The sequence below is a fragment of the Parasteatoda tepidariorum genome, chromosome 3 (genome assembly GCF_982258835.1).
Source record: "Parasteatoda tepidariorum strain Cologne lab strain chromosome 3, Ptep-v5.0, whole genome shotgun sequence".
NCBI classification, from domain to species: Eukaryota; Metazoa; Arthropoda; class Arachnida; order Araneae; family Theridiidae; genus Parasteatoda; species Parasteatoda tepidariorum.
Window position 1 is genome coordinate 38,574,486 of NC_141757.1, and position 121,896 is coordinate 38,696,381.

A 121,896-nucleotide genomic window follows, 5' to 3' on the forward strand; every position below is an offset into this window, starting at 1 on the left:
AAATTAAATCATTACTAAATCATTTTTACAGGATGCCAGTAAATGTATTTGGGTTCACTGCTCACTTTATATCTTACATTCTGAGTTTTATTCTGTATTTTTCTTGAATTTTTACTTTTTAAAATTTTCCTTGATATGTTTTATTTTGTATTTTTGCATAATATTTTTTATTTTCATTTAAAAAAAAAAATTTTTATTTCTCCTTACACAATTATATTGATATATTTTGCTTTGGCTACATTGATAAAATATTAGAAAGCACTTCGTTTTAGCTGATATAATCGTGTGAGCTGACGAGGAGATTATATTTTTTCCTTATTTCGTTTTCCGACTTTTAAATATTTTAAATTTAAAAAAATTAAAATTATTTTATTTAATAATAAGTATTTTTCTTTTTCGTAAAAATATTTTTTTTTCTGTTTTCTCCCCCGAATTTAGTCAGTGTAGTTTGTACCCCTGAAAAGAGATAAAGCTAGTGAAAACAGTTCATATATGCCTTGTTCTCGTAAGGAGTACCCCTAAATACCAAGACTTATTAACAGTTATAGCATATATAAAAACAACACTTTCGAATAAGTAAGCAATTTCGGATAATTTAAAACCAAAAATTGTAAAGAAATTTTGAGATATACCAGCTCCTTCTCGTCACCGAGACATAAACAGCTTCGCCTTAATTTAAGACGAAATCTACATATAATAATTTAACCAAAGATTGAGTTGAGATCGAAAATATGCATATTTGTTAAAGAAAGCCCAGATTTCATGTCGATTTCAGAAAACCTAAGTTTCTTTTACTTCTTCTTTATATTATCAACCGTACAAATTAGAGATAGAAAAATATAAATTGTTTTATTGAGAAAATTTAAAAAAAATTAATGTTTCGAAATTTTAGGCCCGTTTTAGAAAGTTGTTATATTTTTTTTCAATTTGAATGAAAAAAAAATATTTTCTAAACCTCTGAACACGTTCAGATGTCAACGTAGCACCCAAATTATTTAAAGTAGTAAAAAAATAAAGAATGTTTAATTATGCGATTACTTAAAAATTTCAGCACAGAAGCGTAAAATCCAATAATAAAAAAAGAAACATAAAAAAGCAATAGAAGCATAAAATATAAAATAAAGAAGCATTTGTTTACATATCCTGTTGCTCTTAATCAAAGTTTTGATAAAAAGTCAGTTTATAAAGCGTTAATTTTGTACAACTTTAAATATTTAAATACTCGGCTGAATATGAGCTTTTTATTTTAAATTACGACAAAATAAATTCTACCGATACAATCTAATACATATTCGATTTTTAATAAAGCAATGTATCAGATAGCTTGACTGTGTGGAAGAGAATTTTAAAATCCTAAGAATTATTAACTGGAGAACAATCTGCAAGAAAAGAGCAGAAAGGAGGAAGGTTGTATAGAAGGCTTTGACCCACAAAGGGCTGTCATGCCAATAGAAGAGGAATATAGCAATGGCGAACAAGATGTGACAAAAATGATCATCTCGTCCAGAATTGAACTTATCATGATACAGTTATGTCACTATTTGTCGTTTTTCTTTTTTTCTTATGTCCACTCAGCATCAATTACTAAAAACTGAATTAGTTTTAATAAATAAAGTGCATGCTTAACCCTTTTGAAGGCCGTGGTAAGTATACTTACATACCCTCCAACTTATGAGGATTTTGAAAATAATTCTTTCTAGTGGTAGCGAACCAAAGTAGAAATTTTTAAAGCAAATGGATCTCTCATAAAACTTTTATCAGAACTTAAGAATCTAGCCATATGGCCTGCACTTTTATAAGTAATAGTGGACAAGTTACGCTAAAATTAATTTTTTTTAAATATTAAGACATTAATTTTGCTACCGTCAGAAAAGAAGATTTCTGAAACTACGGAAATTCCGTAGCAGTTGGAGGGTATGTACTTACCACCACGTTTTACCACTTTTAATTTAGGCTTCCATTTTTCAATAACTTCAGCTTTCTTGAAGTGAGTTTGAATAAAATTGGTAACCATTTGTCACTTTTAAAAAACGTATAAAAGTTGTAAAATACATGATTCCTTTTGAAGTTTGTAGCATTTAAGGAATTTATTTTATAAATAAAGAAAAATAAAAGTCAGTAAGTTCCTAATAGATCATGTTAAATATATTTACCACCAAAAAAATGGCATTTTTATAAACTAAATGAGTTTTTTTTTATATCAATTACTGTTCTTAAAACAATTTCAATTCCAAAAATACTTTAATTTACCTTTACTAGAAATAAAGGGCCCATTAAAGGGCTAACAATTTCAGAACCGTTGTAAGCAAAAATAAGCGCTCTCCCATGCTCGCATGCTCCAAGTTTATACGTACTAAAGAGTATGCAGAGCACTAATTCGAGATGTAATACAAAGAATCCCGATTCAGGTCACATCGGTGTGATTTTGCGTCGCTAAAAGGCACGTTTTATAATATATATGAAAAGGCTGAGTGGAAGAACCAGGTAAGTCCCATTATCAGAGTAGCTATAATCAGGGTTAAAAAAAAGTGGTATCCGAGCAATATTATTACATATTTAATAAGAAGGTGAGGTTAAATAATTTTTTGTCTTATTTTATTTACCATTTTCTAATTTGAAATAAAAATCCTTTCAAGCATACTAAAAACTAATGTGGATAAATTATGTTAAGATTAAATGAGAGCACAAACAATTCTGTTACATTAAACATACCCATATTGATGCTACCACTTCATGTTATTTTCTCTGATGAATAAATATTCCTGAAAATGTCACTTACCTGCTTCATCCATTAAACTCTTCATATGATACTGCCGACTTTGAAGGGAAAATTACGCGATCAAAGTCCTGGGGAAATTAATAGTTACACATTTCTTTTCGTTTTTGCCACGTCCTCTTAATGGCGCACGCACTATCATTTTCGAGGGGGGGGGGAATTAAAAATGATGATAATTTGAATAAAAAATTTAAAAACTGAGACCTGAAACGTTATGAAAATATTAGGCAATACCATATAATTTTATCCTAAACAAAACTGTGTAGCAATGTTCAAATAAAATAAATTATGCCTGTGGTGTTAATAGTAAACGTAAATTTATCGAAAGTACCTGTTTCAGTAATAATAGACGTAACTTTTCTTCGAACGAAACTCATTTTTTGAAAAAAGTTGAGTTCATTTTATTATGATTCAGACAAGTCACTATTAATTTATTTAATTGTCAAAAGAATTTATGTAGCTACCATATTTTCAACATAGGTAGCAGAGAAATTCAAAAGTATTGTCTCTTAACTTAATCAATATTTTTTTTTTGAAACATTGTTTTTTAATTGAAGTGTACTTTTTATTTTATTTTATAGCCGGCGTTGAACAGCCGACCCAATTCTGAGTTCACGACTATCAATGTTCAACTCTGTAGCCTTGTAATTGTGAACCCAACCCAGAAGACAAGGTAACTCCTGGCCGGCCGAAGACTCCCCGTGTAGTAAATGGTGACTGAGGCTCGTTAAATCTGTCGAGTCTCAAAGTCCTCCATGTTCCCACAACAAATCAATACCTCTGGGGGTACTGATCCAGGAGTTTCCTTGTCTTCTGGATTGGTTCAAAAATTACAAGGCTACGGAGTTGAGCGTAAGTAGTCGTAAACCCATGAAATTGGGTCGGCTGTTCAACGACGGTTATAAAATAAAAAATAAAAAGGTAACTCCTGGATCAGTACGCTTCGTGGAGGACTTTTGATAGAACTTACTCCCATTTGCGTTACATGGAGAGGAAAACCAGGAAACCCTCCCATGGTCAAACCCGACAGCAAAAGGAATCTAAACCATGATCCATCTACCACTGAGGATATTTTATGTCGGCACTGTGGTTGGTGCGAACCGGGAGCAGAATTCGTATCAACCAGCAATTACTGTGATTGGAACTTGGATCATCACATTGGGAAGTGCCCTCATTAATAAAAAATTTATTCCTTCAAAAATTTTATTTGGAAATCAAAGATTAAAAGATCGATATCGGATCGCCGGAAACAAGTCCATGCTGTCGAATTAAGCAAATAAAAATGTTCGCTGTAAAAAAATTAAACTTAAAACGATTAAAGAAATCATCTGTATTTTAAACTATAAGTTTTTTAATAAAGACAATGGGAACTTTCACTTAAAGGCATTAGTAACAAATCCAACAAAATATTTTGACTAAATATGACATGACAAAGATGATACCTGGTAACTATGACTGTACTGTTATCTTCTTTACAAATATACTGATAGCAAAATCTTTTCGCTATTTGTTTAAATTTATTTATATATGACGATTGTCAATCTTCAAATGATACAGCACTGTTAGTAGTCCGAAAAAGAGTAAAAACCGGTAGTGGTGGTACTGGTAACAATTTCTGGTAAAAAATGGTACGGGTAGTAATTTCATTTCTAGCTTGTTTTCGCAAGAAATAAATGTCCTACCAAGACTTATTAATATATTGCCAATTTATAAAAATTTTAATGCGAATATATTATAAAAAAGAAAATTGAATTATTATTATTGCATGAATTATTATTATAGTTTTACAGAAATAAATTTGAAACTCTATAATTTAAACTGTGAAAACAATTGGGATTGGGAAATATATATTATTTAAGAGAGAATGGATTAAATGCTGCAAACATTTCGAAATATCATGTATGAAATTAATAATGTACATATCGTGCATGTTATATAATAAACAATCAAGAATATATTTTTAAAATATAATTAATTAATTTTCCACATTTTTTTCATGTATAATACAAATAACTATAAATTACGCTTCAATTTCTTTAATTAATTTTAAAAAAAGAATGTTTTTTCTGAAACCGAATTTAATCATAAAAAGATTTTTGTTATATACTGTTGAAAGAAAAATCAAACTTTATTATTTAGATGGGATATAATTATTATAATTGCTATTTACAAACTTTCGAGTTTTCTCTCTGGAATCGAATTATCTTTCAAATAATTTATTAATTGAATCATTCGATAAGCATTGGAAATAGATTGTTCTTTTACAAAACTAGTAAAGACATCTTCGTATTTTGCGGGGAAAGGTTGCATACTTAATAATATACCAAAAAATAAACTCAAGATTTTTTTTTTTTAGATTAGCTTTCAGAACAATTGTTCTCTGTTAACTTCAAAACCAACTAAATTAGCAGGAAAAGATAATTAGGACTGGTGCAGATTAAGGACGTTTTTAAAAAATATCGATTGCTTTGAGTTTTGATCGCCAATGCAAAGAAAAGTGTCAGTGTCAGATAATTAAGAGAGGAAATACGTTGCGTGCACTGCAATTACCTAAATAAGAATCGTGTAATGAAAAAGTTACAAAAACATTTTTTTAAAAATAATGGTTCATTGTTTTGAAAACTGTCTCATACCTCTAAAAAAACGAATAAGGAGTAAAAAGAAAACTGGAATAAAATAAAAATGGGAATTTTTCAAAGGAAAAAAGAACTTGAATTTTAGCTAAGATCAGATTTAGATTACTTCATATGCTATATTAGATTACTTCATATATTTATCCTAGATGAGATTCCACTGTTCAAACCAGTAATTTAATTTTTCGACATAAATAACCAACTTCGAAATTTTTTGCGACTAATTTTATTTTATTGCTTTTTTCAATGACTTATATAAAACATTTTGTGATTTTATCGTAGGAACAAAAGAATTCAATCCGGCTGTTCGATATATAATGACCTTCTGAACTGAGATGGGCAAACTACGGCACATTATATAATTGCTCGTGCACTTTGTCAGTTCTGGTATTGAAAGATATTAAACGAAGCTATTGTTCCTTTATCGGTTTTATTGAATTTGTTTCATTTCCTTTTCTAGATCGCAGCTTAAACCATAAATTGAGGACATTGAGTTCAAATTTATTTAAAAAAAGCAGTAGATAAATATTTTTTACCTGATATATTTCCTACATAATCAACTACTGGTTAACATTAATCATCTAACCACTACTGGACGAGATCTTCTCCAAAGTATTCCAAAAATTTCAATCTAGTGTCTTTAATTTACACCTGTTGTTAATTTAATATATATATCATTTTTTTATATTTTATAACCGTCGCGTTGAACAGCGGATCCAATTTTTGGGTTTACGATCAATAATGTTCAACTCCGTAGCCTTATAATTTCGAACCCAATCCAGAAGACAAGGGAACTCTTAGATCAAGTATGGGGAGAAATTTGCTTTCGTGGAAGACTTTTTGATGAAACTAACCCACATTTGCGTTCATGGAGAGGAAGACCACGAGAACCTCCCACGGTTAGCCTGACGAGGAGGTTAGCCGTCTACCACTGAGGATATTTCGCGTCAGCACTGCAGTCAGTGTAAGCCGGATGCGAATTCGAATCGACCAGCCTTCGCTGGATTCGAACCCAGTTCACCTCATTGGAAGGCGAACACTCTATCCCCTGAGCCATCGCGGCTCTATTTATATCGTTTAACCAACTTGCTTGTGATCGTTTAACCAACTTGCTTGTGATCGTTTAACCAACTTGCTTGTGATCGTTTTCTTGTTCGTTTGATGTCGCAAGGATCCTGGATGTTTAAGTGACATATCTTCGAACTATATCGCCGACATAGACCTATTTATAGGTACATATCGCTTAAAGCAGGAGCCGCTCAACTTTTTTGATCATAGACCCTCAATAATTTTATAATTCTCTTAGCGACTTCTTTTTAAAAAAATGATAGAGACGAAAAAAAAACATCTGTTTTTAAAATTATTTATTTTACTTTGATAAAATCGAATGTTTACATACATTAATGAGAAGGATGTGCTTGTATAAATTAGCAATGTTTGGTTTCGAAATTTGTTATTTTCAGTTCGAAATTGCCTCAGAACTCCACATTCACTTTAATTCTCTGCTTTGTTCAAATAGAATTAACATGGCTGAAACCAAATTTCACCATACATGAGGTTGGGAATTCATTTAAAAAGGGAAAGGCCGCATAAAAAAGTTTGTATATTTTTGCATAATATATAATTCGTCTAAAATTTACTCACAGGACATTGATTCAATGCCAACAAATTCAATGAATTCAACTTGTAAATGACTGTTGATATTTTCAACTTGCGCGGCGTGATAATTTATTCTGGGACGCCGATAGTTTCAACTGTTCACATTTTCAACTGTTTCACCGTCAATCCTTTCTCTTTGGAAATATTGAAAATATGGACTATTTGAAAATATGAATTTCTTGAAAGTAAGGAATATATGGATTAATTTTGAGGTATTAAAATTATCTCTTAATTTTTGGGGATGATATGTACATATTCCCAATTCTTCGAAACCATTATGCAAAAAGGATCGGTGGCGAAACGGTAAGACAATGTAAACAGCATGGACCGTCTAGTAACAAAACGAAGCAAGAAACATATTTCACAAGGCTGAGAATGTAAAACGAAAACTACGCGAAAACTAAAGTCTCACGTTAAAAAAAAGAGAAATAATTATTTAAAAAAATATGGTGAAATGAGAAATTAAATGAGGTATAATATATTGTAAAACATTTTCTTTTTTACTTACTATATTGTAACTACAAATGACATTGTGTAAACAATAAACTGCGTTGCCATCAAAAATAAATGAATAAATAAGTAGAAGAAAGAAAGAAAAAGGCAGAGAAACTGTTTTTCCGTCTGTCTCTGAAACAACATGACTTGATCAAAACGAATTTATAATGAAAAGATGACTTGCTGATGGCGTTGCTGTAAATAACTTAAGTTGAAGACAGAAATAGATGTAAAGCGATTCTCAGTCGTTAAATGGTGCGATTGGGTTAATTAAAAATAAATTTGTGTTCAAAATGTTAAAACAGTTCATCGGAATTTTAATTGCTCTTGATAAATGCCATTTATTGCATAAATATGGACTGTGAAAATGTAAACTAAATTAAAATTTCAATAATATTAATTTTAGAAATTGGAATATGAAAATTCTTTCGTCTGCTTTCGAAGATACGTGATTGCTGGATCAATTTAAGACGAATTTATGGCAAAAACATGACTTTCTGCTACGTACTGGTGTAGTTGTAAATAATGATGTGTTGAATTTAATTTAATCTCCGACATTCTCGAAGCTAAAATGTTCCATTAAAGACTAAAAATATAATGCAAAAATGTAAAATAAATTAAACTTTCAATAATAATTTTAAAAATTGGAAATGAAATATAAAAATTCGTTCTTCTGCCTTCGAAGATACGTGATTGCTGGATCAATTTAAGGCAAAAACATGACTCTCTGCTACGTATTGGTGTAGTTGTAAATAATGATGTATAAAATTTAATTTAATCTCCGACATTCTCGAAGCTAAAATGTTCCATTAAAGACTAAAAATATAATGTAAAAATGTAAACTAAATTAAACTTTCAATAATAATTTTAAAAATTGGAAATGAAATATAAAAATTCGTTCTTCTGCCTTCGAAGATACGTGATTGTTGGATCAATTTAAGGCAAAAACATGACTCTCTGCTACGTACTGGTGTAGTTGTAAATAATGATGTATAAAATTTAATTTAATCTCCGACATTCTCGAAGCTAAAATGTTCCATTAAAGACTAAAAATATAATGTAAAAATGTAAACTAAATTAAACTTTCAATAATAATTTTAAAAATTGGAAATGAAATATAAAAATTCGTTCTTCTGCCTTCGAAGATACGTGATTGCTGGATCAATTTAAGGCAAAAACATGACTTTCTGCTACGTACTGGTGTAGTTGTAAATAATGATGTATAAAATTTAATTTAATCTCCGACATTCTCGAAGCTAAAATGTTCCATTAAAGACTAAAAATATAATGTAAAAATGTAAACTAAATTAAACTTTCAATAATAATTTTAAAAATTGGAAATGAAATATAAAAATTCGTTCTTCTGCCTTCGAAGATACGTGATTGCTGGATCAATTTAAGGCAAAAACATGACTCTCTGCTACGTATTGGTGTAGTTGTAAATAATGATGTATAAAATTTAATTTAATCTCCGACATTCTCGAAGCTAAAATGTTCCATTAAAGACTAAAAATAAATCATGAAAAAAAAATGAGATGATAACAACAATCACAGGTTAAAGATAAGGTTAATACCTGAAACGTTCTTTTAAAGAGGAAGAAGATAATAAGCAGTTAATACAAGATATTTTTGAAAGAGAGCACTTAACTTTATCTAACGGATCAAAACAAGGTACTACTACTTTAAGATAAGATATGACCAATAATTCTAAAGCATAAACAAAGAGTTATTAAGTATTATTTCAAGATCTAAACAAACTTATTATCTTCAACGTTTTCTCAAATCAGATATTTAACTTTGACAAAAACGTTGTGCCGTTAACTTTAATATACAGATTTTTTTTCCTCATAAATTCCAACATCAATAAACAAATTAAAAAAATACTCATCTAGAATAATCTATACAGAGCAGTTGGCATCTCTGAACTATGCTTTGAGAAAGATTTAATTAAAATATTCAATTACAAATAATTTGCTACAGTAGAAATTATTAACGTGGAAATAAAATAATTTATGTCTTAACACGTTCACGCCGGGGTGACCCACCGGTGGGTCACGCTAGATTGTCTCATCTTGGCAGCGCATCGGAGTAAAAACTGGTAACAATAAATTTCATTTTTTAGTTTTTTCTCCAGGAATAATAAAAATCAATAACTACCAATTGTTTTTAACGGATGCAATTTTAATATTGAATTGCTTCTTCGCCGTGATATATTTCCTTACAGTGAATTGTTATTGTTGAGAATACATTAACTCCTCCCGAATATTATCTAATATTGAAATAGTTCTTCTACCAGTATTTTCACTTTTCCCGGAGTGAACGCGTTAATGTATGTTTGAGTGATACCGTTTTAGTAATTATGTGATGTTTGACTTTTTAATAGTGAGCAAAGAATAGTGCAGAGAGTCGGTTTTCACTTTTGTTATTCATAATAGTAGCGAAAATTGGAAAAAGTAATAATTTGAACAACGCAACGCATCTTACAAAATTTACCTCCGTATTTTTAATTTTCCATCAAAAACATGCAAAATATCCATGCTGATGTAATATTCAAGAACTTGTTGTTTGCAAAGCTGCTTCTATTCGTTTCTGTTTCAAAGAGTGGTCGTAAAAAAAAGTATAAAAATATCATTTTGTCACATTTGGCAATTTCAAGTGGGATTTCATTACTTTGTGTATTTCTGAGGAAAACTTACAAAAACAATAGATGAAAAGGAAAAACAAGGTTAAGAGTACATTCGAAATATATATATATATATATATATAAGGTTCCACATTTTGTTTACAGAATAGTGGTTGTTAAAGAAAAGATGGCACATTTCGAATCAAGTAACTTTCACTCACTGACTGATACATTATTTAAGGAGTACCTAAAATCCGGGGTTATCCTCTTCATCATCAGAATTAAAATAATTAAAGTGAAGGGGATGGGTTTATAGCAGGGCTCGAAAAAACTCAGAAATTTTACCCGTCCCCGAGGACGGCTTGTCAAACAATGCACCCATCCTCCGTTGAAACTAACCCGTCGCTTCGAAATAAATAAAAATATAATTTTCTCCTATTTACTACAAACATTTATATAAATTGCACAATGAATTAGTCGTCACTAGGATTACATTATACAGTAATAAAAAAAATACTAGGTTATACTAATACTAATAGTAACCTAGTATTTCTTTTATGAAATAATTTAAATGACAAGGGTCAAGTTATATGGAATGTCAAGTTATCCGAGGGTACTGCGTTTTTTAAATGAATCAAATATGACGTTTGCCAGTTCCACAATCAAGCCAATGATTTACAGAGGTTTCTGAACAGAAATCTGAAAGGGGTTTTCCATTTAGGTAGATGTTCATAATTGCTTTTAAAGCTTCTTGTTTAAGACCAGTACGTATTGTGTTTTTTTGTAAGTTTATTGCTGTAAAGCCCCTTTCAACCGCTGCAATACTCCCAGACAGAGAAAACATCAATATATGCGCAGTATGTTGCTGTATTGTGGGTCATTTTGCTGCCTTGTAACTTACAAGACTCTTTGTAAGATAACAAAAATTGAAAATGTATCACGAACACAGGGGTGATTGTGAGCCCAAGTCAAAATTCCGGAAAGTTTCTTTAGTTGAAAAAAAAACAAAACAGTTTAAATTGAAAAATTAGAAAAACATTTAAACAAGGTTTTTCTTCCGTTTTTCTCAATGTTTCTTAGTTTACTTAAAATATATTTAAAATTTAACACATACCTATACCATTTACATAGACCTATGATGACCTGGAGAAGTAATTAAAATTTACAAATATGTCTTTCTTTCTAGAGTTTATGATTATAACAACTGATAAAAAATGAATATTAATCATGAATATAAGCTTATAAAGTATCTCTCTGGCTCTCTCTTACAAACAAATAAAATAAACTGTGTTTTTAAGTTCCACCTTTGAAAATTTGATTTTCGGAAACTTCAGTGATCAATGATTTTTTGAAACGGCTGGACCTTCGATCTCCGGAAACTTCCGGATCACTGTTAGCAAAAACTCCGGAAATCCGGATTTTTTCCGGAGCACAATCAGCCCTGCACGAACATTAACGGGAAAATGGCCTTCCGCGCGGACGTCGGATTCGAGAAATTCGTTGTCCGCGGAGAATTTTTGACCGTCGAGGACGGGCGGACGGGCTGTTTTTCGAGCCCTGGTTTACAGCGAGAGCTATCATCTAAATGGGAAATGATCTCTTAGTAATCAATCGAATACTGGGTAAAGTAACTTAGTGTGGCCAACTAGTATAAGCTTTTTCCAAAGATTTTATAGAGTGGCAAACAATCATAAACTAAAGCTTTCAGAATCTTGATTAATTAATTCGCTTTTAACAATTTAAAAGCGAACAACTACGAGAGAAGTATAACTAAATGGTTTCTAAAATCATTATTCACATGCAGAACTGAAAGACCATATATATCGAAACGGAAAAGAGTAAAAACTGGTAACAAATAAATTTCATTTTTTGGTTTTTTTTCCCAGAATAATAAAAATCCACAACTACCAGATGCAATTTTTATATTGAATTGCTTCTTCGTCGTAAAAAATTTCCTTACAGTCAATTGTTATTGTTGAGAATAGATTAACTCCTCCCGAATATTATCTAATATTGAAATAGTTCTTCTACCAGTATTTTCTCTTTTCCGTCCTGCATTCAGGCCAGTTCACATGCAGTAGTGTCAAAAAATGATTTTAAATCAAATTAACTTCACAAATTTAAATCAAACTTACGCAATTTTAAAAATTAAGTCTTAAATTGTTTTACCGAACTAGTCATGTCAACTATTATTGATTAGTTGGGCAAATATGCTTTTGAGAGTTAACGATGTAGCTTAATTTTTAGATTTTTCTTTCAACTTTTAGTATTATTTTATATTGGGTCATCTGGAAAGTTCGTGCCTATTTTCGATAGGTGGAGCATCCCTAAGGCTCAGAAAAAAAATTCAAGTGGTAGCAAAGTACTCATCAAAGTAGTTTGAAATTTTCCTAATTTTGCAATCACTCTAATTTAGATAATATTCATCGAAGAAACTGCGGAAACTAAAATATATGTACCAAGGAATACCCGGCCAACGAAGCCACCTCAGTTGTTATGAGATATTTGCTGACTCATTGATGACATTAAAATGAAGTAGTTATATTAGTGGTAAGATGCTCATGAAGATACGAAAAAGAAAAAGAGAAGAAGGAAAGGACAGCAAAAACAAAAAAGCACATAAAGAATTTAAGTTAAGCATGTCATTAGTAAAGGCTACATCATGAATACAGTTATTTTTTTAATTATTATCATATTAATAATTTAATAATTAACTTATGTGTTGGCAATACACTAGGTGGGTCAAATAAATTGGGGTTTCGCGGTAATCCGAATATATGCAATAAATTTCCAATCTTTGCGGTGATCAAAAAAATTTAATGACCCATTTTTTAAAAACAAGAAATATATTTTATAGTATAATTTTTGCTACCACTTGAATATTTTTGTCGGACTTTCGGTCACTCCACCTATAAAAAATCTTCACGAACTTTCCGGGTGAACAATAAAATATTTTCCAATGACAGAACTAGTTGGGAGTAATAGGTAAAGATACAAAAACACACTCAATTCAATTAAAATCAACAATTTCAATCAACATTTCAATTAAAAAGCATTTTTAAGAAAAATTATGCTGTGGGTTATAGTTATTTTGTTGATTCATATATAAAATTTTAATAATTGAAATTATAATAATAAGTCTGGTATGAGTCTGCGGAAAGTATTCTGGTATGCATTATATCACTTCCGTGCAGAAAAATCACGCCAAATTTGCATTATCACTATATAAAACTTCACTTCAAATAGTCTATTAGAGACAGATCACGGGTTAGAGTCCCCTTGTCGTCTGGCTAACCGTGGGAGGTTCTCATGGTCTTCCTCTCCATGTAACCCAAATGCGGGTTAGCTCCATCAAAAAGTCCTCCACGAAGGCAAATTTCTCCCAATACTCGATCCAGGAGTCCCCTTGTCTTCTGGATTGGGTTCAAAATTACAAGGCTACGGAGTTGAATATTAGCTGTCGTAAACCCATAAAATTGGGTCGGCTGTTCAACGAAGGTTATAAAATGAAATAAAATAGTCTATTAGATTTTTTTTTTAATTTATCGATTTCGTTTAATAAGTAATGTTTATATAATCCTTAAGTTTAAAACTTAATATGAAAAATGCACTCTCGTGTTTAAATTCTAATTAATTACATACTCGCACACTTTATATCCTTGAAAGCCAATGTACTACATTGTTCATTCTAGTTTCATTCAATGTAGGTTGAAAACATATCCCTATCCTGCAACTAGTCAATCCTCTTTCTCCTTTCATGCTTATTTCATTTTCACTTTCATTTAATATTTTTACGTCAATTTTCTGTTGCGAAATCGTGTTTTGATGCCAAGGTCTGTTCCGCCTCAGAATATTCAAGATTTCTTCTCCAACATTCAAAAAGAGAGTGTGAAAGGATTATGAACTTGTATTAAAAATTCACGTTAAATTAGGAGTTGAAAAAATAAAATGTATTGTATTGCGAAATTTTCGCAATAGTGTATTGTTCCATAAATGGATTTTTAAAAAGATTCTGTATTTTAAATTCTGATCCAATTAAAATTACTTTTATTAGCTATTTATTTGACAAAAAAAAGACACTATTAATGAACAATAAAATTTCGTTCATAAAAATATATAGCTTAATTATTATTGATATTGTTTATGAAAAATATAGTTTGATTATTATTATAGTTTATAAGAAAATATAGTTATAATAGTGAGTGATTTAACTCACATTTTTGTTTTAATGAATAAAGAATATGTATCCACGCATGTTGGAAATAATTAAAGAAGAAAAGGTTCATTAACATATGATATGAACTTGACAATTCATCCGTTTTATTGTCATTTATCATGCAATAATAAACCTAACCTAATCTTTATCAATAAACAAATCTTGGCTATATTTTCTCTTTGAAGCATAAATGATATCGAGTTACAAAAATAAAATATCATAAGCTAATCATGAACAACAAAATATAGTTTATGAAATAAATATAGTTTAATTACTACAGATATAATTTATAGAAAATGTAGTTTAATTTCTATTATTGTTATAGTTAATAAAAATATAGTTAAAATATAGTAAGTGGTTTACCCGCATTTTTTTAATGTTGTTGTTAATTTATGTCGCACTAGAGCTGCACAATAGGCTATTGGCGACGGTCTGGGAAACATCCCGGAGGATGATCCGAAGACATGCCATCACAATTTCGATCCTCTGCGGAGGAGATGGCACCCCCGCTTCGGTAGCTCGACGACCTGCGTGCGAAATCGAGCACTTTACGGTAGCACAGTTTAACGAGGACCAATACCGCACACCCTCGGTCCCTACGCAGACTGATCCAAGTGGTCATCCACCCGCACACTAACCGTAGCCAACATTTTTTTTTAATGATTAACACATATTACACACATGTATATGAGATAAAGAACAAAAAGTTTATTAACCTATAATTTAGATACACTAAATTTAACAATTCATCAGTCTTATTGTCATCATCTTGCAAAACTAAACCTAACAATGAATCTTTACAAATAACAAATTTTGCATAAATTTGCTCAATGAAATATAAATGATAACGAATTAAAAAAATAGAATGAACAATAAAATATATTTTATGAAAAATATAGTTCAATTATTATTGATATAATTTATAAAAAATGCAGTTTAATTATTATTATTGTTATAGTTTATAAAAAAATATTGTAAATGGTTTGACCTACATTTTTCTATTAATGATTAACACATATGTATGTATCCATGTATCTTGCAAATACTTAAAGAACAATAGGTTTATTAACCTACGATTTAGATATTCCGAACTTAACAATTTATCAGTTATATTGTCATTATCATACAAAATTAAACCTAAAAAGGGCTATTTATCAGTAAACCAATCTTACATAAATTTGCTCTTTGAAACACAAACAATATTGAGTTAAACAAACAAAACAACAATAAAATATATTTATCAAATGATAAACTATTGATAATCCTTAAACAAGTTAAGATGGAAGTCATATTTAAATTATTAGTAGATGAAATATTAGTAGCCAATGGGTTAATAGCTAAAAAGAATTTAATTTATATGAAACCTCTACTTTTTTTTTTTATATATATAAAAACGCTGCAAAATAAGAATCTGGCAGGAACTTTAATTTTATAGTACCATGAATAGTCATAGTATCATGAATTATAATTAGTATTTTGTATAGTATTCACTATTTTGGGACGAATCGAAGCACACAAACTGTGTGTAATTGGAAGAATTGATAAAGGTTATATAAAAAAAAAAACTGTTAAGAAAACTGATTATAAATAGTATTCACTATTTTGTGACTAATCGAAGCACACAAACTGTGTGTAATTGGAAGAATTGATAAATTGATATAGGTATTGTAACAAAACTGTTATGGAAACTGATTATAATTCGTGGTATCATAGTATTCACTATTTTGTGACCATTCGAAGCTCACAAAATGTGTGTAATTGGAAGAATTGATAAAGGTTTTATAAAAAAAAAACTGTTAAGTAAGCTGATTATAAATAGTATTCACTATTTTGTGACTAATCGAAGCACACAAACTGTGTGTAATTGGAAAAATTGATAAATTGATAAAGGTAATATAACAAAACTGTTAAGGAAACTAATTATAATTCGTGATATCATAGTATTCACTATTTTGTGACCAATCGAAGCACACAAACTGTGTGTAATTGGAAGAATTGATAAAGGTTTTATAAAAAAAAAAAACTGTTAAGGAAGCTGATTATAAATAGTATTCACTATTTTGTGACTAATCGAAGCACACAAACTGTGTGTAATTGGAAAAATTGATAAAGGTAATATGACAAAACTGTTAAGGAAACTGATTATAATTCGTGATATCATAGTATTAACTATTTTGGGACGAATCGAAGCACGCAAACTGTGTGTAATTGGAAGAATTGATAAAGGTTATTTAAAAAAAAAAAACTGTTAAGAAAACTGATTATAAATAGTATTCACTATTTTGTGACTAATCGAAGCACACAAACTGTGTGTAATTGGAAGAATTGATAAATTGATAAAGGTATTGTAACAAAACTGTTATGGAAACTGATTATAATTCGTGATATCAAAGTATTCACTATTTTGTGACCATTCGAATCTCACAAAATGTGTGTAATTGGAAGAATTGATAAAGGTTTTATAAAAAAAACTGTTAAGTAAGCTGATTATAAATAGTATTCACTATTTTGTGACTAATCGAAGCACACAAACTGTGTGTAATTGGAAAAATTGATAAATTGATAACGGTAATATGACAAAACTGTTAAGGAAACTGATTATAATTCGTGATATTATAGTATTCACTATTTTGTGACCAATCGAAGCACACAAACAAAGTGTAATTGGAAGAATTGATAAAGGTAATCTAACAAAACTGTAAGGAAACTGATTATAATTCGTAATATCATAGTATTTCAGTTATTTATAAAGCAACTTTGTGCATTAATATAGATTTTAAATTACAGTTGCATTAAAATAACGTCGTTTGTTTACAAATTTTACGTTTCATAAGCAATTTGTATTTAACTATAAAAACAACGTATAAACATTTTAAAAACAGATATGAAAAGCATTAAATATTGCTTAGCAATGATTTTTGAACATCAAAAGACAATGTAAAACACAACACGCTACAATTTTTTTTATTACAGTTAAAATTACTGTTGCATTAAAATAACGTCGTTTGTTCAGCACAAATTTTATGTTTCATAAAAAAATTTTATTTGACTAAAAAAAACAACTTATAAACATTTTTAAAACAACTATGATAAACACGGAATGATCCACGATCCGTCTACCACTGAGGATATTTTAAGTCTGCAATATGGTCTGTGCGGAATTCGCATCGACCAACCATCGCTGAGATTCAAACCTGGGTTACCTCATCGGAAGACCAACGCTCTACCCCCTGAGCCACCGTCGCTCATTTCCAGTGGTTTGTAACTGTTGTTGAATTAACGTTGCCAGACTGGCTACACTTAACCTGAAATGGTTAACTAAACCCAATAATTAAACAAACCAATGCTCACTTATAAATCGTAAAAACAGTTTTTAATTAATTTAAACGTTGTTCAAATCTTTAAGACGGCCACCAACCTCATATTACAGAAGTGGAATTTAAATTTAAAACAAAAATCAAATTAACTTATATTTAAGCGTAGCTAATCTGCAGAAATCAACTGCTTGGGGATTTTTTTTTTCTGTATTAAATTGAAATTCTAGTTTGGATTTCCTAAATATCATTGCTTTTTTAGTCCTTCATCTTAACTTTTGTTTATTATAAAATAAATTTACCATATTTTATTTTCAAAACAACTTATATGAGTCGTAGTGGCTCAGGGGAGGAAGCGCTCGCCTCCCCCTGAAGTGATCCTAGTTCGAATCCCAGCGATTGCTGGTTAATACGAATTCCGCACCCAGTTCGCAACGACCACGGTGCTGATGTAAAATATCCTCAATGGTAGATGGACGATGGGTAATGCCGTCTGACTGACAGTGGGAGGTTTTCGTGGTTTTAATCTCTGTGTAACGCAATTGCGGGTTATCTCCATCAAAAAGCCTTCCACGAAGGTAAACTTCTCCCAATACTTGATCCAGGAGTCTTCTGGATTGGGATCAAAATTACAAGGCTACAGAGTTGAGCATTGGCAGTCATAAACCCATGAAATCGGGTCGGTTGTTCAACTACGGTTATAAAATAAAAACAACTTATGTATCGTATAATAGTTTTTGAGGTTCACTTTCTCCCAATACTTGAGGTTCACTTTCTCCCAATCTCTTTCCACTTTCTAAAAAAATTTTTGAGGGGATAATAAATATTCGATAAAAAACAAGAAATAAAATTGTATTTGGAAACCTATTAATTGTTGAAATAATGAATGTTGAAATCAAATAAAGGGAAGTTACAGACGGAAGTAATGTAAACAGATAAACACGTAAACGCGACACATTTGAACTCTTACGCAAACAGAGAATCCGGAGAAATCCGAATCTAGATTCTCAGCTGCCAAAGTATAAGGTAGAACACAGTGGGAAGACGACAATCGGTTACGGCATTAAAAATTAAGCCTCTATAAATAAACTTTCCTTATTTTATGGATTTCTTTTTTCTTTTCTGATTTGGCGAGGAGTTTTGGCATCGATATTGTGATTCTTCAGTTAATTACAAAGAGATTTCGCGAACAAAAGATCCTTTTAATCAATTGTTTCCATGTTATCTAATTATATTATGTTTATAATTCTATTATGGTAAGCAAAGATAATGAAATAAGTCGAAAAAAACCGATATATTTGCTTTTAGACTCGTGGTTTTTTTATACCCTTAAATATTTTTAGTAAATTAAGTTGTGAATAATAAAAGTATGTTCATAAGATTATCTAATTTAGGGTAAATCAAAATTTGCCAACAATAACAGTAGGGAGCAATTTTTTTGTTGCATTTATACAAGTACTTAATATTCCTAACTTGGGTGTAAATATATACTATCAAGTCTGAAATTAGTTTTGTTTAGAAAGCTACAGATTTTCTTTTCAAAATGAAGTTCTTAGTTTAGTTTATTTTGGTCTGAATATACAAGTTTATAAGGAACGTTTAGGTTTATATATATATATATATATATATATATATATATATATATATATATATATATATATATATATATATATATATATATATATATATATATATATATATATATATATATATATATATATATATATATGTAATACAAAAATTAAATACTTTTGTATTAATAAAAGCATTAAAACTTCATTCCTTTTCATTAAATATCTTTAGTAAAGGATAAGGGTAGAAATTCTATTTTGGGACTTCAAGGCTAAAAACATGCCAATGAATAATAATTAGATTAATACTTCAAAAGAGAAGTTATTTTAAGATCTTTCACTTCCATATAAGGAAAGATTAAACGATTTGCTTTGAGTAATAAATAAATTTGATGAGGCGTAAGAATACAGAAAAAGCATATGACTGGGACCTCTTCACACTGTTTAATCATCCTATAAAATGCAGAGCGCTAATTTTTGCGTGGCTTTTTGATGTTTATCTTGCTAATATAAAATCCGTCAGCTTAGACGGGATATCTGTTCCCCCTCTCCCGCTTCGGAGAGGGGTTAAACTGCTATTTCACCATCGCAACTTAATAAAAGAAGATTATGCACAACTGGACTCTTCAATCATGTTGCTCTCAATACTAAGTTACTAAAAAATCATTATATATATATATATATATATATATATATATATATATATATATATATATATATATATATATATATATATATATATATATATATATATATATATATATATATATAATAACAGGTCTACATTCCTGTTATCATTGTTGTATTCAGCTTTAATAATTCAGTCGTAAGCCATAATACGTTATCAAAAGATTTATTTAAAGGTAGGCTGGTGGTTATAATAGTTCACATCCCCACTCCACAAGGGAGGGTGTGTGGGTAAAAGTCCGGATGGTTCGGGCAGATCTTGTATGGAACACGTTATTCAGGAAGAGACATGCGAAAACCATCTGTCCCGCATTAAATACTAACAGAGAATGATGTAAACAGGTTCCAGTCGTGCATACCTTGTAACTCTACGCATCATCGATAATCATTTAATGCTTCCTAATATGGAAGTGAAAGAGGGACAAGATTCTAAAAATAACCTTTGAAATATAAATCTAATTATAAATCAATGGAGTGTTTTCATCCTTGAAGTCCCAAAATAGAATTTCTACACCTATTCTTTACCAAAGACATTTTATGAAAACGAAGAAGTTTTAATGGTTTTATTAATACGAAAGTACTTATAATTTTTGTATATATATATATATATATATATATATATATATATATATATATATATATATATATATATATATATATATATATATATATATATATATACTTGTCTGCTCCTTTGAAAATAACACTTAAAGCAAAAAAGCATATGAACTAAACATACCATAAACTGAAGTGTATTATCGCCTTCGTTCTACCACTCCCTACGTAGCACAGAAGTGGGATATAAAAGCAGAGAAATCAGCTTGTAGAGAGAAACCGATTGCAAATGTGAAATCAACGACGCGAAAATATCAATAGTAAAGATCTGTTTAAAAATCTTATGAAACAAAATAAATCAGAATCTTACAAAATATCCCCCGGAGTAATTAATCTATTAGAGATGGCGAATCCTTTTCGATAAGCGTGTCAATTAAAGTATAATTTATTATTTTCCAGTGTATAGTGTGCCATTTGTTAACTTTCTTCTTAAAAAAATAATTTTTAAGCCATTGTATCTAGATTTTAAACTATGGAATTACGTTATTTACTGTTTAGTTATTACGAAATCAAACAGTATTTCACTTTTGATATTAAGCTAAGGTAATATATCTTATGGCACCACCCTTCTTGGTAAGCAATGAAACGAAATCGAGCAACTGAAGCTATAAATTTTTTTTTCTTCATAAATCTCTTCTTTAATAAAGATTTTCATAGTGGAAGTGGTATTTATAGTCAGACTTACATTTTGGAAAATGTAATAAATGGTATTCAAAATCGTACTTTTTTTCGGAATCTGCATATAATGGCATCTAGCATTGAAGTTATTTTTTTTCTTAATGTTTTTATTGAATGTTAGTAAATAAAAGCAATTTAATTTGTACTTCCCTTGTGCTACCAAAATACCTGTCGCGTGCATAGATTCGCTATCTTTGGTCTAGATAATTTTTTTAAAATTTAATCAATAATTTTACGATAAAAAGGAGTTTCAATTATATTTCATCCAAAACTAACAAAACAAAGTGCACTCTTGTCACTAAAACCAGTTGTCGGTCAATAGTTTCTCGTAGATTAAAAGGCTCTAAAGTTTAAAGATCAACAACATAATGATAGCAATGTGGTCAGTATTACGCAATGGCCTCTTTTTTCTTTGCAGGTACAATCTTGCACTCATAAATTTGAAGCTGAATGGAAGTCAAGCCACCACCGAGATGAGAACCTCTGACTTCACAATCTCAGCTTAATGCCTCAACTACTGTACCATCGGACCTACATTATTTTGATTGAGTAGATGTTTCCTTGTATTACTGTTGTTGTCGTAAGCCATAAAGGCAAGAGGTGCGAATGTTCTTGCTTTCCAGTGGCGCCATCTACGACGAAAGATTCGACTTCTACCATACCCATACGTCACACCCGTTTTAAAGTCATACCCATTTATACATCCATTCATTCATCCACAGATCGTAATTTTGACCTGAACCAGAGAACGATCCATCTGCAATCCAATGTCCCCAAAGGTATAATTTGTTATGGGAACATGGAGGACTTTGTGACTCGATAGATTTAACGTGCACCAGTCTCCATTGACGACGCGGGGAGTCTACAGCCGGATTAATTCGAACTACCGTTCTCAAGAACGTGAGGCCACTTGCACATGTTATCCAATTTTTTAAGAGATGAAAATTCCAAAATTACAAATCCATAGCAACTTAAATATTATAAATTCTAAAAAGAAAAATTTCTACAGAATTTTAGTTTTGGAGCACAGTTAAAATAACATAGTGTTAAACTAAAATAATGTCTATCGTTTTGAACCCCAGAAATTTTAAATAAAAATTTCCACTCTTGTGGGACATGGAGTGGAACCAGATCAGCAATCGCGTAAGTGCAGTCAACAGAACACAAACAATATGTCTATGATTGCAAGCTTTACCTTGAATAAAAAATTACACTTTGACATTGAAAGTTTTCCGTATTAAACCAGCCATAACGCCGAAGCAAATCAACGAAAAAAATATAATCTTGTAATACGATAATATTTTAACCTCCGAAATCTTGCGTTGAAAAAAAAAGCAACCAGTTGGTTTCGTGAAAATTTTAAAATACAAAACATTGCTTTTGAGTAGAATTTGCTAACAATTCGAAATAATTAAGTCCTGGGCTGTACTGGCCCAAACATCTTCTAGAGTTAGACAAATACTTCTGAAACAATCTGATAACCGAAAAGAGTAAATTTAGATGTACTACGCGCATACTTAGCAATCATTAACATCCAGTAAAAAATTTTAAAAAATCCTAACATATAAGACTAAGTTTATTAAATAAAAAGTCATATTTGTAATTTAAATTTCTTTTATATATTAACAACTTAGATTCTAATTTTTCATGGTGCATAAAAGTCCTTAAATGAGAATATATTTATTAATATCTATATAATTTAAGAAGAAAAAAAATTAATGCTTACATAAAAACTTATTATTATGGTATTTCCACTTTAATTATGTTTGAATTTAGTTGTTATAAAAGCCTTAAATACAAAAAATAGTAATGGTATAAAAAAAATAGAGACCTAAATAGCCTCCTCAAAGAAATAATTGACTTTTTTCCCCTTGGAAGTGGAAGCCTCTTGAAGAATTATTAAAATAAATCCACTAAAAAATACATCGCTTTACACAGCAACTGTACTATACAATAGTTTAAAACATCTAAATTAGTCTCGTATTTAGAAGAAAATCAAAGCTCAATTTTATAAAATTAACTTATTTTTATATGCATGACATTTTTTAAATTAATTCATTTACTAATTCAACTACTGCTTCAAAAGAAAAAAAAACGTTGTTTGTTCTAAATTTCCAAATAACATGAATAAAATAAAGAAAAAATTAAATAAAGTTAAATTTTTAAAGTTCGAGACAAATAAATTAATCTTAATTCTGTGAACATTGCTTCATTTTTTCCTCTCCTCCAATTCTACAGAGAGATGAGTTCAGAGTGAAAGGAGAAAAAAAACTTGATAAAAGAAATCCATGTATTAAATGAAGCACATTTTAACTAGAGATGGACTTCTTTCATAATGGAAAACATCACACTAGGGAAGAAAAAAAATAGATTTCTTTTAACTCAAGCGGGAAATAAACCATTTTTAAATAGAAATATTGAGTATTGAATGAAAATTTTAAACAGTTTCAATAGGTATCAAGTATAGGTACAATGTATTATGTTAGTATATTAGACACGAATTAAAACCGCATCAATACTTAAAAAGCTTTAACATAGATACTGTGGAAAAAGATTTTTTATGTCTCTCCGAAGGAATAAGTACCGCAGAAAATAACATGATTGCGGTAAATTTCGACTACGATCATCAAGCAACAGCATCATGCCAAATTATATTGAATAGGGTTAATTTTTATTCTGATAGGATGAACTACTAAAAACATGTTTTTCTTAATTTAATAACGTAAAGCCACCATGAAGGAAAAAATATAATAGAAAAAAGTAATTATTTTAGCTTTATTCATTGTGTTGGTATGTGTTAAAATTTTTTGCATGATTTCGTAGCTTTGTTCAGTACTAATATATTAATTGTTTACTTTTTTCACTTCGTTCCGATAACGAATATTCAGATAATTAACTATGAAATTACATGTAGACTCTTAAGCGCAAATAAAAAAAATTAATACTTTAAAGTTAAATAAAGGATAATAAAGTTTGCGCAACAAATTTAAAAATCAAAGGATCATTGTACATCGAGAGGAAACTGAACCATCGTAAAAAACGATGATTTTTAGCAAGGCATTCCGCCAAATGAAGGTTATCCAGTATAATGAACAAAAATATACGAAGCGGAGACAGATAGTATTGCGCCAACACTAAAAGGAAAAATTCCTTTTTTCTTTTTTTTTACTTGTGTGTATTCGCACAAAAAGCCTTTCTTTTTTCCATATTAGTATAAGCGAGAAATCACGACAAAAAACTAACGCTGATTTATATAATACAATCTACACTTTTTAGTACAACCCTTTCACTATTAATGACCGATAGATTAAGTCCCGTTTGCTATTCCTGAGACTCAATGTTACTTTAATGCTCATTAGAAAGCTTGTATTGAATTGTTCACACCAATACAATTAACCAGCAGCCCGCGGGAGCTTCTGGGCGCAATGATTTTCTTCTTCTTTTAAATGTCGAAAATTTTGAATCGCACAGTTGAGTATCACTTTTCGATGAGCTCAATTTTCAGAGATTCTATTGTCTATCTTGCTTCACGTTCGCTTTTTCAACGGTTATTGCTACAAAATTCCGTAAGGTTTAAAAAACCTAATATTTTTAATACGCTATTACGATGCATGGATTTCGAATTAGTGTAATTACTTTTTAACTTGCTTTATTTTTGTCGTTATAATCGTGAATCCAAAGGACCAATTTCCGTGAGGTTTTAAAAATTCCGATACATTTATTCTATTACGACTCGTTATTTATAAATCGCGCATTTAATTAATCATATTTTAATGTGCTTTTTTATGTGATTTCATCGTGAATCTAAATTAATTTTTTTCTTTTTTTAAAGGCAGTTATTGCCATGCTTTTGAAAATCGAGTATTCTTAATGTATCATTACGACAAGCGAGTTTCAAATAGCACATTTGAGTTATCACTTTTTGTCGCGCTTTACTCGTGCTGAATTCCATTGTAAATTTAAGAGGGTTCTTTTTTTTTGTTCTATTATTGCGATGTTTTTACTACTGATTTTTGACGATCCCGTAATAATTTTAACTACAAGGTTATTAGAAGACGACAGTTTTTAATCCCGCAGTTAAATAATCACTTTTTGAAAAAATTTATTTGTACATATGCCATTGTTAATATAAATTATTTTTTCGTTAGATAGCTCTATGCATTTGCACGTGATATTTAAATCCACGATATTTTAAAATATCGTGGAACATTATCGAAACATGAAACTTTCGAAAAAGAGAAGGAAAACGCAAATTTTTTAATGGCTCTCTTAGTAGTGTTTATAATTTTTTTTATGTGATTTTTTAGGAAGAACGAAAAAAAAAGTTTTCTATTTAAAATTCATAAAACCCCTAATAATTCAAGAGATATTATTTGAAGTATACTTAACGAATATCGCATCACATTTTGTACTATAATGGTTTTAATTTTTGGTTTAAACCTTATAAATTTTCTTTCAAGAAAATTCAAACTTACGAATTAAAATATGCGATTTTTTTATACCTTCACTCTCTGAATATTTCTTTTTCTGTTAGAATTTACTTTCATTTCCCAAATATTTATATCGATTAAATTACTGAAAAAAAAAGGGGGAATTTTTAAAGATAGAGTACCCATAAAATACAGCAACCAAAATTTAGTCATTTCCCACCATTCCTTCTTTTGAAGCTACACCACTATAACTATAAAACAGCGCAGATATAATTTGAACAAAATAAGTGTGACAAAGACCTCCTGAATACTTTTTTTCTGAGAGCTAGGTGGTTGTAATTTACAATCATTCATAATCTGGGTAATTTAAATACTATAAATTTATCAATCATACATTTCCTGTTTGAAAAGTTGAATCAATTTTTTTAAAAATGTCAGAGTTCCCATCTATAGTTCATTTTAGAGTAAAAACAGTCTTCAGTTATCTTGATTTATGTTCTCGAAAATAGTAACCCCGAACCTACGTATATATTCAACATAGAAAAAAGTTGCTTTATTTACAATTCTTATTAAAGCTTCACATTGAAAGATAACCTTGGTAGAGCATTTTTTTTTAAGCTGCAAGTTAACATTTACAAATTAACATTAATTCAATGGGGCAAATTATTACCATTGCCTAATAACCTGTGCTCAAAACCTAGCCTCAGTATTTTCAGAAAAAGATTTTAATTTTGTAGGCATGAGAATTTTAAAAATTAGTGAGAAACATTTTAAAAATATTTCTGTAAAGCAAATTAAATTATTACTAACCCACATTGTTTTGAACACTTTGAAAGTTAATCTTAGCACAAACATTTTAGAAATAAAACACTACTGATAACAGATAAATTTCTTTATTACAGAAATGTCTCAAGTAAGTACACAAAAAATATGGATAAATAAAAAAAGAGTAACACCCAACTACCACATCACAATAATTTTCAGAAAGACAGAACGTTTTAAACTTGGAATGAACATCACTACAATATTTTTTTTAAGACAAAAGATATCAGGAAAAAAAATACACATGTTGAACTAGAAAATACAGAATGCATAGTTCTCCAAAGAACAGGGGCTTAGATACATGTTAAAAGGAAAAATAACTTGGTCCCCAAAATAAAGAGTGTTAAAAAGTTACAGCAAAGCATTTTTATCATACAGCTCATAAATTTTAATAAGCAATAAAAATTATAAAAACAAAAAAGAATATGTATGTAATTGAGCTCATGTTCGTCAGCCGCCAACATGCTACACAGTTCAAATTTAAAAACAGCGAAGCCGGGGTAAGTATAAAAAGCCAAAGTACTTTGGAAAAGTTAAGTGTGGGAAAATTCAAGAGCCCCTTCAATTACAGGTGGTGTTGTATAGATGACTTTCAAACAATCCAATGAAATGGTACCGAGATGGCATACTATTCTTCTTCGATGATGTACAACATGCAAAGTGTCTCCTCATTCGCATTAGCAGGGGCAAGTTTATGTCCTGGTGCAAGCATCGAAAATCCAAGAAACATGAATGTTCGAACAAGAGCAACTGAAATAAATTGAGACAAGTTAATGGGAAACTTGACCGATGCTTGTGCAATTAATTGAAGTTTAGCTTATAATGTTAAGTTCTGACTTGTATATTCAATTTTATATATATAACATTCTGAAATAAAATATCTGAAATCAAATAAGATTTTTATAATTATATTATTACTCTACTAGCTGATTAAAAGCTTCTGGGCAATTAAATTTTATTTAATACTATTTTATCTTTTACAATGTAGGCCTTCAAACTAAAAATTCACTTTCTTAATTTTACAATTTTTTATTCAAATTCTGATACTCAATACTTTTTCCATAACAGACACTTATTTCTAGAGGGAAAAAAAAACGTTTTTAAATACTATTCTAAAGAAATTGCCACTAATACATGTTAACCAATAAATCTTTAAACAGGCCTTAGCCTAGCTAAGGAATTACAGATTACAGTACAAATAATTGAGTTCAGTCGAGTAATTTGGGAAAAAAAGTAAAAAAAAAAAAGTAAAGTAAAAAGTAAAGTAAAAAGTAAAAGTATTAGTCTTATTTCAACACAAAATATAAACCTACAATAATTTGATCTCTCACAAGTAGATATCTTTTAAAATAAATAAATACGCAGTCAGAATCTTTTCTTCACAAAAGAAAATATTTTTAACTGATCTAACTGTTTTATTAACTGGTATGAACAAAAGATTACTAGAGCACTTCCATAGTTGTAAGGGACAGATATTTTATCATTGCATTAAATTATAAAAAAAAAAAAAAAATTGTACTAGAACCCATCCCACACGTTCTTATTCAAGGACACAGCTAATCAAATCATACTAGAAAAACTGCAGAAAAAGAATTCTGGAGAATGATTGCCTTTGAATTTACGATAATATAGTCAGCGAAAAGAAAACCCTGGAATTAGATTTTCAGAATCTACTCAAAACTTCAAAGAATGCTCAGCCAATGTTGCAATTGAGTAAAACTAGACAATTAGCAATGATTTCACCTAGTATGTCATCAGCTAACATAAAACTATAGAAACAAAATTCAAGAAATACAAGTTTCACTAGTTGTTTTATTTGTCTAATTACAATAACTGAGCAAAAAATAAGATCAGTAATTAACCAAAATGGAATCCTAGCTTACACAATATAGTTTCACTTTGATATAATTGCGAAGTAGGAGAACATTTAGTGCTTACTATGTAATCACCAAAAATATCCGAATTATTAGATTAAAAAAAAAAAAAAAATTTCAATGAACGCATAGTTACCCTTGTCTCGCCTGTTCTTATTAAAGCAAACAATGACATGTGAACACTGCAATTCATCTTCAGCAAACTCCAAGAGTTGCAAAAACCTGTTATTTAAATAAAAGTTATCTAAGTGTTAAAATGGAAAAATTAGTTAAAAGCAATAAAGGGCTCATTGAAAGAACTTTAAACTGCATTTCAGTTAACTCTACAAAAACAGCTTAAAAATTCATAGAAATGTAAAGAAAAAATTATTTGACTGACTTTTATAGTTATAGTTCAACTATAAAGTGTTGCGTTCTAAGAAGTAAATTATTATGCTCACTATACAGGGTAAAAAAAGTATGTAATCTTACTTGTATTTTGTTACTTTTTAAATTTAGTATTTTCCCTTGTTCTTTTTGGGAAAGCATAGGTATTTGTAATGAGGATAGTTTAAAGAAATTGTTACATTTTTCTGAAGTTTTTAAAATTTTTCTTCTTAAAAAGTTTCTTCCTAACCAAATCATGAAAACTTACTTTAATGGATTTTACCTGCATATGAATTATTATCTTTTTTTTGCTTAGTTCCTTAAACAAAAATATGTTACAGAATTTATTCAACAAATTAATATGTATTACCAAATTAACTTTTCACTAAAAATTCTGAAAGTAAAAACAAAGATTTAATAGTTTTAAAAGGAGCATAATTTAAAATTCCTTTTACGTGCAAACATTGAATTTTGTAACATTTTCCTTCATTTTAGAAGTTTTATACCTTTGAAATAAAATTGAATGCATTTAATATAAATTTTTCTTAAATTTATGAAATTTACGATTAATTTGAAAAATCATTATTTTTTTTGTTCTTTTACTTGTACTTTTTACTTGTTACTTTTTAAAAAGTAACGTTCCCATGTATGATGATCACTAAATGCCATTAAATAAACATATTCAGCCACGAAGATAATCTTGTTGACACAATACTTACGATTCCTTTGATCCATCACACATGCCACCGTCTGGAACCTGGACATAAAGCCGTCTCTTCCAAAGCACAGAATTCCACTGCGTTACTTTTGCATCACTTAGATGGAAGTTGAAAGTGAGCAATACTGCATCATCTATAGATTCCTTCGTCACCTCATCCCACTAGAATAAAACATGTATTCACAAAAATATAAAAACTTTTATTAATACATTTAGTCATAAGCCATTTTAATTGAACCTTAAATAATTTTTAAGATAGTAATTCAATTTAGTAGCAAATTCTGTCATACATTTTCAAATATGCACTATCAATTATATTCCAATTTTTTTTTTATATTCAAATTATGAAGGTGAAAAACTAACAGGACATAAAACATGTTAGTTAACTTGATGTTGCCCAATTCTTTTTTAAATTTAATCATCATGTGTGTCAAACACTAACACATTTTCATAACTTATGAATCTGACCAAGACATGGCATTTAGCTTGAATGTCAAGTAGACAATATATTTCATTATAAAATGCCTTTGTGATATTTACATCATGTAAAAATAAAAATGTAGACAGAATTTTTAAAGAAGTTTTACAAGATTTGGTCAAATTTTAGCAATAGAAGGGGAGAGTTAGGCATTAGTCGTAAACCAAAAAAATTGGGTCGGCTGTTCGACGCCGGTGATGAAATAAATGTGAGAAACAAAATCTAAATGAAAAATGTTCAGGAATCTACAGAACATTTCAGTAAAAGAATTTATGGTACGCATTTTAATATTTCTGTTAGAATAGTTACCTTCACTGAGACTGTTCCAGTCACAGGGGGCTCTTTAAATTTCCCCACACCGCTGCCCTCTGCATTTAATAGCAAAACATTGGCGGCATGGGGCACATCAGGAACACCACAGAGACCCTGTATCAATGGATATTGAGTACTGGTGGGGCTGCATACTATAGAGGAAAACAAAAATCATTAACCATCAACAAAAAGAACTAAAGCATTTGAAAAAAATAAACTTAAGGGGTGAAAATTGACAATTTGGTTTAATAGAATTATTTGCTCTCAAATTTTACTAAAGTCCTATGGAACAGATTTAAGTTAGTGTTCATACAAAAGCAAATATGAAAACTAAATTTTATAAAAAGGATAAAGCAATGTTTCCACTACAGTGCGAGAATCTCACATATTTTTCTCTTTTCTCGCATTAAAAAATGATTAACACGAGAAGTTCGTGCACTGTATTAATCAATTTTAAAATGCGCGAATCTCTCAAATTTTGGAAAAAATTCAGTCTTCCACCATTTTGAAAAAGACATGAAAACAGCTACGACAAGTGTTGGGAAAAAAAAAGTGAGTTCTTTATAATAAGTTGTTTAAAGTTATCTCTATTTTTAGCTGTTAATGAATTACCAAACTCCCTCATCTACAATTTAGAGCGATGTGTAAAAGCGAATTAAGACAAAATATTGTAACAGGTCGACTGATAAGCATTTGAGCAAACCTAATGAGAATAGCTGATGAAAAAGTAGATATAGAACATTTTCCATATGATAATGCAGCAAAAGTATTCAATGGTTTAGAATTTAGAAGATGTTAAAAATTTATTATAATTAAAGAAATATTTTTTTTCCAAGTCTATTCGTGTTTTTTTAATTTTTAGAAATCTCACCCTGTTTTTGAGAAAGGGTGAGAAATTCTCTTCCATTTTTTTTCTGTAATGAAAACACTGATAAAGGTATAGAAAATCAATTCTTTCTAACCAATTTCTAATTGAAATATAAATCTGACATAATTTTAACCTGCCGACTTCTCTGCACAGCAAAATCTGCTTTTCCATGTTATTAGGTAGGGAAATATTGTATTGGGAAGAAACATTATCTCGATTTTGCCAACTTATTAAACCACCAGTGGGTTAGGGAGAAATATTCTCAGATTTATCAGCACCTTTCTAAATATATTAAAAATTGAACTTTTCTTTGACTTTTATTAATGTGATTTAATAGCGTAAAGAAAATATTTGCTTTGCTTGAATAATTACCTTCACTGAGACTGTTTTTATTTGGTGATAAGCCTAAATTTTAAAACCTAAAATTTAGTTTTAAATTTTTAAAAAATCTCCACCATGGGGGAGAGAGATAATTTACAAGAAAAGTATGTCTTTAAAAGAGTCTTCAGAAATTAATTCACACATCTATGGTTAATTAATTATACTACACATCTTTCAGAACATTTATGGAAAAAATTGACAATTTAACAGCATGTTTTCTGTTACAGAAGTTAATATTTTGAAATATATTAAGTAAATCAGATCTTTTCCAGATTGAAACACTTTTTTTTAAACAAATCAAGGGAGATATTAACAAAATAATTACAGCTCAAAAACACTGAAATATAGCTACTTCTTTTGTAACAGGTTATCTGCAGTTGAAATTTTAGAATACATTTACAGATTTCACTGAAAGCACGGCTTTCACTTAAAATTCAATGTAATTTTCAATGAATCCAAGGAAAATATTATAATAACTTAGTCGATAATTTCTACTTTAATTTTAGGAAAAATTTAAAGAGCTTTATTTGAAATTATGCTAAGCCATTAGAAAAAAGTTAATTTATTAAAAAATCACTTAAACATTATATAAACATCTTCCAACTGCCGACAAGATTCTTTAGTGAATATTTTTGTTCCTCATTCCATATAATTCTTTTGAATATTCTTTTAACTTTGCAACCAAATAATTTTGGTATTTCAATTTATCAATAAAAAGATAACTTAGGTTACATTTTTTCAATAATTCCAAGTTCAATAACTTAGTTTCCAACTAAACAGAAGCTTTAAAGCATTTCAGATGATCAATTAATAGTGACATTTTGGTTTGTTTTTTCACAATAGTTTATTTTATTATAATATTGATATTCTCTGTATTGCAATTTCTACTTAACCTGTCAACCAGAGAATAAACTTTTGTCTAACTCTCTTCACAATGGAGACTTTTTTTCCTTCATAGTTATGAATAATATCACCTCATAATTTCCATGAAAAATGCATCATATCTATTGCAGTCATGTATGGCTAAATATTCATGTAAAAAGTTAAAGTATGACTAATATTTTGGCATGCTCAGATAACAGGTAATATTCATTCTATCACCTAGTTTGTTTTTTTTTTAAAGAAAAAAAAAATCAAATAAGGACTTGTAAACAGATCAATGAAAATATATACAAAGTAGCAATTTCTTCAAGTTACTGATCGTTGAGACCAATGTCAAAAATCTCTTAGTTTCCACTCCAGGATTAAATAAGCAACAGTCTTTTTTAAAACTTCAAAACATACATTTTATAAACTATCAACAAGCAAATAACATCTAAGTAGGTTAAGCAGTAATCAAATAGTTAAAAAAAATTTTTTAAAAAAAAAAGGAATTTTTGAGTTTTTATTGAAAATTTCTTTACTTATTTATGGATTATTTTAAAAGACCATTTTGATTATATGCAAATTTAGGAGATTTATTATTTGTGAAACTAATTTAAAATGAAAGACGAATTTTAAAAGTTTAACTTCTAATGTTCATAGATATTTTGAATAAAGAAATTAAATGAATTAGAACTTAAATAGAAAGTCATGAAAAGAAAAAAAAAGCTTTGCTTGCAAGTATACAATGTTACAAGCTTAAAATCTATAACTTTACAATGTTTCTAATTTTTATTACCTCAAATTTTTATCTAAATTGAACTTAATATTACAATGCATGCAAAAAAAAAATAATTAAAGATATTGAGATAGATTATGAATATTAAGATATTGAAAATTGAAGGGAGATTAATAATGTGAAATTTGTAAACAAATCAACTTAATTATAATGGCTTAAGTTTTCAAAAAATAAAACAGTGCCAACACAAAATGAACTATAAGTTAAATTTAGAAGAAAAAAATTTTAATCCAAAATCTATAGAGAAATAAAAAATAATTGATTATTTCCTGTTACTACTGTTGAAACTTCTTTTGCTAAATTAATCTGAACGAAATGTTAATAAGCAGACAATAGAACTAATTATTTTTTAACAGGAATTTAGCATGTATAAATTTTAAATGTGCTTTTAATATAGTCAACTCCTTTAAGACCTTAAAATGCAATAGGACAACAAAAAAAAAGCCACAGGTCAAAGCATAATAAACAATTAAAAAAAAAAGAAATTTTCGTTGCATTTATTGAGCATTATGTATTAGTCAATAAATTTACTTTGAATCATAATACATTTGCAATAAATATAACTAGAGTTTTAAGCAACGGAACTAAAATAATTTCTGGAACATATTGCATAATTTTAATGAAAAAGAAAAAAATTTTTAGAGCTTAAAATGTGCTGAGCAATTTAACAACAAATAAGCGACGTGAATTATAATTTGTTTACACTGTAAGTGTGAGAATTAAAAATTAAAAGTTTGTTCGAATTTCTTGACACTAAATTTTTATTATATCTTAACCTCATTTTTTTCAGTAACCATATTTATTTTCTTAAATATTTAGATACCCTTAATTACATTTAAAACTAAATTACTCTTTCTATCATTTTAGCAGACTCCTTGGAATCGAACGCCTTTTAGATAAATGCTAATTTTGCATAGCAACAGACAAGCAAATGGGAAAAAAAAATAAACAAAATTCCCTTTGGGTATTTCGCCTATTTAAAAATACAATTTATTCAGTTAGCAAGTTATACCACTACTCTACGAAAAGTCGGTCATTGAACATTGACGTCATAAATCGGAAGATAATCTATATTGAGCAATACTCCAAATAAGCAAGTTATAAAGCGATTTCCACTAATAAAAAAATGTTTCCAGGTGTTCAATATAATATAAATAAAAAGAAATAAATCAATTATCGATCTACATTTTCTTTGCCCTTGATTGTACCTTGCCAACTGCGCACATAAAAGAGGGAGGAACTGCAGAACAAAAACAAACATTAATTGCTCAATTTACACAAAAATTTGAATATTAATTTTTACTTACCCTAACTTAAGATTACTTGGAATACTACTAATAGCAGGCATATCTTCAAATAACTGATTAATACTCTCTTTATTACAATTTCCAAAGGCCTCAAGTCTAACGCTCATCACGACTTAGAACTTGACAAACTTAAGAAAAAAATAATGAAAGTGAGCAGATATTTATAATCACATATATTGACGTCAGAAGACAGTTAGCGCCATCTATGTTTAAGGTAGATGAAAAATATTTCGTTTATGGTTTGTGCATGATTTTAGAATATGGTAAAATTGATTTAAATCAAAGATAGAAGAATCGAACATTTCTTTATTTCTTTTAGTAATATTTTCAGCTTTTGATATATATAGACAAGCAATATAGTTTCTTATAAATCGTGCTAGTGTTTTTTTTTTATCTCACTTTTATTTTTCACTAAAATTTGTTTAATACAAAGAAGTCATTCAGTAATCAAATAATTCTTTGTCTAAAAATAATTTAAATTAAATTAATTAATGTTTTTTGTTCTAAAAATAAGTACAGAATAATGATTTACTGAAAATATTTGCTGTAAGTGTTTCAATTTATTTTTTGTATTGAGATAAAAATTGTTATTAAAAATTATTATTAAATAAAAATATTGTTAAATAATTAATATTGAATTATTACACATACACGATCAATGATAATTTAACTTATTAAATTAATTTTTGATATTTCATACGATCTCCAAAACATGACTGTTATTTTTCGTTCGGAAGTTGTTTCTTAAATTTACCAAAATGTCAGAGAACTTGAAATATTTTTTATTCTAAATAATAATTTAAATAATTTCTAAGAATTTTCCTTTTTTTCCCTTCAAAGTCTCTCTTTTAAATATTGATAAACAGTAACATTTAATAAAAAAATATAATCCTAATTAAACTAATTATTAAAAATTTTTAATAAATGAAAAAGAGTTCTATTCTGCAATTAAGTTTTAAATCTCTTAGACCGGCAAATCGGGGAATTTTTAAGATAAAAAAAAAATCATAATTTGATTAAAAAAAACACATTTATTTAAAAAATAAATATAATTATTGTTAGAAAATTTAAATTTTTACTTCAAATTTTTATAAATTCTAAGATATAAATGATAATAAGAAAAAATAAAAAGAAGAATGAGCATATTCCAGTTTTAGAAATAAATCAGATAAATAATCCTAAAGTTCGTGCCCCATCTGGAAACTAAATGAATTATACATAATTATATGCATGTAATACATATTTATATAAAAAAAAATACAAATAAAATATTTACGATGTTATTATAAGATGTTAGGCCTAAGAAAATGATGATTTTTCGAAAACGTAGGGGGGGGGGGAACAGAACGTATGAAATGAAGATAATTAAGAATAGATTGAACGTAGATTTTAATGACATATATAAAGAGGAATTGGTTATACTGAGCTAAACTTAGACGACATTACGAACTCAATGATACAAAATCACAATTGTTAAGCGTTCTGATTTTACAGAAATATAAAGTGGGTAAAACGAAGGCAATAAAATAAAAATCAGCATAATTTTTAAGTGACAAAAGAAAATTCATCTTCTTAAATTATCTCTTAACACAAATCCGGTATAAAATGAAAATGACACGGTTTTGAGAAAAACGCGTTCGAACGGTTTAAGTATTCGAGTAGGATTTCTCATAAAATATGTAACTATATATTTAAAAAATTTTGTTTTATTTTTGGACAATTCCTCACCAAAAGTATTAAAAATAAAATAACCAAACCAGGCATAGGGGAAATTTAAACGTTAAATCATGTATTATTCATTGTTGAAATAAATTATTTAGTTTAATTAATGGGGTGATGAATAATTACCTGGAGTAGGTTCATAGTTCACGGGGTAAATATCAATCACTTCTCAGTCGCTTACATCAAATGAACCTAGAAAGTAAATAAATTAAAATAAAATCTTCAGAAATATTTTTCAAGTGTCCTAAAAAGGAGAAAAAATTCTATTTTTGGCACTCCTTAAGACAAAAAAAGTAAGGCGCATCATTTCGACATACGTGACGGGTAAGTTTTGGTGGTGATTAACAGAAGTTCATTACGAAAGTGATGAGCATTTCTTATTTCTTACATTCTACATTTCTTATTTTCGATGTGGAAAAAAAAAGAATTATTTGCCCCTTTTTAATAAACATGAAAAAAGGTGGTTTTTAGAACTTTTATTTTACCTTTTTCTTCTTTTTTATTGCTGACTTATTTTTGTGCATAGTTTAGTTCTTTACGTTTTGTCTGTGTTTAGTGTATAGGTTTCCCGCCCGTTTAACAATACAAACATTTTCAACGCAACCTTAAAAAAAATTTTTTTTACATATGTTTATTGAACTAGAAGGCACCACTACCTGTTCGCTTCGCTCACCAACCCCCGTGGTTGCTTCTTATTCATTATTGAAAATCAAGAGAGGAATGGTTTATGTCCTTAATTTGCAAATATTGCTCTTGGATTGCCCTCAGTTGCATTTTGAATGTGATTAAATTTTTGAAAATCAATAATATCGGTACCCCCTCAACCCGAGAGTCAATACTCGGTAAAGATGAGCCGTGTTGTGCAAAATCAATTCCTGCCTGTGCGCAAATTCGTTTTTCCTCAGAATCAGCTTGAACGAACATAAACTGTTTTTACCTCCTTAATAGTCGATAAAAAAATATAATTTTGTTAAAAAAATATATAATTATAATAGTTTTATGCAATCACATTTTATTAAAACGTTAATAGTAACGAAATGAAATGATATTTAAATTTAAAAAGTAATCTAATGTATTTGAAGAAAAAAAATTACACTTATAAATGCACATTAGTAGTGATACAATAAATGAGAAGAAAATTTACTTGTTAACAATATATAACGATGATCTTATATCATGTAGCAGTTCGCATTATCTCCCTTCAGTCTTTATATTTTTAAAAATTCCGATTTGGCAACACCTGACCTCGCTCTTATTTTTTTTATTATTTAGTTATTTACTTATTTATTTCAAGTCAAGTGCAAGCTTATAAAAGGAAAATTGCGAGAGAGATAAATTTGTTTACAGCAATGGATAAATAATTATTATTTAAAGAAAAGAAAAATAACACTTAAAATTGCAATAATTTTTGAACAAATAGGAATTTGGACAAAAAAAATATTGTTAAAGTTATAATTCAAAACGGTTCCATCAGTACGTCTAATTTCAGCTTGCAGTAGATTAACCAACAAGTTCTTATAATAACAATTTAATTACAAAAAGAAACTGTTTAATAAATCGTTTTTTTTTCCTTTTTAATTTTTTGCACATTTTTCTACACACCCTTGTAATTTTAAGTTTTCTAAGTCTTATAGATTGTGAGCAGCGAAGCAAAATGTAAAGTACAGCAAAAATAATTGAGAACAAAAAAAAAGAGCACTTAACATAGCAGCTTTCGAACAATTTTAAATTATGAAAAAAACTATGTTATGTTTATTAAAAATATAGCTCTTTCAGCATGCCAAATTTCAATCCCATAGTTGCAATCCTGCGGCCTGTAGAGCGGCCCATATGGTATTTTTTCCAACAAGTTAAACAGTTAATGATTTTTGAACTAATTATCAAGTGTTCTTTTTTTAAAATTCCATTTTAATCAGCCAACATGTTTTTTTTAAAATTTTTATTACTGATTTACAGGTTTAACAGTGGATAATTCTTTTTTTATTCCATTGAACTCCTTGCACACTCTTCTGTACACCTTAGTAATTTCAAGTGTCTAAGTCTTATTGTTTTGCACAGTGAACACACCCGAAACAGCTTCGGCGTCCCCTATAATTTTTTCATATAGAGAGACAGAAAAAAGAAAACTTTCTTTCACTTTATTTTCTATGTTGTACACATTTAATCATACCATATAATTTATTGCAATTATGATTTTATATTTGTGAACCTTTTTTTAACAAATTTTTTCATGAAAGTAGCTTTTAAGAAAATAAGATATTTGCTGTAAACTTAGTATTGCGTAATATAACTTATAAACAAATAATTTAAAAAAATCCGAAACTGTTGTAACATTATGTTGATGATGAATAGAAAAATAAAGGAGTGAAAATAATTTGTTAAAAATTCAAAAAGTTTGAGTTTTTAAAAGCTAAAATAAAAAAAAGTAATCTCAAGCTACTAAATGTAAAACACTTTTCGTGTTGAATAGCAAGCAAAGCGTTATTTTCATTCTAAAATTGGTTAGTCATATTTGTCTCAATAAATTCTTGAATTAATTGCTTTTATAACATGTATTTTAGGCTGACTATTAAGGGGTTAATATATATCAGTCTAAATATTTATTGATCTTACAATACAAAAAACTAACTTAATTAATTAATTAAAATTAAATAAACCAAATATTTAAAAAAATTTTCTTCTGCATTAAACTTTTACACTTACGCTAGAAAGTCCTTACTGGGTTACGATGGCTATGGTTTAGTTCGTGAAGTGTTTTGTTGAGTTTATTTCTTGATTATGCTGAAAAGTGGTCGAAATTTCGATTGATGATGATAAAAGAGAGATAAATTTTGTCTACAACATATAGGAAATTTGTATTTTTTTCAGACATCAGTAGAAATCTATGCAGTGGCGTATCTAGGGTATGGCAGGCATGGCGTGAGCCATGGGCGCATTATTTGAAAAAGGCGCAAAATTAACCAACATCAACGTCTTTCTTTTTTTCAATTTTTCAAAATATTGTGATATTTTGCTTGTTTTAAAAAAATAAATTTAACATACATACAAATTTTAAAAACAATAATACAAATTTCAAAAAAATACATAAAACATTGAAAAGAATCATTTAGAAAACTCTCCAGAATGCAGAATAAAAACTTCTTATGATCCGATCCTCAGATAAATCTTTCTTTTCCTGTACCACAAGGAAAAAGACAAGATAAACATCTCTTCATATCACATTACTAGGTTGAAAAAGGCCAATTATCTGGGAATGAATAGAACACCTGCAGGCATAGAGAATAGCCCTTTGGTGGTGACAGAGGGCAAAGAGATGTGAAAACCATGGGGTGTCCCTGTCCAGTTTAGCCCAATTATCATACCCTAAAATGCTTGTGGATCTTAAATTTTATCAGGGGTGAAAATCACTTTGAAAAGCGGCTTTCGAATTTGTTGAATATACGAATAGAACCCTTGCTGTAAATCAGCGTAAATCCTTTCGAAAAGGGAGGTTTTGCCACACATGGTGGGAATCACTGTCACAAAACATTTAAATACTAAAAACAGGAGGTGCCTCTGCCTTGCTTAAACCAATGGTAATACTCAACAATGAATAAACCCCATCTATTCTTTTTTTTATGAGAAAAAAAAAGACAGCCATAAGTGTAATTTAAACGAAGTATTAGGATTTTCTTAAACTCAAGGATTAAATTGTAAGTAATCATTTCTTATTTATTGAAATCATGCTCACTTTATTATTTCACATTATATTTTGTAGCGATCGATATACTTTCTAGCAATGCCAACTGCTCCACTTTCTCTAAAATATTTTATTCAGTGGTAGTTAAAAACGAAACCATTCAGAATTTAAGATAATTCGGGTAAAATTTATAATTCTCACCTGGAACAAAATTATGTTTCACATGATTTTTTTCAATAATTTATTATTTCTACGTAGAAAGGGAAAATGGTTTTACATTAAATAGACAAAGAATCATACAATAAATGTAACTTTTGCACTCAATAAAAAATATTTTTCTATACCGAGCAGAGCAAGTTTGCATCTCTGTATATGTAGATTGAGAGGGGCGTTTACTACATTATAATATTTTGTTTTAGTATATAATTATTTTTATAAAACAAAATCATTTAATATGCACAATGATATTTTGGTAACAAAAATTGAACTTCGTGTAATTAAATGCTCGTTATTGTATTATTATTAAAAACAATGTCTTAATGGGAAGAAAAAACGAATGTTAAAATTTGAAATGTTGGAAACATAATTTTTCAAGTTTCCTGAAAAATTATTGCAACAAGTAAATATTTTTGCGTAAATTACGTAGCATTGGCTCAGTTAAGCGTGCCAACTATGGAGAAATAGATTTCTTTTCATTAATTAAAAGATAGACTTTAGGTTTAAACACTCATAAAAGTACAATTTATTTATTTTTAATTGATTAATTTATTTATTGAATGAATAGATTAAGGAACGTATCTTTAATTGTTCAAAATGATTTTTTTTTGGTTTTTTTTTTGCTCTTAAGTCGCAGAAATATTATTCACACACAATTTTAATTTTAAATTAATAACTTAAGCTCAAGTTTAAATAATTCTTTTGTTTACAAATTGAGAAAAAAAGAGTTGTGAAATTTATCAAGACCTTACTTAGTATTTTTTTTAATTTCAAAGCATCTTATCTGTCCATTATAATTAAAATAAAATGGAAAAAAATATCATTGAGGCTATAATATATATTTTATAACTATCTATTAAAGCAACACAATAACAACAATAATTTTTTTTTTCATTAATTAATTCCCTTTATTTTAAGAAAATAAGAAAAAAATAATGATAAACATCTTATAGAAAAATTTGAGCTTGTTTATTTATGAAACATATGCATTTTTAAAAAAATTCAAAAAGCCCTCTCTCCTCAAAATATTCAAAAGATTTATATTTCTCCTTTTTTTAAAAAAGAGTATTTTAAAACTAATTAAATTCGATTAATTTTGGAAAGATTTATTCGGATAATGGCTTTGTCAAAAAAATATCGATGGTTAAATCCTTTATTTTATAGATGAATTAATTATTTGTTGCTTGCGAACTGAAGTTGCATTTTAATGTAAAGGTTCTCGATTGGGTAAATTTTTAACCGCTTAAAATTTTAAACTTACTTATTACCCCAGACAATATTTAAATATTAAAAAAAATGTCTGTGCATCATTAAATGTTTAAACGAATAACCGTTAAGGCAAAAATTTACTTTATTAATAATTATGTATATGTCGATCTATGTGTTAAGATTAAATTTGATCATATGAACTTTAAATCATTTTTTCTGTAAACGTGCATTTCGTCTCTACCTTCTTTCTTTTTAATATTTTCACCTAATTGCCGCTTGAGTGCAAATTTTAAGAAACGACATTTTTATTAACTAAGGTTTAGCGTAGTAATTTTGTCACATACCAGCCTACTTTGGTTTTAATAAACCGTAACTATAGAAAATTCTCAGAACTATTTAAAATATTTAATAATAATATTACATTACCTTCCTTTAAAAAGCATTTTATGCCCGCTAAAAATAATATTTTTTTTAAACTAATTCTTCTAGCGATTTTATTATCATATCTTTTATAGATTTTTCTAACAATACCCTTGGTGCCTTAGCCATGGCCATGTTTGGAAAAATAAGATTATTGTAAAACAGTTTTAATTTATTGCATTAATTCAGAATATTTCTTCTTAGAAATAAAGCTTTTATCCTCCATTTTATTTATTTATTTATTTTGTGAAATATGCGAAAATTGTGTGACAAATTCAAATATGAACAAAAGAAATCAATGTGTGTTTTTAACATTTTAATATTAGTGCAGATTTTCTAAATGTGTTTTCAGTTATTATTGTACTTTTGTTACTTTTTTGAATACGAAGATCAAAAACCTAAATTCGATAAAAAAATGTTTTTATTAAGGGGAAGTACGTTTTTACATTTTATTTTATTGCTCAAGTTATTGTATGCACTAATTTCTATGGGTTTAAAGAAAAATAAAGTAACTTACAATTCAATCGTAATATTTTGTTATCTATCTATCTATATTATATAAAATGCTAATACGTATGTATCAATAAAATCGATGATATTTCTTTTCTCGCGTTGGCAACTATTTTCATTTTTAATTGATAGGCTTCGGCGCGCAAGAGCACGTAGTGAGCATCATATGTCTAATCGGGTGAATTCTCACCGAATTATCAAAAAAATTCTCACAAAATTATCTTCATCGAAGCCGATGCTTTACATCCGTCGTTCAGTACTTTTTTTTAAATTGTTTTTCAGCACATAGCGTTAGCCCTCTGGTGGGAAAAACTTTAAAACAAAACTTACAACAGTTACTTTTCTCAACAACTGAAATTTAGAATAGTGTGATTAAGAAAAATATGCGAACTGTTTGCAATTTCAAATTAATATTGAAATGCACAGGTTTAGAATTTTCTACAGTGAAAAGTTTTCGGAACTTCAGTGTTCAAAAAAGTATACAAAAGCTAGACGTTAAGAACGTATCCAATGAGCGAGTAAAGCGAGTATCGGATTGCAAAGCAATCCGAAATGAACTGCGAAAGCAGTTCCAGGGGTTGGCAAGCGCCAGCGAGCAGGGGGTGAAGCCTCCAAGTTTAAAATAAAAGATTTAACGTTTCCCTATCGAACCATTAAAATTGTAATAATACATGATTATCTGATACTAATAATTAGGATTATCAAAGATCAAAGGTAATTCTTTTTCTAATTTACTTGACGGGTTCCAACCACCTTCGGACTTATGTGTATAAAATGAACAAACAAGAATTAAAGATAAGAATTTTTAATTTAAATATACAAACTTTTAATAAAATATTTAAATCTTTTGAATAGTTCCAAATCTACAATACGATTTTAAAAAAAAGTTTTATAATCCTAAAAGGAAGAAAAATTTGAAACGAAACTAAAATGTCTATACTTTAATTGCCTTTATTTTCTTTTTAAAAATTTCAACCACGATGCCGCAAAAATATGTTCATAATAGTTTCCATTTCCTCAACCTACTTTAACATTAATTATTAACAATATCATTAAAGAAGATTTTTCTTGAATTATCACTAATAATCACTCGAGTTTATATTAAAGATAATAAAATTAACTCCATTGCGACTTTTGATTTCCAGGATCTTTTCAATAGCATTCCCCTTTTTAAACTAAAAGATGTCTTTTTGAATTATTACTATGATTTTAAAAATATCCTTAATAGCGATTTTAATTGTATTTTTAATAGCCACCTTAACAATGGAAAAGAATATTTTTTCAAATTGATAGAATACCACAAGGATCTAATCTTTCATCTCTCTTAGCTAATTTATTTTTGCACTATTATGAAGAAAAAAATCATGAACTTATTTTTAAATATGTTTTTCGATTTATTGGTGATTTAATTATCTTTAATTTTCAAGGCTATACAATTTTATTAAATAATATTTAGCTTGCTCCTTTTATCTTGCTTTGTAATCATGATGATAACATTAATTGAAATTTTTTAGATTTGGGTATTATAGAAGAAGACGATAAAAGAAATGATTTTAATGTAAATAAACTAATTACTTAGAATTTTAATGTTTCTAAAATATTTATTTAAATACCATGTTTAATCAAATGAATAGAATTAAAAAAACATAAAGTAATGTTTTTTTCTCCCAAAGAAATAGACAAAATCTTCAAAAACTTGAAAGAAAAAAAAAACAATTGATATCCAACTAAAGTGGTAAAATTCTATGTGAAATCCTTAAGTTAATTGTATGTTATTATAAATAAGTTAATTAAAAACTTCTTGGTTAATTTATATAAATTTTGCCACGTGCAAATCTATTTCGGGCAAATCTGTGGCTAAAAATATATGCCAAACGGCAATTCATGCTCCTTTCTCTCTCTCTTTTTATATTTTATCATATTTAATCATTTATATATATATATATATATATATATATATATATATAATTGATTTAAATAAATGTTATTTTTCTAAAATCATTAAAATTGTATAATTAAATGTCAACCTATTAATTATTAACTTATCCAGAATAATATCAACTCGCGTACATCCATTTTCGAGCCGATCCTTGGTAACTTACAAATCAAACGAGCTTATATATATATATATATATATATATATATATATATATATATATATATATATATATATATATATATATATATATATATATATATATATATATATATATATATATATATATATATATATATATATATATATATAGGGGCGCCGATCGGGAGAATTGCCATAGGCGCCATTTTCTCTAGGTACGCCTCTGAATCTATGCCCTCTATAAGTGGTCGAAATTTCAAGTAACTATGAAATGTTTTGGGGGGTAAATTATGCTTGTAACAGGAAGGAAACGATTTAAACATGTATTCTTAACCAGCAAAGAGCTCCAATATGAATGTAATCGGAAAAGTGGTCGGAATTTCGATTGACGATAAACCTCTTTGAAGATAATTTTCGTTTGTGCTAATCTGAAACGCTTGCATTCAAGGCCGTAGCCAGGATATTTTTTTTGGGGGGATATGGTAAGAAGCAAGGACAGTTACAGACATGCAAAGTAGGGGGAAAACATTGTAACAAATATTGTTTATTCTGTTTGCAAAAGTTAAACTAGTAATTAAAAAATATTACGTAATAATTATTTTTCAATTAATATTACATAATAATTATAATCAATTTGTAAACAAAATTTACAAAGACATGCGACGGGGATTTGAAGAAAATTTTTCGATTGCTTTTTTAGGACAAACCGGAATATCCCGAAATGTGCTTAATAAAGTTGTCCCTGTTGCGACTTTACACATTGTCGACTCCCGGGCACTTCTTTGGCACCGTATTTTGAAATTCGCCAATGTTACATTCGCCAAGTCGGGTTTCAAATTTTCTCGCGAAAATCTTTGAATATTAATTCGCGCATGTTTCACTTGCGACATACGATTTAAAAAACGCATGAGTGAACATGAGGTGTGAATAAATTTAACTGCTTTAAAAGTTTTTGTGTATTATCATTCTCTTTTTATTCGGACTTCCTGAAACACATATTTATTTCTTACTTTTTTATATCCTTTTTAGGATAAAGTTTTGTTGTGGGTGTAGGATATATGAGTAGAATATAGCTTTATAATTATTTTTATAAATTTATTGCAAATAATTTATGGTGTCTTTATCAAGCATGTGGACGCAATATTCAATAATGCAGCAGGGTTTTGTACCTTATTGTTTAGTTTTTAAAACCTTTAATTTAAGTAACTACACAATTTATGAGTTTTAAGCATTTTCATTTTATATACGTGTAATGATGAGGAGATTGTTGCTGTCAGCTTTATACATGAATTTATTCTTTTTTACTTTTCTGACATTGATATCTATGATTAAATTTGATGTAATGATTCCCATTTGCAGTGCGAATAATATTTGCTTCCAAACATTTGTACTTAGATTTGACACTTTTTGTAAATGTTATGTCCCAAACGATAAATTCCTTCATACGTATTAGCCAACTCCACAGCTTTGGTAGCCAGGACCTAAAAATTTGTAGCAGTTAAAGTGTATTTATGAGGTGAACACAATTTTGATTAAAGAAAACTTTTTAAGATTTGTAAAATAAAAATATAATGTAAACAGTAAGCATCAACTTTGACATTCTCATATCATATAAGGACAATCTGTTTATTTGTTTCTGATTCATTAAAGACAAGATATTGAGTCAAATAAGAGAATCTTAACAATTTTTAAATTTAATAATTTACTTTAAATAAAGAAAGTAGTTTTAAAGCAATATGGTTGAAAGGCTGAGGACTTACACTTTTCTCAAAAAAATGAATCGATGTTATGATAATAAAACAAAACTCTTGCGATCTCAGCAAAAGTAAGATTTTTATTACCAAATAAGAAACAATTATTACCATTCTGCAAGGAACAAATAAAATAAAATATGTCATACAGTTTGCAGACACACAGACTGCATGACAATCTAAGAATAAATGTTTGAACTTTTAAAGCAAATTACATACAATAAAAGCTATTGTGTGAAAAAAAAATTTAAAAACAAGTTGTTACAAATGAGACTATTGTATGATTCCAGCAACTTAAAAATTCTTTTGGAATTTTAAAGACTAATGAATACTATTAAATAATAACAGAAAAGTTTTCTGTGTCTCTTTTGTCTCATTTTTGAAGCAGAATATAAATTAAAATACACATTTCACTTTTACTGATCCTGCTTTTCTCTGAATCGTTCTTTTTAAAAAAGATGAATCGTGTTAAATTACGTTACATTAAGTTAGTAAATGTGTTTTCGCACTTAGGAGGAAAAAAGGCCTGATTTTAGATTGACAATAAATGTAATAATTTTCATAGTATTTTTTCCATATCTTATTTAGAAGCCCAAAAATTGAATAAAGAAATTATAAAATATATATACCAATTGTTGAGTTATAGAATCTAATGAGCTAAAGTTGTTATAAAATTATGAATAAAAAGTTACAAGATGGATAAGTTATGAAATTAATGAAGCATAGAATGAAAGGATAAATATATGTAGCAAAATATATGATAAAATTAATTAGGAAACAATTAAAACGAAGGTGAGTAATTTCAGATATATACAAATAATAGTGATAGAAGCAAGAAAAATGGAAAATATCGGAATTTTCCCTGACAAACTTAAGAAACATTAAAAAAAGTTGAGCAGCCACAACTTTAAGTTTTAATAAATATGATTTGATGTTATAAAAAATAAATTAACTATACGAAAATGGTAGTGAATATGTCATAGATTTGTTTCTTTATGTCATGGCTTTACTAAAAATATTTTTTCTCCTTGTTTTCATAATAGCACGCATTTTACAGAAAATATTTGAACAAATTTAATGAAAATATTTTCAAATTTTTTTAAGGACTCTCTTATGAAGAAAATATTGTCAATCAAAAGTTGTTCAGTATAAAATACATGCAATTTTTTTAAGATATTGTAAGCATTTTGAAGAATACATATTTTTTCCAAAATAGAAACAATTGAAAACACATGGTAAAAATGAAGGAAATAAAAATAATTATTTTTCAAACTGCGTAAATTTTTTTTAATACTTTTATCTTCAAAAATATGTACACTTAATAATGTGATGATTTATATAGGGGAATATTTTTTTAAACTTTGTTTATTAATTAAGATATTCAAAAGAAATTGATTATTCTGAAGATATAAATATTTTATTACTCCAGATTTTTATTTAATTTACAAGAATAGTTTCTATTTGAAATTTTTTTTAACCGAAATATGTATGTAATTAACTGAAATAATTGTGTGTATGTAACTTTTTCTTTATAGAAGGACGAAGTATTTTGATCTCGTTATTTGAATTTTTCTAGTCTTAAACGACTTTTTTAACTTAATTCAACAAGCAACTTTTAAAAATATCCATGAGCGCGAAGATTCGTTTATGACTTTTGCGAGTGCTGTATTGCGGCGATCGTAGGGTTGCCTCTGAGTGAGGGTTACTAGATAAGGCGGTGAAACAGTTGACAAATAAAACCGCGGCGAGTGGAGGTGCCCGGGAGTCGACAATGTGTAAAGTCGCGTCCCTGTTAGCCTTTCTTCTTTAGTAGCATTTCTTGTTGCTGTTTTTACGCATTTAAGAGTAGAAAAAAGTTCTTTCTGCAGTTGCTGTGGTGATTGGTGGCAACTTAGCCAATATTGATAACCAGCAATAAATGTTTGGGAAAAAGATAGTCACATTCTTCCATTGCTGAATTATTTATTTTGTATTAATATTTCATTATAATTTTTTGGTGCGAATTTTTTAAATTAGTCTTAAGAAAATTAAATATGTTAGGTGTGTTTGGATCCTAGAATGGAAATATTCTTTGACTGGTATATTTTTAAGAGTCGAATTCTCAAGATGGTTTAACAGAAATGCGATGTAAGTTCAAATTGTACATCGTCAAAAATCAATCAGAATTTTTGATAAAACGCGAATATTTTATTTTATTTACGTCGTACTAGAACTGCACTAGGTAGCATTTTATTTTATTTTATAACCATCGTTGAACAGCCGATCCAATTTTGGGGTTTACGACTACTGATGTTCAACTCCGTAGGCTAGCAATTTTGAACTCAATCTAGAAGACAAGGGAACTACTGGATCAAATATTGGGAGAAATCTGCCTGAAATGACTTTTACATGGAACTAACCAGCATTTGCGTTACATTGAAGGGAAAACCATGAAAAGCTACCACAATTAGCCCGACGGTAAGGGGACTCAAACCCATAATCCGTCTACCACTGTGTATATTTTACGACAGCACCTTGGCCGATTCAGAATTCCTATCGACCAGCCGAGATTTGAACACAGTTCACCTCATTGGAGGGTCAACACTCTATCCCCTGAACCACCACGGCTCTACTAGGGGTATTGGCGACGTTCTGGGAAACATCCCTGAGGATGATCCGAAGACATTCCACCATTATTTTGACAACCTATGAGTGAAGTTATGGACTTTACGGTAGAAGAGTTTAATGAGTACCACATACTCACAGTCTCTTTGCAAGCTGATCAAAGAGGTCACCCACACGCTCACTAACCGACTTGATGCTTGACTTTGTTCTATTGGGAACTGTGTCTTATGATCAGTGCACTGTAGGACTCATTCTAAAAGAAATGAATGTTAATAAAAATTCAAGGTTTCACAGTACTGAAATAGAATTCGAATATTAGTACAGTGAAACCAGTCGTATTAACTGCCCTTGTTAGTAAACCTCGAACCTAAATTATCTTAAATGACAAAAGAAAGCAAGATCGTTGTAACCTGATAACCTGTATATCTTGTATGTTGACCCCTAAATTAAGTAAAATTTGCCTAGCAGTGTCATTAAATGCTATTGTAACCCCTTAAGTTGACTAGATTAAAAAAAACAAAGTTTTTAATATTATTATGTTAGATATCAGAATGTCACTAAATTGGGGAACCAGTATAAAAGTTATTTTAAACTCCTTACAGGGTGGACAACATAGGAAAAGTACTAAGGGCTTTTTTTAAACAATTAAGTTAAAAGTATCTTAAAACAAATTTTAAAATGTTGAAATGCAAATAATGTCCAGTTTTCTAATGACATAAATGATATTTTATAAATTATTTAAAATAAATATCTGGCAAGTATCACTAACAAACTAAGCCTATATTGCAATTAGTTAATTTTTATAAAACATTTTGTAATTCATTATAGCCATCAATCAATATTTTTTATGTTAAGATACTTAAGTTTTACGCAAAAAAAAAATTTAAATTCACAATATTTAACTTTGTTTTGACATGTAATATATCAGAAATACATTAAAATATGATATAAAAGAAAACTATGTCTCCTTCTCCTCCTTCAGTTGTTATTAATAACATATTGATATGCCTTTTATAGAGAAAATTATATATTAAGAACAATTGATGTTTACAATAAAAAATAAATAAATAAAGTTTTGCAAAGAACTTGGAAATGTAGTACTATTTCTTCTCATTCAATATGTGTTTATGTTATATGCATTATAGGAACAAAGACAAGAATTAAAACTTAATTTGACAAATTATTTTATTTAGATAGGCTATTACAGCAACAATTGGTATTAAAAAGGATTGTAAATAGAAAAAGTAATAACAACTTCAAAATCATTTTATGCTAATTAAAAAAAAACAATTTCATCAAAATGTTGTAATTTTTGCTTTAATATAATGTCTAACTGTTAAATAAACAAGTTTTTGTTTAACATTCTAATAAAATACATATACTGTAAAAACAAATTTTAATACTGTATCTTCAGCTAAATAAAACACTTAGCTGTAAATTCTAAACTTTTAGTACAACACACTTGTATAAGGAATAAAACTATCACATGTACAATAAAACAAATATAAAAGGCTATAAACAGAGAAACAAATGTAAAAACACCAAAGTTAGTTTTAAAGTCTCGCACAACACACATAGAGAATTACATAGCAAGTAAAAATATACAGACATGATGGAAGACCGTAAAGTTTATACAATAAGATGAAAATTGAAAGAAAGTTAAATTTTTTTAATATTAAGTGGTAAAAGCTGTAAAGTTAATTTGGTTACATAATAATTAAGAGTAAAATTTACATACTGTTTGTCTTTAACTAATAAAAAAAAATAAATGCACTTTACGTGTATAAAATGAACAAAATAAATGATAAATAAAAGTAAAACATATGTTAAAAATTAACATAAATTCATGCAGAATTATCATAAAAGTCATTCTATGAGCTGAGGCTGATCATATGTATCCTAAAAGGGTATTAGTTTCAAAATATAAAACAGTAAAGAAGTCATTATTTATCTCTACTTTTTTAATTTTAATTAAAAAAATTAATTTAATATTTAATAAAAAAATTTGTCTGAATGTATACATTAATACTTTAATGAATATGCATATAAATGCATAAAAATTGAAATTCATGGTTTATTTCATAATTTTTCTCTTATTTATTTAAGTTGTTAGCATTCTAATAAAACTACTCAAAATTAAGATTTCAGAATATTTTGATGTAAATAAAAAATTAGGAACTAAAAAAAATTATTTCCAATGCATAACATTTTGAAATCCAACAACTAATACAGTTTAGGTTTATTTTTCAGCTTTAAGAATGTAACTGCAATTTCAATGGAAGTGTAATTTCAATGATGAGAGGGGAAAAAGAGATTTGCAGACATTATTTTGCAAGCAAATATTTTCCTAAGTGAGATTCTTGCTTAATGTAATGAAAAGCTTTATTATATGATGAAACATTTGTAGCTAGCAACTGTTTGAATAGTTATTTTGTATATTTGTTATAAAATTCAAGAAAAAAAGAGTACAGAATTTCCAGTTTAACAAGTTACTTCCTTTCTTATAAATGTGAGAAAAAAAGCAGTTTTTCTAACTAAAAAACAATCAGGTAAACCTTTAAGGGTTCAGTTTAACCCTCAGAGGGTTAATTGAAGTAACAATATGATCTAATCTAATACTTCAAAGCAAATACTCTTTAGTAAACTTTAACAAATGAAAGAGAAAATCTAAAGTTGTATTATTTTCATAAGTAAAGTAAATAAAAAATATATAACAGTCAATGAATCTGCAATAATCAAAAGTGCCTGTTTAAATTTCTAAAATTAAAATAGAATACAATTGATTTATTGAAAACAGTTTAAACAAAATGCTACTATACAATTACAAAAGTAATTTTTTGTGAAATAATAATCAGATTTACAATATATAATCAGGTTAAAATATGTTTTTAAGCTTTTTTATTTAAATGTTCTCCTTCAATTATAATAACATTTAAAAATTTCTTAAAAACAACATTAAAAATCATATATGATAAAATTTTATTAGAATTTATGCAGGTTTTGGTGTTACAATGGTAAACCTCCATCTGTATCATTTTATCAGAAGATGATCCTAATATTCCTCCCCAATACATACCCCCATCAGAAGTCAGGAATTCTGTCTTTTATCCTACTGATGAAGGCACATGCAACATTGTGACACTAAAACATGCATAGGTTTTAATAAAATTTTATCATTTACGATTTTATATGTTGTTTTTAAAGAATTTTAAAATGCTATTATATTTAAAACTGAACATTTAAATAAAAAAAAAATTAAAACCAATTATAATGAATAAAATTGAGAATAATTCTCAAAAATAAAAGAAATATAGTCTCCATATTTTAAAAAGATAAGAAAAGTTATAAAGAGTTTAGAATAAAGAAGGAAAAATAATACGTAGATTCGGACAGTGTAGGAATGTTATGTAATAAAATACTCTTTATCAAGATTTCATGTTTATCAACATTAATACTTAAATTTTGATATTTATATTTATCAAAATCAATACTGGTACAATATAAATTTGATAAAAAATTGCATAAACACTTACAAGCACAAAATTGAAATCTTTCAATTAATACTAAAAGCTCTCTAATACGTCAACAAATCTAATACAAATTTACTCTAAATCAGAGAAATAACTATCTGATACATAAACTAATGTATCATATATAATTATATCAAGACAACATTGATAATATCATGAAAGCATTTTTGACTAGAACCAATGCCACAAAAAGCTACAGAGAAATTTTATTGATAAAAATAACAAACTATATAACATTAAAACTCATTCTAAATAACATTATATATGAACTAGAAAATTCATTATCTTTGGTCCTTTGACAAGAAGTACAATATCAAAAAGTTAATTAAATTTCAAAGATAGGACTCTACTCATTATAAATTTCAACAAATAGTCTTTGAAGTCAGAAGATAAAAAAATTATTTCACGACTAATAGTAACAAAAAACACTTAATAATGGAATGTAACATGTTGAGTAATATTATTTAAACACGAATTCTAATCTGAATTTTAACTAACAGATAAATAAATACCAAAATTATATTAAATAAATAGAAGACAAGAATATTCTTTCATATAATTTAACTATAAAAGCGATAAATAGCTAAAATATTTACAACACGCAAAAGACAAAAACTAATTCATCCAAAAGACTAGGTAGAAGCCTCTTCCTCATAAGGTATGGTGGAAGTACTTTTAAACGATAGTGAATAAAAAAAAAAGAGAGGAGGTACATAAAAAAGGTAAAAGGGAAAAGGCGATGGTATTTTTTCATCATAAAAACTATATGCATGTAATATATATATAGAGTGTGAGTGAGAGGTGAGTAAATAGGAATGGGATCACTTTAAAAATTAAAGGGTGTACGTAATTTTTAAAAGTATTCTGAAAAAGTAAAGGCAGTCAGTGAAAATAAATTAATAAATACAGTTGTGTGCAATTAGTTCCATAACTGCAGATTCACATAACATTAAATTATTGAACTAACTGAATATAATGTGTGTTAATCACTGTATTCAGTTATTAAGTAAATAGTTAAAAAAAACTCAATCTTCAGAAAACAGATAAACATTTAACGGCATGCCCTCTTTGCTAACATTTTACTAAGTTAAAAGAAAAGATTTTTAGGTTAAATTTAATCCCTAATTCATCATAATCAATCTACAATATAATAAAAGTAATTAATTTAACGGTACTGAATGGGAATAAAATTGAAATTAAGAGTAGCTGATTCGAAGCAGTCTTGCATACATTGGAAAAACTAAACATAGATCATGAAAGATGCGTTCAAAATCAGGATATTAAACTATCTTCCATTGCCCTATATAGCTGGTCTAATCATAGGTTTGAGTTTTATTCTTCTAAAGTAAATCAACACTGCTCTACAGGAAATGATCTTGATCACTGGAAATCATTTCATAGATGAAATGAATCCCAAAAAATTTAAAGATAATTCTTATTTAATCTTGGGAAATTTATTTAAATTTAACTTCTACACCATTCACATATGAGGTTTTCATACTATATCTCATATACACTAGCTTCATGTTTCTCTCACTTTATTAGATTATTTTGTTCAAGCTTATTCCCTTCCCACCATTGGTCAAACCTTTTCTTTTTTGGAAGAAAGAAAGGAAAAAAAAAGAAGAGACAAACCACATGCTTGTCTCCTGTTTTCATTCTATCATTTTGTGTTTTGTCACTGAGGAAAGTTATTGTTTACTTAACCAAAAACAAATTTTGCGAATTTTTGTCTACCACTTGTTCTCTAATTACATTGAATTATTCATATACAATAGTTAACTTTTGGTGTAGTAAAATAGTGTTTTCGGAATAAATTTTTGAAACCCTGTAACTACATTGAAAGCCTATAAAAATTAAATAAATTTTAAAAAAAAAATGATATCATGGTTAGTAAAGAACTGAAAAATAAAAACTATATTTATTTTAAGCATAATTACAGGTGTCCCATTCCTCACCTCTCTACCTAAATATATATGCAACTAGAATAAAAAATAAAACCTAACTAAAACTTTTAACCTTGAGATTAATACCTTGTAATAGCTTTGTAATAACCTTGAGATTAATAATTTCAAATGGCCACAAAATTATGTGTCAATATAAGTATGGTTATCTGAAACAGTAAGCCTCTTATTATAAGTTCAAAATTCTTTTTTTAAAAATATTAATTCATAAAATGTTTTATGTATTTATATTGGCAGCAACTAATAAGTGTTGACAGTGCACTTTGGGTGAGGTAGGTTGAAGAAGTGAAGGATAATAAATAAAAATAAAAATCAGGAAAAGAAGATTTTCATGTTCAGATTTTGTGAATTTTTGATTATCAGATTATTTTTCTTTCACATATTGAAAATAATTATTTTACAGGCATGTATTCATAACAACAATGCATATCAATCAAAAATTATTTAAAAATAAACACAGATCGTGCTTGATTAATGATTAAATTTTAAAATATCTAAAATTTGTTGAAAAATCAATTAATAGCAACAATTACAGAAAAAAAAATTATTGCTATCTTTAGTAGAGAATAAGAAAAATTGGAATGTGTAAATAAAAATATACAGGGAAAAAAATTACAAATAATTATAACAGGTACAGGAAATGACAATTTAGATAGAGAAATAATATTTTCTTACCGCAAATAACAAAGAAAGAATAAAAATTATGTTAAAGACACCTTTGGTAAAAAAAAAAACATTTAAAATTAAAAAAATTAGAAGTATCAATAGCTAACTCTGAAAATTTTTTTCGTAGCTTGAAACAAAAATTTTATGTGATTATTTATTTTCATTCAATAAGTTCTCTTACATTCTTTTATTTCTTTTTTAAAATAAGCTCTTCCACTTATTTTTTAATAACATTTTGAAAAGTTAAGTTACATTATTAAAATGCAAAAATATATAGATTAGTTTCATAAAATCTGACAAAATAGAAAAGGCTATGATTTTGATTATTTTTTTAGTTTAAAATATTAGCTATGATATTTTAAAAGATACATAACAAAGTCAAAATTAGTTTTAATTGAAAAATGCAATTTATTCATCTTGATTGAATTAAATATTTTTATTTGTAAATAATTATTATAAAAATATCAAAAAAAATGTTTATTTTGGTAGAATATAAATTAGAGTTAAGGGGAAAAAACATTCATAACTCTTTTCTATTACTTTTATTTTATTAAAAATATTTTGTCTCGGGATTAACTCACTTATTTGAGGAACTATTTTAATGTAACTACATCATCAATTTTAAATTTAACCGAATAAGCACTAAATAATCAGTTGTTTACAGACAAAGGTCTATTTAACTGTTGATCACCTTTGCTGAAATTAAGACCATCCCAGAGGCTTAGGATAGCAAGAGAGAATTATTAGACAGACTTGGTGTGAAAACCCACAGACACAAAAAAGCATTATTTTTCAAAGTCATCAAAAATTAGCATTAAGAAATCGCCAAATCTTTTATTTTAATTTCTAAAATAAAAAATAACAACTTAATTCTTTTTAGAAAGCATTTCATTCAGATTAACTTTACATTTTGATTGAAATAAAAAAAAAATAATGTATCATTTTCATCAAAACAAATTTTATCACCACCTGATTCTGCACAAACTTTGTTTTCTTTTTTATATTTTAATAGAGTTGCTACAAACAAACAGATTAGGATATAATGCAATATTTTAAATAGAGCATTGATAAAAAAATTTATAGAAATAGAAAGCTGAAATTCTATATTTATCTAAAAAAGCACACAATTTAAAAATTTAATCTAATTCCTCAAAGAACTAGGTGCACACTAGCTTATACAATATCATCATGCCATTGTTCCAAAATCAAGAACATTATGGTTCTAGCATTAAAAAATAAAAACATATAAGCAATGAAAAATGTAAAAATCACTTGGGATGAAATTATGATTAAAATAAATTAAATTTCTATAATCAATTAATTAAATCATGGAATGCATAGTAAATATTATGATAAAAATTTCACTCTATTGAAACAAAAGTATCACTAATTATAAACATTAAAAATATATCTATCCAACCAAACACGCATCCGCACAACAAAAAAGTGAGTCTTTATCTAAACATATTATGAGCAGCTTTCAAATTTTAAACTCACAAAAACAATCAAACGACCAAGCCTGCAAATTATATCAAATCAAATTTAATAAATCTATTAATTCTTATGTAAAATCATACTGCCACTAAAATTTTTTATATAACTCTACAATTTTAAAAATTAATGCTTGATGCACATGCAAAATATTTCTTCTTTGGCAACTTCGAATTACAAAATGCGAGTATTATTTATACTTATCACAGTCAAAGGCACCATCAAGACACATGTGTTAATAAAAATTACATGCAATACAGTAATTTACTTGCAAATTAAATTGCATATAGATTATATTTTTCCAAACCCAATTCGTCAGCAGCTGAAGTGAAGATGTTTTGTACTGTTTAAGTATATACTTATGAATCTGAAGAGTCCTCCATTAATGCAACAGCATTGGCAAATGCCCGAAGAGAAGAGTGTATTTCTAAAAAATGAGGTCGTTTTTGAGGTTCATATTCCCAACATTTGCACATAAGCTCATATACTGTAGGTGGTGTGTTGTCAGGAGCATGCAAACGATAACCTATAATAAATAAATAAATAAATATACAACTACTTAATACAATTATGACTATAGCAGAGAAATAATACAGTCTTAACAAAAGAGGCTAGGCTGTGTATCCACATGCAAATTTTGGTAAATAAAGCTCAGCCACCATGAAAATATTAATTGCTCCTTGAATCGTTTAACTGTGTAATAGTAACATAAAATAAGTATAAAAAAAAGAAAAATTAAAAATGGAAAAAATCAGATATAATATATTTTTGCTTACGAGGTATGAATAAAATAACGTACCATACCAGGATGTAGAAAGAATAAAATAACGTAGTTTAAATTATCAAACAAACATTTTAGAAAACTTTAAGAATAATTTTCCATTTATTGTCAAAGTTTTTAAACTTAAGAAATGGTTAAAAACTTATTTTTTATTGACTTTATTTTTAATTTTTATATTTAATATTATAACTGTCATCAAACAGCAGACCCAATTTTGGGTTTACGACTACTAATGTTCAACTCCGTAGCCTTGCAATTTTGAACCAATCCAGAAGAAGAGGAAACTCCCGGATCAGAGACTAAGGGCATATATAAGGGGGGTGTCCATGGGGTCCGGACCCCCCCCCCCCCGCATTAGCTTGAGTTTTTTTTAATATCCATATTTCCAAATATCACATAGAACTTCTTATAATATACGTCTTGCCTTGAAAAATAAATTTGTAAGAAATATGTAGAAAAAAATTTTCGTTTGCACCTTACAAAAGCTGAAGAATCCCTGGCTTTGCATGTTTCATTGAGCAAAAGAAACGAAAGTTTCATCGAGAAAGTTCCGACGAAATTGTAAATAAGTTATCAACAAGGCGCAAAAGATTAAATTTATTACTTAAAGCAATTAACATTTTTCTATACTCTTTGATCATTGTTTTCCTTGCAATAAACAAATATTTTACACACCTGTATGATTACTGAAATATTAGTAGCTTATATTATATATATATATATCAGGGTTGGGTTTTTGACGTCAAAAAGTGGTTTTTGACATGACAAGGGTATAATACTGGTTTAAACCGTCAAAAACCCGTCAAAAATGTCAAAAACTGAAGTTTGCCAAGAAAATATATAAACTTCAAATCTACCAACAGTTGCCATGCATTATATTGAAATTTAATTATACTATAGGTAATCAGCAGGTTTTAAAATATTTTTTAATTAAAATTAAGGTAAAATAACAGATTTAAAATCTCAGAAATTTATATTCAAATGCATGTGCAGAAAAATTTTGCACAAAAATTTTTTAAATATTTATATTTTGAAAAAAAAAACATTTTTTTTTAAGAAGATTAAAAGTTTATTACTATGCATTTTTGACATATAAGGAACATATAACTAATATTTATAAGGAACTTACAAGTTATGTTGTATAAATACAAACTTGATACAAGTGTATAAAAAATTTTTTAATGTTATACCGAATATCTTTATTATCCAGTATGTTAATTTGAATTTAAAAGTAGTTATATTTGTGAATAATGATAAATATAATTCATATTGTTTATTATATTTATTTATAATTATTACACTTATCATTTTAAAACAATTTTTACCTCTTATTTTTTTTTTCTCCGCTTGTAGTATTAAGAATACAAATAGTGCATATCTTGAAAGCAAGAAGTAATTATTCAACAGCTGAATATTTAGATATTTAACAAAACTATATCGTATTCAGCAAAATGAAATTCACAAGTATTTGGATAAACTAAATTTTCAGCATGGTAAATGAATAGACTGAATATACTGTAAATCGACACTAACTACTCTGTGTATTTAACATAAAGCACTTAAATTTGTAATGTCTTATGTTAAAAAGATTATTAAGAAGATTTAAAAGAATATTAAAAAGATTTTTCTTTAAAAGATGTCTAATGTACAAAACTGCTAATGTTTATCTTTAAAAATGTCTAATTTTTAGTATAATCTATACTATACACTAAATTTGGTTATAAATAAGTTTCTTAATAATATCACTGCAGATTTTCAATAACACATGAAAATGAATACATAATATTACATAAGATGTGAGCTTTCAAAAGTACAAGATTTTGGTTACTATTCAAAATATAAGTGTTTCTTCAAAATTTTAAATGTATTTTTTCTAGAACATATTTAGAAACACTATCCTTTATAAAAAAATATATAAATTTTACGCATTAATTAAATTTCACATATGAATATAGGTTTTTGACATTTTCGACATTTTTGACAGTGAGGTTTTTGACGTGACGGATTAAACCATGGTTTAAACTGTCAAAAACTGTCACATGTCAAAAACCTGCCAACCCTGATATATATATATATATATATATATATATATATATATATATATATATATATATATATATATAATGAAAATTCTCGACCCCCCCCCTTGTAAAAGCTATAGCTACATCCGTGATCAGAGATATGATTTGTATTGGAACCAAGGAGGACTTTGTGACTCGACAAACAAGAATGCAAGGAAAGTAATATAATTTTTTTTAACATTTTGATGCTTTACTATATTTTAAAAAACTATCAAAAATAAATTCAAAAATAAAGTTATTGCGACAATTGTATTAGTTACTAAAAGATTTATAGAAAGTGAGTAAGTTAATTCATAAGCATGAACAAGTGAAGTTTAAAAATAAGAATAATTTAGTTATCATATGTAATTTTCATGTTAATGAAATAAACCCATTTTTATGAGTTTAATATATAATTTTATTATAGTAAAAAAGAGATGTAGAATTAATGGTTAAAAAAATATTCCCTCGTAGCAATTTGAAATATGTTTTGAAAAATAAGAGATAAAAGAAAAATTTACTAAACACTTTTAAGGTAATGATATAAATTTCAAAATGTAATTATTTTATTAAACAAGCAAGCAAGAGTGCAAGGAAGGTAATATAAAGCTTAACATTGAAATGCATACATAAAGGTAATTAACTATTTTTGGAAGATATGGATTGCTCCCAGAGGAAAAAATCATTCAAATCAAAAAAAATAAATTTGCTCAGTAAGTAGAAGGAGAATTATACTTTCAATCAATTTCTGGGTGAAACAGAATATTTTGAATACAAGGACATGTTAATAATGTAAGTGATAAGACTTATTTCTTAAACAGACAGAAGTGTCATTTTGTTAAACAGAACAAAAACTAAAATTTCAATATTCTGTTAACTTTAATTGGACCTTGCTATCATTGTTTATCTGAATAATGAATTTGATTTAAACTAAATGAAAACCTTTTACAAAACTGATTTTTTTACGTTAAAACTAAACTAAAGAAATCAGATTAAAATTAACCAATGTTAACAATCAAGAAATTAAATAGGTAAAATTATATCTGTAATTGATGGCAGAATTAAATTACTAATAAAAAGTACCATTTTCCACTAATTCTGCAGCTTTGTTGTTGGAAAGGCCAAGATAAGGAACACTTCCCAAAGAAAAAATTTCCCACATCAGAATGCCATAACTCCAAACATCACACATAGTTGTATAAATGCCTGTTTGAAAGATTAAAACTTTTAAAAAAAGATATAACACATAAATCTAGCACAAAATCAGGACATAAAAATTAACAGTTTTAATCCCTTCATTTGGGACATTGAAATAATAATGTGAAAGTGACATAATTTTTTCAAATTAAGTTTGTGAAATAATTTTTTAGAAATTTACTGGATTTCAACACAAAAAATAAAAATTTCCAGAAAATGTTCTTCTAAATACTAAAAATATTTTATGATTTATTTATTATGAATTGACTGACAATGAAGCTCAGTTGAACTAAGTATTAATTGGATTAAGTATTTACTTGAAATAAACCTAAAATAAATATAAGTTACTAAATTATTTCTTAAAAACAAATGTAATGAGTTTTTGTGAATTAACAATTAAAATTGTTTGTCTCTTAATTTTATGTTGTTGTTTATTAGAAAATAAAAGATTATAACTTATAAGACAATAAGTATCTTGAAAATCAAACAAAGCCAAAAGATTGTGTTTCTAACGATTATTAATGAAATTAAGCTTAAAGTTGATGTCCCGAGGGCCGTGTCTGAAAGGGTTAACATATATAACAAAAAGAATATTACTTATGTTAGGTGACAGATTTAAAAAAATTAACAAGATCAATCAAATAATTAGAGATATCAAAATGAAATTTTTAAATTTTTATGCATAATCAAATACTGTTTCATGCATAATGCAATTTAAATCTTCAGTTTTTTTATTTATATTACCTAAAACAAATTGAAATTCATTTTAATAAATATAATTTTGGTCGCATATACAAACATAGGTTATGTAGATAGGATAAAGCGTGATACTTTTCAATGAAAATTTTAGGTTAAATAAGTACTCTGCATGAAAATAGTTCTTTACAAAAATATGGATTGATCATCTTAATGTGAATAACTTGAAATATAAATTATATTTAATAACATATTCATCTCATATTTGTCAATCACAAATTTCAAAATTTCTAAAGGATTTATAAAAATAATATATTTTGTTATAGCTACGGAAAAAAAAAAGAAAAAATAATAAAAATAATCTTAAAAAAGATGTTGATGAGTAATTTTAAATGTGACACTTTCTGAGGTTACTCGTACACTGTCAGTTGCTAAATGAGTTTAAAACAACCATCCACTCTAAAAAAGTCAAAGCCTATCACTTAGAACTTTCATCTACCGATATCAGCTAATGTAAAGACTTAGAACATAAATTAATTATATACCATTAAAAAAGACTAAAATAAAATCTTTTTCCTAGAAATCTTAAATTTCTCAAAAATAATGAATAGAACATTCTTTCTCACTTATAGTTCATTCTTTTTCACTTATAATGTACAGATGACAGCAAAATCAATTTATAGTTAGTCATTCTAAAAATATAAACATTTAAACAAACTTATGTATATAGCTAAAGTACCATAATTCAAAGCCTCTGGTGCAGTCCATTTGATGGGTATCTGTTTCATGCCATCAGTCACAACATATTCTATTGTTTCACGTGACATCCCAAAGTCTGATATTTTCACTACATTATTTGTCCCAACCAAACAGTTTCTTGCAGCCAGATCCCTAAATCAAAGTTAAAATATATCCTTTTTGATTAAAAAATATTTTGCAGTTCAAAAGTGTTATCACTAAACATTTGATACATTACCTATGAATGCAACTCCTACTTTCAAGATACTCCATGCCTGCAGCTGCATCAATGCAAAAAGAAAGTAGTTGATTCTGAGACAAGCTTTCATTATGTCGCTGTAAGTAGTTTAGTAAAGAGCCACCTGTTTTAAAAAGAAAGGTTAATCAGTTACGAAGCTAACTAATTTACTCAGTTGAGAATATAAAAGATATCTAAGATACAATTATTTTTACCAATACTATATTTGTTTTTCTCACCGTTTATTTATACATTTAAAAAGCTAATCTTGCAATGGAAGTTAAAAGATGTAATATTTGAATATAAGGTATTTAAATGGGGAAACTTTTATCTAAACATTATTTCATTAAATAAGACTAATATAAGGTCTTAAGTATGCAGTAACTTGAAATGGTACTGAAGTCCAAAAAAAACAACCAATAATTTCAATGAACAGTGCTCATTGTTGTTTTAGAAGATATAAAATATTGTAAAATGAAATAAAAGTAAATAATTTTATTAATAAAAAATTTTTTAAAAAAATATTCTAACTTCATTAAAATATAAGTAATTACAAATTTCAATACTTTAAACAATAAAATTTAGAACAGTTTAAGTACTTTTATTAAATATATATATATATATATATGTATTTGTTACTTATTTTGCAATATTCTTTTATTGAGGAAATTATTTAAATCACTTAGAGCAATGAAAACTTCATGTTTTACTGATTATCATCATTGCCTTTTAACATCAAACATTTTTAGAGGACTGCATTCTTAACCAGGAAATTTTCACAGTAAAAATAGACAAAAAGTTACCAAATAATACATTATCTTTTCAAAGGTCTTATAGAAGAAGTTGCATTTGCTGAGACAATAAAATTAAAACATAAAAAAAAAGAAAAAAATTGAGACAAATGAGAACAAAAGTTACCTTCGAAAAAATGTTTTTCCCCTTCATATCACTGAAGTAGATCGGATTGCAAAAGTCATTAGAAGTTGACTTTATTTTTTATTCAACATTTTTCATTATTATTTTAATCAACATTTTATGTTCAGGGAATAAATATAACTTTATATCATTAAAAAGACACTAGAAGATCTTTGTAAAATAAAAATACTAAAGTTTAAATATGGCATATATTTCAAATGAATTACAAAAATTACCCCCATTAGTTAAAAAATAGTGTTATAGACTGTAATCAAATGGAAATTTTAATAAATTAAGTGTTAGATATAAACTGTTGAACTTTAATCATCTAGCATTTCCAGCCCTGAAGAAATTCTGAAGATGTTTAAGTGCTTTTTATACAGAACATAACTAAAGCATGCTTAAAAAATAAATAAATAAACAAGTATTTAAAAAAAAATTATACTATGATTAGAAAAATCAAAATTTCAGAATAATAACAATAATATGTAAGAAAATAAATAAGATCAACATGAAAAAAAAAATCAGACTTAATATTTTTGATATTTAATTGATCACTCCTTAAATATGGTTTAGTTTATAAAAATTAAAATTTAAAGTTTGGTCACTTAATTTACAAAAGTGACCTGTTTTTTTCTTAAAAATTTTTTTGGAAAAAATAAGAACACAACAAGTATTAAAATCTTCTGTAGCTTTTCACCTACATACTACGTAATTGAAACAATTTTTATTTATCCTAACTTAAAAACTAAGGGCGCTCCTGGTTCAGTAGCCCACTATTTTTTTTTTTTTTTTTTAAAAAAAAGGGGGGGTTCATGATAGAAAAACTATACAACCACCATTTTGTTTTGTATTGCTTTGAAAAAAATTCTAAATTAACACTTCACTAGTTGTATAATTAAGACCTATTCCAGAACATTGATTTTTTCATTGTCTTGCTAAAAAAATTTCTCACATGCTTATTTTTTCTGCTGTTAGAGTCGGTGAAAATTTAGAGTGACCTAAGCTTTTAAAAGAAACATTACAAAGACCTAAAAGCACTAAAACGGAAAAAACGAATATCAGCAAGTACAGTCTTGCTATCATGAAAATTCCCCCACATTCCTGTAAACACCTTGATAGCAAGACAGTAAAACCTCAATACGAAGAGTAGCAGATTATGAATAGTTGAATAATTTATTTCAGAATCATCTATTCCCTAATGGCAAAGCATTCTAAATTATTCTGAAATAAACAATTGACTTGTTCAGAAAGTTAATTGAGTAACAACTTAGAAACATATCTAAGCTAGTGTATTTAAAAATAAATTTCCTAAAGACAAAGAATTTAATATAAACAGTAAAATTTTGAAACTTTGAAATAAAATCATCAAAACACACAAATTTGTAATTGTCATACCTGGTACAAGTTCCATGACTATCATATATGGCAGCTTTTGAACACAAATTCCGATAAATTTAACAATATTTGGATGATCATAGTCCATTAATATGCGGCCCTCTTGTAAAAACTTTCTCTTTTGTACATCAGGAAGATTTACATGACAAGTCTTGACAGCCACTTCCTCAGGATAATCAGCTAACTGAGCTTTGTAAACGTCTCCAAAATTACCCTAGAAAATATTACATAATTTATATTAAATAAATTTACTTGAATATATAGGAAATTTCTTCTTAATCATTTAAATGAAATAAAACTATTTTGTAAAGTTAAATTTAATCTTTAAATGCCATAAATCATGTTGAGACAATAGTTTAAAATTGAAGTTGAAGTAAAACATACGCAATTTCAATAAATGAAAACAACTTCGAAAAATGTTTACTTTCATAAATGTTTCCTTGTCTATGTTGTAAAAATGTAAACGTTCCCTTGTCTATGTTAACTGGCATAAACCAAACACTGAATTGACAAAGCACAAAAAGAAAATTAGTGGGGTGTTTTATGAGAGTACAGTGGGGATCTAGTGATTTGTACGCTGAATAACTTAACTTTTAAATATTCATTCCACCAGCAATGTTTCGTCTATCCAGTTAATAGTTTCGAAATAACATAATTCTTTATTTAGTTGAACAATATTAGAAAAATTTATACAAAAAAAGAACTATAATAATACAGATTAAAAATATCACAAATAATATTCAATTTATAACTCTCAGGCAATTTAAGATCATATCCAAGATTTCCAATTTCTCTAAGCTATACCACAATTTCCATTCTCATTTCTAGATTGCATTTCTCATAAAAAAAAAAATTCTGAAGCAATAAGTTATATAAAAAAATACAGCCAGCATATTGAAATAAAATATTTTTCATTACAAATAAAACAAAAATTGTTATAAAATTTTATTTGTAAATAAAATGTTTGTTTACATAAAAAAAGAGAGAAATCACGAAACAACAAAATCTACAAAATAATGTGGCTTTGCTTCAAGCAAAGAATATAAAACTTGCTAACATAACAAGCAATGAAAATAAATTTGTTAAAGTGGAATGAAATATGATTATAATAATATTTTTTTTAAAAAAGTAGAATAATTAGATATAGCTAAAATTTTACAAATGAACAAAAGTAAAAAATACTAATAAGAACTTCTTTAATTACACAAGTAAGTAAATGTAAAATATCATATAAAGAGTTTGGGACAATATGGTAATAAGCCACACTTTTCATACATGAGCCATTTTTACATCAAACTTTTTAATATAGTTTCCAGATATATACTTTACAATATTCTAGAATTTCCACTTAATAGCAACACAATACTTAAGAATTTTTTATAACTAACATAAAAATAGTGTATTTTTCACCAAAACTCATATTCTGCAAAAAAAATGGGAAAATGTGGCTTACTATTGCCCCAAACTCTTTAGATAAATAAAGAAAAATAATGCATCTTTGTCTTACAGATCCAATCTTTTCAATGAGATCCACATCATCATTATTAAGCTCCCACCTTTCACGTGGAATGGGTCGTCTCAGTATTGCTCCAGATTTCATAGTAACAGGTTGACCAGATTGAAATTGATGCATGATAAGCTCCTGAATGGTATTGAAACTTGGTCCCTCAAATCGATATTTTCTCTAGGAATTTAGAGAGAAAAAAAAAAATTTATAACCATACTATAGAATAACAGCAATCACTAAACTTTTGCCGCAACTCAATTTTTCATTTGTTGAATTCTCACTCAATCTAGATTTAATATAGAATGCTCATTTATTCAATATAGATTTTTAATAACTTAAGCCACTTACATATGCATATTTTATTAACAATTTAAGACCTTCATTCATTTCTCTTTGATAAATGAAAAACAAATTATGATTAATAGATAAATGTAGCTGAGTTTATCATTATGCATCTATAATCAAAAATTTGCATCTATAATCAATAATCAAATAGTCAAAATCAAGTTTTGGTCCATTAAAACGTTTAGGGGTGATAATACTCCTCATAATGTTAGAGTAAGAAATTTTCATTTTTCTTATTCACATTAACTGACACCTAAATTTTAACAGAATTCTCTTAAACACATAAATGAAACACTAAATGATTATATAACATATTATTTATATCTTTTCAACAAGTATTCAACAAAAATATTTTTGAAAAATTAAATATTGGTAAATAATTTTGCTTTTTAAAATAAAAAACACTACTGTTTTATTCTACAACAAATTAGAGTTAGAAATATTACAAAAGCTTATTTCTCAAAAAATGATCTTAAAGTCAAATTTTATTAGAATTCCTTGAGCTCAATTATCCTTTTAAGATATCTGATTTTAAGGACATTAATAATGCTCAAAACACATAAATTCTAATAATTTTTGAAGATAAATGCTTAAATCAAATATGAAACATCAATTACTAAAATGAGTAAAGAAATCTGATACTTTATCAACAGGGCTAGATAAAAGCACTTTTGTTTTTTTCCTCTTATAGGACATTATTCTTTTCTTTTTAGTCTTTTTTTGTTTGTTTTTTAGACTGTTTTCTTAACTTTTTATGAATTTTGAATATTTTTACATTGTAAGATTATTTTGCTCTCTTTTTCATTATAAATTCCACATTGAATCTGTTACTTTAAATATCTTTTAATAACAAGTGATGTTCTTGGACAAAGTTTTTCAAAATGTAAAAAAATGGATTTTGGGTAATAGGAAAATTTTTAACCATAAGAATATCAAAAACATTTTATAATACAACACATTTCTGATGTTCTTTATGATTGTAACTGAAAATTAACAAATTTTTTATTTATCTATATCAGGTATTAATTTTCATTTTATTTTATTCATTAATTACACATTTAATTGTTACTTTATTTTAAAATAAATTTATAGATACAAAATATGATTTAAAATTCCCTTTCATTTAAAAAAAAATGGTAATATAAGACACGTTTTTGAAAATATTTAAGAGCACAGTTTTTTATTTTCAAGTAATTTTTCACTGTGATTTTTAGAGGCTTTTTTAGTCATAAAATTTTTTCTTAGATCATAGACATCCTAACCGGTTATCAACAATTGCAACAAAAACAACAACGAATTGTTTTTCATATATGATGAGGATAACTCTAGCTGGATATTAGTTTCCATACAAATTCTATAAAGATTTCTCAATTCATCTGAAAGGTTATTTTTTCTAAATTTAAATATACTATATTTTTTAAATTTCAGATGTCCCTAATTTTCCCCCACATAAATAAATAAACTAACTAAAGGTAATTTTTTTTTCTGGCAGTCTAAAAGATAATAGTTTCATATTTGTTTTTTATTTTTATTTTTATGATGTGATTCTTTACAACATATAATTAATAATTTAAAATTCATACAAGGATGCATAGGATTTGCACTGCAAAATAAATTAAATATAAACTAACAAGTTTAAATAAACATACGTCACTAGTCATGTGAACAATGAAATGTTTGTATCCTTGAGAACACACTGATAAAACCAGCTGTTTTGAATCATTCCGAATGGTTTCACGGACAAGGAAATCCCCATCATTAACAAGGAGTCTGACAACTTCTTCCCTAGGCAAAACACCATGAAACCAGTCCTCAGTTTGATAGCTTGTGTCTTTTATTTCCTAAAAAATATATTTAAAAAATTGTTAAGGATTTGTGAGGAAAATGCTTACTAAAAAAAACTAAACTTTTAAAGAAGACAAAAAAATATAGTATTTCTATACAAAAAGTAATTTACTACCAGTCTGTAAAAAGCCATTTAAATAATAATAATACTAAGATTAAAAGCAGCTTCAAGCATAAAATATAATTCATTTTTTTTTTCTTCATGAAGCTGCTTATTTAAAATAAATTTTAATACTTTCAAAAAATATATATATTTTTCTTCAACTAAATAATACCTCAATGCAAAGTAACTTGCAGCTATAAACAAAAGCAATTTCTAGTAAAATTATAACAATAATTCTTAATCTTTCAATTTTGTGCAATTAATTCCTTAAATATTGAAATTATATTTTTAGGAAATCTGTAACTTTTATTAATGTTTTGTGAATGAAATTATTAAAATGATTGCAAATATTATTTTAAAATATCAAATAATTGAGTATCAAAAGAACAATTAATTTTAAAAATTATAATCCTTACACTTTCTAACTGATAACAATCGAATATTAATTATGCTACGAAATTGCAACAGTCGCTAAACATTTTCCTTAATAAAAAAAAAAAAACATTATTCTTAAATTTGTTAATCACTTTACATTTTTGAATAAAAAAATTCAAATTCATTACTCTTTTGAAAGGATTTCTTTCATTTTCAACAACATTATCTAAAAAGTCTTTATTTGGAGGTGAAGGAGGACATGGAGTAACCTAAAAATGAAAAAAAAAAATCCTAAATTAAGCATGAACTTTATACGATATTTAAAATAAAATTGATATATTTACTGAATTAAAATTAAATTAATTATATCCTACTTTTACATATATATATATTACTTTAATATATATATATATATATATATATATATATATATTACTTTATAAAACAACATCAATTTATCTTGAATATTTAAAGACAATGTTCAAATAATTTATATATATTTAAGAATTGTATGCATAGTATTTTTGAAAAAAAAATCTGTTTTGCACACAATCTGTACAAATAATAAGTTTCTTGATTTAATTTTTTTCTTTTGTGGAAAAATATTTTCAATATTTTTACAGCAAAAAAATTACTTAGATATTCATTTCAAAATTCTGTTATTGGATTGGTCCTGAATTTGTTATTGGATTAAATTATTGGATTTTATTATTTTGTACAGGAGTCATGCAGTTTATAAATTATAGTTGCAATACTTTTCCCTCAGGGGGAACAAGAGACCAAAAACCTTATTAAAAACTCCAGGCTTTCCAGTAATTATATTCCATCAAGACACAACAAAAATGAGGGCAGAAGCAATAACTTTCCTTAAATTAGTCGTTTTCATTTGGACTCCTCTGCACTCCTCACTATTTCATTTTATTTCAACTACAACTCTTCAATTTATCCAAAAAGTGTCGCCCACACCTGTAGTGATGTTTCTTTTGTTGCCGGATTACCAACTGGAATTTGTTATTGGATTTTATTATTTTGTACAGGAGTAATGCAGTTTATAAATTATAGTTGCAATACTTTTCCCTCGGGGGAACAAGAGAACAAAAACCTTATTAAAAACTCCAGGCTTTCCAGTAATTATATTCCTTCAAGACACAACAAAAATGAGGGCAGAAGCAATAACTTTCCTTAAATTAGTCGTTTTCATTTGGACTCCTCTGCACTCCTCACTATTTCATTTTATTTCAACTACAACTCTTCAATTTATCCAAAAAGTGTCGCCCACACCTGTAGTGATGTTTCTTTTGTTGCCGGATTGCCAACTGGAATTTGTTTTCTATATGCCCCAGAAGCAGAAAGTGCCTAAAACTGTGACGTACGTTGCAGAACAAACGAAGTCCTGCAGAACAATTTGTATCTTGAATAAAATTCTCTTTAGCTTTAACCACTTGCTGTTTTCCAGGAATGATGTTGCTTCAGAAGAGGAACATTTGACACCCTGCACAAATTTCAGTACTTTTATCAGTAATCTCCCTCTCCCATATCTTTGCCATTCTGAGGAGGAAATTAATGAGTTAACTTTTGGCTATAACATTTTTCTAAAATGGGTGTATCAGTTTTCAGCAGACAGCAGGAGAAATCGATCACCATTTTTATCAAGAGAGCTTCTAAAGCAAGCAGCAAAAGAATTAAATTTCGAGATTTCCAATTTCATAAAGTTCATGACTTTTATATTTTCCATTCCCATTTCAGAAGCAATTTGTGAATCATGGGGATCCACGATTGACAGAATTGTTTCTAAAAGATCAAATGCTTTTGATGGCGATGAAAAAGTTGTTAGAGCAACAGACCAGCGAATGTTTGTGTTTGCAAATGGTGCAGCACTTGTTCCTTCGAAAGATTTTTAAGGCAGCCCTTATTTTAATGTTCGGACCTTCATATCATAGACATTTTATTGATAATTCATCATCATCATCGTCCTTAACAAAATTTTGTACTTCAGAAGTGATTGAAAAAGTAGCAAATCTAGAATTTAAAAAATAATGTAGTGTATCTGTGTATGATCCTGTACTTTAATAAATGAACATATAGTATTTTAACGTAAAGTTGGAATTTTTTTCGTTTGGGAAATTTTTGCAGAACATTTGCATAAATAAGTCCTGTTGCAGAACATTTGAAAATAATCTGCTTATGGGCTATATGCTACACATCTTTCAAAACTCAAGAAAAAAAATTATATATAATTGGACAAGTAAAGAAAAAAACATGAAATTTTTCAGTTTTAAATAATTCTAAAACTTGAATGCATAAAACAAAGATAGTGATTTCATCGAAGAATGGCTTTAACATACATTGATGATGCAATGAATCTGATTTTAAAAAGTAGCTGACAAAAAAAAAATCTGAGATTTTATTAGTGGTAGTCACTATAATTTGTTTTTAAGAAACAGTGTGCTGAAAAGGATGTAGAAAAGCATTCTTCTTCAGTGGCTCAACAGTTCTGAGTGGGCCCAGGCCACTCAGTAGTTTTCTAAATGCATCTCTACATTTAGTGACTTCTCTCCAGCTCTTAACCCTAAGAATGCTTAGGCCATTCATGACACAGCCAATCATTTTAAGGGGGGTCGACACTTAGGTCTTCTTTGAAATTTGCAAAAGACTTTCTTACAACATCAATCTTCATGCAGCAAAAACATATTAGAAGAGTAAATTTTTGTGAGAGTTGCTTGTGCATGCACTCTGAACTTTAAATAGTGTTTGTTAATTGAACCTTAATGAACCTGTAGACTGAACCTATATGTTATTAAACCTTAAATGGTGTTAAGAATCAAAAACCATTTTGCAAAATAATATTAATTACCCTTAACAAATTAAGTATATTAAAACAAAATTATTAAAAATCAAATAATTATAACTCTTGAAGGGACATAGAGATTATTTCTGAAAAAATAAACAAAATAATACATAAGAGATAATAATAGTAGCAATAAAAATTCATCACAAATCAGAATGAAACTATTTTTTATCATAAGCTGTCTTTTTTAATGACATTTACTAGTTCTAAAGAGTTTATCGAATCAAAATTAGATTTTTGAATTTTGGAAACTTAATAGTAATGTGAACTGTTAAAAATTTTAAAACAAATAACATTTAAATATAATATGTAATAAAAATGATGTATAAAAAAGAATTTATTACAGTACATTGGTCTTTAAACTTACATGCTTTTGTTTAAGAGTAAAGAAAGGCTGTTTCAGTTTATCCATTATTAATTTAGATTTCCTTCCCAATGTAATAGTAGATTCTTCTTTCTAAAGAGAAAATAGAATGTAAAATTAAGTTAATAATGTTATAGAAATTTTAAACTGCGCACTCCACAGTTTCAAAAACATAGTAATTTAGAACACACCCTAAGAATAGCATATTTCCCCATATTAAAAATCATCTAACACTACTAATGTTTGCAGTATTCAATACTGTGATCAAATTTGACTGCATTAAAAAAATCCAAACTTTAAATAATTCTGTGAATTATTAGATTGAACATAAAGCTAAGTAACGATTAGTTTTAAAAAAATGAATAAAAAACGTCTACAGACTTAAAAAACCATAAAAAGTTATAAAAAACTTCTACAACTTTATGGGAAAAAAATTGTTTCCTAATAGAAAATACAATTTTACAGCAAAAAGTCAAGTCAAATATAAAATTTAAAATAGATGGCAAAATGATAAAAATATTAATACTGTTTTCTCCATTTTGGGGCAATTAAATAAATGCAAAAAAAAAAAATTACGTATGTAACTGAACAATCACCATCTGAACAATTATCACTGAACAATCAATCATTTCGCCATCTGATTGAACAAAACATTTGATATTTAAAATACTTTTAAAATTATGCACTGTTAATTTTTTAAAAAGTTAATTTTTGAGGAATGAAAATTGTAGTATTTACAAAATAATAGGGACAATTCATTTTAGTTAAATTAAATAAGATTTAATGTAAATCTTCAAAATATAACTAAATAAATGTTTTCCTTTCTTCCATTCTTTCTTTTTTGTTTTGTTAAATGATGTAAATATTTCCAATATATGACTGAACTTAAATAAATTAAGGCAAATTTTCTCAAGGACAATTAATAATTTCCCCAATGATAGATTTAAACACAGGCAAGCAAAATGTTCTTTCAACACAAACCACCATAGAAAGAATTTCAATTAACACAAAGAATTCTCAACTCTCTAAATGAAATAAATACAGCATGTAAAAGTTGAAACAATTTAAAGGCCAGTTCTTTAATTCTAACAAAAAATGTCATGCAAAAATGAAATTTTTTCTTAAATTCAATTCAAAAATTTGTTCAAAAATTAAACTCAAAAATGTATTAAGTGAAGAGACATTAATTATTAAAAAAATAATAAAGTATTAAGTTTCAATAATTCACAATAAATATATTTTTAAAAAACTGCTTTGAAAAAAAAAATGGTACAATTCAAAGATTTGAAACCAAACATTTACTAGAGACTTAATATTTTATTATTTACAACATATTACTTAATACCTTTTGTTTAACTTGTTAGTCCTCAAGCTACTTGGACAAAAACGTTCATACAATTTAAGAGTACAAAACCTTTATCCAAAAAATTTCTCTACCACACGGTGGTTTTTTGTGAAGCATAAATAATGAAAATGAAAATTAGTTTACTATGTAGTAATTACATTTCGTCTAACTCATTCACACATGCATGTGATTAACATAGAACTACATAAAATATTATAATAGCTAGAACTTGCTTCCTTTAATCTATTAGGATCAAGTGCTTCAAATATTTCTATGAACGAAACTGAAAATATTCCTAGTTTTAAAACAGAGTAAAACAAATTAAACATAAAACATAATCACAAATACAATATAATGCTACAAAAAAAAAAGTCTACCTGTTCACTTGGAACATTTTTAGAGGTAGCTTTTGACTCATCTAGTTCCATGCCTTGAAATGGTATGTCATTCTCTATACACGAAAGTGAAAAATTGATGAGATGAAGTTGTACATTTAAAATGTGTTCAATGCATTGCAGATGACTGAGGTCCTTCACTAAAATGTCAACTGCACGTTTTTTAACTCTAAGTCTAAAAATACATAAACAAATTGTAATAATTACTAAATCTGCAAGTAAAGCAATAGAATAAAATTTATTACAATTTATTCTTATCAATCCTTAATCATCTCTATTATGCAAATATCCTTTTTAAATATATTATTAGAAATAATTATCAAACCCTATGAATAGTTATTTTCAAATATCTAGTATAAATGGATTAGTAAAATCTATTTATAATTAAGAGCATTGTACAGAGATATAAAAATAAACTTTTAGAAATTTATTTTTAATAATTTGTAATCAGCTCTATAATACATATATTTTTTTTATATATTAAGTTTATGGATGCTTATAAATAGTTATTTAAAATTATTTTAGTAAATGGATTTGGAAAATCTATTTATAATCAAAATTTACCTTCTACAGAGCAATAAACTTTTAAATTTGTCCTTGCACAGAAAAATAAATGTTTTGAATTTTCCTTCTACAAAGCTGAAATTATTTTTAACTGTCCTTGTTTAGAGAACAATCTTTAAATTAAAAATTTTAAACTTTAAAGAAATAGTTATAGGAAAATGTATTTTAAAAAAAATTAAAAATCTGGTATAAAATATAAAGGAAAAAAAATAGGATGATTTTCAAGCTGTTAGGGAGCAAAAAACTTATGTATGCACAAAAAGTTTCTCCTCCTCCTCTTTCCAACATGGGTTTTGAACCAGAGACCTAGACAAAAGTTACATATCTAGGAACCCTACTGTCTTAAAAAAGTTACAGTCTTTGGAACCTTACAATAGCAGCAACCAGCACCTTTCTTTGAATGTCTTTGTGAATGACTTGGGAATTTATTTAAATGGTTTCACACTATATAACACATTTAACTTTTTCAAATAAAAATGTAAAGGAAATTTTTTCATATATACATAAAATTTTATGTTTCACTTAGTGTCTTTTCTCTGGTGATAATCTGAATAAAACACAAGGTAGAGCATTAATTATCCACTACTTAAAAACTAAAAAGAAAATTAACAATGCATTTTGATAAGATATTTTGCAACTTTACCCCATAATTTCTGATTGTTGTTTAGATAATAATTTTAAAAGAGTTAAGTATGGAGTTAAGCATGAAATTACAGATAACTTTAAAAAAAGTAACTACTTTGTGCAATCTCGTTCCTCAAATTGACTCAGTTTTATTTCATCTTCATACTTTTGTAAATCTTCCTGTTTTCTTAGTAGCTCTCTTTCACATTTTCCAAGCTTTGATTCCAGATCACACTTTCTAAATAAGCAATAATAAAAATTAAGTTTGTAATAGCAACTTTTGAGAATTTTTTTCAAAAGTGTATTGTGTAATTTTATATGCATAAAAAATACTGCCCTTGAAATAAAAAATAAATAAATACAACTCATGTTAAATACAATATATTCTAATTAATAACATGCCTAAAATTCAATAATTTATTTAATTTTTAATTTAAGCAAAAACTGTTTAATAACATTTAATTGATTGTTGAATTACATTAAATGTTAACTACATTTCAATTACATCTACGATTATAACATTATATTTAATTTAACATAAATTGAACATTGGTTACACAGAAAATATATGTTGTGCATTATGTAACACATTTTTGCCATAACATAGTGCTCATTTTAGAAAATATAATAAACTTTAAAATAATAACAAGATAAATGAACATATGATGAAGAAAACTTACTTGTCACGAAGGCACTCTATAGTATAATCATCAGCAATCAATTCATTAGGTCTTAATGGTCCTGTAATCTCTCTTAAAAGAGAAGCATCATACCTGAACTCTATTGATGGAAGAGGATCAGAGCTAAAAAATATGTCAAAAATTTAAATTATTATCACTTTTAAAAATCAATTTCAAGTTAAAGAAAAACAGAAAAAAAATATAAACACTGGAACATGCTTACTGTATTTAAACAAAACCTCTAATGTTAACACCTTAAAAATTTGTGACACATATTAAACTGTGACAGATTTAAAATATTAAGTAAAATTTGGATTTTAAGAGGAATTTTTTAACAACTTCTTAATAATTACATTGAAATAGTAAAAAACAAGGGTACAAAACTATTCAAAGATATTTCATTACCTTTGTAAAAGCTTAAAAACCCAGATTTAGATCAAAATGTACAATAGAATTGTTAAATGAATTCCCTGATCTTTTTGCAATGAATCACATAACCAACAAGATTTTGAGGCTAGAGCTGGTAAACCAACAGAGAAAATAAAAATTAGCATTCATTGCAATGGTTAACAAAAGTTGTCCCTATAAAACCATTGAATGAATTTTATCTGCTATAGCTCATGCACAAGATACATCTGCAAGAGACATACACACTAGCCTAGTTATTTATTTAATCATGTGCCTGATTTGCTCTTCCTTTTTTGAAAAGCATAGATTTTTTCAACACACATCATTCATAATAAAATTGTACACATGATAATGCACATCGAATAATTACTGAAAGGCAAAAAGTTAAATCACTAATAAAATTTAGTTTTTCCCTTCAATGTAAATGAAATATTAAAAGTAAGCCATTTTTAAACATTTTATAGATTATTTTGGAGCATTATAACACTTATTTTTGATGATTTTAAGTAAACTCAGGTTTAACAAACAAATTGTCTTACTCTTAATGTTGAGGTAATAAACAATTTGACTTAATATACATGAGGAATGCTCACCGATTTTTGCGAATGAAGTCATTATATTCATCAATACTATCAATCACTTCAATGCTTTTGCTCATTCGAGAATGAACTGCCTGCATTTGTTCAGAGATAGGATTGATGATTTCAAAAAACTCTTGCAAAATGGATTTCCTAAATACAAATTAAAACATATTTTAATAAATATATTTAAATACAACACTTTGTAAATTCGCAGAATCGTCAGAGTATGTATCAGTTTTTAAAACGTAATGGAAATCAGAATGATAAATAAGAGAAGAGTTTGCCATTGCTGAACTAAAGCAAACAATTAGTTTAAGTATTAGGGAGTTAATAAATAATATAAATAAAGAAAATAAAACAAAAAATATTAATGTTGTAATTAAAATTACAAATGAAATATAATTTAAAATGTGATACTACATAAAGAATTAATTTATAAATAAATAACTTTATTTTTAAATATATTTTTTTAATCTAAAGATGCAGATTAAATTTTAAGATTAATTATTATTTAGACATAACTAAAATTAAAAAACCATAATGAAACTATTAAAAATCATCAACATTATGACGGGCATTAACATATTATTGTTCAGTAATTTTTATTATGGACAATAAGTGGGTGAAGAATACAATAAGCAAAATAAATTTAAAACAAAAAATTATGGCAATAGCTCAAATAAGTTTATCATTGCATTACATGTGTTAAATAAAGTTACTAAATGAAGATAATAAACTTTAAACAAATGGAAAAAAAACAATAATTAAAACCATTTATCTTTAGAAAAGATTTTTAAACAAGAGAAAATTTTATTTTATTTTTTACAAATAAAAATAGCAATACTAACAGAAACCATTCATTCTTTCTTGCATAGAATAAATAATTATTTTTGCTTTTAAAAATATTTAAACGTGAGTATTGGCTTATAACAATTGAGCAACTGTTTTAGTTTAAATATAGAGACAAATTATAATAATAGAAAAATAGTAGAAAGCTGATAGGATAATAATAGAAGCCTGAATTAGGAAATGCATACCATGTTTCAGCTGAATCTTCCATTACAATCTGTTGATAATACAAAAGTCCAGGCAACAAAGTTGTCCGAAAATGTCTTTCATATTCTGATGCTTCACAAAGAGTAAGAACCAAATCATTGTGCAAGACATGAAGTTTTTTCGCAACTTTCTGATAACGCTCTTTTGCCTCTTCCACTTTTTTTGCTCCTTTACCTACGAATTTCACATTACAATGATTTAGGAAAACAAATATTTTTCTCTTAAATATATGGAGGAAAAAAATGAAAAAGAATAAATTATACTGTTTAACATGTAAAAATTTTATATAGGAAAAATAAATTCAGTGAAAACTCCAGGTAAGACCACTACTATATAGTGACCACTCTTGGGAGACACAGAATATTTTCCATAGAGTTAGTGTTGAAGAAAATCTTTAGGAGAGACCATTAAAACTCTCCCAACGATCGGGCACGAAATGTGGAAAAGGTCAAATAAAGAAACACGAAAAATACCAAAACAAAAAAACTAACAAAACAAATAAATAGATAAAAATGTATTTTAAATATTTGTGTGAGATTCTTATTTATAGCTCTTTTTGACAACAGAACCTCATACTGCAATCAGAGTGTGCTAAAGACGATGCTAATAATGATTTACTTTTAGAGCTTGTAAGAATCATTGCCAATAGATGGCGTATACCCTCTAAAAAGAATACACTTTTAGAACAGAAAACTGAACTATTTCACATCTATCTTGGACTTGATGACTGTCTGGTAGTTTTGTCGGGTGCAATTTTATTTGTCCATTATGTGTGTAATTGTTCTATGCTGCTTAAATGACTTAATAAAAAGTTGCAGCTGAAAATTTGTTTCTTATATCATCATAAGTGAATTCATCAACGCGACGAACAACGAAATATAGGGAAACCCGTACTGAGCTGAAAGTTAAATTTAAAAAAAAGTATTTAAAAAAAAATAGTTTTATCCTTAATAATTGATAAATTTGTTTTTGTAAATAATTATATCAGTAGGGATTATTTTTATAGAGCTAAATTTAATTCATAGACTTGTTTTTTCATGACACCAACTCCATGTAGCATTTCCACTCCAAGAAAATAACACTAATTAAAATCAGTTGTGAAGAATCATGTCCCTTCGATAACAATTAAACTAACGCAGGTAACCTCTAAGAATGATCAACCTCCATCACGATTATTTTACTGTGGAATGGAGAGTGGTCGCTCCCAAGAGGTTTCACTGCACAAATATTTATTTACCTTTTATGTAATGTTCTTCATATTTTGCTTTAGCCTCTTTCCACATTTCCAACAATTTCTCATATTCAGTTTTCATGGAATCTACAGCATTTTGCAACTAAAATATATAATTAAAAAATTAATAAAATAAAAATTAATAAAAGAAATTTATCAGCACAAGTAAATATTGAAACTATAAAAAAGATGATTAATTGTATCGTTTAAAGTACAATACACATTAGCTGGATTGACAGAAGTGGAAGGATTCAATGGATGTGTAATGGTTATAAAAAGAAAAATATATATTTAAAAGATATTTTATTTAAAAAAATATAAGACTGAAATAGCTAAATATTGAAAAGATTTATATTAGTGTACTTGGACATTTAAAAGATGTCCCCTTTAGCAGCACATACTTAAGGCAAAGATTTTTCTTTACATTGAAGTAATTAAGTCTGACCCCAAATGGGCTTGGTCCCTCCTAGAATTATTTGATTCCTCAATTTCAGTTTCAAATAACAAAAAGGAAAAATAATTAGACCTATAATTACTCTTTATATTAGTTATTGAGGCTCAATGAAGGATGATGACATGAGTCATTTAAGACTAAAGGACCATGGCCAACTCAAAAAAATTTTCTTACACCATTTCCAAAGAATAAAAATAAGCTTGATAGCAAATCCTTCCTGTTTAAATACTTATTACTGTTGATTTTTAACAACTTAAACCAGTTTTCTAATGCTTGTCTAATGCTTGTCATTTTTTGATATAATAAAGTTAACTCTGCACATTTCTAAAAACATTTTGACATGCAAGAAAAAAGTAGTATATGTTTCTTACAAATGTTCATTCTTAGTTGCCTGACACAAATTAGAATAATTTAAGAAAAAAATACCAAACTTCATTTTGAATACTTAAAAAAAATAAACAAAAGAGAAAGCTTACTCTAGCTAACTCTTTATGCAAAGTATCATGCTCCTCTACATAAATTTTTTTGAGGGCTCGTTTTTCTGATATTAAACTGTTAATAGATTCAACTGTAGCAGAAGTCAAGCTATCAGCATTTCTTCGGATTATTTTGCTAGTTGTTTCCATTTCTTCAGATATAGCATACCAGGCCTAAATTATAAACGTAGCAATTGTTAAAAATATCATAAAAATATGCTCAAAAAATGCAATAGAACAAAATAAAAAGACAATAAAAGGGAAATAAATTATGATAATTTTTCTAAATAAATTAACAATTATTTTAATATAGTTAAAATTAAACAGATGGAGGAAATTTTCATATTGATACCTTTACACGCCAAATGCAATTACAAAGGCACCAAAGGGTTTTTGGCTACTTTCTGCAAATTTTTTTAGTGCTACAGCTCAGAAGTCACCAAAACATGGCTATTATTTTGGTGCAGGTACCGGTAAAGAATTCTTTTGTCTATAAGCTGTTTCTTATTATATGTATGACAGAAAAATTCAACCCTATCATAACAGGTTTAATAATTAATAAGAGAAGTCTATTCTTAGAATAAGTAAATGACAGAACACAATGAGGTGAGTTGAATACAAAGCGATTTAAAATTCATAAAGATGAGAAATGAGTTATAAGGTGCAAAAAAGAAGGGTACTACATAACCTAATGTGATAAAAGTATGACGTTAAAGAAAATGGAAACTTGAACCATGTTTACCTGAAGAATAAAATGCCCACTTTCCCAAGAGGAATAGAGCAGATGTAACGGGAAATATTTTTTACCAATGCAACACACACATCACATCTATATAAAATTTAAATAAAAGTCATTAAGCACACTTAGTAAAAAAAAAAATGGTTAGAGCATAGGTTTTATGGTTAGAGCATAGGTGAGCACTTCCTACCCCCTTCCCAATGAGCGTTATGTTTCTAAGGGTGCAGTTAAGATTTTTTAGAGGATGTGTAAAAACTTACATGCAAAAGAAACTTTTTTAAACATCACGAACACTTTAAAATTTATATATTTATTTTTTGTATCAAAAGACTAATACAAATTAGTTCTTTAAAATTCTGCATAAATTACATTATCAACGCAGTAATTCAGAAATTTAATGAGAAAAATTATTACTAACTAATTCGGGAGAAAAATTATCACTTTGCTTGATGTTTTACACAATAAGTGTAAACATTTGGAATTTTTAGAGATGATTTTTTTTTTAGATATCCCTAAAAGGGATACTATTCAATACTCTAACTCATAGGTTCTAGAGATGGGTTTGGGCTCGCTTTTAAATATCCAAACTCGAAGAGCTTTAATCTAAGCCTGAGATATACGTTAGATAAAGGTTAAATTTTCGTTCTAACGGTCGGTCTTTGATATTTAAACAAGGGAATTTATCCTTAAAACATTTTTTTTTAAATCACTAACCTGTAAAGGAAAAGCATGGAGCTAAATCAATTGTAACTCCAAGATGTATGTATGAGCATTAGTACTTACCAGTTACAGAAATTAAAAAAGAAAATCAAAATGTTAAGCTAAATGAAAATTATTTAATAATTAGTGTTGGTTTGGCAAAGTAAAAGATAGCTTTAAGATATTACAATTTATAAAATTTGCATTTTTTTATACTTAATAATTGAATTAAATATTTGTTTTAAAGTAGCAAAAAAGTTTATGAAAATTTTATTAGGAGTCCAATTCTCCCCCCTTTCCAACCCAAAACCTGTTTTCAGTAAAGGAACCCTGGCTGCATCTATTATATTTCCAATCTTTTTTGGTTCACCGACCTATTCTCAATGTAAATTTTTTTCACCCATTAAAAGCTTTTATTTACAAGTGTTTATTAAACAATTAAAAAAAAGTTTTTTTATTTTATTACTTTGCTTTTAATCATACCATTAATTTATTGAAAATTTCAGCTGATTAATAATTTTATATTTGAACTTTTTTTTTTTATAAAAGTATCTTTTATTTAAGAAAAAACTATTTGATACCATCTAAGTACTGTGTAAAATAACTTTTAAACAAATTACTTAAATCCAAAACTACTGTATTGTTAACATGATGAATAAAAAAAAAACATTTAAATAAATTGTTAAAAATTCAAACATAATAATAGTTTGAATTTTTAATATCCTTTAGATTGGACAGTGTAACTTGGCAGTTTTGAATGTATGTGTAATCGTCCTTTTGTTCATTTATTTACTATATTTATGGCAATTTCTTATCATTAGAAAAACACACTTTTGAATATTTTCCCCAGTTTTTAATGAGTACATTAAAAATTGCCCAAATAACGGGGTCGCTCTAATTTGGCAATCAACTTTATCAAAAAATTATTTGGCTTACGCTAGCAATAAAGCTGCCTTCTAATTCTTTAGAGTGGTCCATCTTTAAAGCCTGAGCACTAACTAAAGATAAAGCTGCAGCATAATCACGGTCACATTTAGCACGAAGCAACACACATTTTTTCATATTATCTAAGAGTTTTAATTCAGCATCTTGTAATCCTACTAAAGCTTCGTGTGAAAAAACGTCTTGAAGTTCTGTTGAAAATCCCATCATTAAGTCGGATTCGGATTGTAATTAAGTAGGAATGTTTTACGAAGAAAACACAACCATAAATATATTTTATGAAAAATACGAAACTAATTTCGCAAATGATAAATTTGAACAAATCATAGTACAAAATCTCGAAACAGCTTTCTCACTGAATATACAATACATCAGAATCAATATTACTGCTCATCATCTGGATCAAATACTAGCTGTCAGTCGCTACTGAGAATTTAGAAAATTATAAAAATGTTTTTAGTTTTCTCGGAAATGATTGCAAGACAGGATCGAAATTTTTGATCCATATTCGAAGCTGAGCTGACTTGAGTACTATTGATACGATATTAACATATAATTTCAAGCTTGAAAGAAGTTAGCTATTCAAATTCCTAAATAATTAACATTTTAATTCTTATATTTTAGAAGAATAAGATTCGGCATTTTTAGTTTGTAATTCAATTTTAATCAATTTGCTATTTACTTTAGAATCTGGCATCATGATTAATAAAAAGAGAGTACATCATTTAAGACAAAGCAGTCTGGGACAAACCTAAGCAGTCGGAAACGTAAACGATTAAAACAAAACCACTGAACACTAACAACACAGAACTAAAATGTTTCTCTAAAAAAACTCTATTTTAAGTGAACTACAATATAAATCGCATTGTGTTTAAAAATTATGTTATATTATTTTATATGCTTTGAAAAATAAATTGTTGGTTTCATTTCAAACATGTTTTGAAATAATTAATGTGGTAATAATTAATATAAGTGCGCTTAGCTTTTATACACAAAATATTTTACCATCTTCACTTATAATACATTTACTAAAAGCAGTAACAATTTGTTACACTCTGGTGCTTTCTAGTGCATTTAAAAAAACTGAGAAGGAGTTAAAAAAGAAAGAAAAATGGCTCAAAATTTATAAACCCAATAAAAACAGTCTTGTGTGCTAGTCTTGGCATACAACATTAGTTAAATAATTATTTATCTGTAGTGTAATGCAAAGCTGTTTTCTTTCGATCAATATAAAACATGTAATATTTTTATTATTTTAATGAGTTTTGCTTCTACTTATACTGTTAAGAACATGTTTTTGAATGTCTATATAATTGTAATAAGACCAATCTTTTGAAAAATCAACAGTAATGTTCTCACTAAAAGCAAAGTAAATTTTCTATTTAAAAAAAGAAGACAAGTCTAGAAAGAATATCTTGCAAATTCCCTACTAAGAAGATAGTTTTTCAAGATTTAAGAAAAATATAACATTTTATATCAAGGATATAAATATTTAAGAATTTAAAATGTTAAATTTTACCACAGTGATTTAAAATTTACTATATGATTAAAAATCATAACTCTATTTTTGCTGTGCAAATAGTGAACTTGTTAATGTACAAAAACATAATTACTACTTAAGTGCATTATTGAAAAGTCTAGTAAGTACCATTATTGAAAAGTCTAGTTTTTCTTCCGAGAGACAACAAGTTGCATAGATCCTAAAAACAAAACGCTGTCAAAAACTATTTCGTGAATTACATGTTTACATCACAAATTGCTTATAACAAATCAAATAAAAATGTATTTAAGCTGCATTACAAATCGGATTCTCAAATTTTGAATGAAAAAAAATTTGACAAATTAACCAATTCTTATGATAAATTTTTTTTCCCAGTAAAATACACCTAATTCTCTTTTAAAGTATATCTTAAAATTTGTAATATACACATATTTGCCTTACTTTTAAAGTTGTGAATAAAAAAGCTTTCTGAACTTACAAATGGCGGACAAGAAACTTTTTGCAACAAGTGTCACAGCACAATGTTATTGAGAATTGAATTTCAGATTAAAATATAGTTATAAAGCACAAAATTTTTATAATCATGTTATTACATTACATAATGACACGATTTTATTGTTATGTCTTATAGCAATTAAACAGTATTATCTCATTAAATTTATGCTTCTAGGTTTTTTGACCTAGATAGTGTAAATTAAGAAACCAAGTTCATGAAAAGCCAGAGCAATTAATGAGAAATACTATTAATAAATTGTCTTTTTATACTAATTACCAAGGCTGGGATGATGATAAATGCAGTTTTGACTGTTTAAAAATAATGATAACTGTTTCCTATATGGAGCATTCGTCACTATTTCATTTTTGACGTTTTTTTCACTGAGACTTTATCCTTTTTTTAATATTTTATTAATTTTGAATAATATTTCTCATTTTAAATATCTTTCAATAACAAGTGCTTATCTTGCACAGTTTTTCAAAATATCTAAGAATCACTCTTAGACAGACAATTTTTTAATTTAAAGAATATCAAAAGATTTGATAAAGCAATGAAATTCTAATACTTTTGCTTATTTTATGTAAAAATTAATAAACTCTAATTTAGTGCTCTACCTGGTATTTACTTACATTTAATTTATAATTTACATATTTTAATTAAATTTCTTTTTTCTAAATTTATAAGTACAAATTACAATTTTTTAAAAAGGAAATCAAGATAAAACAGGCTTCCAAAATCTTTTTAAGGTATTTATTTTCATTTTAGGGTCATTTTTGATAATTAGAAAATCTTTATCTTTTTGAAAAAATTTTTAGATTATCATTTTAATCCTGCTAAATACTTATAAAAAATATTTTAAATAATGATAAAAAAATTATTAAGTTAAAAAATGCAATTATTACTCATGATTTTATTGTCTCAAAACACAGCAAACAGCCTTCAGCTAGCCACACTTTCATGAAACTTCTTGTACCTTCTACCAATCTTAAAAAGGAAGATAGAATAAAGAAAGAATTTCATAATCTACAAATATTTTATTGAAATTTTAAATTATAATGAACGAACATCCATCCTACTAAATATTTTTATGCATAAAATCAATCCCTTTAATATGTTATTTTATTTTATTATTGTGTTTTTAATGGAATTTATTTTAAAAGGTATTCTTTAATCAAATTATATCTGTTAAATAATTCAAATAATATGCTATAAACACAATATATAATGGTATTTTTACTTTTCTGATTTTTCTATTGAAAATTAAATTTTAAAAAGGCTCATCATACAAACACTCAAGTTACCAAATGCTTTAAAATTCCTTAAACAGTTTAAAATAAATAATTAAAAAAAATGTTAATAAAAAATTAAAAGTTTATTTTAAAAAGATATTTTTTATGATTTAAAAAGTAAAGTAATATTAACAAAAAAACAGTAAAAAAAATTAAAGTTCATCAATGTTTCGTTACAAAATATCACCCGAATTGATATTTTATGTAAAATAGAAAGGAAGTAATGCTTATGTACTAAAATATTTCTAATCAACTTTATGTACACATATATTTATCTACATAAAAAGAGAACCTTAGTTTAACTTACCTTTAATTTTCTAATACTTGCAAAGTTTTTGTATTTAAAAAAAACACTACTAACGCAAATTTCATAACTGAAAACAATAATAGTTTTCTTAAATTGATATACTGTATTTAAAATGCAAGTCAGAATTTAAAATTAAAATACTATACAAAATTAATTACATAACACAATTCTAGTTTGCAAACATTTATTAGTAGAAAAAGTTGTACATAAAATGTGAAACGAACAGCTGATAAGAAAATGGTCACGTGAAAACAAAACATACATATACTGAAATAGTTATTAATTAAATAAATTAAAATTCATCAAAGAACAGTATTAAAAAGTTTCCGGAATTCAGTCAATGAGGTCACAAAATTTTGCATATTATTCAACACAATTTACTGGCAATGGTTCATTTAGCAGCTTTAATCAACAAAGCACCAAATACTTTAAGACAAATTAATACTATTGCTATAAGTTTTTTTTTTTAAATCAAATATGAAATTAATCAAATAAAGTCTTCCAAATAACTTGGCACAACAGAAAAATGAAAAGTCACTTACTGATGAATTATTTAAAAATGAAAAAGTTCATAACAGTTTAGAGTCACTAATTGGCTTCAGGTTTCTGAATACTAATAGGCACAACACGTTCATTACTAGGAGGTGGCTCAATAGCTTTCTTAGGAGCCTCAATCATCAAAACACCATTAGGAGTGAGAGTAGATTTCACAGTCTCTGGTTCGGTGCCCTCGGGCAACATGTAACGTCGGGTAAATTCTCTAGATATAAAACCATGTTCATCAGATTTCTCCTCGTGTTTACCATGGATGACGATGGTGTTGTCCACTGTTTTGACGTCGATCTCCTCTGGCTTAAAGTGGCTGACATTCAACATTACTTGGAATTTATCTTTTTCGTTCTTTACTTCAGACTGTCCAGACGAATCGAGGTTTCCCTGAGTTCGAGGCCGAAGAACATATCCACGATATAAACGAGGTGGTAGAAGATCAGAATCTAGCAGACCCATTCCAAAATTCTGGTCTTGTAAAGTTGATGGATAATCCCAGGCATCCCACCAGGAATTTCGTGACATCAATGGCAGCATGGAAAACATTTTGAATTCAATAATAAAAATACTCTCACTAATTTCAAAGAAATGCGCTTCGTGAGATAATAACTGCAGCTAAACACTCTTGTTTAATAAACGCTCAACAATAGACTATAGAGATCAACTCCAGTAACAACGGGATTAGACTACGATGAACGCTTCGGCTCTTTTTAAATCATCAAGCCGGTATCTAGAATTTTCTCCGAGCAGCTGGATGTTTCCATAGTAACTGTCATATTATGCAAGTTTTCTTCGTGTTGGTTGCTATAATTGGCATGTTATGAATGTTTTTGGCGTAGCTTTGAATCTAGCTCAATATTAAAATTTATATCGCCAAATGATGTATTTTGTTCTATAATTTAAACGAAATTAGCTTGTTTATTTGTACCTAAAGTCTTAATTATTTATAAATTGCTTATTTTAAGTTTTAATATTGATAGTAGTGGTAAAATATTTCTCTGTAAATTGCCAATGTACTGACTATATTCCCTCGGAGAAATACTTTTTGCCCTGTTTTTCTTGTATTTTGAATTAAATATAAATTCATTACTATAACTACTCATATTCATTACTATTAAGAATTAATGTCATTATTATTAAGAATAAAGGATTTACGAGTACGCTTTAATTGCTTGAAATTTTATAAGTAAACGTTATTATTGGAAAACGCACATGGAAGAATCCTATTCAAGCTTATAATTGGTACTTAATTTTTATTTATTTATTATTTTCGGCCCTGGAAACAATAAGAAAAAAACAGTATTACGTTATTTAAATTTTTTAAAAGGTACTTAAAGCCAATTATTTTAGATTTATTTTGAATTCAAATTAAATGTAAATATAAAATTTAGAAAACTAATAGAATTCATTCGCGTTTTTTATTTAATTTTTTTTAAGATTGTTTACTTTTAATTTGAAAGCATGTTATAAATATTTTGTCCCTAAAACTATATTTTTAATTTTTGTTATATTTTTTTTATTATTCTGCCCGTTTATTTTCTGAAGCTTACTTTGCGCATGATTAAGACCGTTATTTATAATAAATTTCAAAAGAATTATTAAGACTTCGTGCTTTTAATAATCAGACTAAATGTTTTCTTTTTTCGGAACTATACTTAAATTTTGATTTTATTGATCTAACAAGCGTTATTCCATATTTTTCTATCAAGTCAATAATTAAGTAATAATAGTTAATGACTGAAGAAGCAATTCAGTGTATTAGAATTTTTGTAACAGTATATTAGTGTAACTGTATTCGGGGAATCTAATTTAAAAATAAATTACAAATAAGTTTAGTAGCCTGTATTTCTTAGTTAAATTTTTTTCTTCTTTTCTTTCTTCTTCTTCTATACCGTAATACATTATAATTACTTCTCGATTGGCCATTTAGGCTAATTAAAAGTTAGAATATATATATAACAAATAAATAAACATCCATTTTAAAATATTATCTGGCAATCAAACAATAATGAATCGTCAAATTTTGATAACATTTTTGATCTAACGTCAATCAAATTTTAAACCCTCAATTTTCATGATATACGCATATACAGGGCCCGCGAAATGGCCCTGCATAACTAGACTTTTTTTCTCTTTCAAAATATTTGCTAATAGCTGGCTCGATAACTTCTTTATTCATCTGTTTTATCTAAGCGTTGATTATTATATTTAACGTCGTGAGGAGGTTTTTATTTATTTATTTTTATATATAGTTTTATATACCAATATTAGTCTGTGTAGAGATTATCTATTCTTTTCCATAAGTTATTTAATAGGAATAATTATTTAATATTTTAATGTTACTAATACGACTATCGGTTCTTTTAATAATGTGTTTTAATCGAGGTCATTTTTAATTTATTTTAAACGGTTATTTTCAATATGCTAGTATGTTTGGTAGACAATTTATTACAAGTACGTTGGCACTTCGTCATAAAAACTGTTATCATGAACAATTCTAGATACAGCGAGTGAATAAAATAATAATGGGAGATGAAAGGATAACAATCAATGGATCAGTGAATAAATACAAGTCAGCAATAAATAGCAGTGAATTTCTATTTATGGGCGAATTACTGAAAGACATTTTAGTGAATAGTCGGATGAATGAATGAGTTTATAAACGTATAAAAATTTCAGTAAACCTATAAAACGCTTCTCGACAGTCGACGACAAAACTTTTCATTTTTAAAATAATTTTTTACAAAATGACGACAGATTGATGCAAATTACAATAATGTATATCGAAAATGAAACCGCAAAAGCAACTGGTTTTGGAGATTTGTTAAATAAACAATTGAAGAATTGTTTAAATAAACAATTAGAAAACAACCAAATTAAATAGTTAAAAAAATTAATCTTAGTAACAAATTATTTTTTTCGCGGAATTATTTTTAGATGAACGAGTTTTATAATTATGGACAAAAAAAGTTCATTTTATTGATAGTTGCAGTGTTATGGCAAGACACAAAAAGAATGAATTTAACATTAACAAAAGAATGAAATTAACACCTCATTAAAAAAATAGATATAAAATTATAGAATAATGATATCAAGCACAAAAATTTATTTTTACTAAATAAGTAGAAGTCATGCATCTTTTTCTTTCCTTATTAATTTATTCAGAGATGTGTGTTTTTGTGTCTGATTCTGTGTAACTTAAACACTGCATGCGGGAAACTTGTATATTTATGTTCCAAAAACCACCATGCAGCTGTTTTAGATTAAAATTTAAAGAAGTGATAGGCGAAATTTTATCAAAGCTATCATAAACTTGTCGCTGTAATTATAACTTTTTCTTTCGCCAAACTATTGTAGTACTGAATATACAACTTCGAAATTATAATTAGTTAAATTATATAATTGGTAATAAACTAATGAGTTAGATTGAGAAAAAGTAGCTTTAATATCACATTTTTATATTTTGCTACGATCGCGGAAAGCTAGTGTTTATTTTTATTTTTTCAAAAGGATAAGTGTTCTCTTTTCCCGAGGCAAACGTTTAAAAATGTCATCTGTTCTAAGTAATTTGCAAATTTAAGAATTTTCGAAGAGCAATTTAAGAATTACTCCTCGAACGACTAAAATTGCAATTTAGTTCGGGCTAATCCGATCATTGATCAGCAGTTATTTCTATTTATTTATTTATTTTTTCTTTCTTAGTGCACTAAACACGAGAGACAATTATAGGAGAACAAAATTTTTTTCAATTTTCTGTTTTAAATTAATAAAAATAAAAAAATTAAATTTTATCCCAATTAAAATTCGGGTTCCCTATTTTAATCCGAAAATTTTACTCTTAAAAAGTAATTGGCATCGAGTAACTTACTTTTTAATAAAGAGAGTATATTTCTTAAGAATAAATTTTCAACTCGCACTTATTTTCTCAGAGCATTTTTCATAAGAACCGAAGAAGTTCCTCGAATTTGTCAGTTATAAGTTGGAAAGTAAACAGTAAAATGAAACAAAAACTATCCCTCTCAAAGATTACAATAACTGTTGACTAGAGCTTATTTGGCTCTTATTAGCTTCGCCAATTACTCATGAGGAGAAAACGTTAGCTCCAGTAACCCTAGAACGCAATCAAAACAGAGCGCGTTCTCGTGCAATTCAGAATTTTCTAGGCGCATCTAGAAAACTCCGGAAAACTGTTCATCTATATATATTCCCAGAAATCCTGACCTCCCTATCAATTCAGTCGTTGAATCTACTAATTCGTGAACTGTACTAGCAGAGTATTGTTTGTTTATTATCTACCCTTGTGCTATTCAACGCTAAAAGCTTTTTGGCTACGAAGATAATATACATTGCAGCAATTGTGTTTTTTATTGACATTTTTTGAACTGGAACTGTTTTATTGGTGAACTTAAAAAAACTTATTGCCTTCTAAAATTATTATCATCAAAGACTATTTCTGTGGTTTACTTCTTGTCTACAACAAATTAAAAGAAAATGTTCGCTAGACTTTTACGTGATGCTTATGATCCTTACGAATCCCGGCACTCGCACTCAATTGATCCTAGAGTAGTGTTAGGACTATTGGATGATTCTTATGATCTAGGCCGGCAAGGAGCTTATGAACATCCTCATGTTCATTTAAATATTTTCCGACCACGACGACAAACTAGTAGTTCTTCAGGGGAGTGCCGAAGCGATGGAAACAAATTTCAAGTAATGTTAAACGTCAAACATTTCAGGCCTGATGAAATTGATGTAAAGACTGTTGACAATTTCGTTGTTATTCACGGCAAACATGAAGAACAGGCTGACGAGCATGGTTTAGTATCCAGGGAATTTACTCGCCGATACCTACTACCGGATGATGTGGAGCCTGATACTATAACTTCGTCATTGAGTCAAGATGGAGTTTTATCCATCCAAGCACCAAGGAAACAATTGGAACCACCGCCTAAAAATGAGAGAGTAGTTCCTATTATCATTCAACAGCCAGCTGCTGTTGAAGAGGCGCAGAAACAACAGCAACAGATTCAGGATCAGGCTGCTGCTGCAGCAGCAGTAGAAACATCTGATGCACAAAATTAAGACTTTTCCAAGTGACATTTTTCATGAACTCTTTATCAATTGGTGAAAATTTTATGTTTATAATTTATTGAACTTTTTCATGAACTTCATAGTGTGTATTATTTTTTATAATTAAGTATGTGAATATTATTCACTTTATTTTCATGATGTTCTTTTATTTTGTGATAAGTTAGTTAATAAAATAAGTGTTAATGCAGAGCTGCTTTTGTTTTCGTTACACGACTTAGTCAGCAGACGGTAAGTTATTTCGCTTATACTAGCATAAAATTTTTTTATATTGTATTATAATATTGCAGTTTCACTATTAATAATACATGACATAGAAAAATTCTACCGTTTGCAAATAGTATACTATATTATATGTTTAGCTTTTAACGAATGAATAATTCATAAATAAACCTAAGCTCGTATATGAGTGTTATATTTATTTATCTTTAAGAACTAAACATACAGCTATGAAGTTTAATTTATGAATGCAAACAGTGAGATAAAAGAAACTTAAAATGAAAAAAAAAGACATTATTTTAGGTTTAAATAATGTATATCTGAAAGATTTCAAGATTTAGTAAATTTTGCATGAATATAATGTTTTGAATATTGGTGAATGTCTTATACTCAAATAAGAAAATTGTCTCTTTTGTTCTAATTCTCCAACTATAAAGAAAGAATGAATTTTCTTTTTGATAGGTGGCAAAGCAAAAGAAATAAAATATTAATTAAATGAAGAAAACTTTTAAAAGACAAAATTAGAATGAAAATTCTGGTTATTAAAATGTTAATAGTAAAGTGACTCATGAGTCAAACCTAAAAAGATTTATTTTATAACATTATTATGTTCAAAGCAATTTAAAAAATAAAGGATGTTAGATATTTATAACAGGGCTCCCACATGTCTGGGAATTTTATTTCTACTCTAAAAAGCAGGAAAAGTTTTAATCTTTTACAAAAAAATAAAAAACTGGAAAAATTCGTATATCATATCTGGAAAATAACCAGTCTTAAAATTGTCAGTAAGAATAATCAGTTATTGAAATTGGAGTTAAATGATTCTAACATCTACTAAAATTATTTTAAAAAATTTTACTTTTTATTGAAGCTTATCCATGTTTCCATTCTTATTCTATTAGGTACATGTTTTTGTTCAGAAAATCTAATATTTGACATTACTAATTTTAAAAAAAATCAAGGTTTTCTGATGAAAAGTTGCTAGGTATAGATAAAATATGTTACAAATTTTTATTGAAATTTACCTGACATACATGGAAGTTAGGGAATTTTTTTTCTTTCTGAAATTAAGTGGGAACCCTGTATAAATATTGAATGATCTATCAATCAATTTAACTTCGGTTAATCTTTGATAATACATAGTGAATATTCAAACAGCTGAGAGGAATCTTATCTGAGAAAAAAAATGAAAGAAAGTAAAAAAGGATTTCAGAAAAGGAAAGGATTTCAGAGAAAAAAAGGTAAGAAAATTCTTAAAAATACTTGTTTTAGTAATAATTATTAGAAAATTGAATGGACAGAAGATACTTTTTCTGCATCATATAAAAAAATTTTTTTTGCTTAAAAATTCTTTCTATTTCTTCCTACGTCTAACATTATAGTTTTTGTACATAACATACCTTTCATTTGATTATTTCTTCTCAAGATGTTAAAATATTATTTTACTTATTTTAGAAAAGGAGCTTAATATTATTTAAGAAAGAAGGGATAACAAACTTCATTAAAATAAAAATTGTATTAATATTAATAACTTAATCACAAGACAAATTAAGAGTAGTCTAACAGTTAAAACTAAAATTATTGATGATACAACTTATCAAACATTGAAAATAGACCATTAATACAGAAAGATAGAAAATATAAGGATTGTATTAATATATAATATTATATATTATTATAATAGAATAGTTGTAATACAGAAAATGTGGATCAGGGTTCCCTGACTTTCCAGGTATATCAGGTAAGTTACAACGAAAATCCATACTATATTTTAGCTAGCTATACCATGAAATTTTTCACCAGAAAACTTAGATTTGTTTTATTTGTAGTGTCAAACATAAGATTTTGTGAGCAAAAACATATTATTAGAATAAGAATGGAAACATGGAAAAATTTTACTATAAAGTGGAATTTTATAAAATTATTATAATAGATATTCTAATTATTTTACTCTAATCTCAATAACTGATTACTGTTACTTACAATTGTAATACTGGTTATTTTCCAGGTATAAAATAATAATTTTCCTTTCATTTTATTAAAAATTTGTAATTTTACCCGATTATTCCCTGAATTTTTAGTTAAAATAAAGTTCCTTGCATCGTGCTTCAAATACTTTTGCGAAATAAATAAAGTTAAAAATAAAAAGTTAATAAATGGATATTTATGAAAATATGATATACAACGTTAGATGCTGTCAAGTACAAGAGTACTTTCACCAATTTAACAATCGAAATTTTCAAAACATTTATCAAATTGTTATAAATAACAAATCAGAACTTAAACACTTTTACTACCCTCTTTTATATTTTTGAAAATGCATTTAAAATTATGGAGCGTTTGCTCAAAACTATTTATGATGTCACGCAGCATTTCTTATTTTCTTTAGATCTTGCTAAACTAGATTATGTGTATCGATACAACTTCAATGTAGAGCAAATAATAGAAAAAGTGAAAGAACGAAACTTGATGAATGTAACAAATATTTTAGATTTTCACAATTTTGCCTTTAGAAATTATGTTGTTTTATCCAGTGATAAAAAATTTTATGCATTAAAAGAAGAGTTTGAAAAATCTCTCGGGGGAATCCGCATCCACAGTGACATTACAACTTATGAGAAAGTTATTAGATGGAGGTAATATATCTAACAATGACATACTACAAGGATGCAAAAAATCTGAAAAATTAATCAAAAAAACAATACAAAAATTCATTAAACAGTTAAAATTAAAGTGCGAATTAATTAGAAAGTGCGGAAGATGTTCGTTTATTGAATGAAGAGGTATTGACAACAAATGAAAATCAACTTGAGTGAGACGAATTTCAGTCAAGAATTAACAGAAGATATTGAAAAAGTTTTGTTAAGCTATCCTGATGTTTTTGTAATTAAAACAGAATGATTGATTATTAAATAAATATTAAAAAACAAAATGACATTTCAAATTTTATTTATGTTAAGTATACAAGTTTTTTATAAGGATACAAGTTTTTTATAAGTATACAAGTTTTTTTATAAGTATACAAGTTTTTAGTAAGGATATTTTCCTTTCAAATTTTAATTTTTTTTTCATAAGGATATTTTTTTTTGAAATTTGCACAAGTTTTTTGTTTTGGTGCCTTTAGAGTCTTTGGCTTTCGCACATATTCAGTTTTCAGTAATTCTGATGTCCTTCCTAATATATTCATAGCAAAATTAACTTTATCCACAGATTGAGCTAATTGCATTACTGTTTTTCCTACCACATCATTTCCTACCATTGGCAGCGTTTTTTTCAACTCTGGCTGTTCTTTTTCTAAGTTTGGCAGCTTTTCCTCCAAGTTTAGCAGCTTTTTTTCCAAGTCGGACTGTTCTTTTGTTAAGTCTTCATTTTTTTCCAATCTATCAGTGCCTTTCTCAAGATTGGCATATCATTTTACCTGTCTGTCAGTGCCCTTTTCAAGATTGGCATTTCATTTTCTAAATCTACTACATCAAATACTGGAATTCCCTTATCCAATTCTATGACTTCCAATTCTGCCAAATCTTTTGACGATTCACCTAACTTGAACTCCGTTGTTTTCATTTCAGTTGACATCTAAAATAAAAAAATTAAGTGATAAATAAAAAAATTTTAAATTCACCATTTAATTTTTTATATTTTCTATTAAAAAAAGTAATTTATGCCAAGTAATTAACTATGTCTACTAAACTTGTCAAATGATTTGGATAATGATAAATTTTTGGAGGTTTATTGACAAATGACATTAAATATTTATGGTTTAACATAAACAATTTCGAATTTTCACCCATTTTTATAACAGCCGTGTAAGTATTTTGATCATATTTGTTCACGTATAGATAGACTGCATTTTGATCAATCAATATGTATTTGTCGTGTGGAAAAACATGCAACAAATGCTTATTTGATTTAATTTCCCACCACACGACTAAAGCATTTTTTTTTTGCTTTCAATTAAAAATTGTGAACTTTCGAACTGAAAAAAACAATAATAAAAGACATATAATTATGAGAATAAACTTCATTTACTTTGTTTTGTTACAAGTATTGGTCGTCACAATAATTAATTTATTTTATAAACCAACCCTCTTAAAAATGTTTAGTGGTTCACTTAATATGAAAAATCAATCGAGTCGTATTGTTGATACATACTATAATCCCTTCGATAAATTATTTTGTCCCATCAACGGTTTCAAGTGAACAGATGAATATTGTGAATGTTCTCACCTTTGCAAAGGAAATTATGAGAAAATAAATATTCTTCCCGATGAAGAAATGATTTTGTACAGCGAAAGATTGTCGCCCGGCACTTATTGCTTACCTTCGGGAGGATTAAATTGCAATCTAAAAACATCCCTATCCGTCTTTTCTACAAACGGTTGGGTATGTCTCGCGAAAAATGTGTCAAGTCATTTTTGTAAACACCCCTTAGCAAAAAACGATAACTTGAACGTACTGATAGATCGAACAACAAGCGCTCAACTTTAAAGATTTGTACGAATACCATAACGGAAAACTACGTTATCAGTGTCAATGCAATTCAGTTGACAAAAAAGGTAACAGTATGGTGGCTTTAGAAGTCCCTTTTACCTCCGTTACCGATTATTGTTTACAAAATTTAACAAACGTAACGGATATCGGATGGGATTCAGATAAAAAATTTTGCGATTGTAAATACTACGAAAACAAATTGGGTGACAAGAATTTACCTTGTCTCAAAACTAAACAAGGTTTTGAATAAATAAATAAAATAAATAGAAAAAAAAAAAAAAACAAAAATCTCACACTTGAAACGTTAAAAAAATGACACTTAATTTTTAATCTCACACCTGAAATATTTTACGCACTGTGTGAGTAAAAAGGTGGGTAACCCTATATAGGAGATCAAACTTAAAAATTTTACAGAAATTATTTTTAAGTCTAGCCCACTTTTTTTTTTTTCTAGTTCATAGTTTCAAATTTCAGAAAAGTTTGGAATCAGTTTTCTGGGTCTGAAACTCGTCTATAAGTCAGATTTCTAGGTTTGATGAAAAACACTTCGTCAACAGTGTTTTTTAAAAAAATAAATGAGTTTTTTAAAAAAACTGTTGATGTTGCAATAAGTTGATTTTGACGTAAAAACACTTAATTATAAAGACATATTGATTTTAATATGTTGATTTGATTAGTTGATTATAAGATAAAAAACTTGATGATTTCGATTGTTGATGTTGATATAAAAACTTGATGATATAAAAAACCTAGTGATTTTGAAATAACAGTTCATTTTTTTAGTTTCAAAATAAGTTTGAAATTAGTTTTTCTGGGTATTGATGATTTTGACTTAAAAGCTGCTGATTTTGATTTCAAAGCTGCTGATTTTGACTTAAGAGATGCTGATTTTGATTTAAAAGCTGCTGATTTTGAGCGTTGTCGATTCTAAACATAAATGAGGCCGGTGCATCGTCAATTTTGAGCGTTGTCGATTCTAAGCGTAAATGCATTCGAATAAAATTTTTAATTTAAATAGGTTATTAAGTATTTCAAATTCAATACATATTAATGCTTTTTTAATGGATTATTAAGAACGAATAATTTTTTTTTAAATGTATTTTAATGAAGTGAAATAAAACGTTAATGAAGTGAAATGAAACGTTAAAGTTTCTGAAACGTCTGATAAAGTTTCTGAAAAGGATAGTTTTTCTTAAAATCGTTCGAAACTAGTAAAATTGTTCGATTTGAATTTTCAACATGAAGTTTTAATCTAGAATGCATTGACCCGATTCGAATTCTCAACATAAAATGTAGAATGCAGTGATACTGAAACAAGTTTGTTGTTTTCAAGTCAAAATGGAAAATAATTTTTTTACGTGTCCCGGATGTTTACAGATTATTTTTTCTTTTCAAAATGAGTTTTTTTAAACATTCGGATTCTTTTTTGACCGACTGTATCCAATGGAAACATTGGTCTTTCAGAATAAAATTGTGTAGCTGAAGATCTTCAGTCTTCTGGAAGTTGATGATGTGACTGCTCTATATGGTGATGCATATACACATAGACTGCGAAAGAAAGTTAGTTCAAATAATTATCCATTTTTTTTTATTGCTATTTAGACAAACATTTAAAATATGAAATTTTAAAACATAAAATTTTTGAAATTAATGTTTCTGTAGGAACTGATAATAATAATTAGAACTCTTGTATATGTCAATAAAAATTTGAGAAACAGAAAATTAGTTTCCAATATATATTATTATTTGGAACTATTGTACCCAATTAGAGCCGTAGGAAAGAAATTACCTTAGAGCTGATAATTAGGAATCTTATGAAAAGTTAACTTGGAAAACATAATTTAAAGGTTTTAATAATTTGTTACATGCAGGGTTGGAAAAAAATGGGTTTTTCTAGACAAACCCAACCCGGGTGGGTTTTATTGGGCTTTTCTAGGTTTTTCATGTTTTAATGGGGGGTTTTTCAAAAGAGAGGGCAGGGATAGGTACCTTATTTTAAAAAAGCTTATCTTAATATTAATACAAATAAATTGGTGCAAAAGTCTGAAAAAAGTTTTTTCTGACATCGCGATACAAAATGTTATATGTACTCACATACATCACACATTTAAAACTTATTTTTACACAGGATTACTTTTTATTTATATTTTAATCTTAAAAAATATTTAAAGAATTTTTTTCATTTGCATAGAAAGCAAATCAATGGCACTGAATAATCAATGGCCGTACAGTCAAATCTAGCCAGCAAGGTGATTCTCAAGTCTCCAACACAATTAATTTTTACACTATAGGTATTTTTTTTTAGGCTAGACAACATATTCTTTAATATAACAGAGGATAAAAGAGAAATCAATTTTAGAAAAACCCACTTTAGGGTGGGTTTTTCAGAGTGGGTTTTACTGGGTAGGTGGGTTCTTTGCAACCCTAGTTACATGTGAATTTTATATGCAGATATAGCATTTAAATTTTTTTAGTCAAGCATTTTACATTTGCTTATCAAATTCTTCAAGTAAATGGAAAATGGAATGTCACTGAAAATTATATTGAGTCATGAAAATAGTTTCAAGGAAGAATAAATAAGTTAAAAATAATAATTCCTTGGATCTTATAACAGAAAATGATTCATGACAATTGCTACAATAACATGCACATTAAAACAAATTGCTTAAAATTTTTAATAAACCTACCACATAAGAAATTTCTTCATGTCAGAGCTTTTAATCAATTCTAACTTTACATTCATCATGTGCATTAAAATTGTAATGTTACAGCAAACAGTTTAAATTAGAATAAATATGATGGGATCAAAGTTATTAATTGTTTTTCATCTCATACTTAACATTAGAAACTAGTATAAAGTATAACATTTATGAAAAAAATTGCAAGCATTTTTTTAAACTTTAGTCAGATTACCACTTATTTTGAATTTACAAGTCACAGCTTTTAATCAGTATTTTATTTTATAATTTCATAAAGTCATACATTTTTAAGCTTCTTATATTACTGCACAGGAAAGAGGGAGACCTAAAATAACTTAGTGAAGGATAATTATAAATGAAAGAAATCAATTATGAATAGAGCCAAAATAAATAAATAAGGTGGAGAGAAATGAAAAAGCCTTAAGCTCCAAGTTGGAATGAAGAGGAATATGCATTAGTGTATGTGTATGCAAATTATGAATTCGTGAAAAAGCAATCAATCAAATTTAAACTATTTATATCTTTTAATAAAAAAATAAAGATACAGGCACGCATTAGAACTTTTTAGAACTCATTGAATCTGAGAAAGATATTTAATTAAGAAAAGAAAACAAGTAATTATTAAAATTTGTTATCTTGAAATGAAACAAAATTTTGTGTATGAGAACTGAAAAGAAAAAACATACATTTTAAAGTACATACATTCTACAAATATACTTTAAAGAGCAGTTACACTGATCATAAAGAGAGAAGAATTCTGGTAGATTTTATTAAATGAAAGAAAGTAAGCTTATGCAAATAATTCCTTATATAATTTAAGAATTTTTCTTTATAATCAATAATGGGAAACAAAATTTAAAAACTTTACTAAACTATTAATGACAAATTTTAATTTGTTGCAATGTTTTATGTTTGTATAGGATATTAAATATAATTTTATTTATTAAAAGGATAAAATTTTTAAATTCATAAAATTGAACAATAAAAGACACCTCATTCATTTTAGATATTAAATATCTATTAATTAGTGATATCTATTGCTTATTTCGAAATACATAAGTTGGAAATTTCAATGATAATAAAAATAATTATTTTTGAATTGATTTAAAAATAGAAAGTTCTCAATAAAAAAATTATAGGAATAAATTATGGGTCGATAGGAGTTTGAACTTTCACAAATTTAGGAAATTATTTAAAATATCAATATTCATGAGACAGAAGAAACAGGTAAAACACAATAAAGTTTGCAAAAATCAGCACATTAAATGATAATTAACTTAAAACAGTTCAGTAAAGTTTTTGAAAATACAAAATTATGAAATAAATGCAAAAATATAGATTAACATGTATTTATTATAAAAATATCATGAAATGCACATTCCCAGAATAAAAGCAGTTGCACGTGGTTATTTAAAAAAACAGAGGTTTTTTAGGAAAACCCGGCCCACTGGACCTTTTTCACCGCCAGGCGTTTGGTGTTTTTTCAGGGCTTTATTAATTCTTCTAAGTAAATTAAACTATTTCATTACTTTTTTTATTCTTTATATTCTAAGACTAAGTCTTGCAGTATTAATTATTGCCATTAATTTATTTTCATTGCATTAATTTAGCAATATTTTAAAAGCAATGTTCATAACTGTATGTAACAAGACTCACGGGTCTGGGAAAATAGTAGGGAAAAAATATTTATATAAATAAATTATTTTCCTATTTCATTGAATTGAAAATATTCATTCTAAAAATATTATAATATAATATTACATTCTTGTTATAACAGTTTCATTTGTAGTGTAACTGTTGCAAAAAAAAAAAAGAAAAAAAAAGTTATAATATCTCACATTTTTGTGAAAATATATTAGCACAATATTTGCAATTTCTAAATATATGTGTTTCTAAAAGCTTAAGAAAAAATTTTGAAGCACAGTAAAATATAAAAGTAATGGAAATATATATACTTCAAAGCATTGAGCTTGTATTTTATTCTATTATAAACTTAATATCTAGAGCTAATTTATTATTAAACAAATGTAAGTGTGAAAAAAATATCAGGATTTTTTTTTCCAGATTGGGTAAAAAAATAACCCTGAAGCTGCATATCCTGCAAGATTTGGGGCTTTTGCAAAATATTTATAATGGTGGTATAAAAATAAGGCTTAAATTAATAAAGCAAATTGGACTTTTAAAAACTTTTGTTGGGATATGTCAATTTGTATATCTGACTTTTTATTTGTTACTTATTAGTGGACGAAATTTTTATAATTTTTATTTGTTAAAATATTAATGCATTTATTTTGCCACTACTAGGCAAAATATATTTCAGAACTTTGGAAATTATGTAGTAGTCTGAGAGTGTGCAACTGTATAAAAAACTTTCCATAAGACACTTCAGCAATTATCAATTTCGTTTAGTATGTAAGTTATAATTAAGTATGCAATATTGAAAATAATTCACGATATAAAAATGATTTTCACATAAAATAACTGCTAAAAAATTATAAGTTTACCATTTTTGCAAAATAACAATTCTTGAACCTTATTTTGAATGCTTTCAATCAACTTTCTTTTGGCTGTATAATTCTTCCAAATAAAGGTATATTTTTCTTAACTAAAAATAGAAATAAACGATATTATCAAATGAAGATCAACATTTTAGTTTTAAATTTGAAAACTTATGCACAAAAATCCTGAAAAATTACTAACACATTAATAAGGAGAAAATAATTTGATAGAAATGCACACACTTTAACAATAATAGGTACTTTGGCTAAAAACACTTTTTATTGCTAGTAAAATAAGTAACTAAGAGAAAATTTATTATCCAAAATAAAATCTAAATTTTTTACTCTTTTGAAAATATACCAAAAGAAATATATGCTGTAAATGTAAATTAACATAAAAAACTTAGTTTTATTTCAAAATGTAAAAAAATGACACTTTTTTTACCAGAAAATCATACTTGATTTTGTATAAATAGTCAAATGAAATTTTACTAGCTAGGTAAGCATAAGTCCACGATTTTCTAATCAATACATTGTATAAAAAGGGAAGATAAAATTGTAATCCCATCACCATTTCCTTTTCTTGTAATTCAAAAATATCAATGCATCAATTTATAAGAAAAATTATAATTGTTAGTTTGAAAGTGACCAGAATGTTTTTCAGAAGAGTATCTTTTATACAAAAGAATATGTTTAAAATATAATTAAAAATTTCCTATACAATGAATTCATTTCAATAGTAAAGAAAAATTTAATTTTTCAATCTTACATTTTAAAATTATTCCAGTTATATGAATAGTTTCATATCTAATAGAAAATAATCTCTTTCACAAAATCTGAATCATTGTTCATGAGAATATGTATAGATATCTTGTTTATATTTTATGATATTACAAATTTTTATAAAAGCCTTTTTTATAATTTTGTAACCAGATAATATACATTTCAAGATCAATAAAATTAATCTTTTTCCCTCATTTAACATTTAAATAATCATTGAAAACACTATGAAGTTTAAAATTTTTTCTCCCTTATTATTTTCAGTCTTATATATTTACCAAATTTTATAGTACTTGAACCAGTAATGTTCCACCATTTATACTCCTTGTTTTTAAATCACCCTGTACACGCACAGAATTGGATTATTATATAATGTATTGCGCAAAATTATCAGAAAACATTAAAATGGAAATGAGTTTGAATAACATTAACCAAAATTGCACTCACTAATGTGTATTAACACATTTGCTGCCAATCTTGTGCCACAGCATAACTTCAAAAGTATCCTAGACTGGTGTAAGATTAGCAACCAATGAGTTAATAGGAATTAGTATAATAAAAAGTACTGAAATAAGTGAAAAAAAAAATTTAAAAAAAAAAACCCTACTAAGTAATAATTGAAAATTTTTTTATATATTTATTTTCACAATCACATAAACTAGCATTTTAGCCTCTGATTATTACTGTTATATCGCTGGGCTTTGCTTTAAAAGCCAGACATCATAAAGTATGTGAATGTATAATCAAGTATTTTGGAAATGAAGAAAAACTATGTATTATATTAGGGTATTAAATCTCTGGAAGCAGGTTAAGGTATTATTTCAACCTGGAGCAGGTAATGTTTGTTTTCCCTAAATCCCTTTCATTAATTATTTATTCCCTGTTTTCAAGTTCTCTTTTTCCCGCTCTGACGTACGAGCGAACCACCAATAGGTAGTAGCTATAGCTGTGACGAAATAATGTCGTCATCGAACCTGTGCAGCGTGGACGGTGTGGCGCGCGATCTACGAAGGAAGAGTTTTTTTTCTTCTCTCTCTTAGCTTCCCGAGGTGATGGTCGTGACTGGCGCCTGCAGGGTCCGAATCAAGTTAACGCGGCGGGACGGACGCGTCCCTATCTCCCGATGGACATCACGATAAGTTTTCCTATTTCTTTTCATATTGCTTCGTTTAACGCTAAATTCAAATAAACTAATTTTTTTTTATTTATTAAATCCGTAGGATCCTATCAAATAAGTAATTCTAATAATTAAACTTAACTTCGTGGTAGCTGTGCCACGTGCTCGCGCTAATTTAACTTAATATGAAATGAAAACTTAATATTTTTTTTTATCCTTCCCTGCTCCAGAGAATCTTTTTTTATTGTATTAAAATGATTAGTAATGATTTTCATTGTCATGTTTAAATTAGAATGTTAAACCACATGAGGAATGTTATACTTAATTGTTTTAGAATGTTAAACCACATGAGGAATGTTATACTTAATTGTTTGAGCTGAACATGATTAACATACTTGCCAACTTAAAAAAACTGCCATCAGTAAAACTTTTTTTACGAAAAATTTAAGACTATTCGAATTATTTAATAAGTAACAATACACCACAAATGAATAATAAATATATTAATTATAGAATCTATCACATGATTGAATGTTGATGAAGTGAGAACCAAATTTTCATTAAATTTTTTAATTGCACTTGTTAGAAAATGTACAGAAATATCGAATCAACCAACCATTTATCATCTCAAATTCTATTACAATTATTTCAAATTCTATTACAATGATGCTACTTTTAAAAAAAATGTTATATGCAAAATAAAATAGTTCTTTAAGGGTTTTCCTCTAAATCAACAGTAGAAGAGGATGCTGAATTTAAAGAAGCTGAAGTAGCCTTCTTTGCTTTAATTAAAAAATCTTTTTCAAACACTTGTTCGTGACAGATTTTAGAAAATTTGGTTTTTAATATAAGCAGGCTTTCTAAAGTTTTATTAGACATAATTGTTCGCGATTCAGTACGGTTCTTTCTAACCAAACTAAAAATTCTCTCACATTCTGAATTTGAATGTGGTATGAGAAGAATTGACAATACAATGTTTCCCAATTTTTCATACTTAAACATGCCATCCGCACCTTTCATTTGACTTATCATTGACCACTGCACATCAATTGCTCTATCTGGAACAGTTATTTCACTCAAATCTTCCAACTGAAGTTGGCAAAACTGTTTCTGCAGTTCATCCATTGCTGTAAGCTTGGTTTCATTACTTTTTGTTTTTAAAAGGAAGGGAAACAAATTTACAAAATATCTCACACTTTCAAAACTGGTGTTTTCAATTTTATTTAAGTCAGCAACTTCAGCATGTTTGAGTACTTGATCATTTAAAGGGAATTTCTTAATAATATACTCACAGGCAGTTATGAAATATTTGATAACTGCTGAATAAAACAATGATTTTTCTTCTTCCGAAGAACTTGAAATTAAGTCCATTGCTGCGTTGCCTATAACTAAATCTTGCTGATCTTTATGGTTGAAAGAAGAATGAAAATTGACACATGTTAACTCTTTTCCTTTAACCTCAGAAGGTTTAACAAACTTCGAAAAAAGTTCTTTCAACAGATCCAAAAGAAGAGCTCTTAATCGATGAATTTGTGGGGAAGATGACTGTAAAACCACATTTACCCTTTCAAATGTAGGGATAACATTTAAAAGAAATAAACTAAAGCACTTATTTAAATCTGAAGATAAAAACATAAAAATTTTCTCTTCTTTGGATAAAGTTGAAGAATCTTTTTTAGCTTTATGTCTTTTAACAATATTCACACTTTCTTGTTGTGAACTTTTCCTTTTTTTATCATTAGTTGGGTCCTGCTTATGTGTCACAGGCTGTTTTATTATAGCACAAGTCTTAGTTTCCACTTTAGGCTTATCCTTCAATTTTTCTACTCCTGTGTTGCTTTCTGTATCAACTACTTTAGGTATTTTGAAAAATGACAAAGTAGATGATACAGACACACTGGAAGTGGAAACTTCAGCTCTAAAATAACTTGTAAGTGGATCCCACTGATTAACCAAGCGTGTAAGACTTCTCCCTAACGATAACCAGCGAGTTGACACATGTTTAAGCACTTTTTGTGCTTCTTTACCATACATTTCCTGAAATTTCTTAAGAGAGTCCTTACGATTAACGCTCCTTTTTAAGTGGTAAAAAATATCTACCAAAACTTCATCTATCCTAACGGGAAAAGTTGCAGCAGCTTTTTCAGAGGCAAGATGTATTAAATGGCAGCAGCATCCAATTGATATTATGTGCTCATTTTCTTTTTCTAAAAATGAAATCACACCATTTTTCTTTCCCTGCATAACAGAAGCATTATCTGCACTGAATGCTATACAATTTCTAAAAGGAATGTCATATTTAGCAAACACATTTAAAAGAAGGGAGCTTATATTTTCACCTGTGGAGTTTCCTTCCAAATTTGGGATTGCCAATAAAGTACTTTCAATGCGTTGAAGATCCACGTTAAAATAACTCACCACAACTGGGTACAACTTATAATCAGCTTCGTGACTACCATCACATGCTGCAGTAAATGCTTGTTCTTGCAAATATTTAATGATTTCTGAAGTTCGATCCATAGCCATTTCATGGACAAGGGATGCAGTTTTGGTTTTAGCACATCCGTAACGTTTCGCAATTTCACTTTTCGGAAACATCTTTCGAAAAAGCGGACCCACATGGCTGGCGGCATTTAGCGGAACATTATGCTCAACTAAAAAAGAGGTAAACAATAACTCAGCACGCATTACTTCATCTTGGACATTATCAGGTGGCTTAAAAAATTTGCTTAGTCTTTGGTTATTTTCAGCGTTTTCAATGTTCTTGGCATGATTCGGTCCGGTCACGTGGCGATGTATATCATTTCTACCTCCGTGCGATATTAGAAAGTCAGAAAAACAAATCGTACAATAAGCATACTTTTCTCCTTTGTTTGATTTTTTTATGCATGGAAACTCTGCAGTATAAGAATTCTTATACGATTGAAAATAAGTTTTCTTCGGTTTCATTTTTAACGCACACCACGTGATTACAAGCTAAGTAGTAGTCGACAGTTCAGTACCGTTTTCGTTCGTTACAGAGGGAGGGAGAACGACGTTTGGATCGGCTAGTTCAGTGACGTAGTAGAAACGGGGAGTGGCAATAATGACGGGAACAGCGCATTCACTAGAGGAGACTGGAAGCAGTTAGGAGGGAGAAAAGGAGAATAACCAATCAACTGGTTTACACGTGAACGTGCCGTTACTATGGTTACGAGGATAAGCCACTTATAAGGGGTGTGTGGTTACCGTGTTGCTTTGGAATAGATCGGAAAACTCCTGTCATTTTTTCTGTTTTCCCCCTTTACAAATGGTTTTACTCTAGCTCCGTAGCGGCTGATAATCGCGGAATTTTACCGATGCGCTAATCGTGCAACGCTAAAAACGGGGGATCCGTATAAATTTCAGGTTAATCCGTAGGCCCGTAAAATTAGACGTAAATCCGTACATTTTACGGATAATCCGTAAAAGTTGGCAAGTATGGATTAATATGATTTTCAATAAATATTGTAATTTTATATAAACTTAACTCTCATTTATTAGCAGTTATTAATTGATTCACTTTAGGCAGTTATTGTGATTTTAGTAGCTTTTAGTTATATATTTGAATATTTTCCTAACAGGCTCGAACCTGATTTTAGATTAGCTTAAATAATTTATTTGGAGGAAAATGCTTGAATTACTTTGATTGCATAAAAATAATAAAATATTAAATCAAGATAAATAATTTTATTAAGAAATCTAAGCCTAGATGCAATTAGATTTAAGTATTAGTGAAGCACTTGTCGATCCACACGTGTTGATTTAGACTTGAACTAGAATAGTAAATTGTTAATTCTAATTTTTTCTTAATTAATTTCATAATTAAATTAATGAAACGGTTCGATAGTGATGAGTAATTATCAAGGAATATTAATCATTTTTCTCCACTAACTAGCTATTCAAATTCACAACGCAATTCAAATTAATGAAAGACACATTTTTAGGTACTGTTATATGTCTCCATAAAGCAAATATAACAAATGGTGCCGAGACACCTGTTAGGAAAAATTTTATTTCAGTAAATAGTAATATTTAGAAAAAAAAAAAACATTCTTTTAACGTCATGTTCAGCAAATGATTTTGAATTTGATGCATATTATTTTCATTTGTGTGTTATTTTGTTATTAGTATTACTGGTATTAAGGTATATTTATGTGAATGTGTGATATATTCCCCTGATGAGATTGATATTAGTGGTTACAAAGCTAATTAGATTAATGCTTTCGAAATAGCAATTATTTTTAGGTAAACTTTCACTAAGACAAAAATTTTAGTTTATATATTTTTTTTTGAGTGTTGGTTTTTCCGTTCTTTAACTAGACATGACTGATAACCAGTTAGAAGGTCTTTCTACAAACTCTACGGGAGTAAAAACAATAGACATTATTCCAGTAGTCAAAAGTCACACAGTTTCTGAGTTCTTACCCGTGATCCCATCGTTTGACGGAAATTCTAATTTCTCTGCTTTTATAGATAAATTTAATTCGATTGCTGACTATTGTAAATGGGATGATAATGACAAAATTTTGGCTCTTTCGTTACGCCTTATCGGCGAAGCTCAGGAATTCGTATCCACTCAGCGAGAGTTAAGGTACACTAAGGATTTTAAATTGTTAGTTAAGTCGTTAAGGGAAAGATTTGAAACTAAATCGAATATGGCTTCGTATATAACCAAATTAACACAGGCATATCAGCTGCCTTGTGAAAATGCACGCCAGTTTTTCAGCCGTTTAGAAGGGATATCATATAACTGTATTCCAGGTAATGGCGGTGAAGAGTTTGAAAGTTATAGAGAACAACTTTTGTTATCCGCTGCTAAGCAAGGTTTAAGGGTTGAATTGTTAAGAGGAATTGCATCGACCGCACTAGATAGTTATAATGAATTTAAAAAACATACTCTTACGTTTGAGGAAAATTTTAAGTTAATTGAGCCAATGCAATTAGCGGCAGCAATTCAAGCTAAATCGGAAGATAATACAGCAGCCAAAATAGATGATCTAAATACAAAAATCGAACAGCTTACACTAACAATTTCTAAAATGCAAACAAAACTCGATACCGAACAAAACAATCGGGAATATAGAGAGAAGCCGCGTCAAACACATAGTGCTAGAAATCGTTATCAGAATCAGTCTGAAAAGAAATGTTTTAACTGTAAAAAATTGGGACATTTAGCAAAGAATTGCCCAGTTCCATATTGTAATTACTGCAAACGTATAGGTCATTCAGTAGAAAATTGTTTTAAGAAAAATAAAGATTTAAACTAACTAGGGATGAGGTTTCAAACAACTTTGAGACTGCTGTAAAAGTGTTGGACTCTAAAAAAGACAACACGCATGGTTATAACTTAAGGTCAAAACAAAACAAATAAGGTAAAAAAAAAAAAAAAAAAGTAACATAAATTTTTGTACGAATGTTTTTATGTATGTGTGTTAAAAATGTTAATTTGGGTGTTTGGGTTTTTCTGAGCTTGGAATTGTATCTTTTGAGGATAAGTTCTTCCATTTTCCCCTCACCGTTCCCTTCTCAACAGAAATTCTTGAGAAATCTTGTTGAAAGCTCCAAATAGAAAGAACTCTTGATAGGACTGTCAAACATGATGAATCACCTTAAGAAATTCTTCATAACATAAACTTTACCTCAGATAATCTAGTTGACTATTTTGTGGTCCAACTGCAAAAGAAGTAAGACCAGACAGAGACCTGAAACGAAAGGAAATTCCTATCTACTGCTCTCGTAGCCTGATCAACTGTGAGGCAAAGGAGAGAATTTACCTTACAAGACAACTTCCCCTTCAGTGCTAAACGTGATGAAATGTTGAAATCCCCGGATTGGCCACTCGAGGAATAAATAGTTGATTACCAAAGCAATGATGATGGAAAAAGGCTTCCATGGCGCCTGGAACCCTCAACACACACCGAACTAGTACTCAAAAACCAAAAACATGATGGAAGATTGGCAGACGTATTTGACTCTGAATCCCGGATTTTTTTTTTCCTTTCCTGAAAAACCATTAAATCCAGGAACCCTCAGTGAATCCTCGAAAGATGACAGATACATTCCAAGCAGGTGAAATGCTAAACAGAAGAGGATCTTTTGTGAACACTTAATAAAAAAAAAATTCATCCTCAATGACAAAGTTTCGTTAGCTAAGACAATTTCCAGAATTTGTCCTCTTGGGTGCAATTCCTCCCCTCAGATCCCCGAACTCCCCTCTCTAAGGTTATGTCATATTTACTGTATTTGTTATGATATGTTATCTATGATGTTTGGTAATAAGGCAGATTCAAATTATAATATGTGACGTCAGTCTGAAAGTTTAAAAAAAAAATTTTTTTTTTGAAAAAGTCTTCTTTTGCTTAAAAATATATATATGTATGTCTGTGTACATAATATATATATTTTTTCCCTTACCCGGTTGGTATGTTATATCGCTGGGCTTTGCTTTAAAAGCCAGACATCATAAAGTATGTGAATGTATAATCAAGTATTTTGGAAATGAAGAAAAACTATGTATTATATTAGGGTATTAAATCTCTGGAAGCAGGTTAAGGTATTATTTCAACCTGGAGCAGGTAATGTTTGTTTTCCCTAAATCCCTTTCATTAATTATTTATTCCCTGTTTTCAAGTTCTCTTTTTCCCGCTCTGACGTACGAGCGAACCACCAATAGGTAGTAGCTATAGCTGTGACGAAATAATGTCGTCATCGAACCTGTGCAGCGTGGACGGTGTGGCGCGCGATCTACGAAGGAAGAGTTTTTTTTTTTCTCTCTTAGCTTCCCGAGGTGATGGTCGTGACTGGCGCCTGCAGGGTCCGAATCAAGTTAACGCGGCGGGACGGACGCGTCCCTATCTCCCGATGGACATCACGATAAGTTTTCCTATTTCTTTTCATATTGCTTCGTTTAACGCTAAATTCAAATAAACTAATTTTTTTTTATTTATTAAATCCGTAGGATCCTATCAAATAAGTAATTCTAATAATTAAACTTAACTTCGTGGTAGCTGTGCCACGTGCTCGCGCTAATTTAACTTAATATGAAATGAAAACTTAATATTTTTTTTTATCCTTCCCTGCTCCAGAGAATCTTTTTTTATTGTATTAAAATGATTAGTAATGATTTTCATTGTCATGTTTAAATTAGAATGTTAAACCACATGAGGAATGTTATACTTAATTGTTTTAGAATGTTAAACCACATGAGGAATGTTATACTTAATTGTTTGAGCTGAACATGATTAATATGATTTTCAATAAATATTGTAATTTTATATAAACTTAACTCTCATTTATTAGCAGTTATTAATTGATTCACTTTAGGCAGTTATTGTGATTTTAGTAGCTTTTAGTTATATATTTGAATATTTTCCTAACAGGCTCGAACCTGATTTTAGATTAGCTTAAATAATTTATTTGGAGGAAAATGCTTGAATTACTTTGATTGCATAAAAATAATAAAATATTAAATCAAGATAAATAATTTTATTAAGAAATCTAAGCCTAGATGCAATTAGATTTAAGTATTAGTGAAGCACGTGTCGATCCACACGTGTTGATTTAGACTTGAACTAGAATAGTAAATTGTTAATTCTAATTTTTTCTTAATTAATTTCATAATTAAATTAATGAAACGGTTCGATAGTGATGAGTAATTATCAAGGAATATTAATCATTTTTCTCCACTAACTAGCTATTCAAATTCACAACGCAATTCAAATTAATGAAAGACACATTTTTAGGTACTGTTATATGTCTCCATAAAGCAAATATAACATTACTTCATGGTAGAATCCCACAATTTTTTTTCTTTCTGTGCAATAAATCAGTTTTCAGAATGAGAAATAAAATTTGCCATAAAAAATTTAATACAAAAACTACATACATGAGATATTTTGTGTTGTAAAAAAGGTTAGTAAAAATATGCAAATTAAATATATGCATTCAAAGAAGAGAAAAACACCACATTAAAAAGAAGAAAAAAAAGGTCAGTTATCCAAAATTACTTACAATTAAAATATATTTCCCTTTAAACATTTTAAAAATTAATTAACATTTTTTTTTTTAAATTTTGAAAGTTGTTACAAAAGGTCTAAATTAAATGGCACATCTGACTTGCTTGATACTTGAATAACTATAACCATTGAATACAAATTATTTTTATTTAAATTAGTTTGATTTCAGTTTTTAATTCTAATTATAAATTATTCTAATTATATTATGATTCAAGAGTAGTTAAGACATGATTAGAATTAGTAAAGAAAAAAAAACTCATTTTTGGGATACACAAGATAGAATTGGTACCACCCAATTATTATGAATTATTGAAATTATTATGAATTAGCAGGTATAATAAAAATACTGTTATATCGATATACAGATTAGTCTTATAATGGACAATAAAGAAAAAAAAATATTATTATTAACACCAGTTAAATTTTTATCACCCTCTTAGTTTATATATTTTGCTTCTGTCAGAAGTAGAAATGCTTCATTAATTGCAAACAGAAACATAAAAACAGGATTTTATTTTACACAACTATTTTGCAATCACATAAATAATTACTAAATGGAGATGAGGAACATATTTTCAAAATAAAATATATAGATATATAACAATAATAATGGTTAAAAACAATCAATAAAAGGATTATTTAAGGACAAAACTATATATAAAACTATATCTGTAAAACTATATTTAGAAAGATTACTAGACAAATTTAAAGATAGAAATAGATGCTAAAATCAAAATATTATATTTTTTAAAAATAAATACACTTTTATAAAACATTATAAACTCAGTAATTTGAATTTATATTATTAGAAAATTACACAATTCAGTTTGATCTTATAATTTGTAGATAAAAATATGGTTCAAACAATAATATTGTACCATGTCACTACCTTACTTCTTGGTTTTAGCTTCAAGTCTATTAAAGATAAATTAATACAGAACATCCAAAGGTTTTTGATCTTCTGAAAAGAATAAAAGAACTTATAACAGTATACAATGAGAGGTAAAAATAAAATTAAGGTAAAATAAGAAATTTGAACTTTAAGTGTCATCATTTTTTACGATATTATAATTAGAAATTATAATATTGTACAAAATTTACATAAAAGTCACCAGTAAAACAGTAAAAGTAGGTAAAAAAAGTAGGTGTGAATTGTTCAATCATTCTTCAATTCTTTTTAAATATATTAATTTATAATTATAAAAAAAATGCTAGATATTGCTCGTACATATTTATAAAAAAAATATGTAAAGATATTGCTACTAAAAATAGAAATTGCTGGTACATATATATGCATAAAAACTCATACACAATGAAAATTTGAGAATGATTTTAAAACTAATTGACCGTGCTCATTCGAAAAACCTAGATAAGAACAGAAAAATTAATTTGATCAAGAATTAACACTAATAATATCATTCATAGAAAATAGAATCATTCAGAAATATCATTCATAGAATAATTTTTCATTGAGAAATAGTCAAAAGCTTGCATATAAAAAAGAAAAAAAATGCAAAATAAATTTTTTAAAAGACTGCTTGGGGCAGTCAAACAATACAAAATAGCAGTCAGAAAATACAAATAGAAGTCACAAAATAGCAGCTATCTACTGTGATTTTGTGTGGAGTAATACATAAGAATATTTTTGCTTCAATTCTGTCACAAGGGGATATAGAGAATACGAAATTTACTCTAAATAATAACTTACAACAAATGCTTTAAAAGTTTAATTAAAAGATTGAAAAATTATATTGCTATATATAACTAATATAGTATTTGAACAATGGTCAATTTATCTTGGAATAATGAAATAATAGTAGCATAAAAGATAATTAAATAAGAATATATAATGCAATAACATAAACGTATTATATTATAAATATGAAAGACTGAGTATAACTGATCACAGAAAACTCAGTTTAATTTATGAAACTTAACTATGAGCAGTACGCCCATTGGAATTAGGTAACAGCCATTTTTGGACATTACTATAAGGCACTATATGAAGAACAAAAGTGCAGAAGATTATGTAACAAATTAATATCCTTTTAACAAAAAGTATGAGTCAGTTGATTAGTAATGGTTTAATATACTAAAAACCTTATATAGTTACATGATTTTGTAGAACAGGGTTTCCCTTGATTCCACTTCATATCATTTGACATCCATCATGATACATAACGAAGTAAATTTCCCCAGAGTGCTAAGTATAAAGAAATGTATGTTAGATTGTTACATAATTAAGAACTAAATATGAAACAATAACATAAAACAATTAGGAACTAAAAGAAGAACAAACAAGAATGTCCCTCATACCATGCAATAATATAAATTGATTTTATTATTCTATATCTGTATTTATTTCTTAATTTTTTATTAAAAATTCCATAACTTAACATCTTATGCAGTTTATGCAAATTATTCAGAAAATAATAAGTACATAAGTATTTTGAAATTCTACAAAATGTTCCATTTTTATCATTAGTTTTTTTCTAAATTTTACCACTCTACATTCTGTTTGTTGTTAAATAAATAATAATTGGAGAAAACTTAAAAAAATTGATTGTTGATTCAAATATTTCAGTTTTTTTATTATTTTTTATTTATTAATTTTTTTAAAAGAAAAATAATAACAAAACTGATTTAAATAATCTTCCTTGTTTATGATAATGATCTAAAGATATTATGATTTAAAGATACAAACTGCATTAATAAAAATTTTATTTTTAATTTTAGGTAATTACTTAAGACTTAAAAAATGGCCTCAAAACACAAAAATTGGTAAATCCATACTTAGTAAGTTTTTTTCAAAAAGCTTTTTTTTTAAAAATTGTAATTCACACTTTGATACCCAGAATATCGTTCATAGAGGGAAAAAATTTATAAAATGCAGATATCGGTCCAAAAGTCCAATATAAAAAGTCTGGACAAACTACGCATTTCTGTTCACAAGTCTTGATTAGATTTTAGTTTTAAAATGAAATATTAATAAAGTGAATTTAAATGGAGAATTATAATACATAGTGTATAATGCCTTCAACTATGCTATATAGTGACCAAAACAGCTTACAGTCTTTTAACATTGAGGATTGAGATCACTGATTATTTATGGTGGCCCAAATCAAATCTTAATGACCATCAAACCACATAAATTTTTTGACCTGATAAACATATTAAAGTGTCAACTTCCACTTTTTTTGTCTTGGTACCTGTTTTGGCAGAAATGTAAAAGCCTGTTGGTTTGAATTATTCATTTTATGTATTACAGATACACTTATAATGTAATCGTCTGAAATATTTTTTTTTTTTAATTAATAACACTACACTTTTTTTCTTGAATTTTCAACCATTGTCACTACTCAAATAAAAACAACTTATAAATTTCAGATCTTTATAAGGAATTGGCAAAATTTTATTTCCTTACTTCATATTAACTCTACAGTAGAGCGCCGATCATCCGAATTCCTCGGGACCGAACGTGGTTCGGATAACGAAAAGTTCGTATAGTTGGAAAGTTGTTTAAAATCTAGTTTAAATGATTATTATTTATGCACTAACTTCCCTTTTCTCACTTTTTCCAGGCTTAGAACTGGAAGTACTATTCAAAATAGCTCTGTCGCATTTAAAAGTTTTTTCTGCAATTTTTAAATCGTTTTTATTTTATTTATTTATTTTATCATATTTCACCTTTTTATAATTTTTTTGTTGTCAATTACTGATTTAAACCTTTTTTGTTTATTTTCCATTGCAAAAGAAATCCAGCTAAGATTTGTTTCAAAGAAGATGTTCTTTTTTGAGCAGCCCTTATTCTTTTTAAATAAATCAACTGAACTGGATCAACATCATTTTGACATTCTAGAAACTAGACTGTCAAATGAAGCTCGCATTCTTTGAAAATAATTTTCAGTTGAAGAGGGCTAAAGGGGTACGTAGGTTTAACTGCATAACAATACATATATGTATGGCTACTGAAGGAAAACTGCTAAGAAAGGTTGTAAATTAAATATGATCATTAAATGTAGTGGATATTATTTATTCTTCTAAATTTAGAAAAATTGTCGATAAGTTAAAAAGTATTCTAAACTTGAAAGAAAAAAAAAACGAATTCGGACATAGTTCAAATAATTGGACGTTCGGATAATCGGCGCTCTACTGTACTTGGCAGTGTTAATAAAGCTAGAATATAATAATCCATCTTCGAAAATATAATTCTCTGATTTATGTTTTCTCGCAAGCAATTATGTTTGAAAATATTTGTATAAAAAATGAAAGAAATTTTTAAATGAGCTTTTTATATGAGCTATATAGAATTATAGCAATATTTTCACCCTTATTCCACTTTATTTAATATAATCTAAATCAAATCAATTGATTTTACAAACTTAAAATTTGCTTTTCTTGAGACAATTTTTTGTGTGACTGAACTATATATTTAGAAATAAAATTGATTAAGTGCTCAGATCATTTAAACAATGCATTCGTTTTTGAAAGCAAAACACTATTAGTCTTAAAAGAAATAATCATAAGTGAAATAACACTGGTATTTACCATTAAATTGAATGAGATTTAGGAAGGTATTATTAGTATCAGAGCTAAATGTCAATTACAGTGGTCATAGCTACTTCCATGTCAGATTTTTTAAATCAGTTCAATTTTTAATAGTGGTTAATTCGTTAACAGAAAACAAGTATATCATCTTAATTTTAACATACAACTTTAAAATTTTTATAATGCTTTTTAAAAAAAAATCTATTCCTATTATTTTCATTCTAAAAAATATAGTTTGAGTTCATAAATACATTTTGAAATTTAAATGCATTTTTTCATGACAATAAAATTCTATAATTAAACATCTAAATGTTTTCTCTTGGATGTTTAATTATAGAATTTAATACATATAATTAATAACTTATGTAAATAAAGCTACCAAATTAAATTGTATTGGTAATTTGTGTAAATAAGTCCACAATAATGACACATTACTTATCAATACAATTTTATTTGATCATTCCAATTTACATTACAGGATAACAGATGAAATTTATGACAGAGGAAATTATCACAGAAAACATCCCCAATTTTTCTATACCATTAACATTAATATAATGCAATTTACTTCATTAAATGTAAACAGTTTATAAACAGTCTTATTTACCTTCAGTATTTAGGAGGATCAGTTCAGAAACAGTTCATTTATCTTCAGATTTCTGGACATCAATTGGGATAACTTTTTCCTTTGAAGGTGGAGGCTCGATTGCTTTCTTTGGAGCTTCGATGACTAAACAACCATCGGGTGTAAGGGTTGATGTAACAGTTTCGGGTTCGGTTCCCTCCGGTAGCATGTACCGACGAGTGAATTCTCTGGAGATGAAACCATGTTCGTCAGATTTCTCCTCGTGTTTACCATGAATGACGATTGAGTTGTCAACAGCCTTTACGTTGATTTCTTCAGGCTTAAAATGACTGACGTTCAACTTCACTTGAAATTTATCTTTTTCATTTTTCACTTCAGACAGTCCCGATGCATCGATGTTCATTTGGGTTCGGGGTCGAAGGAGATATCCTCTGTAAAATTGAGGAGGACGCAAATCAGAGTCCAGCAAACCCATTCCAAAATGTTGGTCGAGCAGCGTGGAGGGGTAGTCCCATGTATCCCACCATGAATTGCCGCCGGTCAACAGAGGTAGCAAAGAAAACGCCATTTCGAAGCAGAGGTTTCACGATAAATACACAACGAAATAGTAAATCGTATAGCAATAGAGAACAAAAGCAGAAATAGGAATTACTCTTCAGTGAATGCAAAATCGTATTTTGACAATTCGCAAATTCAAATTACAACAAACATGCCGCCGCGTCATTATATAGGCAGGAAGAGATCCAGAAATTTCTCCTAAAATCTGGTTGCTATGGGAACAGTCTCATCGGAAGTGTGTGATCCTCTCGACAGATTTGGCAGTTAATCTATCCTTTTTGCTACAAAAAAGTTTACATGAAGCTTACAAAAGTTTACATTAGTTCAGCACGCTTAAAGTAAGAAGAATTTCAAATGTAAATGAAATATTAGTTGCATATTAATTGAAATGGTACTTTTCTGTGAGCCGTGCACAAGGGAAATATTTTTTTTTAACTTTTTTAGTTTCTTTAAAGAATTTGCTCGATTAAATTTAACTTTTCTTCAAAAGTCTAATGTTTTGTATTTTTATGATTTTTATTCCCCTGATAAAAATAAAGAATGTAACTCCCCCCCCCCCAATTGTTTTCCCTCATTTTTCAAATGAATTTTCGAAGCATTATTCAAATTAAAATAATGTTTGAGGGTATAAAGAAGTATGAATACATCTTCAAAAATTCACAAAATTTTATCCATTAAAGCGTAAATTGGTGAGAGAAACGAATGCAATTGGCAACTCATCAATTTTCACTTAAAAATAAATAAGTAAAATAACTTTTTATGAAAAAAAAACTTGTTTATGAAATAATGTCGTTGATGAACTAAAGAAATAATGAACATGAAAATTTTTTGTCAAAGTTTAACATTTCTGTGTTTTGAACAAAAACATGAATATTTCAATAAAAAATTTAACTTAGATCTTAAAATGCAATAACTAAGTTTCTCTATTTTTTTTCAAAACCGGCGTTGAACAGCCGACTCAACTCAATTTTGAGTTTACGACTTTCAGTGTTCAACTCGTAACAAGATATGTAGTCGTTCACAAAAGAAAAAAATTGGCTCATTTAATAATATTTTTATTTAGAAACTGATTCACACATTCGCCTTTATTCTCAAACTGTTAAGCCCATTTAACCGATAGGAAATTTAACAAAAGAATGGAACGGATGTCATAGTAATGGAAAGCACCAAATGCTTCAAGCAGTTGAATGACACTTGCAAAAATTAAGATTTCATCTCTTTAGACTAACATATGCTTAGAAGGGAGGGAAAAAAAACCCTGAAAAAATATTGTCCCCCCCCCCTTAAAAACTGTACTTTCAAAATATATCATAACTGTATACTTGGGATAGAAAAAAAAGAGAGTACTTTATCTAATTTATAAAGCAATTAATTTCCATAATTTATAAAAAAAAATTTATCACGAACAGGAGGGATAAAAAAAACTTCAATTTTAAATTTATACCATCCGTAAATGTAAATTCTCTAACTTATTTACAAAAGCAAATAAAAAAAAGAACTCTTATTCTTTGAATTTATTTACTTCATGAAATAAGAGTGGGAATAAGATATGATGTTTATTATTTGCTTATTTTGGGAAACTCAAATAAATTTAATTTATCGTAAATTTAAGAAGAAAAGAAAAAAAAAAAAAAAAAAACGACAGATGACAGAATTAGAATGTCATTTTTTTAAAAATAAAACATAAAAGAAATTTGATGCAGCTAATTTCATATCATGTGCATATATTTTCTAAGAGTAATAAGAAATAATAAAAAAATAAATAAATAAAATCTTATTTTTTTATATAATGCAAGAATGAGAAACGAATTCTGAAAGCATGCTATTCGACACGAGAATATTTGGCGATGTATTGGATAAGTTTTCGCCAACTTACACACGCGTTTCTGTCATTACATTACAGTAACCTCGAGATCCATCAAATCAAACAAAAACGTTGGATGCCCGAGCATTTTCTCGAAAATTCTGCTCGCGTATAGTAAATTGCAGAGTAAATGTTGGCATTGTTTATAAACCCTGTAGAAATCGCTGACTGAAAGATTCTAGAACAGTTCTTGACAGTGAACTTAGTTACTTTGACATTAATATAACTTTTGCATCGAATTACCGAGCTCCAAATTTCACTTGCGAATTTGTTTTTGATCCTAGTATCCAGAGATTCAAAATGGTCAGTCGATTTCTACGTGATGCTTACGACCCCTTCGATTACCTCGTAGCACCTCGTCTTGGTTTGGGCTTACTCGATGATTATTTTGAGCCATCCCATATTCACTTAAATATAGTTTCACCCCGTCCACAAACCAGATCTCCTTTGTCTGAAGGTAGCAGCGACTGCAACCAATTTAAAGTGATGTTAAACGTCAAGCAATTCCGACCTGATGAAATAGACGTCAAGACAGTTGACAACTTCATTGTAATTCATGGAAATCACGAACAGAGAGCTGATGAACATGGGTTCATAACTAGAGAATTCACTAGACGTTACAAGCTTCCAGATGATGTTGAGTCCGATAAAGTCACTTCATTTTTAAGCCAGGACGGTGTTCTAACTATTCAAGCTCCCAGGAAGCAGATAGAGCCTCCTAAAAATGAACGAGTAGTTCCTATAATTATTCAGCAACCAGCTGCTGTGGAAGAGGCGCAAAAGCAGCAACACATTCAAGATCAAGTTCTTGAGGAACAAAAACAGTGACTGATTTAGACATTTTTGAACTGTTTTCTGTATAATTTGTTCATGATTCTAACTAGTTTCTGTGATATCATCAAATGTGCTCATTCCGCCTGTGAAAGTAATAATTGTTGGATTAATTTGTTTTGTAATAAATCATTTAGTAAGTATTTAGTTTTTTCATTTCAATTCTGGTTAGTGATTAATTTCATTCTCTAATTTATGTATTCTAGCAAATTTTAATCTGTGGTGAAAGATTTTCCTTTAATGCCATTTCAATATACTCAATTCTAAATTATTTTATGTAGGTTGTGTAACTTAAAATTCAAAATAATTATTTCTCAATCTAGGTTTGATTAATAGCTAACTTTATTGTTTATAAATTGATAATTATTTTAACACTGTTTAGTAAACTGGGTAAAAAAGTTTTTAGAAGAAAAAATATTTTAATTTCTACCTTCTTACTATTAATTATTTTTAACTAAAAATTTTTGAGGTTTGAGATGTATCTTGTATTTTCCATTCTTATAAAAAAAAAGTATTTATAAATTTTCTTGTTTAAAACAATTTAAAGCTATCTGTATTCTTATCAGTTTGTAGTAAATTCTTAATTTATGTTTAAAAGGTAGTAAATAATGGGATCTTAAAATTAAATTGCTCTTTAAGAGTCTTATGGTAACATTGAAAAGTGAAAAATATATCTAAGAAAAATATATCTAGAGATATTTTGTTTATTCAGATGTATATTATGCAGCATTTTATTTAATATTTTTGATTGTTTTTCTTCTGTTTATTGTTAAGCTTCCCTATTTGAAATGCTTTATTTCATGTTTATATAGCAGCTTATTTATATAACAGCAAAGCCTTAGACTTTTTGGAGGCATAGACTATAACATTTTTATGAAAGTTGTGCTGTATAAATTTTTAATTAGAGCCGCAGGGGTGGAAAAGAATTAAATTTAGCATAGCAAACTGTGAAGAATTTAGTTTTCTAGTTGATTAAAGATTTAGTTATATACCTTATATTGCAAAAAGAGAAGTATCTAGGTGTATATAATCATAATATTTTTTAAAGAGAGAAAAAAAAATTAGCGCAACTTTGTCTTCATTGTGGAAATTTATGTTAAGTTGAACTTTTCTTTATTGAAAAAAAAATTTATTTATTATTCCTTCTAAAGACTAAACGTTTCAAATTTTTAAAGAAATCTTGCTACTATATGTACATATAAAAATACAAAAACAATCAGCTTGATAAAAAAAAAAAAAAAACACTCAACCTCAACAATCATCTTATTCATTAAATGTTAAATCAATTTTTATTTACTCTTATTTTAACTCCTCTTTTGCCTGAAGCATAAAATTACAATTTAAAAAAATTTTTTGGAGTCCTTTGTACTCAAAGTTGATTTTTCAGTTTTGTATGAATAAGATTGAAATTCGAAACTATTATTTTGATTGATGCTGAGCTGCATAGACTAAAATATAGACATACTAAAGCTATTATAACATAATAAAATAACACATAACTAGGATAGCTGTACCAAATATTAAAAGTAATTTTAGTTAAACCATTGAAATGATAGATTGAAAGAATTATTAACTCATTTTAGCTAACAATTATGTTTTTGTAAATTATAATTAGTTCACTAATCAATGATCTTATTATACATTAATATAATTAACATTAGTTCACTAATGTTCCTGTATATATAAGCGGAAGTGCAAAAAATTCTCAGAGCTTAATATTCCCCATGAATAAAGATTCTTTTTGGATCAAAATTTCCCCTAAAATTTTAGCTTTTTTTTTTAACACAGTGACTTATTACAATTATTTTTTGAAAATAAAGTTTGTATAAGAAAAAATTAATTTGAGTTTACACAATTCTTGAATAAACGAGCATATATGTTATAAAATAATAGAAATCATAACATATAGAAATAGTAATAATTTATTAAATTTAAGGTTCCACTTTATAAACTTAAGGAATTCAAACTAATCAATACAAAAATTTAAATTTTTTTTTCTGAGAGAAAATTTTCCAAAGGCGACACATTTTTTAACAAGACATTTTGTAGAAATTTTTTAAGCCAAAAATTTCCTCATGGCTGCTTGAATTTCCTCTGAAACTTGTTCGTGCTGTCAGGCATACTCTGCTCTCCTGAATGTAATAAATAACAACAAATATTTAGAATCAATAAAAAAGAAATTAAACCTTAAGATCAGACCATTATTGGTGAATACTTTAATTTTACTGTATCTGAAGAATCTACCTAAATTATAACATAAAAGAATCAAAATCGATATTTAGATTGATAATAATTAGCTACTCTTAGTCATTTGCTGTAATGTAAGCCGAATAGTTCTAATATGGATCTTAAAGTATTAAGAGTACCATTAGAAAAACCAGTTATTATTTTCAATAACTGAAGCTACATTTTTTATGTGTCATAGATAATATGATTTGTAATTATGTAGTATATAATGCTAGTATTGTTCGAGGTTTGGTTTAGTATCAAATAAATGTCAAAAAAGAAACTTT

At 27.5% G+C, this 121,896-nt stretch overlaps 5 protein-coding genes and 1 pseudogene across 8 annotated transcripts; 2 read left to right on the forward strand and 4 right to left on the reverse strand.

The window, feature by feature from the left end:
- Positions 1–26,574: 26,574 nt before the first annotated feature.
- On the reverse strand, positions 26,575–34,590 carry Oda (Ornithine decarboxylase antizyme). Its single transcript, XM_087160084.1, has 6 exons — positions 34,484–34,590; positions 34,385–34,416; positions 30,265–30,419; positions 29,479–29,639; positions 28,530–28,615; positions 26,575–27,269 (listed from the first exon to the last, which is right to left on the reverse strand). Exons 1-6 carry the CDS (start codon positions 34,588–34,590, stop codon positions 27,148–27,150), a joined length of 663 nt encoding a protein of 220 aa, XP_087016210.1. The 3' UTR covers positions 26,575–27,147.
- Positions 34,591–55,016: 20,426 nt separating this feature from the next.
- On the reverse strand, positions 55,017–82,606 carry LOC107436792 (tyrosine-protein kinase Fer). The gene is made up of 17 exons (XM_087159112.1): positions 81,921–82,606; positions 79,547–79,720; positions 78,623–78,719; positions 77,367–77,559; positions 76,342–76,479; positions 75,341–75,463; positions 74,776–74,898; positions 73,455–73,647; positions 71,736–71,825; positions 68,709–68,789; positions 67,847–68,038; positions 65,853–66,029; positions 64,346–64,559; positions 62,033–62,156; positions 61,796–61,947; positions 60,247–60,369; positions 55,017–56,848 (listed from the first exon to the last, which is right to left on the reverse strand). Exons 1-17 carry the CDS (start codon positions 82,134–82,136, stop codon positions 56,682–56,684), a joined length of 2,577 nt encoding a protein of 858 aa, XP_087015238.1. The 5' UTR covers positions 82,137–82,606; the 3' UTR covers positions 55,017–56,681.
- Positions 82,607–85,686: 3,080 nt separating this feature from the next.
- LOC107436795 (protein lethal(2)essential for life) lies at positions 85,687–86,885 on the reverse strand. Its single transcript, XM_016048611.5, has one exon. The coding sequence runs from the start codon at positions 86,612–86,614 to the stop codon at positions 86,108–86,110; it is 507 nt and encodes a 168-aa protein (XP_015904097.1). The 5' UTR covers positions 86,615–86,885; the 3' UTR covers positions 85,687–86,107.
- Positions 86,886–90,110: 3,225 nt separating this feature from the next.
- Positions 90,111–91,346, forward strand: LOC147813755 (alpha-crystallin A chain pseudogene; annotated as a pseudogene). The gene has a single exon (XR_015432505.1). The product of XR_015432505.1 is annotated as an alpha-crystallin A chain pseudogene (transcript).
- A 2,961-nt stretch (positions 91,347–94,307) lies between these two features.
- Positions 94,308–117,265, reverse strand: LOC107436798 (alpha-crystallin A chain). 3 transcript variants are annotated; one of them, XR_006225957.3, is made up of 5 exons: positions 116,152–117,265; positions 113,110–113,199; positions 111,891–111,954; positions 101,070–101,170; positions 94,308–94,951 (listed from the first exon to the last, which is right to left on the reverse strand). XR_006225957.3 is itself a non-coding variant. In XM_043049175.3 (2 exons), the coding sequence occupies exon 1, from the start codon at positions 116,696–116,698 to the stop codon at positions 116,186–116,188; it is 513 nt and encodes a 170-aa protein (XP_042905109.1). In that variant the 5' UTR covers positions 116,699–117,265; the 3' UTR covers positions 113,043–113,199; positions 116,152–116,185. The 3 variants fall into 3 exon arrangements, 1 of the variants encoding a protein (XP_042905109.1); XR_006225952.3 differs by having other exon boundaries at positions 111,891–111,957; XM_043049175.3 differs by lacking the exons at positions 94,308–94,951; positions 101,070–101,170; positions 111,891–111,954 and having other exon boundaries at positions 113,043–113,199.
- A 1,320-nt stretch (positions 117,266–118,585) lies between these two features.
- Positions 118,586–119,526, forward strand: LOC107436797 (alpha-crystallin A chain). Its single transcript, XM_087159113.1, has one exon. It carries the CDS (start codon positions 118,853–118,855, stop codon positions 119,378–119,380), a length of 528 nt encoding a protein of 175 aa, XP_087015239.1. The 5' UTR covers positions 118,586–118,852; the 3' UTR covers positions 119,381–119,526.
- The last annotated feature ends 2,370 nt before the right edge of the window (positions 119,527–121,896 follow it).

Excerpts from the sequence above, each read along its gene's own strand:
- LOC107436797 (XM_087159113.1), top strand. The coding sequence starts at position 118,853 with ATGGTCAGTCGATTTCTACGTGATGCTTACGACCCCTTCGATTACCTC.
- Oda (XM_087160084.1), bottom strand. The coding sequence starts at position 34,590 with ATGAGCGTTAGACTTGAGGCCTTTGGAAATTGTAATAAAGAGAGTATT. Across the intron at positions 34,417-34,483 it reads CCAAGTAATCTTAAGTTAGG|TTCCTCCCTCTTTTATGTGC; the intron begins GTAAGTAAAAAT and ends TTTGTTCTGCAG. Across the intron at positions 27,270-28,529 it reads TAAGAACAGGCGAGACAAGG|TTGCTCTTGTTCGAACATTC; the intron begins GTAACTATGCGT and ends AATTTATTTCAG.
- LOC107436798 (XM_043049175.3), bottom strand. The coding sequence starts at position 116,698 with ATGGCGTTTTCTTTGCTACCTCTGTTGACCGGCGGCAATTCATGGTGG.
- LOC107436795 (XM_016048611.5), bottom strand. The coding sequence starts at position 86,614 with ATGTTTTCCATGCTGCCATTGATGTCACGAAATTCCTGGTGGGATGCC.
- LOC107436792 (XM_087159112.1), bottom strand. The coding sequence starts at position 82,136 with ATGATGGGATTTTCAACAGAACTTCAAGACGTTTTTTCACACGAAGCT. Across the intron at positions 71,826-73,454 it reads AAAATGTTCCAAGTGAACAG|AAAGAAGAATCTACTATTAC; the intron begins GTAGACTTTTTT and ends TTTTCTCTTTAG. Across the intron at positions 68,039-68,708 it reads AAAGAAATCCTTTCAAAAGA|GAAATAAAAGACACAAGCTA; the intron begins GTAATGAATTTG and ends TATATTTTTTAG.